Source organism: Salmo trutta, unplaced genomic scaffold (genome assembly GCF_901001165.1).
Source record: "Salmo trutta unplaced genomic scaffold, fSalTru1.1, whole genome shotgun sequence".
Lineage (NCBI taxonomy): Eukaryota > Metazoa > Chordata > Actinopteri > Salmoniformes > Salmonidae > Salmo > Salmo trutta.
In genome coordinates this window covers 1-137110 of record NW_021822802.1, presented here as the reverse complement: position 1 = coordinate 137110, position 137110 = coordinate 1, and the positions used below count along the sequence as shown (strand labels likewise).

General features: G+C 42.3%; 3 protein-coding genes and 2 long non-coding RNA genes across 9 annotated transcripts; all 5 read left to right on the top strand.

Annotated features, from left to right (window-relative positions):
* Positions 1-15190: 15190 nt before the first annotated feature.
* LOC115184949 (uncharacterized) lies at positions 15191-15484 on the top strand. Its single transcript, XR_003874700.1, has 2 exons — positions 15191-15276; positions 15411-15484. It is a non-coding gene; the product is annotated as an uncharacterized LOC115184949 (long non-coding RNA).
* Positions 15485-38060: 22576 nt separating this feature from the next.
* Positions 38061-51885, top strand: LOC115184947 (CMRF35-like molecule 1). Its single transcript, XM_029745531.1, has 5 exons — positions 38061-38284; positions 43653-43988; positions 44112-44207; positions 49227-49334; positions 51442-51885. The coding sequence occupies exons 1-5, from the start codon at positions 38245-38247 to the stop codon at positions 51699-51701; spliced, it is 840 nt and encodes a 279-aa protein (XP_029601391.1). The 5' UTR covers positions 38061-38244; the 3' UTR covers positions 51702-51885.
* LOC115184948 (uncharacterized) lies at positions 39059-42047 on the top strand. The gene is made up of 3 exons (XR_003874699.1): positions 39059-39285; positions 39522-39629; positions 41962-42047. It is a non-coding gene; the product is annotated as an uncharacterized LOC115184948 (long non-coding RNA).
* Positions 51886-57180: 5295 nt separating the features above from the next.
* LOC115184945 (hepatitis A virus cellular receptor 1-like) lies at positions 57181-89076 on the top strand. 5 transcript variants are annotated; one of them, XM_029745529.1, is made up of 6 exons: positions 57181-57402; positions 58045-58356; positions 74554-74637; positions 87431-87502; positions 87864-87965; positions 88814-89076. In XM_029745529.1, the coding sequence occupies exons 1-6, from the start codon at positions 57363-57365 to the stop codon at positions 88984-88986; spliced, it is 783 nt and encodes a 260-aa protein (XP_029601389.1). In that variant the 5' UTR covers positions 57181-57362; the 3' UTR covers positions 88987-89076. The 5 variants fall into 5 exon arrangements, with proteins under 5 accessions (XP_029601389.1, XP_029601386.1, XP_029601387.1 ...); XM_029745526.1 differs by having other exon boundaries at positions 88706-89076; XM_029745527.1 differs by lacking the exon at positions 74554-74637 and having other exon boundaries at positions 88706-89076.
* A 2782-nt stretch (positions 89077-91858) lies between these two features.
* On the top strand, positions 91859-129952 carry LOC115184950 (polymeric immunoglobulin receptor-like; the record flags this gene model as incomplete). Its single annotated transcript, XM_029745533.1, has 5 exons — positions 91859-91919; positions 127586-127912; positions 128175-128495; positions 128630-128953; positions 129842-129952. Coding segments are annotated over exons 1-5 (1126 nt in total), but the record flags the coding sequence as incomplete, so codon positions are not given.
* Positions 129953-137110: the final 7158 nt, after the last annotated feature.

Below are 137110 nucleotides of genomic sequence, written 5' to 3'. Positions count from 1 at the left end.
AGAGAGTGGACTAAACAGCTATCAGACCTCTTAAACGTGGATAGAGTGTGTTCACAGCTATTATGAGTATCTGGGACTAGACTGGTAGTGACTGGTAGAGGAGGGACTGGTAGAGACTGGTAGTGACTGGACTGGTAGTGACTGGTAGAGGACGGGACTGGTAGTGACTGGTAGAGGACGGGACTGGTAGAGACTGGTAGTGACTGGACTGGTAGTGACTGGTAGAGGACGGGACTGGTAGAGACTGGTAGTGACTGGACTGGTAGTGACTGGTAGAGGACGGGACTGGTAGAGACTGGTAGTGACTGGACTGGTAGGACTGGGGTAGTGACTGGTAGAGGACAAGACTGAGTGGAGAACAGTCAGAGTATAATTTGACGACCTGGGAGGGAGCCAGAAAGCAGAATGAGGAACCTCACGTCTGTCAGCAATCAACCTTTGTGGTGAGAAACTATTAATTTAATACATTAATACACACCCCATATGAACTGTTACTATTATAATTTAATACATTAATACACACCCATATTGAACTGTTACTATTAGAATTTAATACATTAATACACACCCCATATTGAACTGTTACTATTAGAATATATTACATAATACACACCCCATATTGAATGATACTATCAGACCTCAATACATTAATACACACCCCATATTGAACTGTTACTATCAGACCTCAATACATTAATACACACCCCATATTGAACTGTTACTGTCAGACCTCAATACATTAATACACACCCCATATTGAGCTGTTACTATCAGACCTCAATACATTAATACACACCCCATATTGAACTGTTACTATTAGAATATATTACATTAATACACACCCCATATTGAACTGTTACTATTAGACCTCAATACGTGAATACACACCCCATATTGAACTGTTACTATCAGACCTCAATACATTAATACACACCCTATATTGAACTGTTACTGTCAGACCTCAATACATTAATACACACCCCATATTGAACTGTTACTATCAGACCTCAATACATTAATACACACCCCATATTGAACTGTTGCTATTAGACCTCAATACATTAATACACACCCCATATTGAACTGTTACTATCAGACCTCAATACATTAATACACACCCCATATTGAACTGTTACTATCAGACCTCAATACATTAATACACACCCCATACTGAACTGTACTATCAGACCTCAATACATTAATACACACCCCATATTGAACTGTTACTATCAGACCTCAATACATTAATACACACCCATATTGAACTGTTACTGTCAGACCTCAATACATTAATACACACCCCATATTGAGCTGTTACTATCAGACCTCAATACATTAATACACACCCCATATTGAACTGTTACTATTAGACCTCAATACATTAATACACACCCCATATTGAACTGTTACTATCAGACCTCAATACATTAATACACACCCCATATTGAACTGTTACTGTCAGACCTCAATACATTAATACACACCCCATATTGAACTGTTACTATCAGACCTCAATACATTAATACACACCCCATATTGAACTGTTACTATTAGACCTCAATACATTAATACACACCCCATATTAAACTGTTATTATTAGACCTCAATACATTAATACACACCCCATATTGAACTGTTACTATCAGACCTCAATACATTAATACACACCCTATATTGAACTGTTACTGTCAGACCTCAATACATTAATACACACCCCATATTGAACTGTTACTATCAGACCTCAATACATTAATACACACCCCATATTGAACTGTTACTATCAGACCTCAATACATTAATACACACCCCATATTGAACTGTTACTATCAGACCTCAATACATTAATACACACCCCATACTGGACTGTTACTATTAGACCTCAATACATTAATACACACCCCATATTGAACTGTTACTATCAGACCTTAATACATTAATACACACCCCATATTGAACTGTTACTATCAGACCTCAATACATTAATACACACCCCATATTGAACTGTTACGATTAGACCTCAATACATTAATACACACCCCATATTGAACTGTTACTATCAGACCTCAATACATTAATACACACCCCATATTGAACTGTTACTATCAGACCTCAATACATTAATACACACCCCATATTGAACTGTTACTATCAGACCTCAATACATTAATACACACCCCATATTGAACTGTTACTATCAGACCTCAATACATTAATACACACCCCATATTGAACTGTTACTATCAGACATCAATACATTAATACACACCCCATATTGAACTGTGTTATTCGCTGAACACATCACTCAATATTGAGCATGTATCATTTTATACCATAGTGATCAATACTGTACTTTATTACTTTACTACTTTATAATTCAACACCGTTTTACTGTATTGCTGGAGTCCTGAACTCATAAATCAATGCTGTACTTTACTTTATCATTCAGCAGTAGACCAGTAACAAACTTTATTAGTAATTAAACAGATCAATTCTGCATTACTAGTCAAATTCAAGGTAATGGTTATATTTTAAACATGTTTCCCTTGATTCTCAATGTCCAGACATTAGACTAGTACAGAGCTGTCAAGACAGTGATGTGAGAGTTTATCAACAACACAATCTGAGGATGTCTGTACATACTATAACTCTGTCTCTGTGTTTCTGTTGTAGCGGTGGTCTGTGTGTCAGGGGTTGATTACAAACAGAGCAACAGAAGGAGGAAATGCTCACATGAGTGTCCTTATGGTCGGGGGTCTGAGACAAACCAAAAGTACCTCTCTAAAGGCATATTACAGAGACAGTGTTGTTGTCATCCAATACCCAACAACATCAGCACCCAGCTTGGACTCATCAAGGGAGATATTCTCTGTATGACGACAAAGAGAGAAGGAAACAGTGCACGCCCCTATACACATTGACTGGACAGCAGTGGAGAAGGTTGGAAAGTTAAGTTCCTCGGCGTACACATCACGGACAAACTGAAATGGTCCACCCACACAGACAGTGTGGAGGCTGAAGAAATTTGGCTTGTCACCAAAAACCTCACAAACTTTTACAAGATGCACAATCGAGAGCATCCTGTCGGGCTGTTTCCACCGCTGGTATGGCAACTGCACCGCCCTCAACCACAAGGCTCTCCAGAGGGTAGTGAGGTCTGCACAACCGCATCACCCGGGTGCAAACTACCTGCCCTCCAGGACACCTACACTACCCGATGTCACAGGAAGGACAAAAAGATCATCAAGGACAACAACCACCCGAGCCACTGCCTGTCACCCTGCTATCATCCAGAAGGCGAGGTCAGTACAGGTGCATCAAAGCTGGAACCGAGAGACTGAAAACAGCTTCTATCTCAAGGCCATCAGACTGTTAAACAGCCATCACTAACACAGAGTGGCTGCTGCCAACATACTGACTCAAATCATTGGCGACTTTAATAAATGGATCACTAGTCACTTTAAATAATGCCATTATAATAATGTTTACATATCTTACACTACTCATCTCATATGTAAATTGTAACGATGTGCGCTGAGAGTCGGGAAGGAAGTTCAGGGAGTGAGTGTTTTAATAAAAAAACACAACATAATACAAAAATAAGAAACACAAACAACGCACCGAACTGACCCAGGAACAGAAACAATAACACCTGAGGAAGGAACCAAAGGGAGCTAACTGACCCAGGAACAGAAACAATAACACCTGAGGAAGGAACCAAAGGGAGCTAACTGACCCAGGAACAGAAACAATAACACCTGGGGAAGGAACCAAAGGGAGCTAACTGACCCAGGAACAGAAACAATAACACCTGGGGAAGGAACCAAAGGGAGCTAACTGACCCAGGAACAGAAACAATAACACCTGAGGAAGGAACCAAAGGGAGCTAACTGACCCAGGAACAGAAACAATAACACCTGGGAAGGAACCAAAGGGAGCTAACTGACCCAGGAACAGAAACAATAACACCTGAGGAAGGAACCAAAGGGAGCTAACTGACCCAGGAACAGAATCAATAACACCTGGGGAAGGAACCAAAGGGAGCTAACTGACCCAGGAACAGAAACAATAACACCTGGGGAAGGAACCAAAGGGAGCTAACTGACCCAGGAACAGAATCAATAACACCTGGGGAAGGAACCAAAGGGAGCTAACTGACCCAGGAACAGAAACAATAACACCTGAGGAAGGAACCAAAGGGAGCTAACTGACCCAGGAACAGAAACAATAACACCTGGGAAGGAACCAAAGGGAGCTAACTGACCCAGGAACAGAAACAATAACACCTGGGAAGGAACCAAAGGGAGCTAACTGACCCAGGAACAGAAACAATAACACCTGGGAAGGAACCAAAGGGAGCTAACTGACCCAGGAACAGAATCAATAACACCTGGGGAAGGAACCAAAGGGAGCTAACTGACCCAGGAACAGAAACAATAACACCTGGGGAAGGAACCAAAGGGAGCTAACTGACCCAGGAACAGAAACAATAACACCTGGGGAAGGAACCAAAGGGAGCTAACTGACCCAGGAACAGAAACAATAACACCTGGGGAAGGAACCAAAGGGAGCTAACTGACCCAGGAACAGAAACAATAACACCTGGGAAGGAACCAAAGGGAGCTAACTGACCCAGGAACAGAAACAATAACACCTGAGGAAGGAACCAAAGGGAGCTAACTGACCCAGGAACAGAAACAATAACACCTGGGAAGGAACCAAAGGGAGCTAACTGACCCAGGAACAGAATCAATAACACCTGGGGAAGGAACCAAAGGGAGCTAACTGACCCAGGAACAGAAACAATAACACCTGGGAAGGAACCAAAGGGAGCTAACTGACCCAGGAACAGAATCAATAACACCTGGGGAAGGAACCAAAGGGAGCTAACTGACCCAGGAACAGAAACAATAACACCTGGGGAAGGAACCAAAGGGAGCTAACTGACCCAGGAACAGAAACAATAACACCTGGGAAGGAACCAAAGGGAGCTAACTGACCCAGGAACAGAAACAATAACACCTGGGGAAGGAACCAAAGGGAGCTAACTGACCCAGGAACAGAAACAATAACGCCTGGGGAAGGAACCAAAGGGAGCTAACTGACCCAGGAACAGAAACAATAACGCCTGGGGAAGGAACCAAAGGGAGTGACATATATAGGGAAGGTAATCAGGGAGGTGATGGAGTCCAGGTGAGTCTGATGATGCGCAGGTGCGCGTAACGATGGTGACAGGTGTGCGCCATAACGAGCAGCCTGGTGATCTAGAGGCTGGAGAACACGTGACATATATACTGTATTTCATACCACCTATTGCATCTTGTCTATGCTGCTAGTCCATCGCTCATCCATATATTTATAAGAACATATTCTTATTCTATCCCTTTAGAATTGTGTGTATTAGGTAGTTGCTCTGGAATTGTTAGATTACTTGTTAGACTGATTGTTAGATATTACTGCATCACCACCACAGACATGACTAGAACACAAGGTAACAACAGCATCACCACCACAGACATGACTAGAACATTTTACATTTTTGACATTTTAGTCATTATCCAGAGCAACTTACAGTAATGAATGCATACATTTCATTTCATGCATTTCTTTGTACTGGCCACCCGTGGGAATCGAACCCACAACCCTGGCGTTGCACACACCATGCTCTACCAACTGAGCCACAGGGAAGGTAACAACAGCATCACCACCACAGACATGACTGGAACACAAGGTAACAACAGCATCACCACCACAGACATGACGAGAACACAAGGTAACACCAGCATCACCACCACAGACATGACTAGAAACACAAGGTAACAACAGCATCACCACCACAGACATGGACTAGAACACAAGGAAACAACAGCATCACCACCACAGACATGACTAGAACACAAGGAAACAACAGCATCACCACCACAGACATGACTAGAACACAAGGTAACAACAGCATCACCACCACAGACATGACTAGAACACAAGGTAACAACAGCATCACCACCACAGACATGACTAGAACACAAGGTAACAACAACATCACCACCACAGACATGACGAGAACACAAGGTAACAACAGCATCACCACCACAGACATGACTAGAATACAAGGTAACAACAGCATCACCACCACAGACATGACTAGAACACAAGATAACAACAGCATAACCACTACAGACATGACTAGAACACAAGGTAACAACAGCATCACCACCACAGACATGACTAGAACACAAGGTAACAACAGCATCACCACCACAGACATGACTAGAACACAAGGTAACACAGCATCACCACCACAGACATGACTAGAACACAAGGTAACAACAGCAATCACCACCACAGACCTGACTAGAACACAAGGTAACAACAGCATCACCACCACAGACATGACTAGAACACAAGGTAACAACAGCATCACCACCACAGACATGACTAGAACACAAGGTAACAACAGCATCACCACCACAGACATGACTAGAACACAAGGTAACAACAGCATCACCACACAAACATGACTAGAACACAAGGAACAACAGCATCACCACCACAGACATGACTAGAACACAAGGTAACAACAGCATCACCACTACAGACATGACTAGAACACAAGGTAACAACAACATCACCACCACAGACATGACTAGAACACAAGGTAACAACAGCATCACCACCACAGACATGACTAGAACACAAGGTAACAACAGCATCACCACCACAGACATGACTAGAACACAAGGTAACAACAGCATCACCACCACAGACATGACTAGAACACAAGGTAACAACAGCATCACCACCACAGACATGACTAGAACACAAGGTAACAACAGCATCACCACCACAGACATGACTAGAACACAAGGTAACAACAGCATCACCACCACAGACATGACTAGAACACAAGGTAACAACAGCATCACCACCACAGACATGACTAGAACACAAGGTAACAACAGCATCACCACCACAGACCTGACTAGAACACAAGGTAACAACAGCATCACCACCACAGACATGACTAGAATACAAGGTAACAACAGCATCACCACCACAGACATGACTGGAACACAAGGTAACAACAGCATCACCATCACAGACATGACTAGAACACAAGGTAACAACAGCATCACCACCACAGACATGGCTAGCACACAAGGTAACATAATGCACAAGCATCACACTGTAATATGGACTGCAACTACCAACTGGGGCGGCAGGAAGCCTAGTGGTTAGAGCGTTGAACTTGTTACCGAAAGGTTGCAAGATCGAATCTCTGACCTGACAAGGGAAAAAAATCTGTCGTTCTGCCCCTGAACAAGGCAGACAACCCACTGTTCCTAGGCCGTCATTGTAAATAAGAATTTGTTCTTAACTGACTTGCCTAGTTAAATAAACGTTAAATAAAAATAAATAAAGCATCATACTGTAACACAAGCATCATTATGAAACGTGGACTACAACTACCAAGCGCCATACTGTAACATGGACTACAATTACCAAGCATCCGACCCTTATAAACCAAAACTTTGAATGTAAAGATACACCACCTTGTGGTGGAAACTAGTCATTACATCTTCCACCTCTAGACAGTAAATAAGATTAAACCACAACAAAAACACACTGACTTTGCCTGATACTGGTATTAGATTGAATAATCTGACTGTGACTTGATACCTCATCATTAACATTTCATCTTTATTTCTGCTCTCCTCAACACCCACCTGTTTCTCTGTCTAATGTTGTCTTCCCTCCTCCCTCCCTCTGAAATGGTAGAAACACAGAAGTACAGTACAGTAGAGACTAGCTAAATGTAGCATCACTGTAACATTATGCCTGTGTACTGTCTCTGGGTGTTCTAGGTGATGTGATGTTCTCTGGTGTTGGTCTGGGTGTTCTAGGTTATGTGATGTTCTCTGGTGTTGGTCTGGGTGTTCAATGTGATGTGATGTTCTCTGGTGTTGGTCTGGGTGTTCTAGGTGATGTGATGCTCTCTGATGTTGTTCTGGGTGTTCTATGTGATGTGATGTTCTCTGGTGTTGTTCTAGGTGTTCTAGGTGATGTGATGTTCTCTGGTGTTGGTCTAGGTGTTCTATGTGATGTGATGTTCTCTGGTGTTGTTCTGGGTGTTGTTCTACTACTGCTGGGTCTGCTGCTGTTCATGTTCTTTAGACAGAGGAGAGACAGAGACAGGAGACCAGCAGGTACACCAGTTATCACACACAATCGTTCTTTAAAAAAATATCTCAACAAATAATTATAGATTTTGTAATTAAATGTTTTTATTTAAAATTAATTCATAGGAAATATATAAAAAATAAATGTATAATCTTTGTTTGTTTTTCTCTTCAGAAGCCCAACACTCTACTAGACCTTTGGTGCCTGACTCGATGACAACCAACCAGGATCCAGACACCGGAACCACCACTAACCCCATCTATGCCACAGCAACCAATCAGAATCCAGATACAGCCTGTGACATCACAACCATCTATGCCACGGCAACCAATACTTGTCCAGATGGCCTCTACTCCAACGTTGGTCCGACAGTGTGAGCTATACTACTATCAACTTCCCCAGAGATCCAGCGTGTCTCCACTATGCTACTGTCAACTTCCATAGAGATCCAGCCTGTCTCCGCTATGCTACTGTCAACTTCCATAGAGATCCAGCCTGTCTCCACTATGCTACTGTCAACTTCCCCAGAGATCCAGCCTGTCTCCACTATGCTACTGTCAACTTCCATAGAGATCCAGCCTGTCTCCGCTATGCTACTGTCAACTTCCATAGAGATCCAGCCTGTCTCCACTATGCTACTGTCAACTTCCCCAGAGATCCAGCCTGTCTCCACTATGCTACTATCAACTTCACCAGAGATCCAGCCTGTCTCCACTATGCTACTGTCAACTTCCCCAGAGACCCAGCCTGTCTCCACTATGATATTGTCAACTTCCCCAGAGATCCAGCCTGTCTCCACTATGCTACTGTCAAATTCCCAGAGATCCAGACTGTCTCCACTATGTTACTGTTTCCTTCAGTAAAGACTCTGATGCTAGTAACCACCCAGACACTGACTCAACAGCTGTAGACACCTCATAATGTACTGCACCATTAAACACTCTGCTACATAGTCTACTACTGTAGACACCTCATAATGTACTGCACCATTAAACACTCTGCTACATAGTCTACTACTGTAGACACCTCATAATGTACTGCACCATTAACACTCTGCTACATAGTCTACTACTGTAGACACCTCATAATGTACTGCACCATTAAACACTCTGCTACATAGTCTACTACTGTAGACACCTCATAATGTACTGCACCGTTAAACACTCTGCTACATAGTCTACTACTGTAGACACCTCATAATGTACTGCACCATTAAACACTCTGCTACATAGTCTTCTACTGTAGACACCTCATAATGTACTGCACCGTTAAACACTCTGCTACATAGTCTACTACTGTAGACACCTCATAATGTACTGCACCATTAAACACTCTGCTACATAGTCTACTACTGTAGACACCTCATAATGTACTGCTACTGTAGACACCTCATAATGTACTGCACCGTTAGACACTCTGCTACATAGTCTACTACTGTAGACACCTCATAATGTACTGCACCATTAAACACTCTGCTACATAGTCTACTACTGTAGACACCTCATAATGTACTGCACCATTAAACACTCTGCTACATAGTCTACTACTGTAGACACCTCATAATGTACTGCACCGTTAAACACTCTGCTACATAGTCTACTACTGTAGACACCTCATAATGTACTGCACCATTAAACACTCTGCTACATAGTCTACTACTGTAGACACCTCATAATGTACTGCACCATTAAACACTCTGCTACATAGTCTACTACTGTAGACACCTCATAATGTACTGCACCATTAAACACTCTGCTACATAGTCTACTACTGTAGACACCTCATAATGTACTGCACCATTAAACACTCTGCTACATAGTCTACTACTGTAGACACCTCATAATGTACTGCACCATTAAACACTCTGCTACATAGTCTACTACTGTAGACACCTCATAATGTACTGCACCGTTAAACACTCTGCTACATAGTCTACTACTGTAGACACCTCATAATGTACTGTACCATTAAACACTGCTACATAGTCTACTACTGTCACTGATCTGTATGGCACAGAATTAATTCATGTTTTCATTCATTGGTGTTTTAAAATCATTTATTTATTATTTGTTTGTTAATTCATTCATATTTTTATTCATTTTTAAAATAATTATTTTGTTAATTTGTTCATATATTCCTTCATGTATTTTTTGTTTGTTCATTCATTCATCATTCGTTAGTTCATCTGTTTGTTTATTTGTTCTTTCGTTTGTCAGTCATTACGTAAGTACGTCCGTTCATTCATTCATTCATTCATTTATTTTTTGTTTCTTCGTTAATTCATATTTTTATTCTTATTTTTGTATAATTATTTTGATAATTCGTTCTTCAGTTTGTTCATTCGTTCTTTAGTTAGTTTGTTGGTCCGTCGGTACGTCCGTTCATTCATTCATTCTCTCAATGTTTTCTACTATGAATGTAAAACTGGCTTGAACAAAAAGAGACCGTTTGTAGCTTTTAGAAAACTTTGATTATTCAGTGTATTTTACTCCACTTGATGGGAAATGAGACTATGTGTATTTATCAATAAAGCACCAATATATTTTTGTGTTTGATACGTTCAATTCTAGCCATTACTATAAGTAGTCCTCCCCTCACCAGCCTCCACTGGTGCTGTCAGTAAACTCAGTACCTGTCTCATCAGCATGTACCACTGTCACTAAACACACAGAGATGAGATGGAGGGATAGATGGAGGGATAGTGCCCTCCAGTGGTAGAATAACTCTGTTTCTCTCCTCTATAGACAGCCTCCAGTGGTAGAATAACTCTGTTTCTCTCCTCTGTAGACAGCCTCCAGTGGTAGAATAACTCTGTTTCTCTCCTCTATAGACAGCCTCCAGTGGTAGAATAACTCTGTTTCTCTCCTCTGTAGACAGCCTCCAGTGGTAGAATAACTCTGTTGCTCTCCTCTGTAGACAGCCTCCAGTGGTAGAATAACTCTGTTTCTCTCCTCTGTAGACAGCCTCCAGTGGTAGAATAACTCTGTTTCTCTCCTCTGTAGACAGCCTCCAGTGGTAGAATAACTCTGTTTCTCTCCTCTGTAGACAGCCTCCAGTGGTAGAATAACTCTGTTTCTCTCCTCTATAGACAGCCTCCAGTGACAGAATAATTCTGTTTCTCTCCTCTATAGACAGCCTCCAGTGACAGAATAACTCTGTTTCTCTCCTCTGTAGACAGCCTCCAGTGGTAGAATAACTCTGTTTCTCTCCTCTGTAGACAGCCTCCAGTGGTAGAATAACTCTGTTTCTCTCCTCTGTAGACAGCCTCCAGTGGCAGAATAACTCTGTTTCTCTCCTCTGTAGACAGCCTCCAGTGGTAGAATAACTCTGTTTCTCTCCTCTCTAGACAGCCTCCAGTGGTAGAATAACTCTGTTTCTCTCCCCTGTAGACAGCCTCCAGTGGTAGAATAACTCTGTTTCTCTCCTCTCTAGACAGCCTCCAGTGGTAGAATAACTCTGTTTCTCTCCCCTGTAGACAGCCTCCAGTCTGCATGAGAGAGTGAATGTGTTTCTGTGCTGATCCATAGAGGCCTCATTCTCTTTTTCTCACTGATCTCAATCTCTCTTTCTCTCTCTATCCCTCTGACTTTCTTTCTTTCTTTCTCTGTCTCTCTCTCTCTCTACTGTGGAACAAGGATGTGATTGGTTATGGAGGATGAGGGAGGGGCTGTCAGAAATAACATGTGGTAGGAGGGTTTGAACCAGTAGAGAGAGAGTGAGAGAGAGAGAGAGATGCAGAAATAGGGAAGTATATAGTTGTACGAGTGCAAAGAGTGAGTGTGAGAGAGAGATAGATAGAGAGAGAGAGAGAGAGAGAGAGAGTACATAAAGTACATGAAGTTTGTATTTAAGTTCCTATAAGTAGAGAGAGAACAGAGAGAGTTGTAGACTTGGACACACAGCATTATATCAGGACCTAAAGACACCTGGACCAACCTGGAGAGAACACAACATTATATCAGGACCTATAGACACCTGGACCAACCTGGAGAGAACACAACATTATATCAGGACCTATAGACACCTGGACCAACCTGGAGAGAACACAACATTATATCAGGACCTATAGACACCTGGACCAACCTGGAGAGAACACAGCATTATATCAGGACCTATAGACACCTGGACCAACCTGGAGAGAACACAGCATTATATCAGGACCTATAGACACCTGGACCAACCTGGAGAGAACACAACATTATATCAGGACCTATAGACACCTGGACCAACCTGGAGAGAACACAGCATTATATCAGGACCTATAGACACCTGGACCAACCTGGAGAGAACACAGCATTATATCAGGACCTATAGACACCTGGACCAACCTGGAGAGAACACAGCATTATATCAGGACCTATAGACACCTGGACCAACCTGGAGAGAACACAGCATTATATCAGGACCTATAGACACCTGGACCAACCTGGAGAGAACACAGCATTATATCAGGACCTATAGACACCTGGACCAACCTGGAGAGAACACAGCATTATATCAGGACCTATAGACACCTGGACCAACCTGGAGAGAACACAACATTATATCAGGACCTATAGACACCTGGACCAACCTGGAGAGAACACAGCATTATATCAGGACCTATAGACACCTGGACCAACCTGGAGAGAACACAACATTATATCAGGACCTATAGACACCTGGACCAACCTGGAGAGAACACAGCATTATATCAGGACCTATAGACACCTGGACCAACCTGGAGAGAACACAGCATTATATCAGGACCTATAGACACCTGGACCAACCTGGAGAGAACACAGCATTATATCAGGACCTATAGACACCTGGACCAACCTGGAGAGAACACAACATTATATCAGGACCTATAGACACCTGGACCAACCTGGAGAGAACACAGCATTATATCAGGACCTATAGACACCTGGACCAACCTGGAGAGAACACAGTATTATATCAGGACATATAGACACCTGGACCAACCTGGAGAGAACACAGCATTATATCAGGACCTATAGACACCTGGACCAACCTGGAGAGAACACAGCATTATATCAGGACCTATAGACACCTGGACCAACCTGGAGAGAACACAACATTATATCAGGACCTATAGACACCTGGACCAACCTGGAGAGAACACAACATTATATCAGGACCTATAGACACCTGGACCAACCTGGAGAGAACACAGCATTATATCAGGACCTACAGACACCTGGACCAACCTGGAGAGAACACAGCATTATATCAGGACCTATAGACACCTGGACCAACCTGGAGAGAACACAACATTATATCAGGACCTATAGACACCTGGACCAACCTGGAGAGAACACAGCATTATATCAGGACCTATAGACACCTGGACCAACCTGGAGAGAACACAGCATTATATCAGGACATATAGACACCTGGACCAACCTGGAGAGAACACAACATTATATCAGGACCTATAGACACCTGGACCAACTTGGAGAGAACACAGCATTATATCAGGACCTATAGACACCTGGACCAACCTGGAGAGAACACAGCATTATATCAGTACCTATAGACACCTGGACCAACCTGGAGAGAACACAACATTATATCAGGACCTATAGACACCTGGACCAACCTGGAGAGAACACAGCATTATATCAGGACCTATAGACACCTGGACCAACCTGGAGAGAACACAGCATTATATCAGGACCTATAGACACCTGGACCAACCTGTAGAGAACACAACAAGATGAGGATCCTGCTGATAATCATCCTCCTCTCCTTCATGACAGGTAATAAGCTTGTTATAACTCTCTATAACATGTACTAACACACAGTTAGTACTCATAAAGGCTGCTACACCAGATAAGGGAACACTACAGATGTATTTTTTTACATATTGCTTTGTTTATAACTTTGTTGGACTTCGGAAACTGTTAAGAACTTTTGTGTGTTTGTGAATATGAATATATTTTCTCTTGTGTGATTGACAGGTTGTTTGAGCTCCTTCAAAGTGACAGGATACTCTGGAGGAACTGTCATCCTCTACTGCAAATATTCACATCAGCTTGACGACAATCAAAAATGTTTCAGAGATGGTAACAGAAAGGATATGATTAGAACTAGATTGAAGAACACCTGGAAGCACAGTGGTAGATTCTCTCTGTATGACATCACTGGAGGAAACTACTTTTGACAGAGTGTTTCTATTGACAGATGACTGCTGTGAGAAGTCAGTCTATAGTATTAGACTAAGGTTGTGATGTGTGTTTCTATTGACAGATGACTGATGTGAGAAGTCAGTCTATAGTACTAGACTAAGGTTGTGTTGTGTGTTTCTATTGACAGATGACTGCTGTGAGAAGTCAGTCTATAGTATTAGACTAAGGTTGTGTTGTGTATTTCTATTGACAGATGACTGATGTGAGAAGTCAGTCTATAGTACTAGACTAAGGTTGTGTTGTGTGTTTCTATTGACAGATGACTGATGTGAGAAGTCAGTCTATAGTACTAGACTAAGGTTGTGATGTGTGTTTCTATTGACAGATGACTGCTGTGAGAAGTCAGTCTATAGTATTAGACTAAGGTTGTGATGTGTGTTTCTATTGACAGATGACTGATGTGAGAAGTCAGTCTATAGTATTAGACTAAGGTTGTGATGTGTGTTACTATTGACAGATGACTGCTGTGAGAAGTCAGTCTATAGTATTAGACTAAGGTTGTGATGTGTGTTTCTATTGACAGATGACTGCTGTGAGAAGTCAGTCTATAGTATTAGACTAAGGTTGTGATGTGTGTTTCTATTGACAGATGACTGCTGTGAGAAGTCAGTCACAGAGACGGCCCTTCTGGGAGGAGAAGCTACCATCAGATGTAACTATCCAGAGGACCATGAGGACAGCATCAAGTATTTCTGCAAGGAAAGCAATGACTTCAATACCTGTATTTATATGATCTCTGCTAACCAGACAACTACAAAAGCTGGTCGTTTCTCTGTGTCTGACAACACAGGAGAGAAATCCTACACAGTGACCATCAGTGATCTGACTGAAGATGATACTGGAACATACTGGTGTGGAGTCGTAACTAGTTACATTTCACTGATTACACAGGTACAACTGCATGTTACAGGTAAGTGACCATTTCTACAAGTGTAATATTTCAGCGAAGGTATCAAAACACTTGACATGTCATTGACAGACTGGAGGGACATCTTATCTATCATAATCTGTAAAGACGACTGAACAGGTTTATGTCATTCGCAGATTGGAGGGACGTCAAACAAATCAATGTGACTGGACAGGTGGGGGAGACTGCCAGGCTTACTTGTAAATATCCAGACGACAATAAGAGTAATGAGAAGTTTTTCTGTAAAGGGGACAGTCCTTTAATCTGTGAAGATAAATTAAGAACTACATTACAAAATGAAGTTGTGTATGAAGGCAGGTTTTCCCTGAGGGATAACCCCAGAATATCAGTCTTCACAGTGTACATCAAAGAGCTGAGACCCACTGCACTGAGGATAGGAAACTCTGTCACCACCGATAAGCCCACTATAATTGAGAATTTCAATAAGCATTTTTCTACGGCTGGCCATGCTTTCCACCTAACTACCCCTACTGCATTCAACAGCACTGCAACCCCCACAGCTACTCGCCCAAGCCTACCCCATTTCTCCTTCTCCCAAATCCATTCAGCTGATGTTCTGAAAGAGCTGCAAAATCTGGACCCCTACAAATCAGCTGGGCTTGACAATCTGGACCCTTTCTTTCTAAAATTATCTGCCGAAATTATTGCAACCCCTATTACTAGCCTGTTCAACCTCTCTTTCGTGTCGTCTGAGATTCCCATAGATTGGAAAGCAGCTGCTGTCATCCCCCTCTTCAAAGGAGGTGACACTCTTGACCCAAATTGCTACAGACCTATATCCATCCTACCCTGCCTTTCTAAGGTCTTCGAAAGCCAAGTCAACAAACAGATTACCGACTATTTCGAATCCCACCGCACCCTCTCCGCTATGCAATCTGGTTTCAGAGCTGGTCATGGGTGCACCTCAGCCACGCTCAAGGTCCTAAACGACATCATAACCGCCATCGATAAGAAACAATACTGTGTTGCCGTATTCATTGACCTGGCCAAAGCTTTTGACTCTGTTAATCACCACATCCTCATCGGCAGACTTAGTAGCCTTGGTTTCTCAAACGATTGCGTCGCCTGGTTCACCAACTACTTCTCTGACAGAGTTCAGTGTGTCAAATCGGAGGGCCTACTGTCTGGACCTCTGGCAGTCTCTATGGGGGTACCACAGGGTTCAATTCTTGGGCCAACTCTTTTTTCTGTATACATAAATGATGTCGCTCTTGCTGCTGGTGAATCTCTGATCCACCTCTACGCAGACGACACCATTCTGTATACTTCTGGCCCTTCTTTGGACACTGTGTTAACAACCCTCCAGACGAGCTTCAATGCCATTCAACTCTCCTTCCGTGGTCTCCAACTGCTCCTAAATACAAGTAAAACTAAATGCATGCTCTTCAACCGATCGCTGCCTGCACCTGCCCGCCCATCCAACATAACTTCTCTGGACGGTTCTAACTTAGAATTTGTGGACAACTACAAATACCTAGGTGTCTGGTTAGACTGTAAACTCTCCTTCCAGACTCACATCAATCATCTCCAATCCAAAGTGAAATCTAGAATTGGCTTCCTATTTCGCAACAAAGCATCCTTCACTCATGCTGCCAAACATACCCTCGTAAAACTGACCATCCTACCAATCCTCGACTTCGGCGATGTCATTTACAAAATAGCCTCCAATACCCTGCTCAACAAGCTGGATGCAGTCTATCAAAGTGCCATCCGTTTTGTCACCAAAGCCCCATATACAACCCACCACTGCGAGCTGTATGCTCTCGTTGGCTGGCCTTCAATTCATAATCGTCGCCAAACACATTGGCTCCAGGTCATCTACAAGACCCTGCTAGGTAAAGTCCCCCCTTATCTCCGCTCACTGGTCACCATAGCAGCACCCACCTGTAGCACGCGCTCCAGCAGGTATATCTCTCTGGTCACCCCTAAAGCCAACTCCTCCTTTGGTCGTCTCTCCTTCCATTTCTCAGCTGCCAATGACTGGAACGAAGTACAAAAATCTCTAAAACTGGAAACACTTATCTCCCTCACTAGCTTTAAGCACCAGCTGTCAGAGCAGCTCACAGATCTCTGCACCTGTACATAGCCCATCCTTAATTTAGCCCAAACTACTACCTCTTCCCCTACTGTATTTATTTATTTTATTTATTTTGCTCCTTTGCACCATATTATTTATATTTTAACTTTTAACTTTCTTCAAACTACAAATCTACCATTCCAGTGTTTTTCTTGCCATACTTTATTTACTTTGCCACCATGGCATTTTTTTGCCTTTACCTCCCGTATCTCACATCATTTGCTCACATTGTATATAGTCTTATTTTTTCTTCTGCATCATTGATTGTATGTTGTTTTACTCCATGTGTAACTCTGTGTTTTTGTATGTTGTCGAACTGCTTTGCTTTATCTTGGCCAGGTCGCAATTGTAAATGAGAACCAGTTCTCAACTTGCCTACCTGGTTAAATAAAGGTGAAATAAAAAATAAAAAAAATAGTGGTAGACATGTCTATATGTAGTGTTATGATATGAGGGTAGGTTAGTGTTATGATATGAGGGTAGGTTAGTGTTAGACATGTCTGTATGTAGTGTTATGATATGAGGGTAGGTTAGTGGTAGACATGTCTGTATATAGTGTTATGATATGAGGGTAGGTTAGTGGTAGACATGTCTGTATGTAGTGTTATGATATGAGGGTAGGTTAGTGGTAGACATGTCTGTATGTAGTGTTATGATATGTGGGTAGGTTAATGTTAGACATGTCTGTATGTAGTGTTATGATATGAGGGTAGGTTACTGTTAGACATGTCTGTATGTAGTGTTATGATATGAGGGTAGGTTAGTGGTAGACATGTCTGTATGTAGTGTTATGATATGAGGGGTAGGTTAGTGTTATGAGATGAAGGTAGGTTAGTGGTAGACATGTCTGTATGTAGTGTTATGATATGAGGGTAGGTTAGTGGTAGACATGTCTGTATGTAGTGTTATGATATGTGGGTAGGTTAATGTTAGACATGTCTGTATGTAGTGTTATGATATGAGGGTAGGTTACTGTTAGACATGTCTGTATGTAGTGTTATGATATGAGGGTAGGTTAGTGGTAGACATGTCTGTATGTAGTGTTATGATATGAGGGTAGGTTAGTGTTATGATATGAGGGTAGGTTAGTGGTAGACATGTCTGTATGTAGTGTTATGATATGAGGGTAGGTTAGTGGTAGACATGTCTGTATGTAGTGTTATGATATGAGGGTAGGTTAGTGTTATGATATGAGGGTAGGTTAGTGGTAGACATGTCTGTATGTAGTGGTATGATATGAGGGTAGGTTAGTGGTAGCCATGTCTGTATGTAGTGTTATTATATGAGGGGTAGGTTGGTGTTGGACATGTCTGTATGTAGTGTTATGATATGAGGGTAGGTTAGTGGTAGACATGTCTGTATGTAGTGTTAGGATATGAGGGTAGGTTAGTGGTAGACATGTCTGTATGTAGTGTTATGATATGAGGGGTAGGTTAGTGGTAGACATGTCTGTATGTAGTGTTATGATATGAGGGTAGGTTAGGGTTAGACATGTCTGTATGTAGTGTCATGATATGAGGGTAGATTAGTGGTAGACATGTCTGTATGTAGTGTTATGATATGAGGGTAGGTTAGTGGTAGACATGTCTGTATGTAGTGTCATGATATGAGGGTAGGTTAGTGGTAGACATGTCTGTATGTAGTGTTATGATATGAGGGTAGGTTAGTGGTAGACATGTCTGTATGTAGTGTTATGATATGAGGGTAGGTTAGTGGTAGACATGTCTGTATGTAGTGTTATGATATGAGGGTAGGTTAGTGTTATGATATGAGGGGTAGGTTAGTGGTAGACATGTCTGTATGTAGTGTTATGATATGAGGGTAGGTTAGTGGTAGAGTTGTCTGTATGTAGTGTTATGATATGAGGGGTAGGTTAGTGGTAGACATGTCTGTATGTAGTGTTATGATATGAGGGTAGGTTAGTGGTAGACATGTCTGTATGTAGTTTTATGATATGAGGGGTAGGTTAATGTTATGATATGAGGGTAGGTTAGTGGTAGACATGTCTGTATGTAGTGTTATGATATGAGGGTAGATTAGTGTTAGACATGTCTGTATGTAGTGTTATGATATGAGGGTAGGTTAGTGTTATGATATGAGGGTAGGTTAGTGGTAGACATGTCTGTATGTAGTGTTATGATATGAGGGTAGGTTAGTGTTATGATATGAGGGTAGGTTAGTGTTATGATATGAGGGTAGGTTAGTGGTAGACATGTCTGTATGTAGTGTTATGATATGAGGGTAGGTTAGTGGTAGACATGTCTGTATGTAGTGTTATGATATGAGGGTAGGTTAGTGGTAGACATGTCTGTATGTAGTGTTATGATATGAGGGTAGGTTAGTGGTAGACATGTCTGTATGTAGTGTTATGATATGAGGGTAGGTTAGTGTTAGACATGTCTGTATGAAGTGTTATGATATGAGGGGTAGGTTAGTGGTAGACATGTCTGTATGTAGTGTTATGATATGAGGGGTAGGTTAGTGGTAGACATGTCTGTATGTAGTGTTATGATATGAGGGTAGGTTAGTGGTAGACATGTCTGTATGTAGTGTTATGATATGAGGGTAGGTTAGTGGTAGACATGTCTGTATGTAGTTTTATGATATGAGGGGTAGGTTAATGTTATGATATGAGGGTAGGTTAGTGGTAGACATGTCTGTATGTAGTGTTATGATATGAGGGTAGATTAGTGTTAGACATGTCTGTATGTAGTGTTATGATATGAGGGTAGGTTAGTGTTACGATATGAGGGTAGGTTAGTGGTAGACATGTCTGTATGTAGTGTTTTGATATGAGGGTAGGTTAGTGGTAGACATGTCTGTATGTAGTGTTATGATATGAGGGTAGGTTAGTGGTAGACATGTCTGTATGAAGTGTTATGATATGAGGGTAGGTTAGTGGTAGACATGTCTGTATGTCGTGTTATGATATGAGGGTAGGTTAGTGGTAGACATGTCTGTATGTAGTGTTATGATATGAGGGTAGGTTAGTGTTAGACATGTCTGTATGTAGTGTAATGATATGAGGGTAGGTTAGTGGTAGACATGTCTGTATGTAGTGTTATGATATGAGGGTAGGTTAGTGGTAGACATGTCTGTATGTAGTGTTATGATATGAGGGTAGGTTAGTGGTAGACATGTCTGTATGTAGTGTTATGATATGAGGGTAGGTTAGTGTTATGATATGAGGGGTAGGTTAGTGTTATGAGATGAAGGTAGGTTAGTGGTAGACATGTCTGTATGTAGTGTTATGATATGAGGGTAGGTTAGTGGTAGACATGTCTGTATGTAGTGTTATGATATGTGGGTAGGTTAATGTTAGACATGTCTGTATGTAGTGTTATGATATGAGGGTAGGTTACTGTTAGACATGTCTGTATGTAGTGTTATGATATGAGGGTAGGTTAGTGGTAGACATGTCTGTATGTAGTGTTATGATATGAGGGTAGGTTAGTGTTATGATATGAGGGTAGGTTAGTGGTAGACATGTCTGTATGTAGTGTTATTATATGAGGGTAGGTTAGTGGTAGACATGTCTGTATGTAGTGTTATGATATGAGGGTAGGTTAGTGGTAGCCATGTCTGTATGTAGTGTTATTATATGAGGGGTAGGTTGGTGTTGGACATGTCTGTATGTAGTGTTATGATATGAGGGTAGGTTAGTGGTAGACATGTCTGTATGTAGTGTTAGGATATGAGGGTAGGTTAGTGGTAGACATGTCTGTATGTAGTGTTATGATATGAGGGGTAGGTTAGTGGTAGACATGTCTGTATGTAGTGTTATGATATGAGGGTAGGTTAGTGTTAGACATGTCTGTATGTAGTGTCATGATATGAGGGTAGATTAGTGGTAGACATGTCTGTATGTAGTGTTATGATATGAGGTTAGGTTAGTGGTAGACATGTCTGTATGTAGTGTCATGATATGAGGGTAGGTTAGTGGTAGACATGTCTGTATGTACTGTTATGATATGAGGGTAGGTTAGTGGTAGACATGTCTGTATGTAGTGTTATGATATGAGGGTAGGTTAGTGGTAGACATGTCTGTATGTAGTGTTATGATATGAGGGTAGGTTAGTGTTATGATATGAGGGATAAGTTAGTGGTAGACATGTCTGTATGTAGTGTTATGATATGAGGGTAGGTTAGTGGTAGACATGTCTGTATGTAGTGTTATGATATGAGGGGTAAGTTAGTGTTAGACATGTCTGTATGTAGTGTTATGATATGAGGGGTAGGTTAGTGGTAGACATGTCTGTATGTAGTGTTATGATATGAGGGTAGGTTAGTGTTATGATATGAGGGTAGGTTAGTGGTAGACATGTCTGTATGTAGTGTTATGATATGAGGGGTAGGTTAGTGGTAGACATGTCTGTATGTAGTGTTATGATATGAGGGTAGGTTAGTGTTAGACATGTCTGTATGTAGTGGTATGATATGAGGGTAGGTTAGTGGTAGACATGTCTGTATGTAGTGTTATGATATGAGGGTAGGTTAGTGGTAGACATGTCTGTATGTAGTGTTATGATATGAGGGTAGGTTAGTGTTATGATATGAGGGGTAGGTTAGTGTTATGAGATGAAGGTAGGTTAGTGGTAGACATGTCTGTATGTAGTGTTATGATATGAGGGTAGGTTAGTGGTAGACATGTCTGTATGTAGTGTTATGATATGTGGGTAGGTTAATGTTAGACATGTCTGTATGTAGTGTTATGATATGAGGGTAGGTTACTGTTAGACATGTCTGTATGTAGTGTTATGATATGAGGGTAGGTTAGTGGTAGACATGTCTGTATGTAGTGTTATGATATGAGGGTAGGTTAGTGTTATGATATGAGGGTAGGTTAGTGGTAGACATGTCTGTATGTAGTGTTATGATATGAGGGTAGGTTAGTGGTAGACATGTCTGTATGTAGTGTTATGATATGAGGGTAGGTTAGTGGTAGCCATGTCTGTATGTAGTGTTATTATATGAGGGGTAGGTTGGTGTTGGACATGTCTGTATGTAGTGTTATGATATGAGGGTAGGTTAGTGGTAGACATGTCTGTATGTAGTGTTAGGATATGAGGGTAGGTTAGTGGTAGACATGTCTGTATGTAGTGTTATGATATGAGGGGTAGGTTAGTGGTAGACATGTCTGTATGTAGTGTTATGATATGAGGGTAGGTTAGTGTTAGACATGTCTGTATGTAGTGTCATGATATGAGGGTAGATTAGTGGTAGACATGTCTGTATGTAGTGTTATGATATGAGGGTAGGTTAGTGGTAGACATGTCTGTATGTAGTGTCATGATATGAGGGTAGGTTAGGGTTAGACATGTCTGTATGTACTGTTATGATATGAGGGTAGGTTAGTGGTAGACATGTCTGTATGTAGTGTTATGATATGAGGGTAGGTTAGTGGTAGACATGTCTGTATGTAGTGTTATGATATGAGGGTAGGTTAGTGTTATGATATGAGGGGTAAGTTAGTGGTAGACATGTCTGTATGTAGTGTTATGATATGAGGGTAGGTTATTGGTAGACATGTCTGTATGTAGTGTTATGATATGAGGGGTAAGTTAGTGTTAGACATGTCTGTATGTAGTGTTATGATATGAGGGGTAGGTTAGTGGTAGACATGTCTGTATGTAGTGTTATGATATGAGGGTAGGTTAGTGTTATGATATGAGGGTAGGTTAGTGGTAGACATGTCTGTATGTAGTGTTATGATATGAGGGGTAGGTTAGTGGTAGACATGTCTGTATGTAGTGTTATGATATGAGGGTAGGTTAGTGTTAGACATGTCTGTATGTAGTGGTATGATATGAGGGTAGGTTAGTGGTAGACATGTCTGTATGTAGTGTCATGATATGAGGGTAGGTTAGTGGTAGACATGTCTGTATGTAGTGTTATGATATGAGGGGTAGGTTAGTGGTAGACATGTCTGTATGTAGTGTTATGATATGAGGGTAGGTTAGTGGTAGAGTTGTCTGTATGTAGTGTTATGATATGAGGGGTAGGTTAGTGGTAGACATGTCTGTATGTAGTGTTATGATATGAGGGTAGGTTAGTGGTAGACATGTCTGTATGTAGTTTTATGATATGAGGGGTAGGTTAATGTTATGATATGAGGGTAGGTTAGTGGTAGACATGTCTGTATGTAGTGTTATGATATGAGGGTAGGTTAGTGTTATGATATGAGGGTAGGTTAGTGTTATGATATGAGGGTAGGTTAGTGGTAGACATGTCTGTATGTAGTGTTATGATATGAGGGTAGGTTAGTGGTAGACATGTCTGTATGTAGTGTTATGATATGAGGGTAGGTTAGTGGTAGACATGTCTGTATGTAGTGTTATGATATGAGGGTAGGTTAGTGGTAGACATGTCTGTATGTAGTGTTATGATATGAGGGTAGGTTAGTGTTAGACATGTCTGTATGAAGTGTTATGATATGAGGGGTAGGTTAGTGGTAGACATATCTGTATGTAGTGTTATGATATGAGGGGTAGGTTAGTGGTAGACATGTCTGTATGTAGTGTTATGATATGAGGGTAGGTTAGTGGTAGACATGTCTGTATGTAGTGTTATGATATGAGGGTAGGTTAGTGGTAGACATGTCTGTATTTAGTTTTATGATATGAGGGGTAGGTTAATGTTATGATATGAGGGGTAGGTTAGTGGTAGACATGTCTGTATGTAGTGTTATGATATGAGGGTAGGTTAGTGGTAGACATGTCTGTATTTAGTTTTATGATATGAGGGGTAGGTTAATGTTATGATATGAGGGGTAGGTTAGTGGTAGACATATCTGTATGTAGTGTTATGATATGAGGGGTAGGTTAGTGGTAGACATGTCTGTATGTAGTGTTATGATATGAGTGTAGGTTAGTGGTAGACATGTCTGTATGTAGTGTTATGATATGAGGGTAGGTTAGTGGTAGACATGTCTGTATTTAGTTTTATGATATGAGGGGTAGGTTAATGTTATGATATGAGGGGTAGGTTAGTGGTAGACATGTCTGTATGTAGTGTTATGATATGAGGGTAGATTAGTGTTAGACATGTCTGTATGTAGTGTTATGATATGAGGGTAGGTTAGTGTTACGATATGAGGGTAGGTTAGTGGTAGACATGTCTGTATGTAGTGTTATGATATGAGGGTAGGTTAGTGGTAGACATGTCTGTATGTAGTGTTATGATATGAGGGTAGGTTAGTGGTAGACATGTCTGTATGAAGTGTTATGATATGAGGGTAGGTTAGTGGTAGACATGTCTGTATGTCGTGTTATGATATGAGGGTAGGTTAGTGGTAGACATGTCTGTATGTAGTGTTATGATATGAGGGTAGGTTAGTGTTAGACATGTCTGTATGTAGTGTCATGATATGAGGGTAGGTTAGTGGTAGACATGTCTGTATGTAGTGTTATGATATGAGGGAAGGTTAGTGGTAGACATGTCTGTATGTAGTGTTATGATATGAGGGTAGGTTAGTGGTAGACATGTCTGTATGTAGTGTTATGATATGAGGGTAGGTTAGTGTTAATATATGAGGGGTAAGTTAGTGGTAGACATGTCTGTATGTAGTGTTATGATATGAGGGTAGGTTAGTGGTAGACATGTCTGTATGTAGTGTTATGATATGAGGGGTAAGTTAGTGTTAGACATGTCTGTATGTAGTGTTATGATATGAGGGGTAGGTTAGTGGTAGACATGTCTGTATGTAGTGTTATGATATGAGGGTAGGTTAGTGTTATGATATGAGGGTAAGTTAGTGTTAGACATGTCTGTATGTAGTGTTATGATATGAGGGGTAGGTTAGTGGTAGACATGTCTGTATGTAGTGTTATGATATGAGGGTAGGTTAGTGTTATGATATGAGGGTAGATTAGTGTTAGACATGTCTGTATGTAGTGTTATGATATGAGGGGTAGGTTAGTGGTAGACATGTCTGTATGTAGTGTTATGATATGAGGGTAGGTTAGTGGTAGACATGTCTGTATGTAGTGTTATGATATGAGGGTAGGTTAGTGTTATGATATGAGGGTAGGTTAGTGTTATGATATGAGGGGTAGGTTAGTGTTATGAGATGAAGGTAGGTTAGTGGTAGACATGTCTGTATGTAGTGTTATGATATGAGGGTAGGTTAGTGGTAGACATGTCTGTATGTAGTGTTATGATATGTGGGTAGGTTAATGTTAGACATGTCTGTATGTAGTGTTATGATATGAGGGTAGGTTACTGTTAGACATGTCTGTATGTAGTGTTATGATATGAGGGTAGGTTAGTGGTAGACATGTCTGTATGTAGTGTTATGATATGAGGGTAGGTTAGTGTTATGATATGAGGGTAGGTTAGTGGTAGACATGTCTGTATGTAGTGTTATGATATGAGGGTAGGTTAGTGGTAGACATGTCTGTATGTAGTGTTATGATATGAGGGCAGGTTAGTGGTAGCCATGTCTGTATGTAGTGTTATTATATGAGGGGTAGGTGGGTGTTGGACATGTCTGTATGTAGTGTTATGATATGAGGGTAGGTTAGTGGTAGACATGTCTGTATGTAGTGTTAGGATATGAGGGTAGGTTAGTGGTAGACATGTCTGTATGTAGTGTTATGATATGAGGGGTAGGTTAGTGGTAGACATGTCTGTATGTAGTGTTATGATATGAGGGTAGGTTAGTGTTAGACATGTCTGTATGTAGTGTCATGATATGAGGGTAGATTAGTGGTAGACATGTCTGTATGTAGTGTTATGATATGAGGGTAGGTTAGTGGTAGACATGTCTGTATGTAGTGTCATGATATGAGGGTAGGTTAGTGGTAGACATGTCTGTATGTACTGTTATGATATGAGGGTAGGTTAGTGGTAGACATGTCTGTATGTAGTGTTATGATATGAGGGTAGGTTAGTGGTAGACATGTCTGTATGTAGTGTTATGATATGAGGGTAAGTTAGTGTTATGATATGAGGGGTAAGTTAGTGGTAGACATGTCTGTATGTAGTGTTATGATATGAGGGTAGGTTAGTGGTAGACATGTCTGTATGTAGTGTTATGATATGAGGGGTAAGTTAGTGTTAGACATGTCTGTATGTAGTGTTATGATATGAGGGGTAGGTTAGTGGTAGACATGTCTGTATGTAGTGTTATGATATGAGGGTAGGTTAGTGTTATGATATGAGGGTAGGTTAGTGGTAGACATGTCTGTATGTAGTGTTATGATATGAGGGGTAGGTTAGTGGTAGACATGTCTGTATGTAGTGTTATGATATGAGGGTAGGTTAGTGTTAGACATGTCTGTATGTAGTGGTATGATATGAGGGTAGGTTAGTGGTAGACATGTCTGTATGTAGTGTCATGATATGAGGGTAGGTTAGTGGTAGACATGTCTGTATGTAGTGTTATGATATGAGGGGTAGGTTAGTGGTAGACATGTCTGTATGTAGTGTTATGGTATGAGGGTAGGTTAGTGGTAGAGTTGTCTGTATGTAGTGTTATGATATGAGGGGTAGGTTAGTGGTAGACATGTCTGTATGTAGTGTTATGATATGAGGGTAGGTTAGTGGTAGACATGTCTGTATGTAGTGTTATGATATGAGGGTAGGTTAGTGGTAGACATGTCTGTATGTAGTTTTATGATATGAGGGTAGGTTAATGTTATGATATGAGGGTAGGTTAGTGGTAGACATGTCTGTATGTAGTGTTATGATATGAGGGTAGATTAGTGTTAGACATGTCTGTATGTAGTGTTATGATATGAGGTTAGGTTAGTGTTATGATATGAGGGTAGGTTAGTGGTAGACATGTCTGTATGTAGTGTTATGATATGAGGGTAGGTTAGTGTTATGATATGAGGGTAGGTTAGTGTTATGATATGAGGGTAGGTTAGTGGTAGACATGTCTGTATGTAGTGTTATGATATGAGGGTAGGTTAGTGGTAGACATGTCTGTATGTAGTGTTATGATATGAGGGTAGGTTAGTGGTAGACATGTCTGTATGTAGTGTTATGATATGAGGGTAGGTTAGTCGTAGACATGTCTGTATGTAGTGTTATGATATGAGGGTAGGTTAGTGGTAGACATGTCTGTATGAAGTGTTATGATATGAGGGGTAGGTTAGTGGTAGACATATCTGTATGTAGTGTTATGATATGAGGGGTAGGTTAGTGGTAGACATGTCTGTATGTAGTGTTATGATATGAGGGTAGGTTAGTGGTAGACATGTCTGTATGTAGTGTTATGATATGAGGGTAGGTTAGTGGTAGACATGTCTGTATGTAGTTTTATGATATGAGGGGTAGGTTAATGTTATGATATGAGGGTAGGTTAGTGGTAGACATGTCTGTATGTAGTGTTATGATATGAGGGTAGATTAGTGTTAGACATGTCTGTATGTAGTGTTATGATATGAGGGTAGGTTAGTGTTACGATATGAGGGTAGGTTAGTGGTAGACATGTCTGTATGTAGTGTTATGATATGAGGGTAGGTTAGTGGTAGACATGTCTGTATGTAGTGTTATGATATGAGGGTAGGTTAGTGGTAGACATGTCTGTATGAAGTGTTATGATATGAGGGTAGGTTAGTGGTAGACATGTCTGTATGTCGTGTTATGATATGAGGGTAGGTTAGTGGTAGACATGTCTGTATGTAGTGTTATGATATGAGGGTAGGTTAGTGTTAGACATGTCTGTATGTAGTGTCATGATATGAGGGTAGGTTAGTGGTAGACATGTCTGTATGTAGTGTTATGATATGAGGGTAGGTTAGTGGTAGACATGTCTGTGTGTAGTGTTATGATATGAGGGTAGGTTAGTGGTAGACATGTCTGTATGTAGTGTTATGATATGAGGGTAGATTAGTGTTAATATATGAGGGGTAAGTTAGTGGTAGACATGTCTGTATGTAGTGTTATGATATGAGGGTAGGTTAGTGGTAGACATGTCTGTATGTAGTGTTATGATAAGAGGGGTAAGTTAGTGTTAGACATGTCTGTATGTAGTGTTATGATATGAGGGGTAGGTTAGTGGTAGACATGTCTGTATGTAGTGTTATGATATGAGGGTAGGTTAGTGTTATGATATGAGGGTAAGTTAGTGTTAGACATGTCTGTATGTAGTGTTATGATATGAGGGGTAGGTTAGTGGTAGACATGTCTGTATGTAGTGTTATGATATGAGGGTAGGTTAGTGTTATGATATGAGGGTAGATTAGTGTTAGACATGTCTGTATGTAGTGTTATGATATGAGGGGTAGGTTAGTGGTAGACATGTCTGTATGTAGTGTTATGATATGAGGGTAGGTTAGTGGTAGACATGTCTGTATATATTGTTATGATATGAGGGTAGGTTAGTGGTAGACATGTCTGTATGTAGTGTTATGATATGAGGGTAGGTTAGTGGTAGACATGTCTGTATGTAGTTTTATGATATGAGGGGTAGGTTAATGTTATGATATGAGGGTAGGTTAGTGGTAGACATGTCTGTATGTAGTGTTATGATATGAGGGTAGATTAGTGTTAGACATGTCTGTATGTAGTGTTATGATATGAGGGTAGATTAGTGTTACGATATGAGGGTAGGTTAGTGGTAGACATGTCTGTATGTAGTGTTATGATATGAGGGTAGGTTAGTGGTAGACATGTCTGTATGTAGTGTTATGATATGAGGGTAGGTTAGTGGTAGACATGTCTGTATGAAGTGTTATGATATGAGGGTAGGTTAGTGGTAGACATGTCTGTATGTCGTGTTATGATATGAGGGTAGGTTAGTGGTAGACATGTCTGTATGTAGTGTTATGATATGAGGGTAGGTTAGTGTTAGACATGTCTGTATGTAGTGTCATGATATGAGGGTAGGTTAGTGGTAGACATGTCTGTATGTAGTGTTATGATATGAGGGTAGGTTAGTGGTAGACATGTCTGTATGGAGTGTCATGATATGAGGGTAGGTTAGTGGTAGACATGTCTGTACGTAGTGTTATGATATGAGGGTAGGTTAGTGGTAGACATGTCTGTATGTAGTGTTATGATATGAGGGTAGGTTAGTGTTAATATATGAGGGGTAAGTTAGTGGTAGACATGTCTGTATGTAGTGTTATGATATGAGGGTAGGTTAGTGGTAGACATGTCTGTATGTAGTGTTATGATATGAGGGTTAAGTTAGTGTTAGACATGTCTGTATGTAGTGTTATGATATGAGGGTAGATTAGTGTTAATATATGAGGGGTAAGTTAGTGGTAGACATGTCTGTATGTAGTGTTATGATATGAGGGGTAAGTTAGTGTTAGACATGTCTGTATGTAGTGTTATGATATGAGGGGTAGGTTAGTGGTAGACATGTCTGTATGTAGTGTTATGATATGAGGGTAGGTTAGTGTTATGATATGAGGGTAAGTTAGTGTTAGACATGTCTGTATGTAGTGTTATGATATGAGGGGTAGGTTAGTGGTAGACATGTCTGTATGTAGTGTTATGATATGAGGGTAGGTTAGTGTTATGATATGAGGGTAGATTAGTGTTAGACATGTCTTTATGTAGTGTTATGATATGAGGGGTAGGTTAGTGGTAGACATGTCTGTATGTAGTGTTATGATATGAGGGTAGGTTAGTGGTAGACATGTCTGTATATATTGTTATGATATGAGGGTAGGTTAGTGGTAGACATGTCTGTATGTAGTGTTATGATATGAGGGTAGGTTAGTGGTAGACATGTCTGTATGTAGTTTTATGATATGAGGGGTAGGTTAATGTTATGATATGAGGGTAGGTTAGTGGTAGACATGTCTGTATGTAGTGTTATGATATGAGGGTAGATTAGTGTTAGACATGTCTGTATGTAGTGTTATGATATGAGGGTAGATTAGTGTTACGATATGAGGGTAGGTTAGTGGTAGACATGTCTGTATGTAGTGTTATGATATGAGGGTAGGTTAGTGGTAGACATGTCTGTATGTAGTGTTATGATATGAGGGTAGGTTAGTGGTAGACATGTCTGTATGAAGTGTTATGATATGAGGGTAGGTTAGTGGTAGACATGTCTGTATGTCGTGTTATGATATGAGGGTAGGTTAGTGGTAGACATGTCTGTATGTAGTGTTATGATATGAGGGTAGGTTAGTGTTAGACATGTCTGTATGTAGTGTCATGATATGAGGGTAGGTTAGTGGTAGACATGTCTGTATGTAGTGTTATGATATGAGGGTAGGTTAGTGGTAGACATGTCTGTATGTAGTGTCATGATATGAGGGTAGGTTAGTGGTAGACATGTCTGTACGTAGTGTTATGATATGAGGGTAGGTTAGTGGTAGACATGTCTGTATGTAGTGTTATGATATGAGGGTAGGTTAGTGTTAATATATGAGGGGTAAGTTAGTGGTAGACATGTCTGTATGTAGTGTTATGATATGAGGGTAGGTTAGTGGTAGACATGTCTGTATGTAGTGTTATGATATGAGGGGTAAGTTAGTGTTAGACATGTCTGTATGTAGTGTTATGATATGAGGGGTAGGTTAGTGGTAGACATGTCTGTATGTAGTGTTATGATATGAGGGTAGGTTAGTGTTATGATATGAGGGTAGGTTAGTGTTAGACATGTCTGTATGTAGTGTTATGATATGAGGGGTAGGTTAGTGGTAGACATGTCTGTATGTAGTGTTATGATATGAGGGTAGGTTAGTGTTATGATATGAGGGTAGATTAGTGTTAGACATGTCTGTATGTAGTGTTATGATATGAGGGGTAGGTTAGTGGTAGACATGTCTGTATGTAGTGTTATGATATGAGGGTAGGTTAGTGGTAGACATGTCTGTATGTAGTGTTATGATATGAGGGTAGGTTAGTGTTAGACATGTCTGTATGTAGTGTTATGATATGAGGGGTAGGTTAGTGTTGGACATGTCTGTATGTAGTGTTATGATATGAGGGTAGGTTAGTGGTAGACATGTCTGTATGTAGTGTTATGATATGAGGGTAGGTTAGTGGTAGACATGTCTGTATGTAGTGTTATGATATGAGGGTAGGTTAGTGGTAGACATGTCTGTATGTAGTGTTATGATATGAGGGTAGGTTAGTGTTAGACATGTCTGTATGTAGTGTTATGGTATGAGGGTAGGTTAGTGGTAGACATGTCTGTATGTAGTGTTATGATATGAGGGTAGGTTAGTGGTAGACATGTCTGTATGTAGTGTTATGTTATGAGGGTAGGTTAGTGGTAGACATGTCTGTATGTAGTGTTATGATATGAAGGGTAGGTTAGTGTTATGATATGAGGGTAGGTTAGTGGTAGACATGTCTGTATGAAGTGTTATGATATGAGGGTAGGTTAGTGTTATGATATGAGGGTAGGTTAGTGGTAGACATGTCTGTATGTAGTGTTATGATATGAGGGGTAGGTTAGTGGTAGACATGTCTGTATGTAGTGTTATGATATGAGGGTAGGTTAGTGTTAGACATGTCTGTATGTAGTGTTATGATATGAGGGTAGGTTAGTGTTATGATATGAGGGTAGGTTAGTGGTAGACATGTCTGTATGTAGTGTTATGATATGAGGGGTAGGTTAGTGGTAGAAATGTCTGTATGTAGTGTTATGATATGAGGGTAGGTTAGTGGTAGACATGTCTGTATGTAGTGTTATGATATGAGGGGTAGGTTAGTGGTAGACATGTCTGTATGTAGTGTTATGATATGAGGGTAGGTTAGTGGTAGACATTTCTGTATGTAGTGTTATGATATGAGGGTAGGTTAGTGGTAGACATGTCTGTATGTAGTGTTATGATATGAGGATAGGTTAGTGGTAGACATGTCTGTATGTAGTGTTATGATATGAGGGTAGGTTAGTGGTAGACATGTCTGTATGTAGTGTCATGATATGAGGGTAGGTTAGTGGTAGACATGTCTGTATGTACTGTTATGATATGAGGGTAGGTTAGTGGTAGACATGTCTGTTTGTAGTGTTATGATATGAGGGTAGGTTAGTGGTAGACATGTCTGTATGTAGTGTTATGATATGAGGGTAGGTTAGTGGTAGACATGTCTGTATGTAGTGGTATGATATGAGGGTAGGTTAGTGGTAGACATGTCTGTATGTAGTGTTATGATATGAGGGTTAGGTTAGTGGTAGACATGTCTGTATGTAGTGTTATGATATGAGGGTAGGTTAGTGGTAGACATGTCTGTATGTAGTGTTATGATATGAGGGTAGGTTAGTGGTAGACATGTCTGTATGTAGTGTTATGATATGAGGGTAGGTTAGTGGTAGACATGTCTGTATGTAGTGTTATGATATGAGGGTAGGTTAGTGGTAGACATGTCTGTATGTAGTGGTATGATATGAGGGTAGGTTAGTGGTAGACATGTCTGTATGTAGTGTTATGATATGAGGGTAGGTTAGTGGTAGACATGTCTGTATGTAGTGTTATGATATGAGGGTAGGTTAGTGGTAGACATGTCTGTATGTAGTGTTATGATATGAGGGTAGGTTAGTGGTAGACATGTCTGTATGTAGTGTCATGATATGAGGGTATGTTAGTGTTAGACATGTCTATATGTAGTGTTATGGTATGAGGGTAGGTTAGTGGTAGACATGTCTGTATGTAGTGTTATGATATGAGGGGAAGGTTAGTGTTAGACATGTCTGTATGTATTGTTATGATATGAGGGTAGGTTAGTGTTATGATATGAGGGTAGGTTAGTGTTATGATATGAGGGTAGGTTAGTGTTATGATATGAGGGTAGGTTAGTGGTAGACATGTCTGTATGTAGTGTTATGATATGAGGGTAGGTTAGTGTTAGACATGTCTGTATGTAGTGTTATGATATGAGGGTAGGTTAGTGGTAGACATGTCTGTATGTAGTGATATGATATGAGGGTAGGTTAGTGGTAGACATGTCTGTATGTAGTGTTATGATATGAGGGTAGGTTAGTGGTAGACATGTCTGTATGTAGTGATATGATATGAGGGTAGGTTAGTGGTAGACATGTCTGTATGTAGTGTTATGATATGAGGGTAGGTTAGTGTTAGACATGTCTGTATGTAGTGTTATGATATGAGGGTAGGTTAGTGTTATGATATGAGGGTAGGTTAGTGTTAGACATGTCTGTATGTAGTGTTATGATATGAGGGTAGGTTAGTGTTAGACATGTCTGTATGTAGTGTTATGATATGAGGGTAGATTAGTGATAGACATGTCTGTATGTAGTGTTATGATATGAGGGTAGGTTAGTGTTAGACATGTCTGTATGTAGTGTTATGATATGAGGGGTAGGTTAGTGGTAGACATGTCTGTATGTAGTGTTATGATATGAGGGTAGTTAGTGTTATGATATGAGGGTAGGTTAGTGTTAGACATGTCTATATGTAGTGTTATGAATAAGGGTAGGTTAGTGTTATGATATGAGGGTAGGTTAGTGTTAGACATGTCTATATGTAGTGTTATGATATGAGGGGTAGGTTAGTGTTATGATATGAGGGTAGGTTAGTGGTAGACATGTCTGTATGTAGTGTTATGATATGAGGGTAGGTTAGTGATAGACATGTCTGTATGTAGTGTTATGATATGAGGGTAGGTTAGTGGTAGACATGTCTGTATGTATTGTTATGATATGAGGGTAGGTTAGTGTTAGACATGTCTGTATGTAGTGTTATGATATGAGGGTAGGTTAGTGTTATGATATGAGGGTAGGTTAGTGTTAGACATGTCTATATGTAGTGTTATGATATGAGGGTGGGTTAGTGGTAGACATGTCTGTATGTAGTGTTATGATATGAGGGGTAGGTTAGTGGTAGACATGTCTGTATGTAGTGTTATGATATGGGGGTAGGTTAGAGTAACAGTAGGTTTGTCTAATCGTTTACGTAACAGTGTGTGTGTGTGTGTGTGTGTGTGTGTGTGTGTTCCAGGTACCTCAGTGGTCATCATGGTGTCTGTTAGTCTGGTAGTGTTACTGCTGGTGATCAGCCTGATCATAGTCTACAGATGGAAATACAACAAGGTCACAGGTGAGAAACACACACACACACACACACACACACACACACACACACACACACACACACACACACACACACACACACACACACACACACACACACACACACACACACACATAGCTCTATATAAAGAGAGCAATTTCCCCTTTTTTAAATATTTTCATTTACTTTTCTAAGAAATGTATTTGCATAATAGCCATGTCATCATTTGTCCCTGGTTGAGAAGCATAAACAGTCACTGAGGAGTGTCTGACCCCTGATGTATTCTGGTGGAAGTGCATCTCTCTCTCTCCCTCTCTCTCTCTTTCCTACTCTCTTTCTCTCCCTCCCTCCGTCCTCTCTCTCACTTCCTGTCTATCTCTCTCGCTCTGTCTCTCTCTCGTCCTCTCTCTCCCTTTTTGTCTCTCTCTACCTCTCTCTCTCTCTCTGAGTGTTGTGTGTGTGTTGTGTTCCACAGGATCTGTCTCTTCAACACACAGAGTGAGTCCAGACACAGGAAACAACGAAGGGGTCAGTGTATTTTGGTTGTTCGTTTTTGTGTCTGAGTGATGTCATTGAGTGATGTCATTGAGTAATGTGTTGAGTGTGTTTGTGAGTGTCATACTATTATCTCCTCTCCCCTTTTCTCTCCTCCCTCTTCTCCAGGGTTGTCATGGTGACGGTGACTATGAAGAGATAAAGGAGAGCCCCCTACAGTCAGACTCAGGTGCTGCGATGACCACCATCTACGCCACCGCCAACTTACCTACAAGCCACTCTGAGTCTCTCCACCACGCCAGCGTCAACTTCCACAAGAACCCCAGCGGCCCCAACGAAGCAACTGCCACCATCACTAAAGAGGGCAGCTGCCCCAATGAGGCCACCGCTGCCATTTCTAAAGAGGGCACTTCATCATGTGACTATGCTACTGTGAACTTTGGTCAAAGCCCCGCCTACTCTACTGTCAATCATCCACACAGCTCCTCTGAGGCTCCTCTCTTCTACTCCACAGTCAGCAAACCCAGACACTTGAGTCACTGGCAACCAATCACAAGATACATACACTCACTGGCGACCAATCACAAGAGACACATTTTAACTATATGCGCTGACCTCTATTTTTAGGAAATTTCTCTTTAACTTTTTTTTTGTCTCTCTCTGCCGGTCTCTGTCAGTCTCTTTTTCTCTCTCGCTCACGGTCTCTGTCAGTCTCTTCTTCTCTCTCGCTCACGGTCTCTGTCAGTCTCTTCTTCTCTCTCGCTCACGGTCTCTGTCAGTCTCTTCTTCTCTCTCTCTCACGGTCTCTGTCAGTCTCTTTTTCTCTCTCGCTCACGGTCTCTGTCAGTCTCTTCTTCTCTCTCGCTCACGGTCTCTGTCAGTCTCTTCTTCTCTCTCTCTCACGGTCTCTGTCAGTCTCTTTTTCTCTCTCGCTCACGGTCTCTGTCAGTCTCTTCTTCTCTCTCGCTCACGGTCTCTGTCAGTCTCTTCTTCTCTCTCTCTCTGCCGGTCTCTGTCAGTCTCTTTTTCTCTCTCGCTCACGGTCTCTGTCAGTCTCTTTTTTTCTCTCTCTCTGCCGGTCTCTGTCAGTCTCTTTTTCTCTCTCGCTCACGGTCTCTGTCAGTCTCTTTTTTTCTCTCTCTCTCTGCCGGTCTCTGTCAGTCTCTTTTTTTCTCTCTCTCTGCCGGTCTCTGTCAGTCTCTTTTTCTCTCTCGCTCACGGTCTCTGTCAGTCTCTTTTTCTCTCTCGCTCACGGTCTCTGTCAGTCTCTTTTTCTCTCTCGCTCACGGTCTCTGTCAGTCTCTTCTCTCTCTCTCACGGTCTCTGTCAGTCTCTTTCTCTCTCTCTCACGGTCTCTGTCAGTCTCTTTCTCTCTCTCTCACGGTCTCTGTCAGTCTCTTTCTCTCTCTCTCTCTCACGGTCTCTGTCAGTCTCTTTTTCTCTCTCTCACGGTCTCTGTCAGTCTCTTTCTCTCTCTCTCACGGTCTCTGTCAGTCTCTTTCTCTCTCTCTCTCAATCTCCTGTTCTCTCACTGACAGTGAGTTTGCATGTCTTGCCCTTGTGAGCGGAGGTTTCACTTGATGGCAATTTAGGAGCCTGGCGGCGAACGCCGAACACCCTGCTCAAAACTGACAGCGAATCTCGATAAAGGGGTGGAGTCAACAACTCAGTTTAAGTTGTTCTATTGGTTTACTGAGATCTCAGTAGCTTGTCTGTTATGTGATGACATCATTCATTAAGGGGAGTTGGGTTGTAGAGGAGGGATGTTTCTTCTGTTCAGAAACTCATCTGTTGAGTTGATCATTTATAAAGACTGTATTTGGATCAATTAAATGTCAGAAAAAAGTTATAAAATATATTGATGTTTACTTTCACTATATTGTGTTCCTCCTCTGCTCAAACAAACTTTAACTTTAGAACAGAGAAGTTAACAGTTTTAAGACTTAGTCACCTACAGGAAGCTGAGTTCAGTGGTGTGGGGGCTGTGCTTTGGCAAAGTGGGTGGGGTTATATCCTGCCTGTTTGGCCTGTCCGGGGGTATCATCGGATGGGGCCACAGTGTCTTCTGATCCCTCCTGTCTCAGCCTCCAGTATTTATGCTGCAGTAGTTTATGTGTCGGGGGGCTAGGGTCAGTCTGTTACATCTGGAGTATTCTCTTGTCTTATCCAGTGTCCTGTGTGAATGTAAATATGCTCTCTCTAATTCTCTCTTTCTTTCTCTCTTTCTCTCGGAGGACCTGAGCCCTAGGACTACCTGGCATGATGACTCCTTGCTGTCCCCAGTCCACCTGGCCATGCTGCTGCTCCAGTTTCAACTGTTTCTGCCTGCGGCTACGGAACCCTGACCTGTTCACCGGACGTGCTTGTTGCACCTCGACAATTACTATGATTATTATTATTTGACCATGCTGGTCATTTACGAACATTTTAACATCTTGACCATGTTCTGTTATAATATCCACCCGGCACAGCCAGAAGAGGACTGGCCACCCCTCATAGCCTGGTTCCTCTCTAGGTTTCTTCCTAGGTTTTTGGCCTTTCTCAGGAGTTTTTCCTAGGGAGTTTTTCCCAGCCACCGTGCTTCTTTCACATGCATTGCTTGCTGTTTGGGGTTTTAGGCTGGGTTTCTGTACAGCACTTTGAGATTTCAGCTGATGTACGAAGGGCTATATAAATAAATTTGATTTGATTTGATTTGATTTGATTTCTCTGGTGGTTTAGAAGTCTAACCTCTGGCCGGTTTGAACCAGTTTCACTCTGCAGCACACAGACCTGGAGACACTGAGGTCACTACAGTTAAATCATCAGGATGTGTAGGATAATGCCCACCCATTCCACCACCACCATCACTATACTCATCTCCTTGACATGCAGAGAGAAAGAGACTGTTCATTTTGATTGTTTCTTTCACTTTTGTTTATTATCTACTTCACTTGCTTAGGCAATTTGTTTCCCATGCCAATAAAGCCCTTAAATTGAAATTGAGCGAGAGCGAGACAGAGACAGAGACAGACAGATAGACTCTCTGCTTTGGCAATGTAAGCATGTTTCCCATGCCAATAAATCCCTTTTAATTTAATTTTATTTAAAGACAGAGAGAGACAAAAAGACAGAGACAAAAAGACAGAGAAAGAGAGAAAGAGAGAGACAGAGGAGAGGGGTGGGGTGTCAGATGAGGGAGGAGCTTTCAATTAAGGAAGACAGAGCGTTTCAGAAACACCCTGCTGTTAAGTGTGTAGCTGACAGAGACGTGTTGTGGAACTGTGCTAGCTGGTAGTATAGTAAAGTAAGTTTACCAGTATAGTTACTGTGATAGTAAAGTAACTTTAACAGTATAGTTACTGTGGTAGTAAAGTAACTTTAACAGTATAGTAACTGTGATAGTAAAGTAACTTTAACAGTATAGTAACTGAGGAGTAACTGTCCAGAATGAAGATATTCCTTGTTGTCTCCTGCTGTCTCCTCTCAGGTGAGTTCTGTCTGTCTGTCTGTCTGTCTGTCTGTCTGTCTGTCTGTCTGTCTGTCTGTCTGTCTGTCTGTCTGTCTGTCTGTCTGTCTGTCTGTCTGTCTGTCTGTCTGTATCAGTTTCCATAATACTGTGTGGATCATATAGTACATATAGAACAAGATATGTATTTGTCAATAAGGAGCCAGAAAGTTGTACAGTTCTGAGTTTGTTTTTCACATGTACCTTATGATAATGCACTGAAATTAAAATGTTTGATATGTTGGTCTTTTACCTGGGTTTGTGCAGGGTTAATGTCAGGTTTGTGCAGGGTTCAAGTAAGATTTTAGGCAGGGCTGAAGTAAGATTTATTCAGGGTTAAAGTATATCTCACAGGGCATCAGTTGTGACTGTACTGTGTATTTCTGTTTGACAGCTCTGTGTGTTGTGGAGTCAGCTGTCACTAAGGAAGTGGTAGGAGGACAAGTCACTGTGGGCTGCTCATTCACATTGGCAGGGAACAACAACAAATACTTCTGCAAGGGGACATGTTCTGATAAAGACATTCTGGTTGAAACTAATGGGAGTAAGACTGTAACTCAAGGAAGATACAGAATAAAAGACATGGGAGATGTATTCTATGTGACCATCAAGGACTTGAGGAAGTCAGACTCAGGGACCTACTGGTGTGGAGTGGACAGAACTATAAAGGACACATTCCAAGAGTTGCATCTCATAGTTACAGATGGTAAGTGAATACTCCATATACATTTGTATCTAGTAATTCACTTCCTGACTTATTTCCTGACATGAAGTTGTTTCAATATTGGTGTTTATCTGTACTTTCTATTGACTCACAGCTCCTCCCATTCCTACACCGTCACCACTCACCTCCAGACCCCATGTCTCCACAACCCTCCCAAACCTCTCTACAACATCCCCATACACCTCCACAACCTTACCAAACCTCTCTACAACATTTATGGCATCTGGAGACATCAGTGCTGGTCCTTCACAGAGAACAGGTATGATGGACCGGTCCCTTGCCATCATTCTATCACCTTCAGACAACTATAATATGCTGCTGTATAATTCAGGTGAATAGATAATATAGCTATATCTGTTAATGCACTGGACAAATCTCTCTCTCTTTCTCTGTCTCTCTCTATATATAATATATTTGTCTCTCTATATGTCTGTCTTCCTACCGGTTTAGGAAGGAGAAGGGTCTGAGAGGAATGTAATTATCTTGTATTTGTAGTTCTAGGTTTCCCAGTGGTCATCATGGTATGTGTGAGTCTGGCTGTGTTGGTTGTGGGGCTCATCTTGTTACTGATCTACAAATGGAGGAGAGACAGGACATCCTCAAGTGAGTAACACTCATATGTATATTTACGAAAAGCGATACAGGAGCGCCAAGTCCAGGTCCAAGAGGCTCCTAAACAGCTTCTATCCCCAAACCATAAGACTCCTGAACATCTAGTCAAATGGCAACCCAAACTATTCACATTGCCCCCCTCCCCTCTCCACACCACTGCCACTCTCTGTAGTCATCTATGCATAGTCATCACAGGAGTGATGGTTGCTGATAATGGGCCTCTGTACGCCTATGTAGATATTCCCTAAAAAGTATGCCGTTTCCAGCTACAATAGTCATTTACAACATTAACAGTCTACACTGTATTTCTGATCAATTTGTTATTTTAATGGACAAAAAATTAGATTTTCTTTCAAAGACAAGGACATTTCTAAGTGACCCCAAACTTTTGAATATGTACCGTCTGTATGTATGTATGTACTGTATGTATTTCTGTATGTACAGTATTTACGTGCACACAGGCATACAGTGGTATAGTGGAGTGTATACACAGCCTAGCAGACACTATTATATTCCCATGGCCTAATCCAAGTTAACACACATCTATTTTGTAGGCCTAATAACAATACAATGGACTGAAATTAAATATTACAAAATGATATTTCCCCAAATGAAAACAAAAGTGTACCTGATGATATTTTGCTGCTGTGTTAAAAAAATGGCTCTTTCTTTAATCTATTGATGGTCAAATACTTCAGTTGGAACTGGTTCTGTTAAACATGATTTTAACAGTTGATAGACAACTTTATCACTGTTACAAACTAGACTGTTCTCTTATATAACAACAACCTTGTTGAAATAAAGAAGTCTCTGGTGCTTCATCATGACTTCATTAGTTGTCTTTCCATCAATTACACAGAACCAGTACTGTAACTAAAACCCATTTAACACTAATACAAGGGGTAGAGTACAGTTTATTAGCCTACAGTATATTATGCAGTACCAGTACTGTCACTAAACCCATTTAACACTAATACAAGGAGTAGAGTACAGTTTATTAGACTACAGTATATTATGCAGTACCAGTACTGTAACTAAACCCATTTTAACACTAATACAAGTAGTAGAGTACAGCTTATTAGCCTACAGTATATTATGCAGTACCAGTACTGTAACTAAACCCATTTAACACTAATACAAGGAGTAGAGTACAGCTTATTAGCCTACAGTATATTATGCAGTACCAGTACTGTAACTAAACCCATTTAACACTAATACAAGGAGTAGAGTACAGTTTATTAGACTACAGTATATTATGCAGTACCAGTACTGTCACTAAGCCCATTTTCACACTAATACAAGGGGTAGAGTACCGTTTATTAGCCTACAGTATATTATGCAGTACCAGTACTGTAACTAAACCCATTTAACACTAATACAAGGAGTAGAGTACAGTTTATTAGACTACAGTATATTATGCAGTACCAGTACTGTCACTAAGCCCATTTTCACACTAATACAAGAGGTAGAGTACAGTTTATTAGCCTACAGTATATTATGCAGTACCAGTACTGTCACTAAACACCTTTTGACACTGCTGGATCTGATTGATTTTTTTTCACATTTTCAATGTCAGTACAGTTCCAGGCTTCAGTTGAATGACTAACCAGGCCAGCCCAGTCCAGCTTGGGTCTGTAGTGGGAAGAGAGGTACTGTAGGAACTCAGAACACAAGAACACAGTGGTGGTTTACACACCACAGAACTAAGCTGACACTGTGCCATGCCAAGACAAGCTCAGATGAGTTGTCCTGGATACTCATGCTAGAAATGTTACTGTATCTAATATCTAGGCCAGCAGAGTAAAACATTGGTTTACCTGACTGAAAGATTGATCATTTATGGTCATTCAGAGAAGATGTCACTGTTTCTCATAGAAGTTTTCACACAGGGAGCCTTTCCTTCACCTGGCGGGCCGTTTGGGACATTTTGAGCAAAAATAGAGTATACCAAATGTTCCATACACTACTACACCACTGCACCACTACACCACTACACCACTACACCACTGCACTACTACACCACTACACCACTGCACTACTACACCACTGCACCACTGCACTACTACACCACTACACCACTGCACTACTACACCACTACACCACTGCACTACTACACCACTACACCACTGCACTACTACACCATTACACCACACCACTGCACTACTACACCACTACACCACTGCACTACTACACCACTACACCACTGCACTACTACACCACTACACCACTGCACTACTACACCACTACACCACTGCACTACTACACCACTACACCACACCACTGCACGTGCACTCGCATGCTTTATATGTTGTGTGTTCCACAGAGCCAGTCACCAATCCAGACACAACAACCCAAGACTCCACCTACCAAACCCTCAACACAACAACCCAAGACTCCACCTACCAAACCCTCAACACAACAACCCAAGACTCCACCTACCAAACCCTCAACACAACAACCCAAGACTCCACCTACCAAACCCTCAACACAACAACCCAAGACTCCACCTACCAAACCCTCAACACAGCAACCCAAGACTCCACCTACCAAACCCTCAACACAACAACCCAAGACTCCACCTACCAAACCCTCAACACAACCGATCCAAACTAAAATGATGACACCATTAACTTCACACAGAGACAGGATACTGTTAGTACAGTGTTATTCTTTGTAACATTTGTACTTTTGGAAATCCATTCTGCACCATACTTTCTCAATCAATGGTAACATATGTGGATTAATATAATAAAATATATTGATGTATACTTTAACTATAATGTCATCATCTCAACATTGTGTTCCTCCTGAAATAAACATGGTAACTTTCGAACAGAGAAGTTGACAGTTTTAACACTTAGTCACCACAGCTAGCTGAGTTCTCTGGTGGTTTAGAAGTCTATCCTCCGGCCGGTTTGAACCAGTTTCACTCTGCAGCACATATAGACCTCCAGACAGTGAGGTCATTTCAGAACCAGGATATGGGGCTAATGCCCTCCCCCTCCACCACCACCATCTCTATCTCCATCTCTCTGATATGCAGAGGGACAGAGAGTAGGGTGTGGTGTCAGAGGAGGGAGGAGCATCAATAAAGGAAGAAAGAAGACTTCAGAAACACCCAGCTGTCAAACACTGTCTGACTGGTGATGGTTTAGTAGGACTGAGAGTAGCTGACAGAGAAGCTGTTGTGGACCTGGGCTTGTTGATGCACCAGGTGGTAGTATGGTAAATGTGATATTAAAGTAACTTTAACAGTATGTTTACTGTGGTAGTAAAGTAACTTTAATAGTATAGTAAGTGTGGTAGTAAAGTAACTTTAACAGTATGGTAACTGTGATAGTAAAGTAACTTGAACAGTATGTTAACTGTGGTAGTAAAGTAACTTTAACAGTATAGTAACTGAGATAGTAAAGTAACTTTAACAGAAAAGTAACTGAGGAGTAACTCTTCAGAATGAAGATACTGCATGTTGTCTCCTGCTGTCTCCTTTCAGGTGAGTTCTGTCTGTCTGTCTGTCTGTCTGTCTGTCTCTGTCTGTCTGTCTGTCTGTCTGTCTGTCTGTCTGTCTGTCTGTCTGTCTGTCTGTCTGTCTGTCTGTCTGTCTGTCTGTCTGTCTGTCTGTCTGTCTGTCTGTCTGTCTGTCTGTCTGTCTGTCTGTCTGTCTGTCTGTCTGTCTGTCTGTATCAGTTTCTATAGTACTAGACTGTATACTGTCTGTAGTCTGTATCAGTTTCTATAGTACTAGACTGTATACTGTCTGTAGTCTGTATCAGTTTCTATAGTACTAGACTGGATACTGTCTGGATGATATAGTGTACTAAGATAATGATTTGTCTATAAGGAGCCAGAACGTGATACACTAGAGATATGATCAGTTGATATATCTGCATATTCATGGTGGAATGTACTGAATTTATCTCACATCTCTGTTGATGGGTACAGTAGGACTATGAGGGTGTTGAGGACAAAGAGGTTCCAGTTCCTCTTTAGTGACCGTATGTTTCTGTTTTACAGCTCTCTGTGTTGTGGAGTCAGTCATCACTAAGGCGGCTGGAGTTGTTGGGGGACAGGTCACAATACAGTGCTCATATGCAGATAAATGGTTTGGAAAAAGCAATGATAAGTACTTCTGTAGGAAGAACTGTGACAGTTACAATGACATTCTGGTTCAAACTCAGAAGAACAAGAACTATATTGAGAGAGGAAGATACACCATACATGACAAAAGAAATGGAGACTTCACTGTTACCATCAAGAACCTGGTGAAGTCAGACTCTGGGACCTACTGGTGTGGAGTGGACAGATCTATAAAAGTTTCATACCAAGAGGTGCGTCTCACAGTTACAGATGGTAAGTGAACCTTTAGTCACATTTGTCAGAGGTTAATGTTTGTTACAGGCTTCATGACTTCATTAGAGAACAGTAAAATGGTGACAGTATTTGTGGCTGCCTGTTCTTTTGTTTTACACACAGCTCCTCCTAAACCGTCAACTGTCACCTCCAGACCTAATTTCTCCACAACATTCCTTCCATCTGGAGACATCAGTGTTGGTCCTTCACAGAGAGCAGGTATGATGGACTTGTCCCTTGCAATCATTCTTTCACCTTCAGACAACTTCAATGTGCTGCTATAGACAGAAACAACAATATCTGGTCAAGCATTAGACAAATCTCATCTCCTCTCTCTCTCTCTTCTTCTCTCTCTCTCTCTCTCTCTCTCTCTCTCTCTCTTTCTCTCTATTTCTCTCTATTTCTCTCTATTTCTCTCTATTTCGGTCTATTTCTCTCTCTCTCTCTCTCTCTCTCTCTCTCTCTCTTTCTCTCTCTCTCTCCTGCAATTCAAGTGGTTTTATTGGCATAGGAAACAAATGTTTACATTGCCAAAGCAAGTGAAATGGATGAGCAAAGTGAAATAAACAAAAAGTGAACAGCAAATATTACACTTACACAAGTTCCAAAAGAATAAAGACATTTGAAATGTCATGTGTCTATATACAGTGATGTAACGATGTTTAAATAGTTAAAGCAGAAAAGGGTTAGACCCAGATGCAGACCACGTCAGAGAAACTATAGTTTAATAATCCAACAGGGGCAGGCAATAGACAGGTCAAGGCAGGCAGGGGTCAGAAACCAGGTGGGGCAACGGTTGGGTCTAATTGTGTTGCAGTCCTGGGGCTCTGTGGGGTCTGTTTGTGAACAGAGCCTCAGGACCAGCATGCTTAGGATACTCTTTTCCAGGTTCATCTCTCTGTAGGTGATGGCTTTGGAATGGAAGGTTTGGGAATTGCTTCCTTTTAGGTGGGTGTGGATTTTATTAGCTCTTTTCTGGATTTTGATACTTAGCTCTACTTGTTCTCCCCACCGTATTTGGTGTTTTACATTGTACAAAGAGGATCTTTTTGCAGATTGCGGACTCTGAATTTGGTGTTTGTCCCCATTTTGTGAATTCTTAGTTGGTGAGCGGACCCCAGACCTCACAACCATAAAGGGCAATGGGTTCTATGAATTATTCAATAATTTTTTGCCAAATCTTAATTGGTATGTCCAATTTTATCTTCCTTTTCATGGCATAAAAGTCCCTTGCCTTGTCTCTAAGAATGTTCACAGTTGTGGAAGTTACCTCTGGCAATGATGTTTAGGTCGAGGTATGTGTAGTTTTGTGTGCAAAAAAGCAACGGTGTCTAGATGGAATTTATATTTGTGGTCCTGACAACTGGACCTTTTTTGAAACATCATTATTTTTGTCCTACTGAGCTTTACTGTCAGGGCCCAGGTCTGACAGAATCTGTGCAGAAGATCTAGGTGCTGCTGTATGCCCACCTTAGTTGGGGACAGAAGCACCAGATCAGCAAACAGTAGACATTTGACTTCAGATTCTAGTAGGGTGGGGCCGGGTGCTGCAGACTGTACTAGTGCCCTCGTCAATGTGTTGATATGTGACCTGATTTGGGAAACTAGGTGTGTCTCAAGTCACGACTTCACAGGAGAGTCGTATGAACGTAAACATTTTTTAATCAAAATGCGTTTTTTGGCAGAAATGCCTTCTCGAATACCTGAACATTCATGTGCCTTAATAACAAACTCGTATGCCATCTGTAAATATGAATAAAATGGTTACATACAAGCCTTGTAGGTTAAGCCACAGAAAGACGGCAACCTTCCAACTATCCATGATTGGCTTATCAGGAATCAAGCTAAGACCCAAGTGCACACTGTGAAGTAACAATGTTTATTGTAACCACAGGGGCAGGCAAACGACAGGTCAAGGCAGGCAGGGGTCGATAATCCAGAGCAGAGGTCAAGGTACAGGACGGCAGGCAGGCTCAGGTCATGCAGAGGTCGGTAATCCAGAGGAGGAGCAAAGGTACAGGACAGCAGGTAGGCTCAGGGTTAGAGACAGGCAGTGGTCTGGTGGGCGGGCACAGGGTCAGGACAGGCAAAGGTCAAAGGACCAATTTATCGCGTAATTAATAGCTGATTCTAAGATTTGTAATTGATAACGTATATGTTTTTGCTGTTTGTTCTTTGTTATAGAGACAAAAAGATTGGAGAAATGGCTTCTCCACACATCTCCATTTTGGAAAGATAACTCTTTGTGTTGTTGTTTGTTTAGTGTGTTGTTTAGATTCTATTACATTGAGGTGATTTCTGACATGCTGTTCCTTCTTTTTCCTTCGTGTATTTCAGTATTTTTTTAAGTGGTTCACCATAGTGAAGACGTAGACTTAGCTTTTCTGGGTGTATGTTTTTGATTGGATAGGTTTCTCAATTTCTTTCTTAGGTTTTTGCATTCTTCATCAAATATACTGTTTAGACTTTCTACTGCCAAGTTTACACCTTCACTATTACAGTGAAATGTTTTGTCCAGGAAGTTGTCTAAAAGGGATTGAATTTGTTGTTGCCTAATTGTTTTTTGGTAGGTTTCTACACTACTTTCCTTCAATCTACAGCATTTCTTAATATTGTGCAGTTCCTTTGGCTTTGATGCCTCATGACTGAGTATTTCTCTGTTCAGGTAGACTAGATTTTGCTGTGATCTGATAGGGGTGTCAGTGGGCTGACTGTGAACGCTCTGAGATAATCTGGGTTGAGGTCAGTGTTAAAGTAATCTACAGTACTACAGCCAAGTGATGAGCTGTAGGTGTACCTACCATAGGAGACTCTTCGAAGCCAATGACTATGTACATACCCAGCATCTGACAGATCTGCAGGAGTTGAGACCCATTTGTGTTGGTTATTAAAATGTTGACTAATTTAATAGAGTGGATTAGGTCTGCTCTATAGCAAATTAGCATACCCCCTGAGTCTCTTCCCTGTTTCACACCTGGTAGTTTGGTGGATGGGACTACCAGCTCTCTGTAACCTAGTGGGCAACCAGTGGGTCCGTCTCCTCTGTACCATGTTTCTTGTAGGATGACAATGTCTGTATTTCCAATTTCTTTGATAATGTCTGGGTTCCTGCTCTTCAGGCCAAAGGCAGATGACCTCAGACCTTGTATATTCCAGGATGAGATAGTAAAAGCTTTGTGTTCCATAGTGTCGAGTGTTGCCTCCTTCGCTTTCACTTTTTTCACCCGCCACCATTCCCCCCCTTCCTCCTCTGTAGACTCTCCATCCTTGGACTCTCCTGCAAGACAGAGTGAGAGTGCTGTTAAGTTTAACCTCTGTAGGGTAGGTGGGACGCAATCGTCCCACACTATTCAACAGCCAGTGAAAAATCAGAGCGCCAAATTTAAAACCACAAAATGTCATAATTCAGAGTTCTCAAACATAGGAATATTTTACACCATTTTATAGATACACTTCTCCTGAATCGAACCACGTTGTCTGATTTCCAAAAGGCTTTACAGCGAAAGCAAAACATTAGATTATGTTAGGAGAGTACATAGACACAAATAACCACATAGCCATTTCCAAGCAACTAGCATGCATCACAAATACCCAAAACATAGCTAAATGAAGCACTAACCTTTGACGATCTTCATCAGATGACACTCCTAGGACATCATGTTACACAATACATGCATTTTTTAAAGTTAGATTTCAGCATGGTTAAAGTTAGATTTCTGCAGGGTTAAAGTTAGATTTGAGCAGGGTTAAAGTTAGATTTGAGCAGGGTTAAAGTAAGATTTGAGCAGGGTTAAAGTTAGATTTGAGCAGGGTTAAAGTTAGATTTGAGCAGGGTTAAAGTAAGATTTGTGCAGGGTTAATGTTAGATTTGAGCAGGGTTAAAGTTAGATTTGAGCAGGGTTAAAGTTAGATTTGAGCAGGGTTAAGTAAGATTTGAACAGGGTTAATGTTAGATTTGAGCAGGGTTAAAGTTAGATTTGAGCAGGGTTAAAGTTAGATTAGAGCAGGGTTAACCTGTCTGGGAACCTGGGACGCTTGCGTCCCACCCTGGTCAACAGCCAGTGGAATCGCGTCGCGCGAAATACAAATACCTCATAAATGCTATAACTTCAATTTCTCAAACATATGACTATTTTACATCAATTTATAGATACACCTCTCCTGAATCGAACCACGTTGTCTGATTTCAAAAAGGCTTTACAGCAAAAGCAAAACATTAGATTATGTTAGGAGAGTACACAGCCAAAAATAATCACACTGCCATTTTCAAAGCAACTAGCATGCATCACAAATACCCAAAACACAGCTAAATGCAGCACTAACCTTTGACAATCTTCATCAGATGACACTCCTAGGACATCATGTTACACAATACATGCATTTTTTGTTCGATAAAGTTCATATTTATATATAAAAACAGCATTTTACATCGGCGCGTGACATTCAGAAAATATTTTCCCCAAATGCTTCCAGTGAATCAGCGCTACAATTTACAAAATTACTATTTCGAAAACATTGTTAAAATGTAATATTGTCATTCAAAGAATTATAGATTAACATCTCTTGAATGCAACCGCATTGCCAGATTTAAAAATAACTTTACTGGGAAATCACACTTTGCAATAAACGAGGTCCTATGCTCAGAAAAATAGGCTAGGCGATACAGGTTAGCGCCATCTTGGAACCATCTAAAATCAAATATACTATTGTAAATATTCCCTTACCTTTGATTATCTTCATCAGAAGGCACTTCCAGGTATCCCAGGTCCACAACAAATGTAGTTTTGTTCTAAAAAGTTAATAATTTATGTCCCAATAGCTCCTTCTTGTTAGCGCGTTCCGAAGGCTACTCATAATGTACGAGGCGCACGGGACTTGTCGTCACGAATGTGCAAAAAATATATATTTACGTTCGTTCAAACATGTCAAACGTTGTATAACATAAATCTTTAGGGCCTTTTTCAATCAGAGCTTCAATAACATTCAAGGCGGACGATTGCATTGTCTTACTACACGTTTCGGAATGAAAGGGTACCCATGGGCGCCCGCGTCATGGTAGTAATGGCCCTCCCTCTATGACCAACTTTCCAGGCCTCTCGTTCGGTCAGTTTTTACCGGAGAAGAGTCAAAACACTTTGTAAAGACTGTTGACATCTAGTGGAAGCCTTAGGAAGTGCTAAATTAATCCTAACTCACGGTGTGTTTCATAGGCAAAGTGTAATTATCTTGTTTTTGTAGTTCTAGGTCCACCAGTGGTCATCATGGTGTGTGTGAGTCTGGCTGTGTTGGTTGTGGGACTCATCCTGCTACTGATCTACAAATGGAGGAGAGACAGGACATCCTCAAGTGAGTAACTCTCATATGTATGTATGTATGTATGTATGTATGTATGTATGTATGTATGTATGTATGTATGTATGTATGTATGTATGTATGTATGTATGTATGTATGTATGTATGTATGTATGTATGTATGTATGTATGTGTGTACACTACCGTTCAAAAGTTTGGGTCACTTAGAAATGTTCTTGTTTTTGAAAGAAAAGCAAATTTTTTGTCCATTAAAATAACATCAAATTGATCAGAAATACAGTGTAGACATTGTTAATGTTGTAAATGACTATTGTAGCTGGAAACGGCTGTTTTTTAATGGAATATCTACACAGTCGTACAGAGGCCGATTATCAGCAACCATCACTCCTGTGTTACAATAGCACATTGTGTTAGCTAATCCAAGTTTATCATTTTAAAAGGCTAATTGATCATTAGAAAACCCTTTTGCAATTATGTTTGACACTCTAATGTACTTGTCCTCTTGCTCAGTTGTGCACCGGGGCCTCCCACTCCTCTTTCTATTCTGTTCTGTTCCATTTGAACATGGGAGTGATGGTTGCTGATAATGGGCCTCTGTACGCCTATGTAGATATTCCATAAAAATCTGCCGTATCCAGCTAGAATAGTCATTTACAACATTAACAATGTCTACACGGTTTTTCTGATCAATTTTATGTTATTTTAATGGACAAAAAAATAATATTTTTTTCAAAAACAAGGACATTTCTAAGTGACCCCAAACTTATATGTGACCCCATATATATGTATGTACTGTATGTTTGTATTTCTGTATGTACAGTATTTACGTGCACACAGGCATACAGTGGCATAGTGGAGTGTTTACACAGCCTAGCAGACACTATTATATTCCCATGGCCTAATCCAAGTCAACACACATCTATTTTATTGGCCTAATAACAATATAAAGGACTGAAAAATGTAATATTAGAAAATGATGTTTCCCCAAATGAAAACAAAAGTGCATAGCTGATGATATGGGGCAGCTGTGTTAAAAACTAAATGGCTCTTTCTTTAATCTATTGATGGTCAAATAGTTCAGTTGGAACTGGTTCTGTTGAACATGATTTTAACAGTTGATAGACAACTTTATCACTGTTACAAACTAGACTGTTCTCTTATTTAACAACAACCTTGTTGAAATAAAGAAGTCTCTGGTGCTTCATCATGACTTCATTAGTTGTCTTTCCATCAATTACACAGAACCAGTACTGTAACTAAAACCCATTTAACACTAATACAAGGGGTAGAGTACAGTTTATTAGACTACAGTATATTATGCAGTACCAGTACTGTAACTAAAACCCATTTAACACTAATACAAGGGGTAGAGTACAGCATATTAGCCTACAGTATATTACACAGAACCAGTACTGTAACTAAAACCCATTTAACACTAATACAAGGGGTAGAGTACAGTTTATTAGACTACAGTATATTATGCAGTACCAGTACTGCAACTAAACCCATTTAACACTAATACAAGGGGTAGAGTACAGCTTATTAGCCTACAGTATATTATGCTGTACCAGTACTGTCACTAAACACCTTTTCACACTGCTGGATCTGATTGATTTTTTTTCACATTTTCAATGTCAGTACAGTTCCAGGCTTCAGTTGAATGACTAACCAGGCCAGCCCAGTCCAGCTTGGGTCTGTAGTTGGAAGAGAGGTACTGTAGGAACTCAGAACACAAGAACACAGTGGTGGTTTACACACCACAGAACTAAGCTGACACTGAGCCATGCCAAGACAAGCTCAGATGAGTTGTCCTGGATACTCATGCTAGAAATGTTACTGTATCTAATATCTAGGCCAGCAGAGTAAAACATTGGTTTACCTGACTGAAAGATTGATCATTTATGGTCATTCAGAGAACATGTCACTGTTTCTCATAGAAGTTTTCACACAGGGAGCCTTTCCTTCACCTGGCGGGCCATTTGGGACATTTTGGGCAAAAATAGAGTATACCAAATGTTCCATACACTACTACACCACTGTACCACTACACCACTACACCACTACACCACTGCACTACTACACCATTACACCACACCACTGCACGTGCACACACATGATTTATATGTTGTGTGTTCCACAGGGCCAGTCACCAATCCAGACACAACAACCCAAGACTCCACCTACCAAACCCTCAATACAACAACCCAAGACTCCACCTACCAAACCCTCAACACAACAACCCAAGACTCCACCTACCAAACCCTCAACACAACAACCCAAGACTCCACCTACCAAACCCTCAACACAACAACCCAAGACTCCACCTACCAAACCCTCAACACAACAACCCAAGACTCCACCTACAAAACCCTCATTAGTAAAACAACAGACCCAAACTAACGCTGTGTTAATAACATGTTGGAAACTCTGAAAATATCTCTAGTAAACTGAGAGCAACAAGTTGTAAACATTCACTTGATGTGAACTCACTGAGATCGCTGATTGACTAATATCAAACTGTCTCAACCATGACATAACAGTACATCTATCATGCTTGTAATCAAATTAAAGTGTTCAAAAACCATATTGATAGATTGTTTTAATATAAGTATTGTTTTGTTGTTGTATGTAATTCTGTAAATGCTGTTGTCAAGGTAATTTCCTCAGTTCGTGAAGTCAGTGGTCAGTATGTGGGAGAAGTCGATGCTCAGGGATGATAGACAAGTCTCCCACTAGTAATTATCAGTCGGAGGGACCTTCAAGTGGAATGTTCTGGTATTTACTAGTATTTACAGTCAGTAAAGTCTCTGTAACATTTGAATCATTTTTTAACCTCCCACTAGTAATTATCAGTTGGTGTCACGACTTCCGCCGAAGTCGGTTCCTCTCCTTGTTCGGGCGGTGTTCGGCGGTCGACGTCACTGGTCTTCTAGCCATCGCCGATCCACTTTTCATTTTCCATTTGTTTTGTCCTTGTTTCCCCACACACCTGGTTTTCATTTCCCAATTACTTGTCATGTATTTAACCCTCTGTTTCCCCCATGTCTTTGTGAGTGTTTGTTAATTGTTCGGGTCGGTATGTTCCGGCTGGTTTGTGCCGGGTGCTGTTTATCACCCGTGCTTTGTGGCAACCGTTCTTTTTGCACTTTGTGAATTGTTTTACTTTGTGCTGTCTAGTAAAGCGCGTTGTTTCACTCATCTCTGCTCTCCTGCACCTGACTTTATACACCAGCTACACCCACCAACCTGACAGTTGGAGGGACCTTCAAGTGGAATGTTCTGCTATTTACTAGTATTTACAGTCAGTAAAGTCTCTAACATTTGAATAATTTTTTAACCTATCAAAATCCATTCTTGACCATACTTTCTCAAATACTGTAAATGTGGATTAATGAAATGTAAAACATATATAATCAAATAGACTGATACTTTAACTATATTGTCACCATCTCAATAATGTCTTCCTCCTCTGCTGAAACAAACATGGTAACTTTAGTATTCCAGGTGTCGATATTATGCTCCTATACTGTCTAAGTGATGGAAGCAAGAAGAACAGGGCTTAGTTCGGGTGGCTACAAGGTCCCTGATGATCTTCTTGGCCTTCCTGCAACACATGGTGTTGTAGGTGTCCTGGAGGGCAGGCAGGACACCTTTTGGTCAGCGGTGGTGGAGTTGCTATACCAGGCTGTGATGCAGCCCAACAGTATCCTCTAATACACATGTCCTCCGTGGAGACCTTAACCACTTAGCCCTCATTGTCCTCAAGGGCTTAGAGTTGCCTGAGAAAAAGGTATTTAGCTCATCCGGGTATGGTGGCGTTGGTGTCTGCGATGTGACTGGCTTTCTTTTTGTAATCCGTGACCCCATACGCCTCGTCCCTGTCCCACTGAAATGCTCCTCCACTTTGTGCCTTTAGTTGTATCTCGCCATCTTGATCGATTTGTGTAGGTCGTGCATCATGTTTACTCCTGCTCCCCCTTTCTGGCGCTCGTTGTCGCCAGCTGTCTCATGATTACGCACACCTGCCACTATCGTTACGCGCAACTGCACCTCATGAGTCTCACCTGGATTCCAACACTTCCCTGATTACCTTCGTTTTATCTGTCACTTCCCTTGGTTCTTTCCTCAGGCGTTATTGACTCTGTTTTGTTTTCATGTCTGTACGCTTTTCTTGTTTTGTATTACGTTCTATTTATTTATTAAATGATTCACTTCCTGTACTTGCTTCCCGACTATCGTATTTGTACTGTTAAGCCATATAATTGTCCCTGGTCACCTTGACATGTATATAAATAGCATCTCTATCGTCATATGATTAGATTTATAGTGTCTTTATCAGAGGCAATGTGAAGAACAACATTTTATTATATAGGCAAAGGACTAGATTTTTTATATATTGTTTTTAATATATATTTTTTTGATTTATTTCACCTTTATTTAACTAGGCAAGTCAGTTAAGAACAAATTCTTATTTACCCCGGCCAAACCTGGACGACGCTGGGCCAATTAAGTGTCTTTTTACCTGGAGATGTTCCCTATTGTAGTCTACTACTTTCGCCACTTGTTTACTACACTACCTTAATCATTCAGTTTAACTCATGGCCTCATGTGAGTTCTTAAAGAGATGGGTGGGGATACGGCTTAAGAGGACGTGGATGATGCTGAATGGGCTTACTTAAAAGAGAGCTCTCTAGTAAGTGTGAAAAACCTTCAAGAGGATTTCTGGTACTGGTTTACAAGGTGGAACAACAAGTTTATTACATTAGAAATAAGCATCACTGTCCCATGTTTCCCCCAACTGTAGTGTATAAGATACCATTTAGACTTTTATAAAATGTTTAACAAAATATATTAAAAAAGGCCAATCTTGGAAATGGTACAGAATCAAATGCGAAATGTATTCACATATTTAGACATAAATAATTGATGTTCTTACATTTGTGTCAGTGTATCATTGTGCACAGCATCATAGTCTATATCTTCCATTAAACATTTCTAGAACATTTTATATTTCTCGGTTAGAAACGTGAAACGCGAATCTCATTTTTGTGTGCAGAACCTGGACTTTCACTGTAATGGCTTTTTAACTTGAATGCATGTGTGTGCACGTCTGTATCTTTCTTCACCTAATGATTCTCCTCACTGTCTAACATGTTAATGATGGTGAGGAGGAAGAAAGTTGAACTTCTACCCAGAATGCAGTGGACCCTCAGCCTGTGTCCAACGCTGACCCAGAATGCATTGCTCGTGACCCCGACCACTAACAATCAGGCGCTGAATGACAAAGCATTGGATGTCAAACAATGTCACAGCTATTGACTCTGAATAGACTCTGTAGCACTAATTAAAGTCTATTATGTAATTAAGTTCTAATATGTAATTCTATGGTCTGTAGTCTGAAGAGAAGAGGTTGTCTGATGGTCTGGTTGTGACACAGTGTTGTTGTTACCAGAGCTGGGGTCCAATTCAATTCAATTAAATTCCATTTCAAACCAGACAATGAAAAGCAATTAAATGCATCATCGACGACCATAATTTTCCATGTGGACTTCTCAATCCGTGAATGGAATTTCACTTCATTTCCTGAATTGACTGAGTTGAAACATATAATTCATTAGAATAACTATAACCTCGTCCCCAGGCTCAATAGAGAGAGAGATGACTGGTTGTCGATAAGAGAATAGATTTATTAATATACTTGATCAACGATCCAGATCAATGAAATGTCAGAAAAATACACAATAAAATATACTGCTCAAAAAAATAAAGGGAACACTTAAACAGCACAATGTAACTCCAAGTCAATCACACTTCTGTGAAATCAAACTGTCCACTTAGAAAGCAACACTGATTGACAATAAATTTCACATGCTGTTGTGCAAATGGAATAGACAACAGGTGGAAATTATAGGCAATAAGCAAGACACCCCCAATAAAGGAGTGGTTCTGCAGGTGGTGACCACAGACCACTTCTCAGTTTCGATGCTTCCTGGCTGATGTTTTGGTCACTTTTGAGTGCTGGCGGTGCTTTCACTCTAGTGGTAGCATGAGACGGAGTCTACAACCCACACAAGTGGCTCAGGTAGTGCAGCTCATCCAGGATGGCACATCAATGCGAGCTGTGGCAAGAAGGTTTGCTGTGTCTGTCAGCGTAGTGTCCAGAGCATGGAGGCGCTACCAGGAGACAGGCCAGTACATCAGGAGTCGTGGAGGAGGCCGTAGGAGGGCAACAACCCAGCAGCAGGACCGCTACCTCCACCTTTGTGCAAGGAGGAGCAGGAGGAGCACTGCCAGAGCCCTGCAAAATGACCTCCAGCAGGCCACAAATGTGCATGTGTCTGCTCAAACGGTCAGAAACAGACTCCATGAGGGTGGTATGAGGGTCCGACGTCCACAGGTGGGAGTTGTGCTTACAGCCCAACACCGTGCAGGACGTTTGGCATTTGCCAGAGAACACTAAGATTGGCAAATTCGCCACTGGCGCCCTGTGCTCTTCACAGATGAAAGCAGGTTCACACTGAGCACGTGACAGACATGACAGAGTCTGGAGACGCCGGGGAGAATGTTCTGCTGCCTGCAAGATCCTCCAGCATGACCGGTTTGGCGGTGGGTCAGTCATGGTGTGGGGTGGCATTTATTTGGGGGGCCGCACAGCCCTCCATGTGCTCGCCAGAGGTAGCCTGACTGCCATTAGGTACCGAGATGAGATCCTCAGACCCCTTGTGAGATCATATGCTGGTGGCCCTGGGTTCGTCCTATAGCAAGACAATGCTAGACCTCATGTGGCTGGAGTGTGTCAGCAGTTCCTGCAAGAGGAAGGCATTAATGCTATGGACTGGCCCGCCCGTTCCCCAGACCTGAATCCAATTGAGCACATCTGGGACATCATGTCTCGCTCCATCCACCAACGCTACGTTGCACCACAGACTGTCCAGGAGTTGGCGGATGCTTTAGTCCAGGTCTGGGAGGAGATCCCTCAGCAGACCATCCGCCACCTCATCAGGAGCATGCCCAGGCATTGTAGGGAGGTCATACAGGCACGTGGAGGCCACACACACTACTGAGCCTCATTTTGACTTGTTTTAAGGACATTACATCAAAGTTGGATAAGCCTGTAGTGTGGTTTTCCACTTTAATTTTGAGTGTGACTCCAAATCCAGACCTCCATGGGTTGATAAATTGGATTTCCATTGATTATTTTTGTGTGATTTTGTTGTCAGCACATTCAACTATGTAAAGAAAAAAGTATTTAATAAGACTATTTCTTTCATTCAGATCTAGGATGTGTTGTTTAAGTGTTCCCTTTATTTTTTTGAGCAGTGTATAACGATGTATACTTTAACTATAATGTCATCATCTCAACAATGTGTTCCTCCTCTGCTGAAACAAACATGGTAACTTTAGAACAGAGAAGTTGACAGTTTTAACACTTAGTCACCACAGCTAGCTGAGTTCTCTGGTGGTTTAGAAGTCTAACCTCCGGCCAGTTTGAACCAGTTTCACTCTGCAGCACATAGACCTGGAGACATTGAGGTCACTACATAGAAATTAACAAGATGTGCAAGCTAAAGCCCAAACCTCCACCACCACCATCTCAATCTCTCTGACATGCATTTTACTTCACTTGCTTTGGCAATGTAAACATATGTTTCCCCTCCCAATAAATCCCTTTGAAATTAATTGAAATGAGAGAGACAGAGATGGATATAAATCTGGATATAAATCTGCTTTGGCAATGCAAGCAAGACATATCTATCTATATATATCTATATATATCTATATATATAGAGAGAGAGGGGTGTCAGAGGAGGGAGGAGCTTTCAATAAGGAAAGACGAGCACTTCAGAAACACCCTGCTGTCAAACTAGTAGCTTACAGACAAGCTGTTGTGGACCTGTGTTTGCTGGAGTGTAGTAAAGTAACTTTAACAGTATATTAACTGTGATAGTAAATTAACTTTAACAGTATAGTAACTATGGTAGTAAAGTAACTTCAACAGTACAGTTAATGTGTTAGTAAAGTAACTTTAACAGTATAGTAACTGAGGATTAACTGTCCAGAATGAAGATACTCCGTGTTGTCTCCTGCTGTCTCCTTTCAGGTGAGTTCTGTCTGTCTGTCTGTCTGTCTGTCTGTCTGTCTGTCTGTCTGTCTGTCTGTCTGTCTGTCTGTCTGTCTGTCTGTCTGTCTGTCTGTCTGTCTGTCTGTCTGTCTGTCTGTCTGTATCAGTTTCTATCATACTGTCTGGATCATATAGTACATAAGGAATAAGATACAGTACCAGTCAAAAGTTTGGACACCTACTCATTCCAGAATTTTCTTTATTTTTCTGTTTTCTACATTGTAGAATAATAGCGAAGACAACAAAACTGTGAAATAACACATATGGAATCATGTAGTAACAAAAAAGGTATTAAATAAATCAAAATGTATTTTATATTTGAGACTCTTCAAAGTAGCCACCCTTTGCCTTGATGACAGCTTTGCAAAAAGTAAGATTTGGGTAGGGTTAAAGTACGATTTGAGCAGGGTTAAAGTACGATTTGAGCAGGGTTAAAGTATGATTTGAGCAGGGTTAAAGTACGATTTGAGCAGGGTTAAAGTACGATTTGAGCAGGGTTAAAGTTAGATTTGAGCAGGGTTAAAGTACGATTTGAGCAGGGTTAAAGTTAGATTTTAGCAGGTTTAAAGTATATCTCATAGGTCATCAGTTGTGTCTGTACTGTGTGTTTCTGTTTGACAGCTCTGTGTGTTGTGGAGTCAGCTGTCACTAAGGAAGTGGTAGGAGGACAAGTCACTGTGGGCTGCTCATTCACATTGGCAGGGAACAACAACAAATACTTCTGCAAGGGGACATGTTCTGGTAAAGACATTCTGGTTGAAACTAAAGGGATTAAGAATGCATCTCAAGATAGATACAGTATAGAAGACAAGGGAGATGTATTCTATGTGACCATCAAGGACCTGAGGAAGTCAGACTCTGGGACCTACTGGTGTGGAGTGGACCGAACTATAAAGGACACATTCCAAGAGTTGCGTCTCATAGTTACAGATGGTAAGAGAATACTCCATATACATTTGTATCTAGTAATTCACTTCCTGACTTATTTCCTGACATGAAGTTGTTTCAGTATTGGTGTTTATCTGTACTTTCTGTTGACTCACAGCTCCTCCCATTCCTACACCGTCACCACTCACCTCCAGACCCCATGTCTCCACAACCCTCACAAACCTCTCTACAACATCCCCATACACCTCCACAACCCTCCCAAACCTCTCTACAACATCCCCATACACCTCCACAACCCTCCCAAACCTCTCTACAACATCCCCATACACCTCCACAACCCTCCCAAACCTCTCTACAACATCCCCATACACCTCCACAACCCTCCCAAACCTCTCTACAACATCCCCATACACCTCCACAACCCTCCCAAACCTAACAACATCCTCTAACCTCTCCACAACGTTTCTGGAGACGTCAGTGGTTGTCTATCAAGAGCAGGTATGATGAATCTCTCATCTCAGACATTACTACTAATATGTTGTGATATGATGAATCTCTCATCTCAGACATTACAACTAATATGTTGTGATATGATGAATCTCTCATCTCAGACATTACTACTAATATGTTGTGATATGAAATGCTGTAATGCTGGATAAAAAACAGTTGTACATGTTCAAGCATTGGACAAATGTCACTACTTTTCTCTCTCGCTCTCTTTTTTCACTCTCTCTCTCTCTCGGACACCCCACCTCTCTCTGTCTGTCTGTTTCTCTCTCTCGCTCGCTCTCTAGATTCTCTAGGATTACTCTCTTGCAGGACACATTGCTGTTAAGTTTCATGTATTCTGATTTCAGTGGTGCCTAAAATATAATGGTGCTCTGTTATGTGGTAGCAGGGACTATGTTGTCATGTGGATGCAGGAAGTGATGCAACACTTGAGGTTTTGTGGAAAGCAGCTGCTGACACCATGGCCTCTGTTGCTATGGTTACACTGATCACTATCTTACTCGATCTTACTATCTTACTCTTACTTATAGTTGTCATCCCACAGCTAGGAAGATAGTGAAGTCTCTTCCTTTATAGTTGTCATCCCATAGCTAGGAAGATAATGAAGTCTTCCTTTATAGTTGTCATCCCACAGCTAGTAAGATAGTTACGTCTCTTCCTTTATCACGCCTTTATTTCACTGTCCGTCCGTCCGTCCGTCCGTCCGTACTCAAAGAACAACACATGAAGAGCTGTTGGCGTTATTAAGGAATCTTAATGAAGACCCAAAGCACTCTGCCAAAGAGAGGAAACGGCTCCTCAGGCAATTTTACCAAGGCCACCCAGAAATATTTGTTCAGTTTAGGTTGTTTAGGTAGGTTGTTTGGTCGGACGGACGGACGGACGGACGGACCGTCCGACCAAACAACCTACCTTATCTTATTGACTGACCTATCCACCAGTCTACCAACAAACCGACCAAATGACAGTTGTATCTATCCATCTATGATATTTATAGTCTGGAAAGTATAGTGTTTGCAAAAATCTGGTAATTTCAGAAAAACCTGGGAATTTTAGCAAACTGACCAGCTTTGTTCAACCATAATAAAGTCTCTCCTCCTGCCTGTGGTCAGGTCTGATGGTATCTATGATATATACAGTACTCTGTAAAGTCTCTCCTCCTGTCTGTGGTCAGGTCTGATGGTATCTATGATATATACAGTACTCTGTAAAGTATCTCCTCCTGTCTGTGGTCAGGTCTGATGGTATCTATGATATATACAGTACTCTGTAAAGTCTCTCCTCCTGTCTGTGGTCAGGTCTGATGGTATCTATGATATATACAGTACTCTGTAAAGTCTCTCCTCCTGTCTGTGGTCAGGTCTGATGGTATCTATGATATATACAGTACTCTGTAAAGTCTCTCCTCCTGTCTGTGGTCAGGTCTGATGGTATCTATGATATATACAGTACTCTGTAAAGTATCTCCTCCTGTCTGTGGTCAGGTCTGATGGTATCTATGATATATACAGTACTCTGTAAAGTCTCTCCTCCTGTCTGTGGTCAGGTCTGATGGTATCTATGATATATACAGTACTCTGTAAAGTCTTTCCACCTGTCTGTGGTCAGGACTGATGGTATCTATGATAAGGATTACTTTATCCTATCCCAGGTATTCCTTAAAGAGGTGGGGTTTCAGGTGTCTCCAGAAGGTGGTGATTGACTCCACTGTCCTGGCGTCGTGAAGGAGCTTGTTCCACCATTGGGGTGCCAGAGCAGCGAACAGTTTTGACTGGGCTGAGCGGGAAATGTGCTTCCGCAGAGGTAGGGGTGCCTAGTAGGCCAGAGGTGGATGAACGCATTGCCCTTGTTTTGGTGTAGGGACTCATCAGAGCCTGAAGGTACGGAGGTGCCGTTCCCCTCACAGCTAGCGGAGAACGACAGGGTGTTGTCCAGGGTCACGCCAAGGCTCTTAGCACTCTGGGAGGAGGACACAATGGAGTTGTCAACCGTGATGGCAAGATCATGGAACGGGCAGTCCTTCCCCGGGAGGAAGAGCAGCTCCGTCTTGCCGAGGTTCAGCTTAAGGTGGTGATCCGTCATCCACACTGATATGTCTGCCAGACATGCAGAGATGTGATTCGCCACCTGGTTATCAGAAGGGGGAAAGGAGAAGAATAATTGTGTGTCGTCTGCGTAGCAATGATAGGAGAGACCATGTGAGGATATGACAGAGCCAAGTGACTTGGTGTATAACGAGAATAGGAGAGGGCCTAGAACTGAGCCCTGGGGGACACCAGTGGTGAGAGCACGTGGTGCGGAGACGGATTCTCGCCACGCCACCTGGTAGGAGCGACCTGTCAGGTAGGACGCAATCCAAGAGTGAGCCGCGCCGGAGATGCCCAACTCGGAGAGGGTGGAGAGGAGGATCTGATGGTTCACAGTATCAAAGGCAGCAGATAGGTCTAGAAGGATGAGAGCAGAGGAGAGAGAGTTAGCTTGAGCAGTGCGGAGATCCTCCGTGACACAGAGAAGAGCAGTCTCAGTTGAATGACCAGTCTTGAAACCTGACTGATTTGGATCAAGAAGGTCATTCTGAGAGAGATAGCAAGAGAGCTGGCCAAGGACGGCACGCTCAAGAGTTTTGGAGAGAAAAGAAAGAAGGGATACTGGTCTGTAGTTGTTGACACCGGAGGGATCGAGTGTAGGTTTTTTGAGAAAGGGGTGCAACTCTCACTCTCTTGAAGACGGAAGGGACGTAGCCAGCGGTCAAGGATGAGTTGATGAGCTCGCAATGAGTCGTCAAGCCACAGAGCAGGAGGGGAGGACCGAGCCGGCCGGGAGGATAGGGGTCATAGAGAGTCAAAGGATGCAGAAAGGGAGGAGAGGAGGGTTGAGGAGGCAGAATCAGGAGATTGGTTGGAGAAGGATTGAGCAGAGGGAAGAGATGATAGGATGGAAGAGGAGAGAGTAGCGGGAGAGAAAGAGCGAAGGTTGCGACGGCGCAATATCATCTGAGTAGGAGCAGAGTGAGTAGTGTTGGAGGAGAGCGAGAGGGAAAAGGATACAAGGTAGTGGTCGGAGACTTGGAGGGGAGTTGCAGTGAGATTAGTAGAAGAACATCTAGTAAAGATGAGGTCAAGCGTATTGCCTGCCTTGTGAGTAGGGGGGGACGGTGAGAGGGTGAGGTCAAAAGAGGAGAGGAGTGGAAAGAAGGAGGCAGAGAGAAGTGAGTCAAAGGTAGACATAGGGAGGTTAAAGTCACCCAAAACTGTGAGGGGTGAGCCATCCTCAGGAAAGGAACTTATCAAGGCGTCAAGCTCATTGATGAACTCTCCAAGGGAACCTGGAGGGCGATAAATGATAAGGATGTTAAGCTTGAATGGGCTAGTGACTGTGACAGCATGGAATTCAAAGGAGGAGATAGACAGAAGTCTCTCCTCCTGTCTGTGGTCAGGTCTGATGGTGTGGACCAGTGCTGGTCTGGTAGTCATGGTGACAGTGCTAGGACTGGTCCTGCTCCTGTTCTACAGACAGAGGAGAGGAACCAGGAGAACACCACCACCACCAGTCTCCTCCAACACACAACCTGACCCTACTGGAGAGGTGAGACATATCAGGGTGTGTGTGTGTGTGTGTGAGTCCATAACAACCTGTAGTGTAGAGGTGATAGACAGGGAGGTGGTAAACTAAACATCTAACTAAACATCTAAGGGTTGAGTGTGTGAGTCTACAGAATCCTCTAGTGGGTTTCTACTGTAGTCTGTTATCATTCCTCAATCTGTCAACATGAAGAACCTGCTGCAAACAGCACTTGTTCATTAGACAGCTCAGTTTCAACAGATAATGGATTCTCAGACTCATAGGCTGCGTTAACACAGGCAGTCCAATTCTGATCTTAATGATTGGTCTTTTGACCAATCAGATTAGATATTTAGCCAATAATTGGGTGACCTGTGTAAATGCAGCCATATTAACAGTGTAGTTCTTCATTGACATGCTTTGGTTTGAACCTTGACTCATATTGGCTGAGGGCCCTCCATTCTTTTCCGACAAAGTTAATTCTCCTAACCTGCTATTTTGTTAGCTATCTGCCACGTTAGTTATCCTAACCATAAACGTTAATTCTCCTAACCTGCTATTTTGTTTCTACTAACCTGCCACATTAATTCTCCTGCCCCATTAACTGCTCCTGATTGGCTCAGTGGTCTAATGCACTGCATCTCAGTGCTAGAGGCGTCACTACAGACCCTGCTTCGATTGCAGGCTGTATCACAACCGTCCGTGATTGGGAGTCCCATGAGGTGGCGCACAATTCACCCAGCGTCGTCCGGGTTAGGGTTTGTGTAAGGGGTGCATGTTGGTGGCAGGGAAGTCAGGCACAGGAGAACGAACTTGGTATAAACGGAGTGGTTTAATAAATGCTGACAAAACTTCAAAATGTACAAAATAACAAGTGGGTACAAAACCCGTTGCACACCAACACTAAATAGCACATCACATACAAACAAAACAACCTCCAACAAGGACATGAGGAGAAACAGAGGGTTAAATACACAACATGTAATTGATGGGATTGGAACCAGGTGTGAAGGAAGAAAAGACAAAACCAATGGAAAATGAAAAATGGATCAGTGATGGCTAGAAGGTCGGTGACGTCGACCGCCGAACACCGCCCGAACAAGGAGAGGGACCGACTTCGGCGGAAGTCGTGACAGTTTGGCAGTTTTTTTTACTGACTTGCCCTGGTTAAATAAAAATGTATGTTAATTATCCTAACCTGCCACAATAATTATCCTAACCTCCAACTGTAATTATCCTAACCTGCCTAACCGGCACAGACACACTCCACGAATGCAGTTACCCATACTTGATTCCACACTGTGACATCTATGCTAATGCCAGCTTCTCCAAATATGAAATAAATTCAAGCTATTCTACTGTGGACTTCCCAAAGATGATAAAAATCCAAGCTTTTCTACTGCAGATGGCCCAACTTCTCTCATCCTGTAACGTGGGTCATACAAAGGGGACCAAGGCGCGTGTAGAGTGCTCATCTTCTTATTATTGACGTAACGTGAACACTTAAACCAAAATAACAAAACGACGAAACAGTTCCGTAAGGCAACACAGGCTATACAGGAAACAACCACCCACAAAACACAAGTGAAACAACATCAAATAAACACAAGTGAAACAACATAAAATAAATATGGCCTCCAATTAGAGACAATGACAACCAGCTGCCTCTAATTGGAGGTCTTAGCCCCCGTTCTAACCTGCCAACCTCCGCTGAAGGCTCTGGGCTGCAGACCACCGCTGAAGGCTCCGGGCTGCAGACCACAGCTGAAGGCTCCGGGTTGCAGACCGTCTCAGCAGGTCCCGGATTGCAGGCCGTCTCAGCAGGTCCCGAACTGCAGGCCGTCTCAGCAGGTCCCGGACTGCAGGCCGTCTCAGCAGGTCCCGGACTGCAGGCCGTCTCAGCAGGTCCCGGACTGTAGGACGTCTCAGCAGGTCCCGGACTGCAGGCCGTCTCAGCAGGTCCCGGACTGCAGGCCGTCTCAGCAGGTCCCGGACTGCAGGCCGTCTCAGCAGGTCCCGGACTGCACGCCGTCTCAGCAGGTCCCGGACTGCAGGCCGTCTCAGCAGGTCCCGGACTGCAGGCCGTCTCAGCAGGTCCCGGACTGCACGCCGTCTCAGCAGGTCTCGGACTGCAGGGCGTCTCAGCAGGTCCCGGACTGCAGGGCGTCTCAGCAGGTTCCGAACTGCAGGCCGTCTCAGCAGGTCCCGGACTGCAGGCCGTCTCAGCAGGTCCCGGACTGCAGGCCGTCTCAGCAGGTCCCGGACTGCAGGCCGTCTCAGCCTGCAGGCCGTCTCAGCAGGTCCCGGACTGTAGGACGTCTCAGCAGGTCCCTGACTGCAGGCCGTCTCAGCAGGTCCCGGACTGCAGGCCGTCTCAGCAGGTCCCGGACTGCAGGCCGTCTCAGCAGGTCCCGGACTGCAGGCCGTCTCAGCAGGTCCCGGACTGCAGGCCGTCTCAGCAGGTCCCGGACTGTAGGACGTCTCAGCAGGTCCCGGACTGCAGGCCGTCTCAGCAGGTCCCGGACTGCAGGCCGTCTCAGCAGGTCCCGGACTGCACGCCGTCTCAGCAGGTCCCGGACTGCAGGCCGTCTCAGCAGGTCCCGGACTGTAGGCCGTCTCAGCAGGTCCCGGACTGCAGGGCGTCTCAGCAGGTCCCGGACTGCAGGCCGTCTCAGCAGGTCCCGGACTGCAGGCCGTCTCAGCAGGTCCCGGACTGCAGGCTGTCTCAGCAGGTCCCGGACTGTAGGACGTCTCAGCAGGTCCCGGACTGCAGGGCGTCTCAGCAGGTCCCGGACTGCAGGCCGTCTCAGCAGGTCCCGGACTGTAGGCCGTCTCAGCAGGTTCCGGACTGTAAACTGTCGCCGGACGCTCTGGACGGGGAACTGTCGCCGGACGCTCTGGACGGGGAACTGTCCCCGGACGCTCTGGACGGGGAACTGTCGCCGGAAGCTCTGGACGGGGAATGTGCACTGGAGGGAGAGTGCGAGGAGCAGGAATCGGTCTCACCAGACTGGGGAGACGCACTAAGGGCCGAGTGCTCACAGCAGGCCCTGGCTGTACCAGGTTATGGATGCGCACTGGAGGGAGAGTGCGAGGAGCAGGAATCGGTCTCACCGGACTGGGGAGACGCACTAAGGGCCGAGTGCTCACAGCAGGCACTGGCTGTACCGGGTTATGGATGTGCACTGGAGGGAGAGTGCGAGGAGCAGGAACAGGACGTTCTGGGCTGGGCAGGCGCACTGGAGGCCTGATGTGTGGGGCTGGCACAGGAGGTGCCAGACTGGTGACACGCACCTCAGGGCGAGTGCGAGGAGCAGGAACAGGACATACTGGGCTATGGAGGCATACCGGAGAGAGAGTGTGAGAAGCAGGCATATGCTCACCACTATAAGCACGGGGAGTTGGCCCAGGGCTCACCCCTGGCCCAGCCAAACTACCCGTGTGCCCCCCCCACAAAAATGTTTTGGGGGTTCCTCTCGTTCTTGCCCGGTAGGCTCCAATATCTGTCAATGACTTGGCCCCAAGTCCAGTTTCTCCTCTACAACCATTCCATGTGTGACCAGGTGTCCATCTCTTCCTGGGCACGCCGCTTGATCCAGTCATGGTGGGTGGTTTTGTAACGCGGGTCGTACAAAGGGGACCAAGGCGCAGCGTGTAGAGTGCTCATCTTCTTTTTATTGAAGTAACGTGAACACTTAAACCAAAATAACAAAACGATGAAACAGTTCAGTAAGGCAACACAGGCTATACAGGAAACGACCACCCACAAAACACAAGTGAAACAACATCAACTAAATATGGCCTCCAATTAGAGACGACAACCAGCTGCCTCTAATTGGAGGTCATGCCAAAAAACAACATAGAAATAGAAAAACTAGATTTAACCATAGATCTAGAAAACATAGACCAAAAATCAAAAACACTAAAACACACAAAACAAACACCCCCTGCCACGCCCTGACCATACTATTATGACAAATAACCCCTTTTACTGGTCAGGACGTGACACATCCTTTCCAATGTGGATCTACCCAAAGATTCTAGAGTCTCCTCAAGCCCTCTAACAGCCAGTGGAACCCAGGATGATTCCATCTATTCTACAGCCCAGCTACCCAAAGATACTGTAGAATCTACAAGATACTCTGCTGTACACCTCTCTAAAGACACTCCAGAAGATGCCCTCTACTCTACAGCCCAGCTACCCAAAATAATGTAGTACTATATAATCTATACAAGGGATGCATCCCAAATGACACCCTATTACGGACCCTCATATGGACCCTGGTCAAAGGCAGTACTCTATAGGGAACAAGGTGCCATCTGGGATGAAGGGAAGCTCCCTGTAGAGAGATGAAGGGTTGTCACCACAGAGCCGCCATCTTGGAATGACATGAAAAAAACAATCCCTTTCCTGTTTGAAATCCTCCTTGACATATTGTATTAAAACAGCTCATGTGGTTTTACTGTATATAATGTATGTAAAATATGAACATCTGGCTTTAAAATCACTTTTATCTCCAGATTTTGTGAAAGTAAACCAATATTATTGTAAATATTTGTGTAAATATGAACTATGTGTTTTGTCATATCATCTTGGCTTCATTTTGGCTGTTCTAATGATTAGGACAGTAATACCATAATAGTCAGTTCTATCTTTGAGATTGACATATCTATTGTATATGTAAATAAACTGTGCATTTTAAAGCATTTCATTAAAACTCATCAAAATGTTTAAAACATTGTTAATGTGTAGTGTGTTTATGTCAGTGTGTTTGTAGTGAAGGTACTATAACAGGAGTACTGTAGGGTGTAATAGAGGTCCAGGATATTGTTGAGCCTTTGTTTTAATCCTAACCCTGTCTATTAGAGGTCTAGGATATTGTTGAGCCTGTGTTTTAATCCTAACCCTGTCTAATAGAGGTCTAGGATATTGTTGAGCCTGTGTTTTAATCCTAACCCTGTCTATTAGAGGTCCAGGATAATGTTGAGCCTTTGTTTTAATCCTAACCCTGTCTATTAGAGGTCCAGGTTATTGTTGAGCCTGTGTTTTAATCCTAACCCTGTCTAATAGAGGTCCAGGATATTGTTGAGCCTGTGTTTAATCCTAACCCTGTCTATTAGAGGTCTAGGATATTGTTGAGCCTGTGATTTAATCCTAACCCTGTCTAATAGAGGTTTAGGATAATGTTGAGCCGGTGTTTTAATCCAAACCCTGTCTAATAGAGGTTTAGGATAATATTGAGCCTGTGCTTTAATCCTAACCCTGTCTAATAGAGGTTTAGGATAATGTTGAGCCTGTGTTTTAATCCTAACCCTGTCTATTAGAGGACTAGGATATTGTTGAGCCTGTGTTTTAATCCTAACCCTGTCTAATAGAGGTTTAGGATAATGTTGAGCCTGTGTTTTAATCCTAACCCTGTCTAATAGAGGTCCAGGATAATGTTGAGCCTGTGTTTTAATCCTCACCTTGTCTATTAGAGGTCTAGGATAATGTTGAGCCTGTGTTTTAATCCTAACCCTGTCTAATAGAGGTCTAGGATATTGTTGAGCCTGTGTTTTAATCCTAACCCTGTCTAATAGAGGTCCAGGATAATGTTGAGCCTGTGTTTTAATCCTAACCCTGTCTAATAGAGGTTTAGGATAATGTTGAGCCTGTGTTTAAATCCTAACCCTGTTTGATAGAGGTCTAGGATATTGTTGAGCCTGTGTTTAAATCCTAACCCTGTTTGATAGAGGTCTAGGATATTGTTGAGCATGTGTCTTAATCCTAACCCTGTCTAATAGAGGTCCAGGATATTGTTGAGCCTGTGTTTGAATCCTAACCCTGTCTAGTAGAGGTCTAGGATATTGTTGAGCCTGTGTGAGTCTGTTTATCACAGGTGAGGGGTTTTTCTCGTAACAGAGAACTGTGCTGGTTTTTCTTCTCAGATCTGTTTCTCACCTACTGGGAAACTGTTTGTGTTTAAAGAGCAGTAATTCACCTTTCACTGTTTCCCTTCAGTTACTGACTTTACAGACCTGGAGAACCCTCCCCCCAACAGGACAAACAACCATACTCAACACTGAGTTATATACACGTGTGTGTGTGTGTGTGTGTGTGTTATACACCAGGTGGACACCAGTTTCTCTTCTCTCTCTCTTCACCGTCCAGGCTGACTCTCCTAGTTCTAACCACGGTGGCGTGTATCTCAGCACTGCTGTTCATGTGTCTTTTCTCTCTGCTGCTGCTGGTCGTCCAGCACCAGAACACCCTCAGTTCTGACAATGAGACCATGAACCCTGTCACAAGCACTGGAATCACCCCCAACATAGATCCTGACAGCATAGACACTGCTGTAATGTTTGGTCTCTACGCCCACATACTGTAGATCCACAGCCCATATAAGCTGCAGTCAGCAGCCAAGTTAGCTTGACAATAGATGAGAACTTAGATATGAATATCACTGGCTAAGCCATCCACTATCACAGTCTGAAATTGGGACAACTTCCAGAAGACAACATCTACCAGAGCCTGACCCTGGAACAGCTTCTAGAAAACAACATCTACCAGAGCCTGACCCTGGAACAGCTTCTAGAATACAACATCTACCAGAGCCTGACCCTGGAACAGCTTCTAGAAAACAACATCTACCAGAGCCTGACCCTGGAACAGCTTCTAGAAAACAACATCTACCAGAGCCTGACCCTGGAACAACTTCTAGAATACAACATCTACCAGAGCCTGACCCTGGAGCAACTTCTAGAATACAACATCTACCAGAGCCTGACCCTGGAACAACTTCTAGAATACAACATCTACCAGAGCCTGACCCTGGAACAGCTTCTAGAAAACAACATCTACCAGAGCCTGACCCTGGAACAGCTTCTAGAAAACAACATCTACCAGAGCCTGACCCTGGAACAGCTTCTAGAAAACAACATCTACCAGAGCCTGACCCTGGAACAACTTCCAGAAGACAACATCTACCAGAGCCTGACCCTGGAACAGCTTCTAGAAAACAACATCTACCAGAGCCTGACCCTGGAACAGCTTCTAGAATACAACATCTACCAGAGCCTGACCCTGGAACAGCTTCTAGAAAACAACATCTACCAGAGCCTGACCCTGGAACAGCTTCTAGAAAACAACATCTACCAGAGCCTGACCCTGGAACAGCTTCTAGAATACAACATCTACCAGAGCCTGACCCTGGAACAGCTTCTAGAAAACAACATCTACCAGAGCCTGACCCTGGAACAACTTCTAGAATACAACATCTACCAGAGCCTGACCCTGGATCAACTTCTAGAATACAACATCTACCAGAGCCTGACCCTGGAACAACTTCTAGAATACAACATCTACCAGAGCCTGACCCTGGAACAGCTTCTAGAAAACAACATCTACCAGAGCCTGACCCTGGAACAGCTTCTAGAAAACAACATCTACCAGAGCCTGACCCTGGAACAGCTTCTAGAATACAACATCTACCAGAGCCTGACCCTGGAACAGCTTCTAGAAAACAACATCTACCAGAGCCTGACCCTGGAACAGCTTCTAGAAAACAACATCTACCAGAGCCTGACCTGGGACAACTTCCAGAAGACAACATCTACCAGAGCCTGACCCTGGAACAGCTTCTAGAAAACAACATCTACCAGAGCCTGACCCTGGAACAGCTTCTAGAAAACAACATCTACCAGAGCCTGACCCTGGAACAGCTTCTAGAATACAACATCTACCAGAGCCTGACCCTGGAACAGCTTCTAGAATACAATATTGAGCAGAGCCTGGGACCATCCACCAATTATACTGAGCAGAAATATAACTGCCAGATGTAAAGTGCTGGTCCCATGTTTCACAAGCTAAAATAAGATATCCCAGAAATGTTAAATACACACAAAAAACTTACTTCTCTCAAAAACCAATTTGGATTGGCTGGACCTGGCTCCCCAGTGGGTGGGCCTGGCTCCCCAGTGGGTAGGCCTATGCCCTCCCGGGTCCACCTTTAGCTGCATGTGAAATCCATAGATAACGGCCTAATGAATGTATTTCAATTGATTGAGTTCCTTGGGGTGGCAGGGTAGCCTAGTGGATAGAGTGTTGGACTAGTAACCAAAAGGATTGCAAGTTCAAATCCCTGAGCTGACAAGGTACACATCTGTCGTTCTACCCGTGAACAGGCAATTAACCCACGGTTCCTAGGCTGTCGTTGAAAATAAGAATTTGTTCTTAACTGACCTGCCTAGTTAAATAAAGGATAAAAACATAAACTGTAAGTCTTTGAAATTGTTGCATTTATATTTTTGGTCAGTAAAGATCACAGTTATTAGCAGAATAAAACATTGTCCACCAATTAGATTACTATATCTTGCAGAGCCTGAGACCAACCACCAATTAGACCACTGTTTATAGCAGAGTCAAAAGTTGTCCACTAATAAGATCACTGTTTATAGCATAGTCAAATGTTGTCCACCAATAAGATCACTGTATATAGCAGAGTCAAAATATGAATCAAAGTTACAATCATATAAATCAAACTAATAAACCTTCTTGAAAATCTACTCTGCTATTCTATTCTTTTCTCCAAATCACCTGTCTGTACTGCAGTAAGTACAGCGGATAGGGGGCGCTGTTAACCAGCAGGCCCGGTAGATGTACCGTTAATCCCGTAATTTGGTTACATTAACTTCTGTTAATGCATGTATTACTGTGATTCACCGTTCTCATTCTCAGAGTGGAATCATTGTTTGCGGAGTTCATATCCTGCTACACTTGTCAGAAACAAGTTTTAGCTCATTTCATAGCCATTATTTGGGAGTTTTGTCAATGATTTCATTGTCTTTTGTTTGGAATGTGAGTGTGTGTGATTTCTCTGTTCTGATAACGCTGAGGGAGCGTGCACACGCCAAGTTGATACAATGTCGCACTTCACTTGCGATAGCTCAAGTCAAGACAGACAGGTGGAGTAGAGAGATGAATGTGATTGAAAGAACCTGAATTTTCATCAGGATATGTTCTCCTGTTTTTATTTGTAGGTTTTTGACCTATGTATTTTACACAGTTGACTATGGCCTACAGTTGACTATGGCCTATAGGCTATCTCTGAGTTCCATGTGCTACTTTATATAGGATCACATTGTATCAATACAGCAAAGTATTAGTGCTCTTTTTTTAAACTGGAAAGTCAGTTAAGAACAAATTCTTATTTACAATGATGGCCTACCCCAGCCAAACCCAGCCAACTGGGCCAATTGTGCACCAAACAATGGCACTGCCTGGATTTGAACCAGGGACTGTAGTGACACCTCATGCACTGAGATGTGCCACTCAGGAACCCATAACACTCTTAACTTAATAACTTAACAGTCTATAGAAATCAAATGTCTGTCCAACTGATTCGTTCTGGTGCCGGGCCTTCTCATGTCACTTTATCAATCTAACACACGGATAATTTATATTTAAAAAAAATCATGAAATCAATGAAACAATAAATGTGCAAGAAGAGACAGCAGAGCACATTCTGGATAGCTGAGGTCATACATTCTGGAGAGCTGAGGTCATACGTTCTGGAGAGCTGAGGTCATTCATTCTGGAGAGCTGAGGTCATACGTTCTGGAGAGCTGAGGTCATTCATTCTGGAGAGCTGAGGTCATACATTCTGGAGAGCTGAGGTCATACATTCTGGAGAGCTGAGGGCATACATTCTGGAGAGCTGAGGTCATGCATTCTGGAGAGCTGAGGTCATGCATTCTGGAGAGCTGAGGTCATACATTCTGGAGAGCTGAGGTCATACATTCTGGAGAGCTGAGGTCATACATTCTGGAGAGCTGAGGTCATACATTCTGGAGAGCTGAGGTCATTCATTCTGGAGAGCTGAAGTCATACATTCTGGAGAGCTGAGGTCATGAATTCTGGAGAGCTGAGGTCATGAATTCTGGAGAGCTGAGGTCATGCATTCTGGAGAGCTGAGGTCATACATTCTGGAGAGCTGAGGCCATACATTCTGGAGAGCTGAGGTCATACATTCTGTAGAGCTGAGGTCATGCATTCTGGAGAGGTGAGGTCATACATTCTGGAGAGCTGAGGTCATACATTCTGTAGAGCTGAGGTCATGCATTCTGGAGAGGTGAGGTCATACATTCTGGAGAGCTGAGGTCATACGTTCTGGAGAGCTGAGGTCATGCATTCTGGATAGCTGAGGTCATACATTCTGGAGAGCTGAGGTCATACATTCTGGAGAGCTGAGGTCATACATTCTGGAGATGAATAACCTGAGGTCATACATTCTGGAGATGAATAACCTGAGGTCATACGTTCTGGAGAGCTGAGGTCATGCATTCTGGATAGCTGAGGTCATGCATACTGGATAGCTGAGGTCATACATTCTGTAGAGCTGAGGTCATGCATTCTGGAGAGGTGAGGTCATACATTCTGGAGAGCTGAGGTCATACGTTCTGGAGAGCGGAGGTCATGCATTCTGGAGAGCTGACGTCATACATTCTGGAGAGCTGAGGTCATGCATTCTGGAGAGCTGACGTCATACATTCTGGAGAGCTGAGGTCATGCATTCTGGAGAGCTGAGGTCATGCATTCTGGAGAGCTGAGGTCATGCATTTTAATGATACTCACGACACATTATCTTCACACATTTTAGGTGCTTTTCACTGACAGCCACAACTCAATAATCAACGAGGCCTATTGCCACACGTGCTGCCCAAACTGCTGGCTTCCCAAATAGGCTATTCTTTTAAAAGTAGCTAATGATCCTTTGTGGCTAAGTCAAGCTCTCTGGTAAAGTATCTTGAATGATTTTATTTAGACAGGAGTAATTAAATCATTTTGGCAAAACATAAATTTACTTTAGGGGAAGCCAGTATCTAATCAGTGCACTGTGCATCCGCCAACTTTGCTTCCTAATTCACAAGTGGTTGAAACTGGAGATCAGTATATAATGACAAGATGCTCATGTCTCCGCCCTAACAATGGGAGTTGTTGTCCCAATGGCGGGAATGCAGGCGACAAGGTTAGGGTTACATATTCTGACCATAGAAACGCATTGGTCTTATTTTGGATAGATTCTTGAGAGAGTGAGCACTCCCGCTTCGCCTCTTCCTCTCTAATGAAACTCTCTCACCAGAGACAGCATCCTAGTGAGTGAAACAGTGCCCCTCTATCTTACAAAATGTAACGCATGTATCTGAATCTGTCTGGCCAGAAATAGTATGACAAGCCAAATTCTGTTGGTCCAGACAGCATCAGATACATGGTCTACACATACTGAGACAGAGGGGAGCTGTTTCACACGCTAGGATGCATTATCTGAGATTGATGCGTCTTTCTATCGGTGAACGTCTCGGTCAAATAAATGATCAATATTTCAATATTGAGGGCGGACCAAGCCCCTAGGGCCCCCCAGCAATGCCGGCCCTGGATATGAGTGAGAGGGGGAGAGAGGGAGAGAGAGGTAGGAGGAACTAGTTAGAGGCAGAGAGAGAGACAATGAGAATGTGAGAGAGAGGCAGAGACAATGAGAATGTGTGTGTGTGAGAGAGAGAGAGACCGAGAGAGAGAGAGAGAGAGAGAGAGAGAGAGAGAGAGAGAGAGAGAGAGAGAGAGAGAGAGTGTGTGAGTTGGGGAAGTAGTGCTCATCATTGTAGTGAAGGGTTAAAATGTATTAATAGTGTTGTTATTAATTTGCTCACGTGCCATTGTACTTATGCTCACTGTATAGCTGAATATTGAGGCCTCTGTCTGTGTCTAGCTCTCTGCCAAAACCCACAGCCCCTCGTCTGTGAGAAAAGGTGAGAAAGGCGACTGTGGATGATAGCGAGACACAGAGAGAGAGCATCTGTTTTTCTCTGAAACAAGGGCAGATTTTCATACTGCTGAGACAGGTTCTCAGAAATCTTGTGTTAAGAAAAACTTGTTATTTTAGATGCACATGCAGGTTTTGACAAAGGTATATAAGACCCTGTCTTTCTATTGTTCGGGGCAGAACTCAGGAGAGACATAAGTATGTATGTGTTTCATGATGTTGTATTTACAGAGGAATTTCATTTCACCATTTTGTTCCTCTTGACATTTACTCTATATCACACATCACTTCCTGTTCAGCTTCCCTGTTCTAACAATACAGTCTTATATCAGTCTTACACAGAAGAAAACATAATTTATATTTTTCTTTTCAGCTCCGCCAATTCAGCCTGACATCACTAGGACCAGTCCCCGCACCCCTGTCATAGTCAGCAGGACAACGGTAGTCATAACAACAGGTAACCTCTAAACCAGTGTTACTCATTACTGGTCTTGGGGACCCCAAGGGGGCACATTTAATATTTTTACCCTAGCACTACACACCTGATTCCACTAATCAACTCATCATCAAACCTTTGACTAGTGGAATCAGGTGTGTAATAATGAGGCTAAAGCTAAATGATCCTCAGGACCAGGATAAAGATACACTGCTGTAGACACAGAGTGAGACAGTACATCTGCATTCTAAGCTGTCCAGCATCCAGATATCAGGGTATACAGTACATTCTAAAGTATTCAGACCCCTTGACTTATCCACATTGTATTACGTTACAGCCTTATTCTAAAATGGGACCGACCGGCTCGACTCTGACTTATGTAGCAAAATTTGAAATTGTGTTTTTTACATTGGATAAAAGTAAAGAATCAGAGCTAGAAAATTGTATATCATACACTACACTATCATACACTACAGCCGAGGAACAATGGTAAAGTAATTCTGCTTTGAAAGTTTATCAACTTTTGAGAAAATGTCCTTTGAATGTTTTGGTACCAGCTGGAGAGCTCTTCTTTGTCTACACCCATTCAACATCGTTCACACCCTCTTAAGCTTTAGCCCCACCCATCTCTTTAAGGGTTGATCCTAGCGTTCTGTCCTAACAACAGCAGTCAAGCACCCAAGCTAACTGGCTAACGTTGGCTAGCTTGCTAGCTACCTCCAGACACAAATGAGAGAACATGTCATAAAACTCTTCGATAGCAGGAGGGGTGAAGTCAGGCGCAGGAGACTGAGGTCCGTGAAACACACGTTTAATAGTATTGGAAAAATACCGCAACAGGGCAGGGTGCACAATAATCAGGTAGGAGAACAGCTCCAAAATACCCAAGGACGGGACGCAGCCCGGCAACCCTAATGCCTAAAACAAGCAGCGTGAAAATGGAAAATACAGCTAGCTATATAGCTAGCTAACATTACCCTACAACTAGCATAGCAAATGGCTCTGAGATACAAATAATATTACTACACTGATCATACACGTAATGTTAGCTAGCGAGCCAGCCAGCTAATGTTAGCTAGCTAGCCAACAGTACACTTTAACTTCAAATTTAAAAAACTGCCAAAATTAGAAACGTGGAATATCTGAAAATGTGGTTAGCTAGAGTATCTTACCCGTATACTTGGATGGACGCTTCTCCCTCTCTCACTGATGCCATAGTTGCGCTTAGTTTGAAGATGTAATCCGGAGACAGGTGTTTCTCCATTTCTTTAGCTGTCGTACTCTAATTCCACTTATTTCAAAACTCGGTGGAAAGTGGAGAGCAACACTTAGGCAGTTCTACTATGCAATATATATATATATAAAAAAGCAGCATTAGACAGGATTACCTACACGTACTGACCAGCTCAAGTAAACAGAAGCATGCTACATGGCAGACCAATCCAAACTCATCACTCGGCATATCCAGCCCACTCATTATCTCAGCCAATCCTGGCTAGTGGGAAGGTTGTTGCCTTTTTCTGTGGATGAACTACCTAGGCTCATGATTTAAACATTTTATTCGTATTTACAGATGGCATACAAGTTTCTTATTAAGGCACGTGAAAGTTCACCTGTTCCAGAAGGCATTTCTGCAAAAAACACATTTGATTAAAAAAAAGAAGTTTATGTTCAGATGGCTCTCCTGTTAAGTAGTGACACGTGACATACGCCTAGTTTCCTGAAACGAGTCACAAATGGATTAAATTGTTTTTTTCTTCATCCCCATAATGACAAAGCAAAAACAGCTTTTTAGAAATGTTTGAAAATGTATTAAAAATAAAAACAAAATATTACATTTACATAAGTATTCAGACGCTTTGCTATGAGACTCGAAATTGAGCTCAGGTGCTTCCTGTTTCAAATCAATTCAAAATCAAATCAAATTATATTTGTCACACACATGGTTAGCAGATGTTAATGCGAGTGTAGCGAAGTGCTTGTGCTTCTAGTTCCGACAGTGCAGTAATATCTAACAATAATATCTAACAGTAATATCTAACAAGTAATCTAACAATTCCCCAAAAACTACCAAATACACACAAATCTTAAGGGATGAATGAGAATATGTACATGTAAGTATATGGATGAGCGATGGCGAAGGTGCAATAGATGATATAAAATATAGTATATACATGTGATATGAGTAATGTAAGATATGTAAACATTAAAGTGGATTTATTTAGAGTGCATTGTATAAAGTGACTAGTGATACATTTATTAAAGTGGCCAGTGATTGGGTCTCAATGTAGGCAGCAGCCTCTCTGAGTTAGTGATTGCTGTTTAGCAGTCTGATGGCCTTGAGATCGAAGCTGTTTTTCAGTCTCTCGGTCCCAGCTTTGATGCACCAGTACTGACCTCGCCTTCCGGTGTGAACAGGCAGTGGCTCGGGTGGTTGATGTCCTTGATGATCTTTTTGGCCTTTCTGTGACATCGGGTGCTGTAGGTGTCCTGGAGGGCAGGTAGTTTGCCCCCGGTGATGCGTTGTGCAGACCGCACCACCCTCTGGAGAGCCTTGTGGGCAGAGAACTTTACAACTTCTCCACTGCTGTCCTTTCAATGTGGATAGGGGGGTGCTCCCTCTGCTGTTTCCCGAAGTCCACGATCATCTCCTTTGTTTTGTTGACTTTGAGTGAGAGGTTATTTTCCTGGCACCACACTCCGAGTGCCCTCACCTCCTCCCTGTAGGCTGTCTCGTTGTTGTTGGTCAGAAAGTCCAGGACCCAATTGCACACGGCGGGGTTGAGACCAAGGGCCTCCAGCTTGATGATGAGCTTGGAGGGTACTATGGTGTTGAATCCTGAGCTGTAGTCAATGAACAGCATTCTTACATAGGTATTCATTTTGTCCAGATGGGATAGGGCAGTGTGCAGTGTGATGGCGATTGCATCGTCTGTGGACCTGTTGGGGCGGTATGCAAACTGAAGTGGGTCTAGGGTGGCCGGTAAGGTGGAGGTGATATGATCCTTGACTAGTCTCTCAAAGCACTTCATGATAACAGAAGTGAGTGCTATGGGGTGGTAGTCATTTAGTTCAGTTATCTTTGCCTTTTTGGGGACAGGAACAATGATAGCCATTTTGAAACATATGGGGACAACAGACTGGGACAGGGAGCAATTGAACATGTCTGTAAACAAACCAGCCAGCTGGTCTGCGCATGCTTTGAGGACGCAGCTAGGGATGCCGTCTGGGCCAGCAGCCTTGGTTGCTGGGTTAACACGTTTAAATGTTTTACTCACGTCAGCCAAGGGAGAAGGAGAGGGGGGGCGCAGTACTTGTTAACGGGCCGCGACAGTGGCACTGTTTTATCCTCAAAGTGGGCAAAGAAGGTGTTTAGTTTGTCTGGAAGCATGACGTCTGTGTCAGTGACGTGGCTGGATTTTTGTGTTGTTGTCCTTGATTTCCTGTAGACCCTGCCACATATGTCTCGTGTCTGAGCCGTTGAATTGCGACTCCACCTTGTCCCTGTACTGGCATTTTGCTTGTTTTTTGCGGCGGGAATAGCTAAACTGTTTATATTCAGACATATTCCCAGACCTCTTTCCATGGTTAAATGCGGTGGATCACACTTTCAGTTTTGCGCGAATGCCGCCATCCATCCACGGTTTCTTGTTAGGGTAGGATTTAATAGTCACAGTGGGTACAATATCTCCAATGCACTTCTTTATAAACGCACTCACCGAGTCAGCGGATAGGTCAAGGCTCTGAGGCTGACCGGAACATATTCCAGTCCGCGTGATCAAAACAATCTTGAAGCGTGGCTTCCGATTGGTCGGACCAGCGTTGAATGGTTATCGTCACTGGTACATCCTGTTTGAGTTTCTGCCTACAAGACGGAAGGAGCAAGATGGCGTCGTGGTCGGATTTGCCGAAGGGAGGGCGGGGGAGGGCTTTGTATGCATCGCGCAAGTTAGAGTAGCAGTGTTCGAGGGTATTGCATTTGCGCGTAGCGCAATCAATATGCTGGTAGAATTGAGGTAGACTTGTTTTCAAATTTGCTATGTTAAGCTACAATAAATGCAACATCAGGACGTATGGTTTCCAGTTTGCATATAGTCCAGTGAAGTTCCTTGATGGCCATCTTGGTGTCTGCTTGAGGGGGAATGTACACAGCTGTGATTATAACTGACGAGAATCCTCTTGGTAGGTAAAATGGCTGGCACTTGATTGTAAGGAATTCTAGATCTGGTGAGCAGAAGGATTTGAGTTCCTGTATGTTGTTATGATTACACCATGAGTCGTTTCCATTGATCATCCTTGAGATGTTTCTACAACTTGATTGGAGTCCACCTGTGATAAACTGATTGGACATGATTTGGAAAGGCACACACCTCTAAACAACAGTAGAGTAAACACTGGTCTAAACACCTGTAAACACCTGTAGAGTAAACACTGATCTAAACACCTGTAGAGTAAACACTGTACTAAACATCCGTAGAGTAAACACTGGTCTAAACACCTGTAGAGTAAACACTGATCTAAACACCTGAAGAGTAAACACTGATCTAAACACCTGTAGAGTAAACACTGGTCTAAACACCTGTAGAGTAAACACTGATCTAAACACCTGTAGAGTAAACACTGACCTAAACACCTTTAAACACCTGTGGAGTAAAAAATGATCTAAACACCTGTAGAGTAAACACTGGTCTAAACACCTGTAGAGTAAACACCGGTCTAAACACCTGTAGAGTAAACACTGATCTAAACACCTGTAGAGTAAACACTGGTCTAAACAACTATAAACACCTGTAGAGTAAACACTGATCTAAACACCTGTAGAGTAAACACTGATCTAAACACCTGTAGAGTAAACACTGATCTAAACACCTGTAGAGTAAATACTGATCTAAACAACTCTAAACACCTGTAGAGTAAACACTGATCTAAACACCTGTAAACACCTGTAGAGTAAACACTGGTCTAAACACCTTTAAACACCTGTGGAGTAAAAAATGATCTAAACACCTGTAGAGTAAACACTGGTCTAAACACCTGTAGAGTAAACACCGGTCTAAACACCTGTAGAGTAAACACTGATCTAAACAACTCTAAACACCTGTAGAGTAAACACTGATCTAAACACCTGTAAACACCTGTAGAGTAAACACTGGTCTAAACACCTTTAAACACCTGTGGAGTAAACACTGATCTAAACACCTGTAGAGTAAACACTGGTCTAAACACATGTAGAGTAAACACTGATCTAAACACCTGTAGAGTAAACACTGGTCTAAACACCTGTAGAGTAAACACTGGTCTAAACACCTGTAGAGTAAACACTGGTCTAAACACCTGTAGAGTAAACACTGATCTAAACACCTGTAGAGTAAACACTGATCTAAACACCTGTAGAGTAAACACTGATCTAAACACCTGTAGAGTAAACACTGGTCTAAACACCTGTAGAGTAAACACTGATTTAGACACATGTAGAGTAAACACTGATCTAAACACCTGTAGAGTAAACACTGGTCTAAACACCTGTAGAGTAAACACTGATCTAAACACCTGCAGAGTAAACACTGATCTAAACACCTGTAGAGTAAACACTGGTCTAAACACCTGTAGAGTAAACACTGATCTAAACACATGTAGAGTAAACACTGGTCTAAACACCTGTAGAGTAAACACTGGTCTAAACACCTGTAGAGTAAACACTGATCTAAACACCTGTAGAGTAAACACCTGTAGAGTAAACACCTGTAAACACCTGTAGATTAAACACAGGTCTAAACACCTGTAAACACCTGTAGAGTAAACACTGGTCTAAACACCTGTAGATTAAACACAGGTCTAAACACCTGTAAACACCTGTAGAGTAAACACTGGTCTAAACACCTGTAGAGTAAACACAGGTCTAAACACCTGTAGAGTAAACACTGGTCTAAACACCTGTAGAGTAAACACTGATCTAAACACCTGTAGAGTAAACACTGGTCTAAACACCTGTAGAGTAAACACTGGTCTAAACACCTGTAGAGTAAACACTGGTCTAAACACCTGTAGAGTAAACACTGATCTAAACACCTGTAGAGTAAACACTGATCTAAACACCTGTAGAGTAAACACTGATCTAAACACCTGTAGAGTAAACACTGGTCTAAACACCTGTAGAGTAAACACTGATCTAGACACATGTAGAGTAAACACTGATCTAAACACCTGTAGAGTAAACACTGGTCTAAACACCTGTAGAGTAAACACTGATCTAAACACCTGCAGAGTAAACACTGATCTAAACACCTGTAGAGTAAACACTGGTCTAAACACCTGTAGAGTAAACACTGATCTAAACACATGTAGAGTAAACACTGGTCTAAACACCTGTAGAGTAAACACTGGTCTAAACACCTGTAGAGTAAACACTGATCTAAACACCTGTAGAGTAAACACCTGTAGAGTAAACACCTGTAAACACCTGTAGATTAAACACAGGTCTAAACACCTGTAAACACCTGTAGAGTAAACACTGGTCTAAACACCTGTAGATTAAACACAGGTCTAAACACCTGTAAACACCTGTAGAGTAAACACTGGTCTAAACACCTGTAGAGTAAACACAGGTCTAAACACCTGTAGAGTAAACACTGGTCTAAACACCTGTAGAGTAAACACTGATCTAAACACCTGTAGAGTAAACACTGGTCTAAACACCTGTAGATTAAACACAGGTCTAAACACCTGTAAACACCTGTAGAGTAAACACTGGTCTAAACACCTGTAGAGTAAACACAGGTCTTAACACCTGTAGAGTAAACACTGGTCTAAACACCTGTAGAGTAAACACAGATCTAAACACCTGTAGAGTAAACACTGATCTAAACACCTGTAGAGTAAACACAGGTCTAAACACCTGTAGATTAAACACAGGTCTAAACACCTGTAAACACCTGTAGAGTAAACACTGGTCTAAACACCTGTAGATTAAACACAGGTCTAAACACCTGTAAACACCTGTAGAGTAAACACTGGTCTAAACACCTGTAGAGTAAACACTGGTCTAAACACATGTAGAGTAAACACTGATCTAAACACCTGTAGAGTAAACACTGGTCTAAACACATGTAGAGTAAACACTGATCTAAACACATGTAGAGTAAACACTGGTCGAAACACCTGTAGAGTAAACACAGGTCTAAACACCTGTAAACACCTGTAGAGTAAACACTGGTCTAAACACCTGTAAACACCTGTAGAGTAAACACTGATCTAAACACATGTAGAGTAAACACTGATCTAAACACCTGTAGAGTAAACACTGGTCTAAACACCTGTAGAGTAAACACTGATCTAAACACCTGTAGAGTAAACACTGATCTAAACACCTGTAGAGTAAACACAGATCTAAACACCTGTAGAGTAAACACTGATCTAAACACCTGTAGAGTAAACACAGGTCTAAACACCTGTAGATTAAACACAGGTCTAAACACCTGTAAACACCTGTAGAGTAAACACTGGTCTAAACACCTGTAGATTAAACACAGGTCTAAACACCAGTAAACACCTGTAGAGTAAACACTGGTCTAAACACCTGTAGAGTAAACACTGGTCTAAACACATGTAGAGTAAACACTGATCTAAACACCTGTAGAGTAAACACTGGTCTAAACACATGTAGAGTAAACACTGATCTAAACACATGTAGAGTAAACACTGGTCGAAACACCTGTAGAGTAAACACAGGTCTAAACACCTGTAAACACCTGTAGAGTAAACACTGGTCTAAACACCTGTAAACACCTGTAGAGTAAACACTGATCTAAACACATGTAGAGTAAACACAGATCTAAACACCTGTAGAGTAAACACTGATCTAAACACCTGTAGAGTAAACACAGATCTAAACACCTGTAGAGTAAACACTGATCTAAACACCTGTAGAGTAAACACAGGTCTAAACACCTGTAGATTAAACACAGGTCTAAACACCTGTAAACACCTGTAGAGTAAACACTGGTCTAAACACCTGTAGATTAAACACAGGTCTAAACACCTGTAAACACCTGTAGAGTAAACACTGGTCTAAACACCTGTAGAGTAAACACTGGTCTAAACACATGTAGAGTAAACACTGATCTAAACACCTGTAGAGTAAACACTGGTCTAAACACATGTAGAGTAAACACTGATCTAAACACATGTAGAGTAAACACTGGTCGAAACACCTGTAGAGTAAACACAGGTCTAAACACCTGTAAACACCTGTAGAGTAAACACTGGTCTAAACACCTGTAAACACCTGTAGAGTAAACACTGATCTAAACACATGTAGAGTAAACACTGATCTAAACACCTGTAGAGTAAACACTGGTCTAAACACCTGTAGAGTAAACACTGATCTAAACACCTGTAGAGTAAACACTGATCTAAACACCTGTAGAGTAAACACCTGTAAACACCTGTAGATTAAACACAGGTCTAAACACCTGTAAACACCTGTAGAGTAAACACTGGTCTAAACACCTGTAGAGTAAACACTGATCTAAACACCTGTAGAGTAAACACTGGTCTAAACACCTGTAGAGTAAACACAGGTCTAAACACCTCTCAATTGGATAAAGTACATCTTAGTAATTATTTTAATTGTCTCTAATTAAACTATCTGGGGCAAACACTCGAAAATCGCTTCTGCCGCTTGTAAAACAAACTAACAAATGAATGTCTGTGTCGCCGCCGAGCTCTCAGATACCGTACCAGTCTCTCACTCTATGAACTGTCACTGCATTCCGGATTCCTTGGGACGTCCTTATACTGAACCCTAAACCAACACTAAACTTAACCAATTTACATTTATACTTGATAGAGGTATGGATATCCCAAGGATTCTGAATAGCAAGGACCCTCTGGGAAAGTCTATGAACTGAACTGCTCTATTCGACTGAAGGGACATCCCAAGGTTCCCGAATAACACCTATGAACAACTCTTATTGGTTGTCTGATGTGGAACTGGTAACAACACAGTCTGTGATTGGCTAACAACATTTAGATCTGTATACAGCGAGATGCGATAACATACTATGCCATGAGATGTTGAGGGAAAGACAGATGATCTATAGATTGGGCATCATCTTTTCTAGGCCATTAGTGATAACAGGAAATACACAAGACGTAGGCTACACTATAGTTCAAGGTGGCTACGTTAGAATGTCTGCTTGCACGGGAAAAATTGTACCTTTCTAACATTTATGGTTGAGATTGAATTAATATAAATATAAACTATGCACATTATGACTTTCAATAACACGCGATGCAGGCGTCACGCAGACATTATTAAGGCGTTGGTATCATGTCATGTTAGTCAGACACGTAACGCAGACGTCACGCAGACGTTATTAAGGCGTTGGTATCATGTCATGTTAGTCAGACACGTAACGCAGACGTCACGCAGACGTTATTAAGGCGTTGGTATCATGTCATGTTAGTCAGACACGTAACGCAGACGTCACGCAGACGTTATTAAGGCGTTGGTATCATGTCATGTCAGGTTGTACGGTTGCCTAGGCTTAAATATGTCCTATATCACCCCCCATAACTGTCCCGAGTGGCCATCAGGGTCTTGCAGTGCCTGCCTCCAGTGCTCCGGTGGAGTGTGTCTTCAGCCATGGTGGCATCACACTGCGGACTCATCGTGCACAAATGACTGACAGACTTTTATCGAATTTGGTCTTTTGCAAATGCAATGCTTCATAGGGCCCTGAGATAAGAGAAAGAATTTAACTGTTTATGCATTAATTACACACACACACACACACACACACACACACACACACACACACACACACACACACACACACACACACACACACACACACACACACACACACACACACACACACACACACATACACACACACATACACACACACACACACACACACACGTAGTCTCCATGTTCAGGTTTTATCTCCCATCTTTGGGATCTGTATTTTTTTCTTAGTGTTCAAATTGTAGGCCTCAGTTCAGTAGCAGTTGTTTTGATGTACCTTTTAATAAATTATTGTAACTTTATGGCAGGATTGTTTTAGGTGTCTAGATTATATCTGGAGAGAGAGAGAGAGCACTACAATATTTTTTGTTGTCATATTGATGTGTCTTTCTCATGGCTTCTCATGTATTTCCATGGGAATATAAAGTTTATTTGGAAAGCAATAAATATATATATATATTTAAAAGCATTCATAATTTGCATAAATGTAATATACTGACTACTACTCTTGTTAAAAATATGAAATGGTATTAAATTTGGTGAAGAGCACAGTATGACTTGTTTAGGACTTGAGACTTGTCGGTCTTGACTTGGGACTTGACTGTCTTGACTTGAGACTTACTTACTGACTGACTTACTGACTGACTTTATTGTCCCCACGGGGAAATTTTGTTGCAGTGTCATGTACACGTTTAAAGTGGCGTTTAAATACCAAACAAAATTGACAATACAACTTTCATAACAGTTACATACAAATAAAATAAATAATACGAATTATAATAAATAAAGAAATAAAACATTTTAAAAAAGCCTGCTGGCCTTACGGAGTCGATAGGAACATTAGCCCAAGCTATTTAGGAGGGATGTCACACCTGGCACAAATTATTGTCTGGTTCTGTTTTTCCAGCTGAGGGGTGCCCTATACCTGCGCCCAGAGGGGAGTAGTTCAAAGTCCGGGTACAGGAGGTGGCTTGGGTCTAAAATGATTTTGTGAGCCTTATGGAGAGCCCTGACCTTAAAGATCTCATCCAGGCCTGACTGTTTGACTCCAAGTACCTTGCGGAGGGCCCTGACCTTAAAGATCTCATCCAGGCCTGACTGTTTGACTCCAAGTACCTTGCGGAGGGCCCTGACCTTAAAGATCTCATCCAGGCGTGACTGTTTGACTCCCAGTACCTTGCGGAGGGCCCTGACCTTAAAGATCTCATCCAGGCCTGTCTGTTGGACTCCCAGTACCTTGCGGAGGGCCCTGACCTTAAAGATGTGTAAAACAGAGTCAATATAGTTCAGTCTACATTAAAAGATCCCAGCTTTTTGAGAAAGTACAGTCTCTGTTGGCTCTTTGTGTAGATCAGGTCTGTACATTTACTCCACTGAAGCTTATTGTCCAAGAGGACACCCTGATATTTGTATTCCTCTACAATCTCTATATTCTGACCTCTGATATATGTTGCAGTGGTAGGTGTTGTTCGCTTCCTGAAGTCTATGCACATCTCTTTGGTATTATTGGTATTGAGGACCGAGTGTGATTCCTCACACCACTCTACAAAGTCATCTAGGACCGGGCCATGATGTTCCTCGTCATCATGCAACAGGCTGATCAAGGCAGTGTCATCAGCGAACTTAACGAGGTGTCTGTCAGGATGGGAACTAGTACAACTATTAGTGTACAAGATGTACAGGAGTGGGGACAAAACACATCCCTGAGGAGAGCCTGTGTTGGTGGTGGAGTGGGGACAAAACACCTCCCTGAGGAGAGCCTGTGTTGTTGGTGGAGTGGGGACAAAACAAATCCCTGAGGAGAGCCTGTGTTGGTGGTGGAGTGGGGACAAAACAAATCCCTGAGGAGAGCCTGTGTTGGTGGTGGAGTGGGGACAAAACACATCCCTGAGGAGAGCCTGTGTTGTTGGTGGAGTGGGGACAAAACAAATCCCTGAGGAGAGCCTGTGTTGGTGGTGGAGTGGGGACAAAACACATCCCTGAGGAGAGCCTGTGTTGGTGGTGGAGTGGGGACAAAACACATCCCTGAGGAGAGCCTGTGTTGGTATTGCGTATATCCGACACGTGGGGACCTATTTTCATTCGCTGTGAGCGTTGGCTCAGGAAGTCCAACAGCCACAAAACCAGCCCCCCATCTAAGGAGAAGTCCCGAATGAGTCTCTGTGCCAGAATGTAGGGCTGGATTGTGTTGAAGGCAGAAGAAAAGTCAACAGACAGAACCCTGACATGGGATTTGGCACCCTCCAGATGTCTATAGACCATGTTAAGGAGGGTAAGAATGGCATCATCAACTCCTCTGCTAGGCTGATAGGCAAACTGAAATGGGTCGAGAAGCCTCTGGGTGACACTGAGAATATGACTTTTCACAATTTTCTCAAGGCATTTCATTACTAAGGATGTCAAGGCAACAGGGCTGTAAGCATTCAGCACAGAGGGATTAGATGCTTTAGGAATTTGTATAATCATTGAGTTTATCCACAATACTGGCACGTGTTGCTGGTTGAGCGAGGATTGGAAAAATGTCTGTTAAAACACCAGCCAGTTGTTCAGCACAGTGCTTTAACACGTCCACTTGTTTTGTCTGGGCCTGGGCTTTGTTTTGTCTGGGCCTGGGCTTTGTTTTGTCTGGGCCTGGGCTTTTGTATGTGTTACATGCCCTGAACAACTTTAAAACATCAGACTGTTAAGCAACAACTCTCTCAAACATCTATAATGATGCTTCCATTTGTCTTTGACTTGACTTGGGACTTGTCTGTCTTGACTTGAGACTTACTTGTGACTTGTGAAACAATGACTTGGTCCCACCTCTGCTAATTGTGATGCTGTCCTGGGGCTCTGTGGGGTTTGTTTGTGAACAGAGCCCCAGGAACAGCTTGCTAAGGGGACTCCTCTCCTGGTTCATCTCTCTGTAGGTGATGGCTTTGTTATGGAAGGTTTGGGAATCGCTTCCTTTTAGGTGGTTGTAGAATTGAACTGCTCTTTTCAGGATTTTGATCATGAGAGGGTATCGGCCTAATTCCACTCTGCTCCCCTCTCTCTCTCTCTCTCTCTCTCATGATTCAGAGAAAGCGGTGAGCGGAAAATCATTAACAACAGCAACCCCAACAGAAGCAATGACAACCGATTCAGCCGCTGGTAAGAAACCTGTGTGTGTGTGTGTGTTACTAGTGTGTTAGTGTGTGTTCTCCAGGTGTGCTGGTGTATATCGGGACAGGTCTGGGGATGGTGGTGTGTGTGTTACTAGTGTGTTAGTGTGTGTTCTCCAGGTGTGCTGGTGTATATCGGGACAGGTCTGGGGATGGTGGTGTGTGTGTTACTAGTGTGTTAGTGTGTGTTCTCCAGGTGTGCTGGTGTATATCGGGACAGGTCTGGGGATGGTGGTGTGTGTGTTACTAGTGTGTTAGTGTGTGTTCTCCAGGTGTGCTGGTGTATTTCGGGACAGGTCTGGGGATGGTGGTGTGTGTGTGTAACTAGTGTGTTACTGTGTGTTCTCCAGGTGTGCTGGTGTATATCGGGACAGGTCTGGGGATGGTGGTGTGTGTGTTGGTCCTCGTTCTCCTCATATTCATCAGACAAAGGAACAGAACAAAGATAACTGGTGAGACACACACATGTTGTTTTACTATCCTTGTGGGGACCAAACAATTGATTCCCATTCAAAATCCTATTTTCCCTAACATCTAACCCTAAACCTAACCCTTAACCTAACATCTAACCCTAAACCTTTAACCTAACATCTAACCCTAAACCTAACCCTTAACCTAACATCTAACCCTAAACCTTTAACCTAACATCTAACCCTAAACCTAACCCTTAACCTAAAATCTAAACCTAACCCTTAACCTAACATCTAACCCTAAACCTTTAACCTAACATCTAACCCTAAACCTAACCCTTAACCTAAAATCTAAACCTAACCCTTAACCTAACATCTAACCCTAAACCTAACCCTTAACATAATGCCAAACCCTAAACCCTAATTGTAACACTAACCCTAATTCTTACCCTAACCATAAACCAAATCCTAAACTTAACCTAACCCTAATTCAAACCCTAACCCTAAACTTAACCCCTTAGCCTAATATAGCCTTTTTCCTTGTTGGGACCCGTGACTTGTCCCCACTTGTCTGAATTTTCCATGTTTTACTATCCTCGTGAGGACGTCTGGTCCCCACAAGGATGGTAAAACCAAACACACACACACACACACACACACACACACACACACACACACACACACACACACACACACACACACACACACACACACACACACACACACACACACACACACACAGGGATTACATATATATTACATGTCGTCTTTACAATCCTCAGAATCTGCTAACTCCAAAAGGACTGCCTTCCAACCCATATGCTCCACAACAACCAATCAGAACATAGATACAGCCTGTGACATCACCACATCAACCATTTCTTGTCCAGATGACATCTACTCCAACATTGGTCAGTCTGCAGAGGTTCCAGACACTGTGAGCTATGCTACTGTCAACTTCCACAGAGATCCAGCCTGCCTCCAATATTCTACTGTCAACTTCCCCAGAGATCCAGCCTGTCTCCAATATTCTACTGTCAACTTCCCCAGAGATCCAGCCTGACTCCACTATGATAATGTCAACTTCACCAGAGATCCAGCCTGTCTCCACTATGATACTGTCAACTTCACCAGAGATCCAGCCTGTCTACACTATTCTACTGTCAACTTCACCAGAGATCCAGCCTGTCTCCACTATGATACTGTCAACTTCACCAGAGATCCAGCCTGTCTCCACTATGCTACTGTCAACTTCCCCAGAGATCCAGCCTGTCTCCACTATGCTACTGTCAACTTCCCCAGAGATCCAGCCTGTCTCCACTATGCTACTGTCAACTTCCCCAGAGATCCAGCATGAATTCATGTTTTCATGTCATTTATTCATTCATTTGTGTTTTTAATTAATTCATTTATTTGATCAATCATTTGTTAATTAGTTCATTCATTCATTCATTTATTTTTTGTTTCTTCGTTAATTCATATTTTTATTCTTATTTTTGTATAATTATTTTGATAATTCGTTCTTCAGTTTGTTCATTCGTTCTTTAGTTAGTTTGTTGGTCCGTCGGTACGTCCGTTCATTCATTCATTCATTCATTCATTCATTCATTCATTGTTTCTACTGTGAATGTAAAACTGGCTTGAACAAAAAGAGACCGTTTGTAGCTTTTAGAAAACTTTGATTATTCAGTGTTTTTTACTCCACTTGATGGGAAATTAGACTATGTGTATTTATCAATAAAGCACCAATATATTTCTATGTGTTTGATATGTTCCATTCTAGCCATTACTATAAGTAGTCCTCCCCTCACCAGCCTCCACTGGTGCTGTCAGTAAACTCAGTACCTGTCTCATCAGCATGTACCACTGTCACTTGACACACAGAGCTGAGACGGAGGGATGGATGGAGAGAGCGAGAGAGGGAGGGAGCATAACCTCCAGTGGCAGAATAACTGTTTGTCTCCTCTGTAGACAGCCTCCAGTCTGCAAGAAAGTATATGAATGTGTTTATGTGTTATGAGAGAGGCGCCTCTCTCTCTCCCTCTCTCCCTCCCTACCTCCCTCTCAATACTGTGTGATGTAGGAACAAAGATGTGATTGGTTAAGGATGAAGAGGGAGGGGCTGTCAGAAATAACATGTGGCAGGAGGGTTTGAACTGGTAGAGAGAGAGAGAGACAGAGAGAGATGCAGAAATAGGGAAGTACATAGTTATAAGAGTGCATAGAGTGAGTGAGTGAGAGAGAGAGAGAGAGAGAGAGAGAAAGAGATTACATAAAGTACATGAAGTTAAAAGTAGAGAGAGAACAGAGAGAGTTGTAGACTTGGACACAACATTATATCAGGACATATAGACACCTGGACCAACCTGGAGAGAACACAACATTATATCAGGACCTATAGACACCTGGACCAATCTGGAGAGAACACAGCATTATATCAGGACCTATAGACACCTGGACCAACCTGGAGAGAACACAGCATTATATCAGGACCTATAGACACCTGGACCAACCTGGAGAGAACACAGCATTATATCAGGACCTATAGACACCTGGACCAACCTGGAGAGAACACAGCATTATATCAGGACCTATAGACACCTGGACCAACCTGGAGAGAACACAGCATTATATCAGGACCTATAGACACCTGGACCAACCTGGAGAGAACACAGCATTATATCAGGACCTATAGACACCTGGACCAACCTGGAGAGAACACAGCATTATATCAGGACCTATAGACACCTAGACCAACCTGGAGAGAACACAGCATTATATCAGGACCTATAGACACCTGGACCAACTTGGAGAGAACACAACATTATATCAGGACCTATAGACACCTGGACCAACCTGGAGAGAACACAGCATTATATCAGGACCTATAGACACCTGGACCAACCTGGAGAGAACACAACATTACATCAGGACCTATAGACACCTGGACCAACCTGGAGAGAACATAGCATTACATCAGGACCTATAGACACCTGGACCAACCTGGAGAGAACACAGCCTTATATCAGGACCTATAGACACCTGGACCAACCTGGAGAGAACACAGCCTTATATCAGGACCTATAGACACCTGGACCAACCTGGAGAGAACACAACATTATATCAGGACCTATAGACACCTGGACCAACCTGGAGAGAACACAGCATTATATCAGGACATATTGACACCTGGACCAACCTGGAGAGAACACAGCATTATATCAGGACCTATAGACACCTGGACCAACCTGGAGAGAACACAGCATTATATCAGGACCTATAGACACCTGGACCAACCTGGAGAGAACACAACATTATATCAGGACCTATAGACACCTGGACCAACCTGGAGAGAACACAGCATTATATCAGGACCTATAGACACCTGGACCAACCTGGAGAGAACACAGCATTATATTAGGACCTATAGACACCTGGACCAACCTGGAGAGAACACAGCATTACATCAGGACCTATAGACGCCTGGACCAACCTGGAGAGAACACAGTATTATATCAGGACCTATAGACACCTGGACCAACCTGGAGAGAACACAGCATTATATCAGGACCTATAGACACCTGGACCAACCTGGAGAGAACACAGCATTATATCAGGACCTATAGACACCTGGACCAACCTGGAGAGAACACAGCATTATATCAGGATCTATAGACACCTGGACCAACCTGGAGAGAACACAGCATTATATCAGGACCTACAGACACCTGGACCAACCTGGAGAGAACACAGCATTATATCAGGACCTATAGACACCTGGACCAACCTGGAGAGAACACAACAATATATCAGGACCTATAGACACCTGGACCAACCTGGAGAGAACACAGCATTATATCAGGATCTATAGACACCTGGACCAACCTGGAGAGAACACAGCATTATATCAGGACCTATAGACTCCTGGACCAACCTGGAGAGAACACAACAAGATGAGGATCCTGCTGATAGTCATCCTCCTCTCCTTCATGACAGGTAATAAGCTTGTTATAACTCTCTATAACAATGTAATAACATTCAGTTAGTCTTCTTATAAAGGCTGCTACTACAGATAAGGAAACACTATGGTGTGTGTGTGTGTGTGTGTGTGTGTGTGTGTGTGTGTGTGTGTGTGTGTGTGTGTGTGTGTGTGTGTGTGTGTGTGTGTGTGTGTGTGTAATTTGAGGATGCCACTGGTGTAGTATTCCTGACCTTAAGTACATTAGTATTACAAAACACTAAACGAAGAGGAATATAAAATATATTTTCTCTTGTCTGATTGACAGGTTGTTTGAGTTCATGAGAACGTTCTCCCGTCAGGATAACAAAACAGTCATTATATAGTTCTTGCTTACTTACGCACATGCATTTACACACAATCCGTTGGTGACCTGCAACCCCCATTGACTTCTCACACTGTTAATCACATTCTGGCTCAGCCTGTTCTTTTCCCTCAAGGTTAGGAACAGGCTGAAGTTTTACTCCCTTGACCATCTGCTTCTCTAGCTCTCTATACTAATTGCATACACACATTTCTTTCCCTCTCCAGTGGTTCCTGGACTTTCCGGAACTAATCAGACTAATCGATCCCTACATTGATCATTACATTGATTATTCATTAACCCTGTTGTATGACTAATAATTCATCATGGTTTATTAATTCATTTACCTTTATTAGATAATTCTCTTATCACATACTATTATCTCCTCTCCCCTTTTCTCTCCTCCCTCTTCTCCAGGGTTGTCATGGTGACGGTGACTATGAAGAGATAAAGGAGAGCCCCCTAAGGTCAGACTCAGGCTAGGCGACCTCCACCATCTACGCCACCGCCAACTTACCCACAAGCCACTCTGAGTCTCTCCACTACGCCTGCGTCAACTTCCACAAGAACCCCAGCGGCCCCAACGAAGCAACTGCCACCATCACTAAAGAGGGCAGCTGCTCCAATGAGGCCACCGCTGCCATTACTAAAGAGGGCACTTCATCATGTGACTATGCTACTGTGAACTATGGTCAAAGCCCCACCTACTCTACTGTCAATCATCCACACAGCTCCTCTGAGGCTCCTCCCATCTACTCCACAGGCAGCATACCCATAGACACTTGAGTCACTGGCAACCAATCACAAGATACATACACTCACTGGCGACCAATCACAAGAGACACATTTTAACTATATGCGCTGACCTCTATTTTTAGCAAATTTCTCTTTTATTTTTTTTTGTCTCTCTCTCTCTGCCGGTCTCTGTCAGTCTCTTTTTCTCTCTCTCTCTCTCTGCCGGTCTCTGTGTCTCTTTTTCCCTCTCTCTCTATCTGCCGGTCTCTTTCTCTCTCTCTCTATCTCCTGTTCTCTCACTGACAGTGAGTTTGCATGTCTTGGCCGGGTGAGCGGAGGTTTCACTTGATGGATAATTTAGGAGCCCGGAGGCGAACGCCGAACGCCCTGCTCAAAACTGACAGTGATTCTCGATAAAGGGGTGGAGTCAACAAACTCCGCCTTTAGGGTCCGACCTTAGCCCCCAGACACATAACTATTGCAGCATCATTTCTGGAGGCTGAGACAGGAGGGGTCGGGACACTGTGGCCCCATCAATACCCCCGGACAGGGCCAACCAGGCAGGATATAAACCCACTCACTTTGCCAAAGCACAGCCCCCACAGTACTGGAGGGGTATCTTCAAACCACCAACTTACTACCCTGAGACAAGGCCGAATATAGCCCACGAAGATCTCCCCAACGGCAGGAACCCGAGGGGGGCGCCAACCCGGACAGGAAGATCACGTCAGTGACTCAACGCACTCATTTGACGCACCCCTCTTAGGGACAGCATGGAAGAGCACCAGTAAGCCAGTGACTCAGCCCCCGTAATAGGGTTTGAGGCAGAGAAGGTACTGTAACAGGAGTAGTGTAGAGAGCAGAGAAGGTAATGTAACAGGAGTAGTGTAGGGTGTAGTGAAGGTACAGTAACAGGAGTAGTGTAGGGTGTAGTGAAGGTACTGTACCAGGAGTAGTGTAGGGTGTAGTGAAGGTACAGTAACAGGAGTAGTGTAGGGTGTAGTGAAGGTACTGTAACAGGAGTAGTGTAGGGTGTAGTGAAGGTACTGTGACAGGAGTAGTGTAGGGTGTAGTGAAGGTACTGTAACAGGAGTAGTGTAGGGTGTAGTGAAGGTACTGTAACAGGAGTAGTGTAGGGTGTAGTGAAGGTACTGTGACAGGATTGATGGAGACAGTACAGGGAGAGACGGTACAGGGTGAGGATCATGATGACTGTCTGTATCGCTATACTACATCTCCTCTCAGTTAGGTTTACGGTACACTGTTAAAATAGAGACTGGTCCTAGAGACTTGTCCTAGATCAGGTCTACAGCGTTTCACTAGAGACTGGTCTTAGATCAGGTCTACACTGTTACACTAGAGACTGGTCCTAGATCAGGTCTACATTGTTACACTAAAGACTGGTTTTAGATCAGGTCTACACTGTTATACTAGAGACTGGTCCTAGATCAGGCCTACACTGTTTCACTAGAGACAAATAGATCCTTTTTTTCAATTTTTGCCAAATTTGATATACCCAAATCTAACTGCCTTTAGCTCAGGACCTGAAGCATGGATATGCATATTCTTGATATCATTTGAAAGGAAACACTTTGAAGTTTGTGGAAGTGTTAACCTCTCAACATCCAGTTGAATCCCGTGGCGCGTTATTCAAATACCTTAGAAATGCTATTACTTCAATTTCTCAAACATATGACTATTTTACACCATTTTAAAGACAAGACTCTCGTTAATCTAACCACACTGTCCGATTTCAAAAAGGCTTTACAACGAAAGCAAAACATTAGATTATGTCAGCAGAGTACCCAGCCATAAATAATCAGACACCCATTTTTCAAGCTAGCATATAATGTCACATAAACCCAAACCACAGCTAAATGCAGCACTAACCTTTGATGATCTTCATCAGATGACAATCTTAGGACATTATGTTATACAATACATGCATGTCTGTTCAATCAAGTTCATATTTATATCAAAACTAGCTTTTTACATTAGCAGGTGACTAGCATGTGACTAGCATTCCCACCGAACACTTCCGGTGAATTTACTAAATTACTCACGATAAACGTTCACAAAAAACATAACAATTATTTTAAGAATTATAGATACAGAACTCCTCTATGCACTCGATATGTCAGATTTTAAAATAGCTTTTCGGTGAAAGCACATTTTGCAATATTCTAAGTAGATAGCCCGGCATCACAGGGCTAGCTATTTAGACACCCAGCAAGTTTAGCACTCACCAAAGTCAGATTTACTATAAGAAAAATGTTATTACCTTTGCTGTCTTCGTCAGAATGCACTCCCAGGACTTCTACTTCAATAACAAATGTTCGTTTGGTCCCAAATAATCCATTGTTTTGTTCGTGCGTTCAAGACACTATACGAAAGGGTAAATAAGGGTTACAAAAAATGTCTAAATATTCCATTACCGTACTTCAAAGCATGTCAACCGCTGTTTAAAATAAATTTTTATGCCATTTTTCTCGTAAAAAAGCGATAATATTCCGACCGGGAAATCGTTTTTTATTACAAAGAGAGTGAAAGTAAAAGCATGCTATCCCCTCATGCACGAGCCTCAGTCTGATGGCCCTCTGATAGAGCACTTGCCAAACGCGCTAGTGTGTTTCAGCCTGGGCCTTGAATTACGTCATTCAGCTTTTTCCCGGGTTCTGAGAGCCTATGGGAGCCGTAGGAAGTGTCACGTCATGCCAGAGATCCCCTGTTTTTGTTAGAGATGATCAAGGAGGGCAAGAAATGGTCAGACAGGCCACTTCCTGTAAGGAATCTTCTCAGGTTTTGGCCTGCCAAATGAGTTATGTTATAATCACAGACACCATTCAACCAGTTTTAGAAACTTTAGGGTGTTTTCTATCCAAAGCCAATAATTATATGCATATTCTAGTTACTGGGCAGGAGTAGTAACCAGATTAAATCGGGTACGTTTTTTATCCGGCCGTCAAATACTGCCCCCTAGCCCCAACAGGTTAAATTAATGTAGGAGAACATAACACATTAGAGCTGGTAAAAGATAATACAAGGAAAAAACATTTGTTTTAATTCCATCATCTTTGAAATGCAAGAGAAAGGACAGACATTAATATAGGATCCTATGTGTAAATCGTTTTTTTGTCCACAAGAGGGCAGCACTGTGTTTGCAAAGTTTCAGACTGATCCAGTGAAGAGTTACCTCACTACACAATATTTTGCATCAAGTCTGCCAGGAGTTTGCCCAAATGTGCCGAATTGGTCAATTTATACATTTCCAAGTACATAACTTTAGAGAACATACAAAAATGCTATGGTAATAAAAAATTAAGTTTACACACTCCCAGGAATGTCATACATGATGGATCATTAGCTTTTCACTAACCTTCACACATCTAGATGGATGGGCGGGGTGAGTGTGGAGACAAAGACAGCAGTGGGGTCAAACTGTAGAACCCAGTTCCTACATTTGAAAATAGAAATAGATATAGCACAGTATATTTTTGGGGTTATATTGGCACGGGTGTTGTTAGGTTTCGAGGGCATTATCACTTCACACAGTGGATTACCAAAATATTCAAATAATGATTTACGTATTTTCATTAAAAACTTTATTTTGATGAATTTATTCATACTATTTCATCCTTCCACAAGATAATAGTCCCGACACAAATCTAGGGTTGCTCCCCAAGCCGGCTGGTCATTCGTTCTATCAGATCGGTTGGCACATCTCAACAATGTGTTCCTCCTCTGCTGAAACAAACATGGTAACTTTAGAACAGAGAAGTTGACAGTTTTAAGACTTAGTCACCTACAGGAAGCTGAGTTGTCTGGTGGTTTAGAAGTCTAAACTCCGGCCTGATTGAACCAGTTTCACTCTGCAGCACATATAGACCTGGAGAGAATAATGTCACTTCATAGAAATCCCCCGGATGTGCAGGCTAATACCTACCTCCTCACAACTACCATCACTATCACTATCTCCCTGACATGCAGAGAGAGCGAGAGCGAGAGAGAGAGAGAGAGAGAGAGAGAGTGGACATAACAGCTACCCGAACGCTTAAACATGGTTAGAGTTGTGTTCATAGCTACTAGTAGTGACTGGTAGAGAGTCTGAGTATCTGGGACTAGACTGGTAGTGACTGGTAGAGAGTCTGAGTATCTGGGACTAGACTGGTAGTGACTGGTAGAGAGTCTGAGTATCTGGGACTAGACTGGTAGTGACTGGTAGAGAGTCTGAGTATCTGGGACTAGACTGGTAGTGACTGGTAGAGAGTCTGAGTATTTGGGACTAGACTGGTAGTGACTGGTAGAGAGTCTGAGTATCTGGGACTAGACTGGTAGTGACTGGTAGAGAGTCTGAGTATCTGGGACTAGACTGGTAGTGACTGGTAGAGAGTCTGAGTATCTGGGACTAGAATGGTATTGACTGGTAGAGAGTCTGAGTATCTGGGACTATACTGGTATTGACTGGTAGAGAGTCTGAGTATCTGGGACTATACTGGTAGTGACTGGTAGAGAGTCTGAGTATCTGGGACTAGAATGGTATTGACTGGTAGAGAGTCTGAGTATCTGGGACTAGACTGGTAGTGACTGGTAGAGAGTCTGAGTATCTGGGACTAGAATGGTATTGACTGGTAGAGAGTCTGAGTATCTGGGACTATACTGGTATTGACTGGTAGAGAGTCTGAGTATCTGGGACTATACTGGTAGTGACTGGTAGAGAGTCTGAGTATCTGGGACTAGACTGGTAGTGACTGGGAGAGAGTCTGAGTATCTGGGACTAGACTGGTAGAGAGTCTGAGTATCTGGGACTAGACTGGTAGTGACTGGTAGAGAGTCTGAGTATCTGGGACTATACTGCTAGTGACTGGTAGAGAGTCTGAGGATCTGGGACTAGACTGGTAGTGACTGGTAGAGAGTCTGAGTATCTGGGACTATACTGGTAGTGACTGGTAGAGGACTGGAGTGAGTGGAGAACAGTATAATTTTTACAACATAGGAGGGAAGCCAGAGAGCAGAATGAGGAATCTCATGGCTGTCAACATCAGCCTCCTCTGTGGTGAGTACTATTAGAATATATTACATTAATACACACCCCATATTGAACTGTTACTATTATACCTCAATACATTAATACACACCACATATTGAACTGTTACTATCAGACCTCAATACATTAATACACACCCCATATTGAACTATTACTATCAGACCTCAATACATTAATACACACCCCATATTGAACTGTTACTATTAGAATATATTACATTAATACACACCCCATATTGAACTGTAACTATCAGACCTCAATACATTAATACACACCCCATATTGAACTGTTACTATTAGAATATATTACATTAATACACACCCCATATTGAACTGTTACTATCAGACCTCAATACATTAATACACACCCCATATTGAACTGTTACTATTAGAATATATTACATTAATACACACCCCATATTGAACTGTTACTATCAGACCTCAATACATTAATACACACCCCATATTGAACTGTTACTATCAGACCTCAATACATTAATACACACCCCATATTGAACTGTTACTATTAGAACCTCAATACATTAATACACACCCCATATTGAACTGTTACTATCAGACCTCAATACATTAATACACACCCCATATTGAACTGTTACTATCAGACCTCAATACATTAATACACACCCCATATTGAACTGTTACTATTAGAATATATTACAATAATACACACCCCATATTGAACTGTTACTATCAGACCTCAATACATTAATACACAGCCCATATTGAACTGTTACTATTAGACCTCAATACATTAATACAGACCCCATATTGAACTGTTACTCCTAGACCTCAATACATTAATACACACCCCATATTGAACTGTTACTATTAGAATATATTACATTAACATACACCCCATATTGAACTGTTACTATCAGACCTCAATACATTAATACACACCCCATATTGAACTGATACTATTAGAATATTTTACATTAATACACACCCCATATTGAACTGTAACTATCAGACCTCAATACATTAACACACACCCCATATTGAACTGTTACTATCAGACCTCAATACATTAATACACACCCCATATTGAACTGTTACTATTAGAATATATTACATTAATACACACCCCATATTGAACTGTTACTATTAGAATATATTACATTAATACACACCCCATATCGAACTGTTACTATCAGACCTCAATACATTAATACACACCCGATATTGAACTGTTACTATTAGACCTCAATACATTAATACACACCCCATATTGAACTGTTACTATCAGACCTCAACACATTAATACACACCCCATATTGAACTGTTACTATCAGACCTCAATACATTAATACACACCCCATATTGAACTGTTACTATCAGACCTCAATACATTAATACACACCCCATATTGAACTGTTACTATTAGACCTCAATACATTAATACAGACCCCATATTGAACTGTTACTCTTAGACCTCAATACATTAATACACACCCCATATTGAACTGATACTATTAGACCTCAATACATTAATACACACCCCATATTGAACTGTTACTATCAGACCTCAATACATTAATAAACACCCCATATTGAACTGTTACTATTAGAATATATTACATTAATACACACCCCATATTGAACTGTTACTATTAGAATATATTACATTAATACACACCCCATATTGAACTGTTACTATCAGACCTCAATACATTAATACACACCCCATATTGAACTGATACTATTAGACCTCAATACATTAATACACACCCCATATTGAACTGTTACTATTACAATATATTACATTAATACACACCCCATATTGAACTGTAACTATTGGAATATATTACATTAATACACACCCATTATTGAACTGTTACTATTAGACCTCAATACATTAATACACACCCCATATTGAACTGTTACTATTACAATATATTACATTAATACACACCCCATATTGAACTGTAACTATTGGAATATATTACATTAATACACACCCCATATTGAACTGTTACTATCAGACCTCAATACATTAATACACACCCCATATTGAACTGTTACTATCAGACCTCAATACATTAATACACACCCCATATTGAACTGTTACTATCAGACCTCAATAAATAAATACACACCCCATATTGAACTGTAACTATCAGACCTCAATACATTAATACACACCCCATATTGAACTGTTACTATTAGAATATATTACATTAATACACACCCCATATTGAACTGTTACTATCAGACCTCAATACATTAATACACACCCCATATTGAACTGTTACTATTAGAATATATTACATTAATACACACCCCATATTGAACTGTTACTATTAGACCTCAATACATTAATACACACCCCATATTGAATTGTTACTATTAGACCTCAATACATTAATACACACCCCATATTGAACTGTTACTATCAGACCTCAATACATTAATACACACCCCATATTGAACTGTTACTATCAGACCTCAATACATTAATACAGACCCCATATTGAACTGTTACTCTTAGACCTCAATAAATTAATACACACCCCATATTGAACTGTTACTATTACAATATATTACATTAATACACACCCCATATTGAACTGTTACTATCAGAATATATTACATTAATACACACCCCATATTGAACTGTTACTATCAGACCTCAATACATTAATACACACCCCATATTGAACTGTAACTATCAGACCTCAATACATTAATACACACCCCATATTGAACTGTTACTATCAGACCTCAATACATTATTACATTAATACACACCCCATATTTAACTGTTACTATCAGACCTCAATACATTAATACACACCCCATATTGAACTGTAACGATCAGACCTCAATACATTAATACACACCCCATATTGAACTGTAACTATCAGACCTCAATACATTAATACACACCCCATATTGAACTATTACTATTAGAATATATTACATTAATACACACCCCATATTGAACTGTTACTATTATACCTCAATACATTAATACACACCCCATATTGAACTGTTACTATCAGACCTCAATACATTAATACACACCCCATATTGAACTGTTACTATTAGACCTCAATACATTAATACACACCCCATATTGAACTGTTACTATCAGACCTCAATACATTAATACACACCCCATATTGAACTGTTACTATTAGACCTCAATACATTAATACACACCCCATATTGAACTGTTACTATCAGACCTCAACACATTAATACACACCCCATATTGAACTGTTACTATTAGACCTCAATACATTATACACACCCCCATATTGAACTGTTACTATCAGACCTCAATACATTAATACACACCCCATATTGAACTGTTACGATTAGACCTCAATACATTAATACACACCCCATATTGAACTGTTACTATCAGACCTCAACACATTAATACACACCCCATATTGAACTGTTACTATTAGACCTCAATACATTAATACACACCCCATATTGAACTGTGTTACTCACTGAACACATCACTCAATTCTTATGCTACAGTGATCAATACTGTACTTTTCTTTACCCTTCAACACTGTTTTACTGTATTGCTGTAGTCCTGAACACAGAAATGTACTGTATCACTCAGTCCCAGATTGTTAAACATTCTCTACCTGTCACTCAACTATCTCCCTTACCTGACTGTCTGTTAAACATGGTGACTATTGCAACTGTTATTATAGAGATGATGTGAGCGTGTTTCCTTGGTTGTTTCATAGCTGTGAGCTGTGTGATGTCAAGAGTGATCACAAAGAGATGGAAAGAAGGAGGAAATTCCAGCATTCAGTGTCCTTATGACCGGGGGTTTGAGACATACCAGAAGTACCTCTCTAAAGGGATCTGGGCCTACCAGGTTGACGTAATCCAAACCAAAATGCATCAGCACCCAGCGTGGACTCATAAAGGGAGATTCTCTCTGTATGACGACACAAAGAGAAGAGTCTTCACTGTGACCATCACTAACCTGACCCTAGAGGATTCAGGGACCTACTGGTGTGAAATAAACACATGGTGGTGGTATAACAAGACTGAAGTCAGGATCACTGTGGACAGAGGTTGGTGTCTAAGACGTTCTATCAGTGTGTATCAGTGTGTACACAGGATTATATGGGGCGGCAGGGTAGCCTAGTGGTTAGAGCTTTGGACTAGTAACCGAAAGGTGGAAAGTTTGAATCCCTGAGCTGACAAGGTACAAATCTGCAGGTATATCACCCTCATTACTTCACATTTTCCCTTTCTCCACCGCTGTACTCTCCCCCTTCTCATATCTCTTCCTCTCCTGTATTGAGAGAATAGTAGTTACAGTCATTATCTGTAGTATTGTAACTGTACTCAGAGAGGTTCTGTATTGAGAGACTAGTAGTTATAATCATTGTGTGTTTATGACAATAAGAACATCAGGGCCTCAAGGTCAAGGTTCACACCACTTCCTCTGAAACACACAGAGAGGGTACCGCTTTCAGCCTCGGATACACACACCCCAAACCACACACACATGAACAAGTACGAAGGCGCATTCTCGCATTACCGCATTCTCGCATCCTCTCTCTCTCTCTCTCTCTCTCTCTCTCTCTCTCTCTCTCTCTCTCTCAGCTCCTGTTCCTCCCAACCCTGGCTCCATCACCTCCAGACCTCTCCTCTCCACGACACACCCATCAATAAACATCACCATGGAAACTGACCCCTTAAACTCTGCAGGTATATTACCTTCATTACTTCACATCTTCCCCTTCTCCACCGTTGTACTCTCCCCCCTCTCACATCTCCTCCTCACCCCCTTCTCATATCTCTTCCTCTCCTGTATTGAGAGACTAGTAGTTATAGTCATTATCTTTAGTATTGTAACTGCACTGAGAGAGGTTCTGTATTGAGAGACTAGTAGTTATAGTCATTATCTTTAGTATTGCAACTGTACTCAGAGAGGTTCTGTATTGAGAGACTAGTAGTTATAGTCATTATCTTTAGTATTGTAACTGTACTCAGAGAGGTGCTGTATTGAGCGACTAGTAGTTATAGTCATTATCTTTAGTATTGCAACTGTACTCAGAGAGGTGCAGTATTTAGAGACTAGTAGTTATAGTCATTGTGTGTTTATGACAATAAGAACGTCAGGGCCTCAAGGTCAAGGTTCACACCACTTCCTCTGAAACACACAGAGAGGGTAGTACTTTCAGTCTCGGAACCATACAAACATAAACAAGTATGCAGGCGCATGCACACACACACTCTCAAACTCACACACATTAGTCACACACTATCTCTCTAGAGCACACATAACACACATGGTGAACATTACCAAGGTAACATAATGAACCCTCAGCACAACATGAGATAAACTACAACTACCAAGCACCATACTGTAATATGGACAACAACTACCAAGCACCATACTGTAACATGGACTACAACTACCAAGAATCACACTGTAATAGAACCATAAAAAGAACCACATTGACTTTGCCTGATACTTTATAAAATACTGAATAATCTGACTGTGACTATTGATATCTCATCACTAACAATTCCTCTCTATTTCTGCTCTTCTCAACACCCACCTGTTTCTCTGTCTAATGTTGTCTTCCTTCCTCCCTCCCTCTGAAATGGAAGAAACACAGAAGTACAGTACAGTAGAGACTAGCTAAATGTAGCATCACTGTAACATTATGCCTGTGTACTGTCTCTGGGTGTTCTAGGTGATGTGATGTTCTCTGGTGTTGGTCTGGGTGTTCTAGGTGTTCTGATGTTCTCTGGTGTTGGTCTGTGTGTTCTAGGTGATCTGATGTTCTTTAGTGTCCTACTGATACAGTAGGAGGACTAGGTGGTTAGGAAACTATTACAGTAGTTTAGGAAGGAGAAGGGTCTGAGAGGAATGTGATTATCTTGTATTTGTAGTTCCAGGTACACTAGTGGTCATCATGGTGTGTGTGAGTCCTGTGTTGGTGGTGGGACTCATCCTGCTACTGATCTACAAATGGAGGAGAGACAGGAAATCATCAAGTGAGTAACCCTCATACGTAGATATGTTTGTATCTATGTATGTATGTATTTATGTGTGTATGTACTAAATGTATGTGCGTGCATGCATGGTGTAGTACACATACGTTTTTTTGTCTATACTGACTACTTAATCCCCACTGATACATATCAAAGTAGTGTTGTATACTGATTTCCTAATACACATTTATTCCGTATCAAGGTAGTGTAATGGAGAATGACGATTTGTTAATCCCCAATGATACATATCAAAGTAGTGTACTGGAGTATACTGATTTTCTAATCCCCATTTATTCGTAACACTGTAGTGTTGTGGAGTATAATGACTTCTTCATTAATCCCAATTGATATGTGTCAAAGTAGTGTAGTGGAGTATACTGATATCTTAATCCCCATTAATGTGTATCAAAGTAGTGTAGTGGAGTATACTGATATCTTAATCCCCATTAATGTGTATCAAAGTAGTGTAGTGGAGTATACTGATATCTTAATCCCCATTAATGTGTATCAAAGTAGTGTAGTGGAGTATACTGATATCTTAATCCCCATTAATGTGTATCAAAGTAGTGTAGTGGAGTATACTGATATCTTAATCCCCATTAATGTGTATCAAAGTAGTGTAGTGGAGTATACTGATATCTTAATCCCCATTAATGTGTATCAAAGTAGTGTAGTGGAGTATACTGATATCTTAATCCCCATTAATGTGTATCAAAGTAGTGTAGTGGAGTATACTGATATCTTAATCCCCATTAATGTGTATCAAAGTAGTGTAGTGGAGTATACTGATATCTTAATCCCCATTAATGTGTATCAAAGTAGTGTAGTGGAGTATACTGATATCTTAATCCCATTAATGTGTATCACAGTAGTGTAGTGGAGTATACTGATATCTTAATCCCCATTAATGTGTATCAAAGTAGTGTAGTGGAGTATACTGACTTCTTAATCCCCATTAATGTGTATCAAAGTAGTGTAGTGGAGTCTACTGATTTCTTAATCCCCATTAATGTGTATCAAAGTAGTGTAGTGGAGTATACTGATATCTTAATCCCCACTGAAATGTATCAAAGTAGTGTAGTGGAGTATACTGATATCTTAATCCCCACTGAAATGTATGAAAGTAGTCTAGTGGAGTATACTGACTTTTAAATCCCCACTGATACTTATCAAAGTAGTGTAGTGGTGTGTACTGACTTCTTAATCCCCATAAATACATATCATAGTAGTGGAGTGGAGTATACTGACTTCTTAATCCCCATTGATACGTATCAAAGTAGTGTAGTGGAGTATATGGATTTCTTAATCCCCATTGACATGTGTCAAAGTAGTTTATTGGAATATACTAATTTCTTAATTCCACTGATACGTATCAAAGTGGTGTAATGGAGGTATTCGCCGTATCAGTAAGAGATCTCAGAAGTGTTCAACATTTCAACAACATGCTATTAAATAAAATATGAACTTTAAATCATTCAGGAATAAACTAGCCATGTACTGTAGCTTGAAACTTCTTCGGGATCAGTGTCCAGTCCACGGGACTGTTGAGCTAGAGTAGGCTAATGTGATAAGCATAAGGTTGTAAGAAACAAGAACATTTCTCAGAACATAGACTTTTTACACTGCTGGATCTGATTGATTATTTTCACATTTTCAATGTCAGTTCAGTTCCAGGCTTCAGTTGAATGAATTACCAGGCCAGCCTAGTCCAGCTTGGCTCTGTAGTGGGAAGAGAGGTACTGTAGGAACTCAGAACACAAGAACACAGTGGTGGTTTACACACCACAGAACTAAGCTGACACTGAGCCAAGAAAAAGCCTAGATGAGTTGACCTAGATACTCATTCTAGAAATGTTAGTGAGAAGAAAATATCCAGGCCAGCACAGTACAGCTTGGATTTGCCTGACTGTGAAAGACTTATAATTTTAGGTAATTCAGAGTACATGTCACTGTTTCTCATAGACTTTTTCCCACAGGGTGCCTTTCCTTCACCGGGCGGGCCGAGCATACCTACTGCACCCCTGCACCACCTCAGCACTACTGCACTACACCACTACACCACCGCACCACTGCAGCACTACACCACTACACCATCGCACCACTGCAGCACTACACCACTGCACCACTGCAGCACTGCAGTACTGCACCACTACTGTGCAACACCACTGCAGCACTGCACCACTGCACCACTGCAGCACTGCACCACTGCACCCCTGCAGCACTACACCACTGCAGCACTACACCACTGCAGCACTGCATGTGCACAGTACGCACACACACACACACACACACACACACACACACACACACACACACACACACACACACACACACACACACACACACACACACACACACACACACACACACACACACTACTGTACAACACCACTGCAGCACTACACCACTGCACCACTGCAGCACTACACCACTGCACCACTGCAGCAGTACACCACTACACCTCTGCAGCACTACAGCACTACACCACTACACCACTGCACCACTGCAGCACTACACCAGTGCACCACTACACCACTACAGCACTACACCACTGCAGCACTACACCACTGCACCACTGCAGCACTACACCACTGCAGCACTACACCACTGCACCACTGCAGCAGTACACCATTGCACCACTACACCACTGCACCACTACAGCACACCACAACTGCAGCACTGCATGTGTACAGTAGGCACACACACACACACACACACACACACACACACACACACACACACACACACACACACACACACACACACACACACACACACACACACACACACACACACACACACATATACACACACACACGTTAATTATATGTTGTTTGTTCCATAGGACCAGTCACCAATCCAGACACAACAACTCAAGACTCCACCTACCAAACCCCCAACACAACAACCCAAGACTCCACCTACCAAACCCTCAACACAGCAACCCAAGACTCCACCTATCAAACCCTCAACACAGCAACCCAAGACTCCACCTACCAAACCCTCAACACAGCAACCCAAGACTCCACCTACCAAACCCTCAACACAGCAACCCAAGACTCCACCTACTAAACCCTCAACACAGCAACCCAAGACTCCACCTACCAAACCCTCAATACAGCAACCCAAGACTCCACCTACCAAACCCTCAACACAGCAACCCAAGACTCCACCTACCAAACCCTCAACACAGCAACCCAAGACTCCACCTACTAAACCCTCAACACAGCAACCCAAGACTCCACCTACCAAACCCTCAATACAGCAACCCAAGACTCCACCTACCAAAACCTCAACACAGCAACCCAAGACTCCACATACCAAACCCTCAACACAACAACCCAAGACTCCACCTACCAAACCCTCAACACAACAACCCAAGACTCCACCTATCAAACCCTCAACACAACAACCCAAGACTCCACCTACCAAACCCTCAACACAACAACCCAAGACTCCACCTACCAAACCCTCAACACAACAACCCAAGACTCCACCTACCAAACCCTCAACACAACAACCCAAGACTTCACCTATCAAACCCTCAATACAACAACCCAAGACTTCACCATTCAAACCCAAAACACAACAGACCCAAACTAAAATGATGGCACCATTAACTTCACACTGAGACAGGATAGTGTTAGTCTCTGTAACATTTGTACTTGGAAATCCATTTTGGAGCATACTTTTTCAATCACAGTAAATATATGTGGATCAATGTAATACAATATAGTGATGTATACCTGATGTATATATTGTCATCATCTCAACAATGTGTTCCTCGTCTGCTGAAACAAACATGGTAACAGTGAAGTCGACAGTTTTAAGACTTAGTCACCTACAGGAAGCCGAGTTGTCTGGTGGTTTAGAAGTCTAACCTCCGGCCGGTTTAAACCAGTTTCACTCTGCGGCACATATAGACCTCCAGACACTGAGGTCAATTCAGAGAAATGAGGATGTGTAGGCAAATGCCCATCCCCTGAACACCACCTCTGACATGGAGAGATAGAGAGAGAGAGAGATAGATAGAGAGAGTGAGTGAGAGGAGTTGGGTGTCAGAGGAGGAAGGAGCTTTCAAAAAATAAGAAAGATCTCTTCAGAAACACCCAGCTGTCAAACTAGTAACTGACAGACAAGCTGTTGTTGACCTGTGCTAGCTGGTAGTATAGTAAAGTAACTTCAACAGTACAGTAACTGTGATAGTAAAGTAACTTTAACAGTATAGTAACTGTGATAGTAAAGTAACTTCAACAGTACAGTAACTGTGATAGTAAAGTAACTTTAACAGTATAGTAACTGTGATAAAGTAACTTTAACAGTATAGTAACTGAGGAGTAACTGTCCAGAATGAAGATAATCCATGTTGTCTACTGCTGTCTCCTCTCATATAAGTTCTGTCTGTCTGTCTGTTTGTCTGTCTCAGTTTCTATACTAATGTCTGGATCATATAGTACATAATGAATTAGGTAATTATTTGTAATTATTTGTCTGTAAGTAACATGTGTGCAGATTTGAGCAGGGTGAAAGTAAGATTTGAGCAGGGTGAAAGTAAGATTTGAGCAGGGTGAAAGTAAGATTTGAGCAGGGTCAAAATAATATTCATGCAGCGTTAAAGTTTGATTCATGCAGGGTTCAAGTCAAATTTGAGCAGGGTTCAAGTAAAATTTGAGCAGGGTTCAAGTAAAATTTGAGCAGGGTTCAAGTCAAATTTGAGCAAGATTAAAGTAAGATGTTCAGGGTTAAAGTAAGATTTATGCAGGGTTAAAGTTCAATTTGAGCAGGGTTCAAGTTCGATTTGAGCAGGGTTAAAGTATATCTCACAGGTCAACAGTTGTGACTGTACTGTGTGTTTCTGTTTGACAGCTCTGTGTGTTGTGGAGTCAGCTGTCATTAATGTGGAGGAGGTGGTGGGAGGACAAGTCACTGTGGGCTGCTCATTCACATTGGCAGGAAACAACATCAAATACTTCTGCAAGGGGACATGTTCTGGTAAAGACATTCTGGTTGAAACTAATGGGAGTAAGACTGTAACTCAAGATAGATACAGTATAGAAGACAAGGGAGGTTTATTCTATGTGACCATCAAGGACCTGAGGAAGTCAGACTCTGGAACCTACTGGTGTGGAGTGGACAGATCTATAAAGGACACATACCAAGAGGCGCATCTCACAGTTACAGATGGTAAGTTAACACACACTTGTCTTGAACATTGTTTGTTTGTTAGAGGCTTTCTGAGTTATTTCCAGCAACAGTAAAACAAAATGGTGACTGTATTTGTGTTAACCCATACTTTCTTTTCACATACAGCTCCTCCTGAAACATCAACATTCAACTCCAGACCCAATGTCTCCACAACCCTACTAAACCTCTCTACAACATTTATGGCATCTGGAGACATCAGTATTGATCCTTCTCAGAGAACAGGTGTGATACACCTGTCACTTGCCATCATTCTATGACCTTCAGTCAACTATAATATGCTGTTAAATAATGCAATCGGATAATATTGACGGAATCAACTATGTATGTTCATGCATTGGACAAATCTCTCTCTTCCAACAGGAAGTGATGTAACTCGAGGTTGCTAAGGTTACTCGGATCACTCGCTTTTTAAGTCTCTTCTTTCATCACATCGTTATTTTCTCAGTCTGTCTGTCTGTCTTCCTACCAGTTACCCAAGTGGTCATCATGGTGTGTGTGAGTCCTGTGTTGGTGGTGGGACTCATCCTGCTACTGATCTACAAATGGAGGAGAAACAGGAAAACATCAAGTGAGTAACTCTCAAATGAATGTATGCATATACATTGACTTTTTCCACATTTTATTATGTTATAGCCTTATTCTAAAATTGATTAAATCGTTTTTTTCACCCCTCATTTATCTACAATACCCCATAATGACAAAGCAAATACAGGTTTTTAGAATTGTTTGGAAATGTATTTAAAATGAAAAACGGAACTATGACCTCTCAAGCTCTGCCAGGTTGGATGGGGAGCGTCGCTGCACAGCTATTTTCAGGTCTCTCCAGAGATTTTCGATCGGGTTCAAGTCCGGGCTCTGGCTGGGCCACTCAAGGACATTCAGAGACTTGTCCCCGAAGCCACTCCTGCGTTCTCTTGGCTGTGTGCTTAGGGTCGTTGTCCTGTTGGAAGGTGAACCTTCGCCCCAGTCTGAGGTCCTGAGAGCTCTGGAGCAGGTTTTAAATCAAGGATCTTTCTGTACTTTGCTCCGTTCATCTTTCCCTCAATCCTGATGAGCATGATGCTGCCACCACCATGCTTCACCGTAGGGATGGTTCCAGGTTTCCTCCAGACGTGATGCTTGGCATTCAGGCCAAAGAGTTCAATCTTGGTTTCATCAGACCAGAAAATCTTGTTTCTCATGGTCTGAGAGTCCTTTAGGTGCCGTTTAGCAAACTCCAAATGGGCTGTCATGCCTTTTACTGAGGAGTGGCTTCCGCCTGGCCACTCTACCATAAAGGCCTGATTGGTGGAGTGCTGCAGAGATCGTTGTCCTTCTGTAAGGTTCTCCCATCTCCACAGAGGAACTCCACAGCTCTGTCAGAGTGACCATCAGGTTCTTGGTCACCTACCTGACCAAAGTTCTTCTCCCCCGATTGCTCAGTTTGGCCGGACGGCCAGCTCTTGGAAGATTCTTGTTGGTTCCAAATTTCTTCCATTTAAGAATGATGGAGGCCACTGTTCTTGGGGACCTTCAATGCGGCAGAATTGTTTTGGTACCCTTCCCCAGATCTGTGCCTCGACACAATCCTGTCTCAGAGCTCTACGGACAATTCCTTTCGACCTAATGGCTTGGTTTTTGCTCTGACATGTACTTTCAACTGTGGAACCTTATATGTCCAATAAATTGAATTTACCACAGGTGACTCCAATTAAGTTGTAGAAACATCTCAGGGATGATCAATGGAACAGGATGCAACTGAGCTCAATTTCAAGTCTCATAGCAAAGTGTCTGAATGCTGATGTAAATACGATTTATTTTTGTTGTTTTTTGCAAAAATGTCTAAAAACCTGATTTCGCTTTGTCATTATGTAGTATTGTGTGTAGATTGATAAGAAAAAAAATATATTGAATCCATTTTTAGAATAAGGCTGTATCAAAGATAAATTACAAATAAATAATCTGTTTGTTTTCCTCTTCAGCATCCAAACACTCTGCCAGACCGTTGGTGTCTGACTCCATGACAACCAACCAGGATCCAGACACAGGAACCATCACTAACCCCATCTACGCCACAGCAACCAATCACAACCCAGATACAACCCGTGACATCACCACCACCTGAGCCACTGCAATCAATCCTTGTGCAGGTGACATCTACTCCAATATTGGTCCGTCTACAAAGGTTCCAGACAGTGTGACATATGCTGCTGTCAACTTCCCCAGAGATCCAGCCTGTCTCCACTATGCTACTGTCAACTTCCCCAGAGATCCAGCCTGTCTCCACTATGATACTGTCAACTTCCCCAGAGACCCAGCCTGTCTCCACTATGATACTGTCAACTTCCCCAGAGATCCAGCCTGTCTCCACTATGCTACTGTCAACTTCACCAGAGATCCAGCCTGTCTCCACTATGGTACTGTCAACTTCCCCAGAGATCCAGCCTGTCTCCACTATGTTACTGTCAACTTCCCCAGAGATCCAGCCTGTCTCCACTATGCTACTGTCAACTTCCCCAAAGATCCAGCCTGTCTCCACTATGTTACTGTCAACTTCCCCAAAGATCCAGCCTGTCTCCACTATTCTACTGTTTTCTTCAGTAAAGACTCTGATGCTGGTAACCACCCAGACACTGACCCAACAGCTGTAGACACCTCATAATGTACTGCACCATTAAACACTCTGCTACATAGTCTACTACTGTAGACACCTCATAATGTACTGCACCATTAAACACTCTGCTACATAGTCTACTACTGTAGACACCTCATAATGTACTGCACCATTAAACACTCTGCTACATAGTCTACTACTGTAGACACCTCATAATGTACTGCACCATTAAACACTCTGCTACATAGTCTACTACTGTCACTGATTTGTATGGCACAGAATTAATTCATGTTTTCATTCATTGGTGTTTTAAAATCATTTATTTATTATTTGTTTGTTAATTCATTCATATTTTTATTCATTTTTTAAAATAATTATTTTGTTAATTTGTTCATATTCCTTCATGTATTTTTTGTTTGTTCATTCATTCATCATTCGTTAGTTCATCTGTTTGTTTATTTGTTCTTTCGTTTGTCAGTCATTACGTAAGTACGTCCGTTCATTCATTCATTCATTCATTTATTTTTTGTTTCTTCGTTAATTCATATTTTTATTCTTATTTTTGTATAATTATTTTGATAATTCGTTCTTCAGTTTGTTCATTCGTTCTTTAGTTAGTTTGTTGGTCCGTCGGTACGTCCGTTCATTCATTCATTCATTCATTGTTTCTACTGTGAATGTAAAACTGGCTTGAACAAAAAGAGACCGTTTGTAACTTTTAGAAAACTTTGATTATTCAGTGTATTTTAATTCCACTTGATGGGAAATGAGACTATGTGTATTTATCAATAAAGCACCAATATATTTCTATGTGTTTGATACGTTCCATTCTAGCCATTACTATAAGTAGTCCTCCCCTCACCAGCCTCCACTGGTGCTGTCAGTAAACTCAGTACCTGTCTCATCAGCATGTACCACTGTCACTAAACACACAGAGATGAGATGGAGGGATAGATGGAGGGATAGTGCCCTCCAGTGGTAGAATAACTCTGGTTCTCTCCTCTGTAGACAGCCTCCAGTGACAGAATAACTCTGTTTCTCTCCTCTGAAGACAGCCTCCAGTGGTAGAATAACTCTGGTTCTCTCCTCTGTAGACAGCCTACAGTGGCAGAATAACTCTGTTTCTCTCCTCTGTAGACAGCCTCCAGTGGTAGAATAACTCTGTTTCTCTCCTCTGTAGACAGCCTCCAGTGGCAGAATAACTCTGTTTTTCTCCTCTGTAGACAGCCTCCAGTGACAGAATAACTCTGTTTCTCTCCTCTGTAGACAGCCTCCAGTGGTAGAATAACTCTGTTTCTCTCCTCTATAGACAGCCTCCAGTGACAGAATAACTCTGGTTCTCTCCTCTGTAGACAGTCTCCAGTGACAGAATAACTCTGGTTCTCTCCTCTATAGACAGCCTCCAGTGGCAGAATAACTCTGTTTCTCTCCTCTGTAGACAGTCTCCAGTGACAGAATAACTCTGGTTCTCTCCTCTATAGACAGTCTCCAGTGACAGAATAACTCTGGTTCTCTCCTCTATAGACAGTCTCCAGTGACAGAATAACTCTGGTTCTCTCCTCTATAGACAGCCTCCAGTGGTAGAATAACTCTGGTTCTCTCCTCTGTAGACAGCCTCCAGTGACAGAATAACTCTGGTTCTCTCCTCTATAGACAGCCTCCAGTGACAGAATAACTCTGTTTCTCTCCTCTATAGACAGCCTCCAGTGGTAGAATAACTCTGTTTCTCTCCTCTATAGACAGCCTCCAGTGACAGAATAACTCTGTTTCTCTCCTCTGTAGACAGCCTCCAGTGTCAGAATAACTCTGTTTCTCTCCTCTATAGACAGCCTCCAGTGACAGAATAACTCTGTTTCTCTCCTCTATAGACAGCCTCCAGTGGTAGAATAACTCTGGTTCTCTCCTCTATAGGCAACATCCAGTGACAGAATAACTCTGGTTCTCTCCTCTATAGACAGTCTCCAGTGACAGAATAACTCTGGTTCTCTCCTCTATAGACAGTCTCCAGTGACAGAATAACTCTGGTTCTCTCCTCTATAGACAGCCTCCAGTGGTAGAATAACTCTGGTTCTCTCCTCTGTAGACAGCCTCCAGTGACAGAATAACTCTGGTTCTCTCCTCTATAGACAGCCTCCAGTGACAGAATAACTCTGTTTCTCTCCTCTATAGACAGCCTCCAGTGGTAGAATAACTCTGGTTCTCTCCTCTATAGACAGCCTCCAGTGACAGAATAACTCTGGTTCTCTCCTCTATAGACAGCCTCCAGTGACAGAATAACTCTGGTTCTCTCCTCTATAGACAGCCTCCAGAGGTAGAATAACTCTGGTTCTCTCCTCTATAGACAGCCTCCAGTGACAGAATAACTCTGGTTCTCTCCTCTATAGACAGCCTCCAGTGGTAGAATAACTCTGGTTCTCTCCTCTATAGACAGCCTCCAGTGACAGAATAACTCTGGTTCTCTCCTCTATAGACAGCCTCCAGTGACAGAATAACTCTGGTTCTCTCCTCTATAGACAGCCTCCAGTGACAGAATAACTCTGTTTCTCTCCTCTATAGACAGCCTCCAGTGGTAGAATAACTCTGGTTCTCTCCTCTGTAGACAGCCTCCAGTGGTAGAATAACTCTGTTTCTCTCCTCTGTAGACAGCCTCCAGTGGTAGAATAACTCTGTTTCTCTCCTCTATAGACAGCCTCCAGTGACAGAATAACTCTGTTTCTCTCCTCTGTAGACAGCCTCCAGTGGTAGAATAACTCTGTTTCTCTCCTCTATAGACAGCCTCCAGTGGTAGAATAACTCTGTTTCTCTCCTCTATAGACAGCCTCCAGTGACAGAATAACTCTGGTTCTCTCCTCTGTAGACAGTCTCCAGTGACAGAATAACTCTGGTTCTCTCCTCTATAGACAGCCTCCAGTGGCAGAATAACTCTGTTTCTCTCCTCTGTAGACAGCCTCCAGTGGTAGAATAACTCTGTTTCTCTCCTCTATAGACAGCCGCCAGTGGTAGAATAACTCTGGTTCTCTCCTCTATAGACAGCCTCCAGTGACAGAATAACTCTGGTTCTCTCCTCTGTAGACAGTCTCCAGTGACAGAATAACTCTGGTTCTCTCCTCTATAGACAGCCTCCAGTGGTAGAATAACTCTGGTTCTCTCCTCTGTAGACAGCCTCCAGTGACAGAATAACTCTGGTTCTCTCCTCTATAGACAGCCTCCAGTGACAGAATAACTCTGTTTCTCTCCTCTATAGACAGCCTCCAGTGGTAGAATAACTCTGGTTCTCTCCTCTATAGACAGCCTCCAGTGACAGAATAACTCTGGTTCTCTCCTCTATAGACAGTCTCCAGTGACAGAATAACTCTGGTTCTCTCCTCTATAGACAGTCTCCAGTGACAGAATAACTCTGGTTCTCTCCTCTATAGACAGCCTCCAGTGGTAGAATAACTCTGGTTCTCTCCTCTGTAGACAGCCTCCAGTGACAGAATAACTCTGTTTCTCTCCTCTATAGACAGCCTCCAGTGACAGAATAACTCTGGTTCTCTCCTCTATAGACAGCCTCCAGTGACAGAATAACTCTGTTTCTCTCCTCTGTAGACAGCCTCCAGTGGTAGAATAATTCTGGTTCTCTCCTCTATAGACAGCCTCCAGTGACAGAATAACTCTGGTTCTCTCCTCTATAGACAGCCTCCAGTGACAGAATAACTCTGGTTCTCTCCTCTATAGACAGCCTCCAGTGGTAGAATAACTCTGGTTCTCTCCTCTATAGACAGCCTCCAGTGACAGAATAACTCTGGTTCTCTCCTCTGTAGACAGCCTCCAGTGGTAGAATAACTCTGGTTCTCTCCTCTATAGACAGCCTCCAGTGACAGAATAACTCTGGTTCTCTCCTCTGTAGACAGTCTCCAGTGACAGAATAACTCTGGTTCTCTCCTCTGTAGACAGCCTCCAGTGACAGAATAACTCTGGTTCTTTCCTCTGTAGACAGCCTCCAGTGACAGAATAACTCTGGTTCTCTCCTCTATAGACAGCCTCCAGTGGTAGAATAACTCTGGTTCTCTCCTCTATAGACAGCCTCCAGTGACAGAATAACTCTGGTTCTCTCCTCTATAGACAGCCTCCAGTGACAGAATAACTCTGGTTCTCTCCTCTATAGACAGCCTCCAGTGACAGAATAACTCTGTTGCTCACCTCTGTAGACAGCCTCCAGTGGTAGAATAACTCTGTTTCTCTCCTCTATAGACAGCCTCCAGTGGTAGAATAACTCTGGTTCTCTCCTCTATAGACAGCCTCCAGTGACAGAATAACTCTGGTTCTCTCCTCTATAGACAGCCTCCAGTGACAGAATAACTCTGGTTCTCTCCTCTATAGACAGCCTCCAGTGACAGAATAACTCTGTTTCTCTCCTCTGTAGACAGCCTCCAGTGACAGAATAACTCTGGTTATCTCCTCTATAGACAGCCTCCAGTGGTAGAATAACTCTGGTTCTCTCCTCTGTAGACAGCCTCCAGTGACAGAATAACTCTGGTTCTCTCCTCTATAGACAGCCTCCAGTGACAGATTAACTCTGTTTCTCTCCTCTATAGACAGCCTCCAGTGGTAGAATAATTCTGGTTCTCTCCTCTATAGACAGACTCCAGTGACAGAATAACTCTGGTTCTCTCCTCTATAGACAGCCTCCAGTGACAGAATAACTCTGGTTCTCTCCTCTATAGACAGCCTCCAGTGGTAGAATAACTCTGGTTCTCTCCTCTATAGACAGCCTCCAGTGACAGAATAACTCTGGTTCTCTCCTCTATAGACAGCCTCCAGTGGTAGAATAACTCTGGTTCTCTCCTCTATAGACAGCCTCCAGTGACAGAATAACTCTGGTTCTCTCCTCTGTAGACAGTCTCCAGTGACAGAAAAACTCTGGTTCTCTCCTCTGTAGACAGCCTCCAGTGACAGAATAACTCTGGTTCTCTCCTCTGTAGACAGCCTCCAGTGACAGAATAACTCTGGTTCTCTCCTCTATAGACAGCCTCCAGTGACAGAATAACTCTGGTTCTCTCCTCTATAGACAGCCTCCAGTGACAGAATAACTCTGTTTCTCTCTTCTATAGACAGCCTCCAGTGGTAGAATAACTCTGGTTCTCTCCTCTATAGGCAACATCCAGTGACAGAATAACTCTGGTTCTCTCCTCTATAGACAGTCTCCAGTGACAGAATAACTCTGGTTCTCTCCTCTATAGACAGTCTCCAGTGACAGAATAACTCTGGTTCTCTCCTCTATAGACAGCCTCCAGTGGTAGAATAACTCTGGTTCTCTCCTCTGTAGACAGCCTCCAGTGACAGAATAACTCTGGTTCTCTCCTCTATAGACAGCCTCCAGTGACAGAATAACTCTGTTTCTCTCCTCTATAGACAGCCTCCAGTGGTAGAATAACTCTGGTTCTCTCCTCTATAGACAGCCTCCAGTGACAGAATAACTCTGGTTCTCTCCTCTATAGACAGCCTCCAGTGACAGAATAACTCTGGTTCTCTCCTCTATAGACAGCCTCCAGAGGTAGAATAACTCTGGTTCTCTCCTCTATAGACAGCCTCCAGTGACAGAATAACTCTGGTTCTCTCCTCTATAGACAGCCTCCAGTGGTAGAATAACTCTGGTTCTCTCCTCTATAGACAGCCTCCAGTGACAGAATAACTCTGGTTCTCTCCTCTATAGACAGCCTCCAGTGACAGAATAACTCTGGTTCTCTCCTCTATAGACAGCCTCCAGTGACAGAATAACTCTGTTTCTCTCCTCTATAGACAGCCTCCAGTGGTAGAATAACTCTGGTTCTCTCCTCTGTAGACAGCCTCCAGTGGTAGAATAACTCTGGTTCTCTCCTCTGTAGACAGCCTCCAGTGGTAGAATAACTCTGTTTCTCTCCTCTATAGACAGCCTCCAGTGGTAGAATAACTCTGTTTCTCTCCTCTATAGACAGCCTCCAGTGACAGAATAACTCTGGTTCTCTCCTCTGTAGACAGTCTCCAGTGACAGAATAACTCTGGTTCTCTCCTCTATAGACAGCCTCCAGTGGCAGAATAACTCTGTTTCTCTCCTCTGTAGACAGCCTCCAGTGGTAGAATAACTCTGTTTCTCTCCTCTATAGACAGCCTCCAGTGGTAGAATAACTCTGGTTCTCTCCTCTATAGACAGCCTCCAGTGACAGAATAACTCTGGTTCTCTCCTCTGTAGACAGTCTCCAGTGACAGAATAACTCTGGTTCTCTCCTCTATAGACAGCCTCCAGTGGTAGAATAACTCTGGTTCTCTCCTCTGTAGACAGCCTCCAGTGACAGAATAACTCTGGTTCTCTCCTCTATAGACAGCCTCCAGTGACAGAATAACTCTGTTTCTCTCCTCTATAGACAGCCTCCAGTGGTAGAATAACTCTGGTTCTCTCCTCTATAGACAGCCTCCAGTGACAGAATAACTCTGGTTCTCTCCTCTATAGACAGTCTCCAGTGACAGAATAACTCTGGTTCTCTCCTCTATAGACAGTCTCCAGTGACAGAATAACTCTGGTTCTCTCCTCTATAGACAGCCTCCAGTGGTAGAATAACTCTGGTTCTCTCCTCTGTAGACAGCCTCCAGTGACAGAATAACTCTGGTTCTCTCCTCTATAGACAGCCTCCAGTGACAGAATAACTCTGGTTCTCTCCTCTATAGACAGCCTCCAGTGACAGAATAACTCTGTTGCTCTCCTCTGTAGACAGCCTCCAGTGGTAGAATAACTCTGTTTCTCTCCTCTATAGACAGCCTCCAGTGGTAGAATAACTCTGGTTCTCTCCTCTATAGACAGCCTCCAGTGACAGAATAACTCTGGTTCTCTCCTCTATAGACAGCCTCCAGTGACAGAATAACTCTGGTTCTTTCCTCTATAGACAGCCTCCAGTGACAGAATAACTCTGTTTCTCTCCTCTATAGACAGCCTCCAGTGACAGAATAACTCTGGTTATCTCCTCTATAGACAGCCTCCAGTGGTAGAATAACTCTGGTTCTCTCCTCTGTAGACAGCCTCCAGTGACAGAATAACTCTGGTTCTCTCCTCTATAGACAGCCTCCAGTGACAGATTAACTCTGTTTCTCTCCTCTATAGACAGCCTCCAGTGGTAGAATAATTCTGGTTCTCTCCTCTATAGACAGACTCCAGTGACAGAATAACTCTGGTTCTCTCCTCTATAGACAGCCTCCAGTGACAGAATAACTCTGGTTCTCTCCTCTATAGACAGCCTCCAGTGGTAGAATAACTCTGGTTCTCTCCTCTATAGACAGCCTCCAGTGACAGAATAACTCTGGTTCTCTCCTCTATAGACAGCCTCCAGTGGTAGAATAACTCTGGTTCTCTCCTCTATAGACAGCCTCCAGTGACAGAATAACTCTGGTTCTCTCCTCTGTAGACAGTCTCCAGTGACAGAAAAACTCTGGTTCTCTCCTCTGTAGACAGCCTCCAGTGACAGAATAACTCTGGTTCTCTCCTCTGTAGACAGCCTCCAGTGACAGAATAACTCTGGTTCTCTCCTCTATAGACAGCCTCCAGTGACAGAATAACTCTGGTTCTCTCCTCTATAGACAGCCTCCAGTGACAGAATAACTCTGTTTCTCTCTTCTATAGACAGCCTCCAGTGGTAGAATAACTCTGGTTCTCTCCTCTATAGGCAACATCCAGTGACAGAATAACTCTGGTTCTCTCCTCTATAGACAGTCTCCAGTGACAGAATAACTCTGGTTCTCTCCTCTATAGACAGTCTCCAGTGACAGAATAACTCTGGTTCTCTCCTCTATAGACAGCCTCCAGTGGTAGAATAACTCTGGTTCTCTCCTCTGTAGACAGCCTCCAGTGACAGAATAACTCTGGTTCTCTCCTCTATAGACAGCCTCCAGTGACAGAATAACTCTGTTTCTCTCCTCTATAGACAGCCTCCAGTGGTAGAATAACTCTGGTTCTCTCCTCTATAGACAGCCTCCAGTGACAGAATAACTCTGTTTCTCTCCTCTATAGACAGCCTCCAGTGACAGAATAACTCTGGTTCTCTCCTCTATAGACAGCCTCCAGAGGTAGAATAACTCTGGTTCTCTCCTCTATAGACAGCCTCCAGTGACAGAATAACTCTGGTTCTCTCCTCTATAGACAGCCTCCAGTGGTAGAATAACTCTGGTTCTCTCCTCTATAGACAGCCTCCAGTGACAGAATAACTCTGGTTCTCTCCTCTATAGACAGCCTCCAGTGACAGAATAACTCTGTTTCTCTCCTCTATAGACAGCCTCCAGTGGTAGAATAACTCTGTTTCTCTCCTCTATAGACAGCCTCCAGTGGTAGAATAACTCTGGTTCTCTCCTCTATAGACAGCCTCCAGTGATTGAATAACTCTGGTTCTCTCCTCTGTAGACAGTCTCCAGTGACAGAATAACTCTGGTTCTCTCCTCTATAGACAGCCTCCAGTGGTAGAATAACTCTGGTTCTCTCCTCTGTAGACAGCCTCCAGTGACAGAATAACTCTGGTTCTCTCCTCTATAGACAGCCTCCAGTGACAGAATAACTCTGTTTCTCTCCTCTATAGACAGCCTCCAGTGGTAGAATAACTCTGGTTCTCTCCTCTATAGACAGCCTCCAGTGACAGAATAACTCTGGTTCTCTCCTCTATAGACAGTCTCCAGTGACAGAATAACTCTGGTTCTCTCCTCTATAGACAGTCTCCAGTGACAGAATAACTCTGGTTCTCTCCTCTATAGACAGCCTCCAGTGACAGAATAACTCTGGTTCTCTCCTCTATAGACAGCCTCCAGTGACAGAATAACTCTGGTTCTCTCCTCTATAGACAGCCTCCAGTGGTAGAATAACTCTGGTTCTCTCCTCTATAGACAGCCTCCAGTGACAGAATAACTCTGGTTCTCTCCTCTATAGACAGCCTCCAGTGACAGAATAACTCTGTTGCTCTCCTCTGTAGACAGCCTCCAGTGGTAGAATAACTCTGTTTCTCTCCTCTATAGACAGCCTCCAGTGGTAGAATAACTCTGGTTCTCTCCTCTATAGACAGCCTCCAGTGACAGAATAACTCTGGTTCTCTCCTCTATAGACAGCCTCCAGTGACAGAATAACTCTGGTTCTCTCCTCTATAGACAGCCTCCAGTGGTAGAATAACTCTGGTTCTCTCCTCTATAGACAGCCTCCAGTGACAGAATAACTCTGGTTCTCTCCTCTATAGACAGCCTCCAGTGGTAGAATAACTCTGCTTCTCTCCTCTATAGACAGCCTCCAGTGACAGAATAACTCTGGTTCTCTCCTCTGTAGACAGTCTCCAGTGACAGAATAACTCTGGTTCTCTCCTCTGTAGACAGCCTCCAGTGACAGAATAACTCTGGTTCTTTCCTCTGTAGACAGCCTCCAGTGACAGAATAACTGTCACGTCCTGGCCAGTATATAAGGTTAATTGTTTTGTAGTTTGGTCAGGGCGTGACAGAGGGTATTTGTTTTATGTGGTTCGGGGTGGTGTGTTTGTGTAAAGGGTGTTTGATTTAGTATGTCCGGGTTTTGGTTTATGTCTAGGTAGTTCTATGTGGAGTCTAGTATGTCTGTTTCTATGTCTGGTGAATTGGTGTTGGGACTCTCAGTTGAAGGCAGGTGTTTTCTATCTGCCTTTGATTGAGAGTCTCATAAATGAGGGTGTGTTTGTGTTTGTGTTTTGTGGGTGATTGTTCTGTGTTCAGCCCTAGGCTTTGCCAGACTGTTAGTTGTTCGTTTGTTCTAGTGGTTTTGTTATTTTGTATTCAGTGGTTTTGTAAGTGAATAAATCTAAATATGAGCATACACGTACCTGCTGCATTTTGGTCCTCATTCACCAACGACAACCGTGACAATAACTCTGGTTCTCTCCTCTATAGACAGCCTCCAGTGGTAGAATAACTCTGGTTCTCTCCTCTATAGACAGCCTCCAGTGACAGAATAACTCTGGTTCTCTCCTCTATAGACAGCCTCCAGTGACAGAATAACTCTGGTTCTCTCCTCTATAGACAGCCTCCAGTGACAGAATAACTCTGTTTCTCTCCTCTATAGACAGCCTCCAGTGGTAGAATAACTCTGGTTCTCTCCTCTATAGACAGCCTCCAGTGACAGAATAACTCTGGTTCTCTCCTCTATAGACAGCCTCCAGTGACAGAATAACTCTGGTTCTCTCCTCTATAGACAGCCTCCAGTGACAGAATAACTCTGTTTCTCTCCTCTGTAGACAGCCTCCAGTGACAGAATAACTCTGGTTATCTCCTCTATAGACAGCCTCCAGTGGTAGAATAACTCTGGTTCTCTCCTCTGTAGACAGCCTCCAGTGACAGAATAACTCTGGTTCTCTCCTCTATAGACAGCCTCCAGTGACAGAATAACTCTGTTTCTCTCCTCTATAGACAGCCTCCAGTGGTAGAATAATTCTGGTTCTCTCCTCTATAGACAGCCTCCAGTGACAGAATAACTCTGGTTCTCTCCTCTATAGACAGCCTCCAGTGACAGAATAACTCTGGTTCTCTCCTCTATAGACAGCCTCCAGTGGTAGAATAACTCTGGTTCTCTCCTCTATAGACAGCCTCCAGTGACAGAATAACTCTGGTTCTCTCCTCTATAGACAGCCTCCAGTGGTAGAATAACTCTGGTTCTCTCCTCTATAGACAGCCTCCAGTGACAGAATAACTCTGGTTCTCTCCTCTGTAGACAGTCTCCAGTGACAGAAAAACTCTGGTTCTCTCCTCTGTAGACAGCCTCCAGTGACAGAATAACTCTGGTTCTCTCCTCTGTAGACAGCCTCCAGTGACAGAATAACTCTGGTTCTCTCCTCTATAGACAGCCTCCAGTGGTAGAATAACTCTGGTTCTCTCCTCTATAGACAGCCTCCAGTGACAGAATAACTCTTGTTCTCTCCTCTATAGACAGCCTCCAGTGACAGAATAACTCTGGTTCTCTCCTCTATAGACAGCCTCCAGTGACAGAATATCTCTGGTTCTCTCCTCTATAGACAGCCTCCAGTGACAGAATAACTCTGGTTCTCTCCTCTATAGACAGCCTCCAGTGACAGAATAACTCTGGTTCTCTCCTCTATAGACAGCCTCCAGTGACAGAATAACTCTGGTTCTCTCCTCTATAGACAGCCTCCAGTGACAGAATAACTCTGGTTCTCTCCTCTATAGACAGCCTCCAGTGACAGAATAACTCTGGTTCTCTCCTCTATAGACAGCCTCCAGTGGTAGAATAACTCTGTTTCTCTCCTCTGTAGACAGCCTCCAGTGACAGAATAACTCTGGTTCTCTCCTCTATAGACAGCCTCCAGTGACAGAATAACTCTGGTTCTCTCCTCTATAGACAGCCTCCAGTGACAGAATAACTCTGGTTCTCTCCTCTATAGACAGCCTCCAGTGACAGAATAACTCTGGTTCTCTCCTCTATAGACAGCCTCCAGTGACAGAATAACTCTGGTTCTCTCCTCTGTAGACAGCCTCCAGTGGTAGAATAACTCTGGTTCTCTCCTCTGTAGACAGCCTCCAGTGACAGAATAACTCTGGTTCTCTCCTCTATAGACAGCCTCCAGTGACAGAATAACTCTGGTTCTCTCCTCTATAGACAGCCTCCAGTGACAGAATAACTCTGGTTCTCTCCTCTATAGACAGCCTCCAGTGGTAGAATAACTCTGGTTCTCTCCTCTATAGACAGCCTCCAGTGACAGAATAACTCTGGTTCTCTCCTCTGTAGACAGCCTCCAGTGGTAGAATAACTCTGGTTCTCTCCTCTGTAGACAGCCTCCAGTGACAGAATAACTCTGGGTCTCTCCTCTATAGACAGCCTCCAGTGACAGAATAACTCTGGTTCTCTCCTCTATAGACAGCCTCCAGTGAAAGAATAACTCTGGTTCTCTCCTCTATAGACAGCCTCCAGTGACAGAATAACTCTGGTTCTCTCCTCTATAGACAACCTCCAGTGACAGAATAACTCTGTTTCTCTCCTCTATAGACAGCCACCAGTGACAGAATAACTCTGGTTCTCTCCTCTATAGACAACCTCCAGTGACAGAATAACTCTGTTTCTCTCCTCTATAGACAGCCTCCAGTGACAGAATAACTCTGGTTCTCTCCTCTATAGACAGCCTCCAGTGACAGAATAACTCTGGTTCTCTCCTCTATAGACAGCCTCCAGTGACAGAATAACTCTGTTTCTCTCCTCTATAGACAGCCTCCAGTGGTAGAATAACTCTGGTTCTCTCCTCTATAGGCAGCCTCCAGTGACAGAATAACTCTGGTTCTCTCCTCTATAGACAGCCTCCAGTGGTAGAATAACTCTGGTTCTCTCCTCTATTGACAGCCTCCAGTGGTAGAATAACTCTGGTTCTCTCCTCTATAGACAGCCTCCAGTGGTAGAATAACTCTGGTTCTCTCCTCTATAGACAGCCTCCAGTGACAGAATAACTCTGCTTCTCTCCTCTGTAGACAGCCTCCAGTGGTTGAATAACTCTGGTTCTCTCCTCTATAGACAGCCTCCAGTGGTAGAATAACTCTGGTTCTCTCCTCTATACACAGCCTCCAGTGGTAGAATAACTCTGGTTCTCTCCTCTATAGACAGCCTCCAGTGGTAGAATAACTCTGGTTCTCTCCTCTATAGACAGCCTCCAGTGGTAGAATAACTCTGGTTCTCTCCTCTATAGGCAGCCTCCAGTGACAGAATAACTCTGGTTCTCTCCTCTATAGACAGCCTCCAGTGGTAGAATAACTCTGGTTCTCTCCTCTATAGACAGCCTCCAGTGGTAGAATAACTCTGGTTCGCTCCTCTATAGACAGCCTCCAGTGGTAGAATAACTCTGGTTCTCTCCTCTATAGACAGCCTCCAGTGACAGAATAACTCTGGTTCTCTCCTCTGTAGACAGCCTCCAGTGGTAGAATAACTCTGGTTCTCTCCTCTATAGACAGCCTCCAGTGGTAGAATAACTCTGTTTCTCTCCTCTGTAGACAGCCTCCAGTGGCAGAATAACTCTGGTTCTCTCCTCTGTAGACAGCCTCCAGTGGTAGAATAACTCTGTTTCTCTCCTCTATAGACAGCCTCCAGTGGTAGAATAACTCTGGTTCTCTCCTCTATAGACAGCCTCCAGTGACAGAATAACTCTGGTTCTCTCCTCTGTAGACAGCCTCCAGTGGCAGAATAACTCTGGTTCTCTCCTCTGTAGACAGCCTCCAGTGACAGAATAACTCTGTTTCTCTCCTCTATAGACAGCCTCCAGTGACAGAATAACTCTGTTTCTCTCCTCTATAGACAGCCTCCAGTGACAGAATAACTCTGGTTCTCTCCTCTATAGACAGCCTCCAGTGACAGAATAACTCTGGTTCTCTCCTCTATAGACAGCCTCCAGTGACAGAATAACTCTGTTTCTCTCCTCTATAGACAGCCTCCAGTGGTAGAATAACTCTGGTTCTCTCCGCTATAGACAGCCTCCAGTGGCAGAATAACTCTGTTTCTCTCCTCTGTAGACAGCCTCCAGTGGTAGAAAAACTCTGGTTCTCTCCTCTATAGACAGCCTCCAGTGACAGAATAACTCTGTTTCTCTCCTCTGTAGACAGCCTCCAGTGGTAGAATAACTCTGGTTCTCTCCTCTGTAGACAGCCTCCAGTGGTAGAATAACTCTGGTTCTCTCCTCTATAGACAGTCTCCAGTGGCAGAATAACTCTGTTTCTCTCCTCTGTAGACAGCCTCCAGTGACAGAATAACTCTGGTTCTCTCCTCTATAGACAGCCTCCAGTGACAGAATAACTCTGGTTCTCTCCTCTATAGACAGCCTCCAGTGACAGAATAACTCTGTTTCTCTCCTCTATAGACAGCCTCCAGTGGTAGAATAACTCTGGTTCTTTCCTCTATAGGCAGCCTCCAGTGACAGAATAACTCTGGTTCTCTCCTCTATAGACAGCCTCCAGTGGTAGAATAACTCTGGTTCTCTCCTCTATAGACAGCCTCCAGTGGTAGAATAACTCTGGTTCTCTCCTCTATAGACAGCCTCCAGTGGTAGAATAACTCTGGTTCTCTCCTCTATAGACAGCCTCCAGTGGTAGAATAACTCTGGTTCTCTCCTCTGTAGACAGCCTCCAGTGGTAGAATAACTCTGGTTCTCTACTCTATAGACAGCCTCCAGTGACAGAATAACTCTGCTTCTCTCCTCTGTAGACAGCCTCCAGTGGTTGAATAACTCTGGTTCTCTCCTCTATAGACAGCCTCCAGTGGTAGAATAACTCTGGTTCTCTCCTCTATAGACAGCCTCCAGTGGTAGAATAACTCTGGTTCTCTCCTCTATAGACAGCCTCCAGTGGTAGAATAACTCTGGTTCTCTCCTCTATAGACAGCCTCCAGTGGTAGAATAACTCTGGTTCTCTCCTCTATAGGCAGCCTCCAGTGGCAGAATAACTCTGGTTCTCTCCTCTATAGACAGCCTCCAGTGGTAGAACAACTCTGGTTCTCTCCTCTATAGACAGCCTCCAGTGGTAGAATAACTCTGGTTCTCTCCTCTATAGACAGCCTCCAGTGGTAGAATAACTCTGGTTCTCTCCTCTATAGACAGCCTCCAGTGGTAGAATAACATCTGTTTCTCTCCTCTATAGACAGCCTCCAGTGTCAGAATAACTCTGGTTCTCTCCTCTGTAGACAGCCTCCAGTGACAGAATAACTCTGGTTCTCTCCTCTATAGACAGCCTCCAATGTCAGAATAACTCTGGTTCTCTCCTCTGTAGACAGCCTCCAGTGGTAGAATAACTCTGGTTCTCTCCTCTGTAGACAGCCTCCAGTCTGCATGAAAGTGTATAGATCTGTTTCTGATGTGTTGATCCATAGATTCTCTCTCTCTCCGTCTTTTCTCTCACCTCTCCATCTCTCTCTCTCTCTCTCTCTCTCTAGCTCTGTCAATTCATTTTTTGTCCTCACTGATGTCTCTCTCAATCTCTCTTTCTCTCTGTGTCCCTCTGACCCTCCTTTCTTTCTTTCTTTCTTTCTTTCTGCATCTCTCTCTCTCTATACACTGTGGAACAAGAATGTGATTGGTTATGGAGGAAGAGGGAGGGGCTGTCAGAAATAACATGGTAGGAGGGTTTGAACCAGTAGAGAGAGAGAGAGAGAGAGAGAGAGAGAGAGAGAGAGAGAGAGAGAGAGAGAGAGAGAGAGAGAGAGAGAGAGAGAGAGAGAGAGAGAGAGAGAGAGAGAGAGAGAGAGAGAGAGAGAGAGAGAGAGAGAGAGAGAGAGAGAGCGAGAGAGAGAGAGAGAGAGAGAAAGACAGAAGGGTGAGAGAGAGAGAGAGATAGATGCAGAAATAGGGAAGTACATAGTTGTAAGAGTGCAAAGTGTGAGTGAGAGTGAGAGGGAGGGGCAGAGAGAGAGAAAGTACAGAATGAACAGAGAGAGTTGTAGACACCTGTAGACACCTGGACCAACCTGGAGAGAACACAACAAGATGAATATCCTGCTGATAGTCATCCTCCTCTCCTTCACGACAGGTAATAAGCTTGTTATAACTCTCTATAACAATGTAATAACATCCAGTTAGTTTTCTAATAAAGGCTGCTACTACAGATAAGGAAACACTATGGTGTGTGTGCGTGCGTGCGTGCGTGTGTGTGTGTGTGTGTGTGTGGTTAATGTGATGCCACTGGTGTAGGAATCCTAACCATAAGTACATTAGTATTTCAAAACACTAAACCAAGAGGAATATAAAATATATTTTCTCTTGTCTGATTGACAGGTTGTTTGAGCTCCTTCAAAGTGACAGGATACTCTGGAGGAACTGTCATCATCTACTGTCATTATTCCACAGAAGAAAGAAGTAATGAGAAATATTTCTGTAAGGGACCAAAGTGGACTTATAGTTGTGATATGAAAATAACTACTCTGAGGAAGAACACCTGGAAGCACAGAGGTAGATTCTCTCTGTATGACATCACTGGAGAAAACTACTTCAAGGTGATCATCAGACAACTGACCAGACAAGATGAAGGGACCTACTGGTGTGGAGTGGACAAACCTACTATACCTGACAGTTATACCGAGGTAGAGCTGGATGTGAAGGAGGGTGAGAGACTTTTACTTTAACTTTATAAAATGAATTTAGCTACATATGTTATTACATGGTCAGTACCACTAGTCAATGAAGTCAGTCTATAATATTAGACTAAGGTTGTGATGTGTGTTTCTATTGACAGATGACTGCTGTGAGAAGTCAGTCTATAGTATTAGACTAAGGTTGTGTTGTGTGTTTCTATTGACAGATGACTGCTGTGAGAAGTCAGTCTATAGTATTAGACTAAGGTTGTGTTGTGTGTTTCTATTGACAGATGACTGCTGTGAGAAGTCAGTCACAGAGACGGCCTATCTGGGAGGAGAAGCTACCATCAGATGTAACTATCCAGAGGACCATGAGGACAGCATCAAGTATTTCTGCAAGGAAAGCAATGACTTCAATACCTGTATTTATATGATCTTTGCTTACCAGACAACTGCAAAAGCTGGTCGTTTCTCTGTGTCTGACAACACAGGAGAGAAATCCTACACAGTGACCATCAGTGACCTGACTGAAGATGATACTGGAACATACTGGTGTGGAGTCGTAACTAGTTACATTTCACTGATTACACAGGTACAACTGCATGTTACAGGTAAGTGACCATTTCTACAAGTGTAATATTTCAGCGAAGGTATCAAAACACTTGACATGTCATTGACAGACTGGAGGGACATCTTATCTATCATAATCTGTAAAGACGACTGAACAGGTTTATGTCATTCGCAGATTGGAGGGACGTCAAACAAATCAATGTGACTGGACAGGTGGGGGAGACTGCCAGGTTTACTTGTAAATATCCAGACGACAATAAGAGTAATGAGAAGTTCTTCTGTAAAGGGGACAGTCCTTTAATCTGTGAAGATAAATTAAGAACTACATTACAAAATGAAGTTGTGTATGAAGGCAGGTTTTCCCTGAGGGATAACCCCAGAATATCAGTCTTCACAGTGTACATCAAAGAGCTGAGACCAGAGGATTCTGGGACATATTGGTGTGGATCTGATAGAAGGTGGAGACCTGCAGACTACACTAGATGTATCCTCTCTGTGGGTCAGTGGATCAACTCTTTACATCAGTGGTGGCTGGTGGGAGGAGATATTGGAGGACGGGCTCATTGTGAAGGCTGGACTGGAACGGAGGTCCGATACTCTTCCATCCATTCCATTCCAGCCATTAGGATGAGCCGATCCTCCTATTTCTCCACCAGCGCCCTCCTCTGCTTTCCATGCTGTACACCTGCAGTAACTATGGAACTACACTGTAGCTATGTTGTCAGACAATGTAAATAATATATAGCCATAAAATAGCAATCACATCTAGAACCTTCTGAAATATGTTGTTATTAAAAGTTATTAACTGTTATTAATTGTCAACAACCAGTTTAGTGAAATGTAGCATTGAACTAAACATGTTATCAGTAGTAGTTGTTCAGTGGTTGACAGCAGGCAGTCAGTGTGTTAGTGGAGGCCGGGTGGGTCTGTGTGTTTGTAGTGGTGTGAAAAGACATTGGACCAGAACACTGTAACTTCCTCTATAATAACTGTGTGTTTCTATATCTGTCTCAGTATCACTAAGCAGTCATGTGTTCAAGATATAAAACCACAAGTTTCAGTAGGAATGTCATCATGAAACCTGCAGTTGTCATCAGAGAGAGAGAGAGAGAGAGAGAGAGAAAGAGAGGGAGGGAGAGAGACAGAGAGAAAGAGAAGGAGGGAGAAAGAAGAGAGAGAGAGAGAGAGAGAGGGAGGGAGAGAGAGAGAGAGAGATGAAAAGAGTGATGAGCATAAGAGAGATAGAGGGAGATATGGTGAGCTAAAGGAGAACTAACACACTTCAACAGAAACAAGAGGAACCTTCCTGTCTTTACATCTGTCTGTCTAGAGAGGAAAGTTACAACAACATGTATCATGCACTGTATCTATCTCTAAATGTTTTCAGTGGCACCAACCATCACTATCAGAACAACAACAACTACAGCACTTCCAGCCCCAACCACAACCACCTTCATATCACCATCATCATCATCATCATCATCAATCAACGGATCTGGTAAATACACTTTTACAAATTCAAATGGTTAGTGTTAGACATGTCTATATGTAGTATTATGATATGAGGGTAGGTTAGTGTTAGACATGTCTGTATGCAGTGGTATGATATGAGGGTAGGTTAGTGTTAGACATGTCTGTATGTAGTGTTATGGTATGAGGGTAGGTTAGTGTTAGACATGTCTATATGTAGTATTATGATATGAGGGTAGGTTAGTGTTAGACAGAAATAAGCATGCCCCTTTCAAGAAATTTAGAACCAGGAACAGATATAGCCCTTGGTTCTCCCCAGACCTGACTGCCCTTAACCAACACAAAATATCCTGTGGCGTTCTGCATTAGCATCGAACTGCCCCCCGCGATATGCAACTTTTTAGGGAAGTTAGAAACCAATACACACAGGCAGTTAGAAACGCCAAGGCTAGCTTTTTCAAACAGAAATTTGCTTCGTGCAACTCCAACTCTAAAAAGTTCTGGGACATTGTAAAGTCCATGGAGAATAAGAACACCTCCTCCCAACTGCCCACTGCACTGAGGATAGGAAACTCTGTCACCACCGATAAGCCCACTATAATTGAGAATTTCAATAAGCATTTTTCTACGGCTGGCCATGCTTTCCACCTAACTACCCCGACTGCATTCAACAGCACTGCACCCCCCACAGCTACTCGCCCAAGCCTACCCCATTTCTCCTTCTCCCAAATCCATTCAGCTGATGTTCTGAAAGAGCTGCAAAATCTGGACCCCTACAAATCAGCTGGGCTTGACAATCTGGACCCTTTCTTTCTAAAATTATCTGCCGAAATTATTGCAACCCCTATTACTAGCCTGTTCAACCTCTCTTTCGTGTCGTCTGAGATTCCCATAGATTGGAAAGCAGCTGCTGTCATCCCCCTCTTCAAGGAGGTGACACTCTTGACCCAAATTGCTACAGACCTATATCCATCCTACCCTGCCTTTCTAAGGTCTTCGAAAGCCAAGTCAACAAACAGATTACCGACTATTTCGAATCCCACCGCACCCTCTCCGCTATGCAATCTGGTTTCAGAGCTGGTCATGGGTGCACCTCAGCCACGCTCAAGGTCCTAAACGACATCATAACTGCCATCGATAAGAAACAATACTGTGTTGCCGTATTCATTGACCTGGCCAAAGCTTTTGACTCTGTTAATCACCACATCCTCATCGGCAGACTTAGTAGCCTTGGTTTCTCAAACGATTGCGTCGCCTGGTTCACCAACTACTTCTCTGACAGAGTTCAATGTGTCAAATCAGAGGGCCTACTGTCTGGACCTCTGGCAGTCTCTATGGGGGTACCACAGGGTTCAATTCTTGGGCCAACTCTTTTCTCTGTATACATAAATGATGTCGCTCTTGCTGCTGGTGAATCTCTGATCCACCTCTACGCAGACGACACCATTCTGTATACTTCTGGCCCTTCTTTGGACACTGTGTTAACAACCCTCCAGACGAGCTTCAATGCCATTCAACTCTCCTTCCGTGGTCTCCAACTGCTCCTAAACACAAGTAAAACTAAATGCATGCTCTTCAACCGATCGCTGCCTGCACCTGCCCGCCCATCCAACATAACTTCTCTGGACGGTTCTAACTTAGAATTTGTGGACAACTACAAATACCTAGGTGTCTGGTTAGACTGTAAACTCTCCTTCCAGACTCACATCAATCATCTCCAATCCAAAGTGAAATCTAGAATTGGCTTCCTATTTCGCAACAAAGCATCCTTCACTCATGCTGCCAAACATACCCTGGTAAAACTGACCATCCTACCAATCCTCGACTTCGGCGATGTCATTTACAAAATAGCCTCCAATACCCTACTCAACAAGCTGGATGCAGTCTATCACAGTGCCATCCGTTTTGTCACCAAAGCCCCATATACAACCCACCACTGCGAGCTGTATGCTCTCGTTGGCTGGCCTTCACTTCATAATCGTCGCCAAACACATTGGCTCCAGGTCATCTACAAGACCCTGCTGGGTAAAGTCCCCCCTTATCTCCGCTCACTGGTCACCATAGCAGCACCCACCTGTAGCAGGTATATCTCTCTGGTCACCCCCAAAGCCAATTCCTCCTTTGGCCGTCTCTCCTTCCAGTTCTCTGCTGCCAATGACTGGAACGAACTACAAAAATCTCTAAAAATGGAAACACTTATCTCCCTCACTAGCTTTAAGCACCAGCTGTCAGAGCAGCTCACAGATCTCTGCACCTGTACATAGCCCATCGTTAATTGAGCCCAAACTACTACCTCTTCCCTTACTGTATTTATTTATTTTATTTATTTTGCTCCTTTGCACCATATTATTTATATTTTAACTTTTAACTTTCTTCAAACTACAAATCTACCATTCCAGTGTTTTTCTTGCCATACTTTATTTACTTTGCCACCATGGCATTTTTTTTGCCTTTACCTCCCGTATCTCACATCATTTGCTCACATTGTATATAGTCTTATTTTTTCTTCTGCATCATTGATTGTCTGTTGTTTTACTCCATGTGTAACTCTGTGTTTTTGTATGTTGTCGAACTGCTTTGCTTTATCTTGGCCAGGTCACAATTGTAAATGAGAACTTGTTCTCAACTTGCCTACCTGGTTAAATAAAGGTGAAATAAAAAAAATAAAAAATAGTGGTAGACATGTCTGTATGTAGTGTTATGATATGAGGGTAGGTTAGTGGTAGACATGTCTATATGTAGTATTATGATATGAGGGTAGGTTAGTGGTAGACATGTCTGTATGTAGTGTTATGATATGAGGGTAGGTTGATGTTAGACATGTCTGTATGTAGTGTTATGATATGTGGGTAGGTTGATGTTAGACATGTCTGTATGTAGTGTTATGATATGAGGGTGTAGGTTACTGTTAGACATGTCTGTATGTAGTGTTATGATATGAGGGTAGGTTAGTGGGAGACATGTCTGTATGTAGTGTTATGATATGAGGGTAGGTTAGTGTTATGATATGAGGGTAGGTTAGTGGTAGACATGTCTGTATGTAGTGTTAAGATATGAGGGTAGGTTAGTGGTAGACATGTCTGTATGTAGTGTTATGATATGAGGGTAGGTTAGTGGTAGCAATGTCAATGTATGTAGTGTTCTGATATGAGGGGTCGGTTGGTGTTGGACATGTCTGTATGTAGTGTTATGATATATGAGGGTAGTTTAGTGGTAGACATGTCTATATGTAGTGTTATGATATGAGGGTAGGTTAGTGGTAGAATGTCTGTATGTAGTGTTATGATATGAGGGGTAGGTAGTGGTAGACATGTCTGTATGACGTGTTATGATATGAGGTAGGTTAGTGGTAGACATGTCTGTACTGTAGTTGTCATGATTATGAGGGTAGGTTAGTGGTAGACATGTCTGTAGTTAGTGTTATAGATATGAGTGAGGTTTAGGTTAGTGCGTAGACATGTCTGTATGTAGTGTTATGATCTGAGGGCTAGGTTTTTATTGTGTAGACATGTCTGTATGTAGTGGTATGATATGAGGGTAGGTTAGTGTTATGTCATATGAGGGGTCAAGTTTAGTGTTTAGACATGTCTGTATGTAGTGTTATGATTATGAGGGGTATGGTTAGGTGGTAGACATGTCTGTATGTAGTGTTATGATCTATGAGGGGTAGGTTAGTGGTAGACATGTCTGTATGTAGTGTTATGATATGAGGGTAGGTTAGTGTTATGATATGAGGGTAGGTTAGTGGTAGACATGTCTGTATGTAGTGTTATGATATGAGGGTAGGTTAGTGGTAGACATGTCTGTATGTAGTGTAATGATATGAGGGTAGGTTAGTGGTAGACATGTCTGTATGTAGTGTTATGATATGAGGGTAGGTTAGTGTTATGATATGAGGGTAGGTTAGTGTTAGACATGTCTGTATGTAGTGTTATGATATGAGGGGTAGGTTAGTGGTATGATATGTCTGTATGTAGTGTTATGATATGAGGGTAGGTTAGTGTTATGATATGAGGGTAGGTTAGTGTTAGACATGTCTGTATATGGTGTTATGATATGAGGGGCTAGGTTAGTGGTAGACATGTCTGTATGTAGTGTTATGATATGAGGGTAGGTTAGTGTTAGACATGTCTGTATGTAGTGTTATGATATGAGGGTAGGTTAGTGGTTAGGAACATGTCTGTATGTAGTATTATGATATGAGGGTAGGTTAGTGGTAGACATGTCTGTATGTAGTGTTATGATATGAGGGTAGGTTAGTGGTAGACATATGTCTGTATATAGTGTTATGATATGAGGGTGTAGGTTAGTGGTTAGACATGTCTGTATGTAGTGTTATGATATGAGGGTAGGTTAGTGTTATGATATGAGGGTATGTTAGTGTTATGATATGAGGGGTAGGTTAGTAGTGTTATGAGATGAGGGTAGGTTAGTGGTAGACATGTCTGTATGTTAGTGTGTTATGATATGAGGGTATGGTTAGTGGTAGACATGTCTGTATGTAGTGTTATGTATGTGGGTAGGTTAATGTTAGACATGTCTGTATGTAGTGTTAATGAGATGAGGGTAGGTTACTGTTAGACATGTCTGTATGTAGTGTTATGATATGAGGGTAGGTTAGTGGTAGACATGTCTGTATGTAGTGTTATGATATGAGGGTAGGTTAGTGTTATGATATGAGGGTAGGTTAGTGGTAGACATGTCTGTATGTAGTGTTATGATATGAGGGTAGGTTAGTGGTAGACATGTCTATATGTAGTGTATGATATGAGGGTAGGTTAGTGGTAGCCATGTCTGTATGTAGTGTTATGATATGAGGGGTAGGTTGGTGTTGGACATGTCTGTATGTAGTGTTATGATATGAGGTAGGTTAGTGGTAGACATGTCTGTTGTAGTGTTATGATATGAGGGTAGGTTAGTGTTATGATATGAGGGGTAAGTTAGTGGTAGACATGTCTGTATGTAGTGTTATGATATGAGGGTAGGTTAGTGGTAGACATGTCTGTATGTAGTGTTATGATATGAGGGGTAAGTTAGTGTTAGACCATGTCTGTCGTAGTATGTTATGATATGAGGGTAGGTTAGTGTTATGATATGAGGGTAGGTTAGTGGTAGACATGTCTGTATGTAGTGTTATGATATGAGGGTAGGTTAGTGGTAGACATGTCTGTATGTAGTGTAATGATATGAGGGTAGGTTAACTGGTAGACATGTCTGTATGTAGTGTTATGATATGAGGGTAGGTTAGTGTTATGATATGAGGGTAGGTTAGTGTTAGACATGTCTGTATGTAGTGTTATGATATGAGGGGTAGGTTAGTGGTAGACATGTCTGTATGTAGTGTTATGATATGAGGGTAGGTTAGTGTTATGATATGAGGGTAGGGTTAGTGTTAGACATGTCTGTATGGTGTTTTATTATGAGGGGTAGGTTAGTGGTAGACATGTCTGTATGTAGTGTTATGATATGAGGGTAGGTTAGTGTTAGACATGTCTGTATGTAGTGTTATGATATGAGGGGAGGTTAGTGTTGGACATGTCTGTTAGTAGTGTTATGATATGAGTGGTAGGTTGTGGTAGACATGTCTGTATGTAGTGTTATGATCTGAGGGTAGGTTAGTGGTAGACATGTCTGTATGTAGTGTTATGATATGAGGGTAGGTTAGTGTTAGACATGTCTATGTAGTGTTATGGTATGAGGGTAGGTTAGTGTTAGACATGTCTGTATGTAGTGTTATGATATGAGGGTAGGTTAGTGGTTAACATGTCCGTATGTAGTGTTATGATATGAGGGTAGGTTAGTGGTAGACATGTCTGTGTGGTAGTGTGTATATGAGGGTAGGTTAGTGGTAGACATGTCTGCATGTAGTGTTTGATATTAGGGTAGGTTAGTGGTAACATGTCTGTATGTAGTGTTATGATATGAGGGTAGGTTAGTGTTAGACATGTCTGTATGTAGTGTTATGATATGAGGGGTAAGTAGTTGTAGACATGTCTGTATGTAGTGTTATGATATGAGGGTAGGTTATGGTAGACATGTCTGTATGTAGTGTTATGATATGAGGGTAGTTAGTGGTAGACATGTCTGTAGTAGTGTTATGATATGAGGTAGGTTATGTAGACATGTCTGTATGTAGTGTTATGATATGAGGGTAGTTAGTGGTAGACATGTCTCTATGTAGTGTTTGTTTGAGGGTAGGTTAGTGGTAGACATGTCTGTAGTAGTGTTATGATATGAGGGGTAGTTGGTGTTATGATATGAGGGTAGGTAGTGTTATGATATGAGGGGTAAGTTAGTGGTAGACATGTCTGTATAGTTTATGATTTGAGGGTAGGTTAGTGTTATGTATGAGGGTAGGTTAGTGGTAGACATGTCTGTATGTGTGTTATGATATGAGGGGTAGGTTAGTGGTAGACATGTCTGTATGTAGTTATGATATGATAGGGTAGGTTAGTGTTAGACATGTCTGTATAGTGTATGATATGAGGGTAGGTTAGTGTTATGATATGAGGGTAGGTTAGGGTAGACATGTCTGTATGTAGTGTTATGATATGAGGGTAGGTTAGTGGTAGACATGTCTGTATGTAGTGTTATGATATGAGGGTAGGTTAGTGGTAGACATGTCTGTATGTAGTGTTATGATAGAGGGTAGGTTAGTGTTATGATATGAGGGTAGGTTAGTGTTACTGTCTGTATGTAGTGTTATGATATGAGGGGTAGGTTAGTGGTAGACATGTCTGTATGTAGTGTTATGATATGAGGGTAGGTTAGTGTTATGATATGAGGGTAGGTTAGTGTTAGACATGTCTGTATATGGTGTTATGATATGAGGGGTAGGTTAGTGGTAGACATGTCTGTATGTAGTGTTATGATATGAGGGTAGGTTAGTGTTAGACATGTCTGTATGTAGTGTTATGATATGAGGGTAGGTTAGTGTTGGACATGTCTGTATGTAGTGTTATGATATGAGGGTAGGTTAGTGGTTAGACATGTCTGTATGTAGTGTTATGATATGAGGGTAGGTTAGTGGTAGACATGTCTGTATGTAGTGTTTGATATGAGGGTAGGTTAGTGTTAGACATGTCTGTATGTAGTGTTATGGTATGAGGGTAGGTTAGTGTTAGACATGTCTGTATGTAGTGTTATGATATGAGGGTAGGTTAGTGGTTAACATGTCCGTATGTGT

Coding starts and splice junctions, on each gene's coding strand:
- LOC115184947 (XM_029745531.1), top strand. CDS start 38,245: ATGAAGATATTCCTTGTTGTCTCCTGCTGTCTCCTCTCAG. Junction 43,989..44,111: donor GCGTCTCACAGTTACAGATG/GTAAGTGAACCT, acceptor TTTTACACACAG/CTCCTCCTAAACCGTCAACT. Junction 49,335..51,441: donor GAGAGACAGGACATCCTCAA/GTGAGTAACTCT, acceptor TGTGTTCCACAG/GGCCAGTCACCAATCCAGAC.
- LOC115184945 (XM_029745526.1), top strand. CDS start 57,363: ATGAAGATACTCCGTGTTGTCTCCTGCTGTCTCCTTTCAG. Junction 58,357..74,553: donor GCGTCTCATAGTTACAGATG/GTAAGAGAATAC, acceptor TTTTCTTTTCAG/CTCCGCCAATTCAGCCTGAC. Junction 74,638..87,430: donor AACGGTAGTCATAACAACAG/GTAACCTCTAAA, acceptor CTCATGATTCAG/AGAAAGCGGTGAGCGGAAAA.